A 143442-nucleotide genomic window follows, 5' to 3' on the forward strand; every position below is an offset into this window, starting at 1 on the left:
GCTACGCAGCTGCAAATTAAATGTTTTAAGTGTGCTGTAGAGTGAATTATGCAAATGTGACACTAGATGGTGATGGTGAGCTATGGCAAATTCAATACATTTTTCTAAACTTTTTTTAAAAAGGATTTTCGCAATTTTTTTTATATGTGTGTAGATTCCACCGTCTGGAGGAGACTCTTGAGATTCCCATGGACTGCAAGAAGATCAAACCTATCCATTCTTAAGGAAATCAGCTCTGAGTGCTCACTGGAAGGACAGATCCTGAAGCTGAGACTCCAATACTTTGGCCACCTCATGAGAAGAGAAGACTCCCTGGAAAAGACCCTGATGTTGGGAAAGATGGAGGGCACAAGGAGAAGGGGACGACAGAGGATGACATGGTTGGACAGTGTTCTCGAAGCTACCAACATGAGTTTGACCAAACTGCGGGAGGCAGTGGAAGACAGGAGTGCCTGGCGTGCTCTGGTCCATGGGGTCACAAAGAGTCGGACACGACTAAACGACTAAACAACAAGATTCCACCGTGAATGTTGCTTGGCAGGGCATCCACGGTTGTGGCATGAACAGCAGTCTGGGCTAAGGAGAAATCACTGTACCAGGCCCAAGTCAGGCCCAACCCCATAATGTGACATCCCAGGACAATCTAGCCCCCAACCCCAACTCAGCACAGAGAAGGTTTGGAGTGCACCTTAATGCTGGACGTTGTTGTTGTTGTTACACGTTGTTCCAATCTCTGCATGGTAAGAGACTCCAGGGATTCTAAGCACTTTTTCCAGGCTTTCAGTTTCCTTCCTATCTATCTATCTATCTATCTATCTATCTATCTATCTATCTATTGGTTTTTACATATATTTTCCAAACAGAACAAATCATCTCATCTCATCTTATACATCATTTTGGCTATTTTAGCCTGAGACTTCCATCAACCACATCTTATGATTTTCAAACCTCCTCTCTTAATCTTACATTTGTTATCATAACTATTACTTTTAATAATCAGTAACTTAAAATCCATTCTCATAAGTCTTTTCTGCAATATTTCATATGGTTCTCCTTACAAAACCTCTTGTAATCCTACAAGTAGTCAATTGATTACAATTGTCTTTCAAATAACTCGCATATTTACTCCACTTTCAAGAATTCCTGGTCTCGCTGGTTTCGAATTCTCCCTGTCATCGTATCCAATTCTGCATAGCTCATTAATTTCGTCTGCTATTCCTCTTTCGTCGGTAGTTCTTCCTGCTTCCATTTCTGCACCAATAATACTCTTGCTTCAGTTGTTGCATATAAAAACTTTTTTTTATCTTGTCTATTAATGTCAGTGCCTACAATACCAAGTAGATATGCTTCTGGTTGTTTTTTTTACAAATGTATATTTCAACATCTTTTTCATCTCGTTATAAATCATTTCCCAGAAGCATTTCACTTTATTACATTCCTGGCTTTCAGTTTCCTTGGAATGAGGGTCAGAGAAGACTGGTGTCTTTTGCATGAATGGCTTTATTTACACATATATTATACAACTTGATGACTGGGGGGGGGGGCCGGACTCACAGCATGAACCCCACAACATTTTGCTTCTCTATTTGGATTCCAAGCAAGCCCCCAAGTCACAGCTTTGGATCCAGCAAGGAGCAGACTGTGTCTCCTGCTTCTATAATCAGACCAGCTCAGTGTCAAACTGCAACTACACATGCAACAGATGGAAACAAAGTGCTAGAGCCCTGGAGTGGTAAATCAGGCTGTGTCCCGTGCAGGCTGGGGCTGGCGGCAGCTGCAGTTCGAAACCTCAGAGTTGTGCCAGGTTGACAAAGACTCCTCTAAGCACATGTTTTGAGGAGAGGCTGTTGACGGTGGCTAGATGGAATCCATTGTAGCTTTTACCCTCAGCTCTCCACACTAAGAGAACGGAGACTCTCAGTGCCTGTTTTGATTTACTGAAGGACGCAAAAAAAAGAGAGACTGGGGTTGAATTGCGTCAAAAGGCAGCTGCAGCTTCTTACAGCCAAACAAAGAATCTGCTCTATTATCTATGGAGAAATAAAACTCCGGCATGAGGAACCAAAGCTCTTTGAGTAAGGCTCAGCTCTTAAATTAGGCCCTGGCTACTCCTGTCCGTGGAAGCTTTGAAAACTCAGCATCTACCAACAATAGGTTGGGAATGAACAAGTGCTTCAGGAGCTCATCTTGAGCAGCAGCTCAGACACTAGCTCTGAACCACATGAGGAAAAGCCAGTCAGATTAGTTGGACCAGCAGCACCAGAAGCCGAGGTGTTGGGTACCAATCCGGGCTGCAGCATCCTAGGTGAGCTTGTTGGCCAGGTAGGGTTAGCATCTTACGTACCATCAAGCACAGAGGGCACCAACTGGCATAAGTTTGCCTTTACTGATTTATATTTGTTGGTGGCCATTTGGAAAGAATTACTATGATTTAAATAGGAATATTTCACCATAATGGGGTAGATTGCGACCAGGTGGCCTTTGTTGGCAAGTATGGCAAGTGACCGCTGTACCCTTGAGCCAAGCCCTGCTGAACTGAGACCTTCAGAGGCACTGACTCTTAAAGCTGTACCCTGCCCTGAAGAACACAAACCCCACAAAACACACCACACTTCACAAGCCCATTAGACTGCTTGTCAGCCAATGAGACTGATAATGAGGAGACAATAAAGAGTCACAATCCTGAGTAGGCTCCAAGTCCTTAGTGAAGGCTGGGCCCATTAGAGTGAATGGGGCAGTGCCCCACCAAGCTCAGTTAGCCTTAAGCCAGCCCCCAACCCACCTGCCTTCTTGCTTACAACCTGCCCACAGGTTGTCACTGCCTGCCGACTCCTTCCTCCTAAGTCCCTGGCAGAACTCAGCAGGGAGAAGGATGGAGCTAAATTGGAATTAGCTGGCTGTGTCCTTGGCTCTGCCTCCACCTATCCTTGACCTCCCTGCTTTCTACCCCACCAATGGCTACCAGTTACCACTGCACCTGAGGAGCTGCAGAAATTTGGAACAAGTAGGCTGGATGCACAGGAATAAAGGATCTCGGTTCAGCCTCCGACGGCAGAACCAGTTGCTTGCTTGGTATTCTCTGAAGTTCTGCAGCTGAGGCCGGCTTTGCTCCATCACACCCTGTCTGCTTCTGCTCAAGGTCAGCATGGGATGGAGTCCAGCTTGAATCTCCTACTGTGGTTCCTGTCCCCCCCCCCCCTTTTGGAAATTAAGGTGGTTGTATAAGGAGGTTCTTTATAATCACAGCTGCTATAAATCCTGATTGGGTTGCCCCAGTCACTCTGGGAGGCTTCCAACATATATAAAAACACAGCAAAACATTAAACATTAAAGAAACTTCTACTGCCTTCAGATGTCTTCTAAAGGCTGTATAGTTACTTGTCTCCTTGGCTTGGGGGTTGCATAACTCTGTACCTTCTAACATTTCTCTGATGAAAATAGGGATGTCTTAAGGAAAAGGGTTTGCAAGAAGATCAAACCTATCCATTCTTAAAGAAATCAGCCCTGAGTTCTCACTGGAAGGACAGATCGTGAGCTGAGGCTCCAATACTTTGGCCACCTCATGAGAAGAGAAGACTCCGTGGAAAAGACTCTGATGTTGGGAAAGATGGAGGGCACAAGGAGAAGGGGATGACAGAGGATGAGATGGTTGGACAGTGTTCTCGAAGCTACCAGCCTGAGTTCTTCAAGCTACCAGCCTGAGTTTGACCAAGCTGTGGGAGGCAGTGGAAGACAGGAGTGCCTGGCGTGCTCTGGTCCATGGGGTCACGAAGAGTCAGGCACGACTAAACGACTAAACAACAACAACAACAAGGAAAAGGGGGACATTCCAGGACAATCCGGGGTTGTCCCTGGAAAATAGGGACACTTGGAGGGTCTGCAAAGGGGAGCATAGGAAACATGTGACCACCTTGAATGCCTTGGAGAAAAAGCAGAATATAAATGCAATGAATAAAGCACTCCTCCAGACCAGTGCTAATCCATTGGGGGTGGCTGAACAAAAGACAGGTCAGACCCTCATAATGATTGCGATAGAAATTGGCTGGGAGCTGCATTGCTCTGCATGGACCCTCTCTCCCAGTGCCAGAGACGGGAGCGGAGGAAGAAAATTGTCAGAGGTGTAAGAGGCCTGACCTTTTGCTGCTTGTTTGTCCCTGAACCTGCCACATCTGTTTGAGGAAAGAACCCTTTTTTCGCTTTTCCCCTTTTTCATAGCTTTCGGGTATCATTTGTTGGGGAGCTGGCTGCTGTTTCCATTCCTGAGAAACCCTTTTTGAACAAGAGAGATTGAGCTGAGGACGAAACCAGGCCCTCTTACCATCAGGCCACAGAACCTGGGGAATAATATATCTGTCGCTGGGTGAATTCCTCAGTAACAGGGGCCCTAGGCTGGTTTTCACTCTGCTCTCATGGAAGAAGCTTGCTTTGGTAGGGGACGGAGAAAGCAGCTTCAAACAAGCATGGCGCACCCTGTGGTTTACGGCATGAGGGTAGCGCATGTCAGGGTAAATGAGTGAGGTCAACTGCAGCTATACTAGAGAAGTACTTCACTGTCCTTGGTTGAGCAGTGCATGAATAGCAGAATGAAATGAAGCCGCAGACGGGCGAGGAACAGTGTTTCCTCCGCCTGCAACATCTTCCACATGAATATTTCCAGGCCTTCTGACATTAAAGCTACAGTGGTACCTCGGATTACATACGCTTCAGGTTACATACACTTCAGGTTACAGACTCCGCTAACCCAGAAATAGTGCTTCAGGTTAAGAACTTTGCTTCAGGATGAGAACAGAAATCATGCTGTGGTGGTGCAGCAGCAGCAGCAGGAGGTCCCATTAGCTAAAGTGGTGCTTCAGGTTAAGAACAGTTTCAGGTTAAGAACGGACCTCCAGAACAAATTTAGTACATAACCAGAGGTACCACTGTATTTCATAAAGGCTTTGCTTATGATCTCCCCACATCATCTCCCTTCCGCAAAATCTCAGATCTCTCCATCATTTCCTTTGGCACTGAGGGCTGGTGTTCTTTGTTTCAAGGTGTTCCGGCAGTCGTTTATCGAGAGTTCTTGTCTCTTATTTCAAAATTCAGGGGGGAACAGATGTCTGTGGATCTACTGTAACTGAAGATACTATCTGGAGTAACAAAGAGGGGGAAATTTGATTCAGCTGACATTTGAAGGTGAATCTACCAAATTAGCAAATGGGGAAGGGGATTAACTGAAACACAGGTGCCCTTCCAAATGTGCAGTTAATCAGAATTTTCAGATACAGATCTCTAACGAATGCTTTCAAAAAATTATACATTAAGGGAAATTGTAAACAACCATGAATATATTTGTGAAATATAACACACTATACCATTAGAAATGCAAATGGTGAAGCAATATAAAAACGCCTTGAATAAATAATTGGGGAAATTGCTTGCAAACATGTGTACAATAGTCAAAACTGCCTACAGAAATATGTTTAGTACCAGACATTTGCACTAAAATACTGATTCTCATATGTATTTTTGCAAAATAATAAATCGCTACAGAAATATGGATAACTGAATTTAATGCTGGGAAAAGTAGAAACTGAGAGAAGCGAATTAACAGATCCATTCAGTGATATTTTTCTAGAAAAAGAGGTGCCAGAGCTCACCATCAGTGCCTTTCTTGTTTTCTTATAATGGCAATGGCGCCCATCTGAGAGTTGCTGGAACTGAGTTCTAGTGAGTTACATATGAAAATACACCCTGTGTCAATTCTTAATCAGCTGCCCCCCTGGCTACGCCCATGGCAACGTGAGTTCCTTTTTGCTACCCATGAATATCTGAAAATAAGCACATAATACAGATCGGCAATGAGATTCTAACTCAAATACTGTAAGCTCACCCTGCAGCCACTCAAGGATGCAGAGAGCTGTGAAACTGCCGTAAGAAGGTATTGTTCGTTTCCAAGTATCAACTCTATTCTACTCAAAACGTCCAACATTTTTTCCCCCACAAATGCACAAATCAACAATATGAGGCAGCGATGGGGAACCTCAGTCCTGGGGCGGACTCTCCCCTCAGTCTGGCCCTTGGGACTCTCCCCAGAACACACCTTTTCTACATCTACACCAATGGCTTCACACATTTTTCCAGGCTGGAATGTGTCCTTGAATACTGATACTTTTGCTTGTCTTGAAGGTGGATAGTGCCTCACTCTGTGTGTGTTTGCAAATTTACCTATTGTACAAAAGCAGAATTAGCTTTTATTTCTGCACCCACCTTTCAATGCAGCCCCAATATGGTACAATGTGATCAAATTAAAAGCCACCCTCTAAGCCTGCTGCAATAAATGTTTTCACCGCCCAATGAAAAGGAAGATCTCAGGCGTTCTACATCCTTGGTGCCACAACAGAAAATTATATATTCCTCCTGCCCGCTCGCTGAACTGAAAACAGCTTTCTTCTTTCCAAGGTCAGCACTCTGCACTGACACACACAACTGAGGATAGGAATCCTAACAACAAGATATGGTTGTGTGTATGTGCAGATGTAGGAAATCTCATTTCATGTCAACAACGCTAGGCATGAGGTCAAGAGTAAATAGGCCTCCCACCAATAATTGAAAAGGCTCGGGAGGAATGGGATGGGATGGAGAAAAGTTTGCTGGTTATTTACTGTGACAGCAAGGCAGATCTTGAACTGGTTGTTCCTAGGGTTGCTAACACCATACTGGGTCCCATGGTTGTCTTATTTCATAACATTCAAAAAATGGAACTCTTTGATTTCAGCTACTTTCAGTCAATGCAGGGGAACTCATGGAGTTGTAAGTTGGATCCAAACACTCAGGAAACAGCAGGGATATTGATTTGTCTAACCTCCCACTAAAACACATTTCCCAAGCACTGAAAGAAGAATTCAAGTTGCAACACTTATTCCCAAACTTATGAAAATCTCGATCTGTTGACAGAACAGACAGCAAAGTGGCTTTTGCTGTTCTGTTTTCACAAGGCATGAAATCCCAATAGTCTACATGAATCACAAGCATTATAAATTTTGGAGACTGCTTGGCAGGGGGTTGGACTCGATGGCCCTTGTGGTCTCTTCCAGCTCTATGATTCTATGATTCTATTCTATGATTCTAAGTCCAGATCACATCTCTTTTAAAATGGCCCAAATATTGCAGCGAAGCATTTCTTGGAGAGCTTTAGACCAGCAGTGATTAACCTTTTCTAGCCAGTTGTCCAGATCCTTAACACACACACCCAAGTGTTGTAGGTCATTTTGAATTTTTGACCAATGAAGACATTGTGGCTTCAGCTCCAAGTCAGCCTCCAAACCACACCCCTGCATGCGTGCCTCTTCTGCTTTGTTTAACATGCAGTCTGTTGAAGAGTTCTGGTGGACTCAGAGGTGTGCCCTGGGAAGTGATGTTATTGGCTGTCCACTAAACAGTGGTGCTCCATTTGTGCCCAACCCTGTCCCACTGCAACAGTGCAGCAGAACATAATGCCATTGTAGGGCCTTGTTGGAAGAGTCTAGAGCACAGCCTGGATTTGACTGGGAAGGGCTGTGTCTCTGCTTGGCTCTGCTCTCTATGGGAGAGACCATAGTCTGAAATCTTGAAGAGCTGCTGCCAGTCAGAGTGGACAATACTGAGCTAGATGGACCAATGACTCAACGGTACAAGGCAGCTTCCTATGTTCCTATCACACACATTACCACTGTTTTGGGTCCTTCACAGCAGAACTGCCTGAGTGGTAAGGATATGCAGGTGTAACATTCAGCTGCTTTATTTCTGAAATTGCACTGGTGTATTTTCCCTAGTAGAGGCATATCTCTGGATACACCAGTGTAGCAGCTTCTTCCAGATCCTAAAGTTCCCCAGCTGCCGTATCTGGAGCATAGGATTGTACCCTAAACACCATATCCCGATCCTTTGGTTCAGCATGCCTATTTGGATAACAGTCTTTTTTCCTGCAATTTGTCTAACTAGACAAATCATGAAAGCAATATTTTCCTAAGTGGATGGTGCTTGATTCTGGGGAATATATGCCTATTCAAAAGCACAGAATCAGAGATACTTCTTTTCTCACCCTCTGCAAGTGTTTATTGACCACTTAAATAGAAAAATATCCAAAATGATATCATGCACGTGTAGTAGCTCTTATATTCCATCACCTGCATGTGCACGGGTGGAGCAGTTTGTAAGAACTGTTTGTAAAAGCCTTTGTAGCCTATGCAATGCTAGGGGAACATTTTCTTTTCTGCTGAGGGCCACATTCCCTTGGGGATACTTGGGGGGGGGGGCGGAGGGCACATGCAGTAGGTAGGGCCAGAACCAAAAGTGGGCAGAATTTACAAGATTGCATAGAACACTCTGTGTGTGTGTGTGTGTGTGTGTGTGTGTGTGTATTGGTGTGTGTGCACGCGCACACCACACCATTCTCCCTGAGTGATTTTGATTTGTGTCCTTGAAATAGGAATCATTATAGCCTTTATTTCCCTAACATGCTGGATTAAGAAGAAAATCAGACAGATAAAAGACTAGCAGATGAACTTGAAGCTCTGTTAATCAAGAACATGTGGCCATCTTTGATTGAGGAGTGCTGGGTCATGTTGTTTGCAAAAGCCATCAAGAAAGTCCTTAGCAGCTTTTGAGAGGGTAACTGATCCATTGTGATGCTTCATATGCATGATATTAGGGAGGACTTCAAAAGAAAGACTTCAGAAATATGCTTTTGATAGGAAGCCTTTAAAAATGATATTAGAAAGATGCCAGCTATGGGAAAGGCTTCCAGCGAAAGTACCGTAATTGTGGGGTAAGTTAAGGATATAGATGATGAAATAGTTGGGATGGGTCAGGTCAACTGAAGCATGGCCATTTATGATTAGATGACAGCAGGAAACAGGAAAGATATTAGGGCTGCTAGTGGAAAGATATGTAGAAGGGTGATAGAAAAACAAATTAAATAGTAAAAAAACAAGTTTAGTCATACATTTAGTCAAAACAAGATAGTATGAAGACTTGACACATTGGGGAAAACACAAGTTGGGCACAAGTCTCTTGTATGCCATATGGTAGCAAAAGGGTGGGAGATTCCCAGAGCAAGAAAGGGAGGAGCAAACCCCTAAAATGGCAAGTATTGGGGCTTTGAGGAGCATTCAGTACTGTTTGTTTAATATGTTGGATTATTTTTAGCATAGGTTGTGTACATTGAAGTAATGTATTCCATATGAGAACTGTATTAATCAAAGTGTGAATAAAGCATTGAAAAGGCATTATATGTCCTTGTCTCTTGTTACCACTACTGGTGGTAACTGACAACTGGATAAGCATACCATTTTAGTTCGGTCAGGCATTTCAACCACAAAAAATTCTTAAAATATATAAAAAACAGTAATTGGTAATCAGTAACCTGTTTGGCTAACACTCACTGTGCCATCATATTTTCTCTCTGCTCCTCTCTGTGTCACCATCTGGCAGACCACAGGCTCTCTATCATGGATATAATGTATTGCTTACATTGCCAGTTACTATACGCCTTTGGAATGGGTGCTGTTTGTTAAGGTCTAAAATTTGGCCATGGCCAAGGCTATTTCATTCTTTTAAGAACTGGAAGATGTTCAGCCGATAGAACTGAAGCTATGTTTCCCATCACAAAGCCGCAGCGACGACAAAAGGGGCAACTGCCCAACAACTCAAATGGTTAGTAAAAACAGATCTATCCAGAAGCAAGGGTCAACATGGTTTTCAAACTGTGTTCCACTTCCAGGAACCCTGGAGTTCCCAGAAAACTAAACAAGGACTTCTCAAGATAACACTGGTCAAGACAGGGAAGTGAAAAGGCAGCTTACCATCCTCAGCTTACAATTTCCCTGTGATACACAGTGTTGGGTATGTCCCAGGGTACAAACAGGTGGAACAATAATGGGGCCCAAGACGTCAGTTCAATGCCCCATGTGAAGGCAGTGTGCACACCTTAGAAGAGGGATGGGTAACCTGTTTCAGTTTGAGGGCTACATTTCCTGCAGTGCAGCCTTCTGGGTGGGGGGCACATACCAGTGGCAGGTGTGGCCAGAGGCAAAAGTAGCCAAAGCAATGTGTGGACGTTTTACAGTAAGCCAGTTTCTACACTCCCCTTTCTCCTTCCATCTAGACAAGTAAGAGGCATTAGCTGAGTTCAAGGACATAGTCCAGCCAGCAGAAAAAACACCTGAGGAGAATGCAAAGCAGGACTGGTGAAAGGTGTGGCTAGGGAGAGGACCAGATATTCAAGCCCCGAGGGCTGCATTTGGCCCTGGGCCTGAAGTTGCCCACTCTTGCCTTAGAACAAGCCCCCCAAATTTTTGCAGTGCAAAGAGCTTGCAGTATTTGTTTAGGAGTTTCCTCAGTGGAAAATAGAATAGTCTGTGTATTCTCTCAAGCTTCAACGCCAGGGGCCTCTCAGAAGATATGTAAGTATGTATTTTTTCATCCTGAGGGAGAAAATCAGTTTTTGTACTGTTCCCACAGGGACGACATTTGGACATCAGAAATTATTTCTGACATGCATGCTGAAGCTTTTCCGGGGAAACAAGTTGTCACAGTTCCTGGAGGCTCCCACCGGGTTAGTAGTAGTCCCACTGTGTGTCTGGGGTGCCCCAGTGCCTTTTTTGGGGTGCGGTAGAGTCATTGTTGCCCTCATGACCTGTTTGTGGAGATGTGTGTGCTTTGTGGTTGGTTGTGGGGAGAGACGTTGCCATGGTACCTAAGGTTGCCATGGCACCCTACTAGGCTGTGGCAAGGCACCCAACTGGTGAGAGCAGTTGGCATGGCAACCTGGGGGGGATTGGCATCAGGCTTCCTCCTCCCCATGCTGCACCGGGAGGTGGGGCAGAAATGGCCCCCCAAAGGCTCCTTTATGGGGCGGGTACCGTAGGCAGCCCCAGCTTTGATGGTGGCCACGTCAGTGGAGAAGATGGTGGTGCTCATGCCCCCTGCCAGGGTATGGCAGAGCAGACGTTACTAAGTCGACATGGGGAAGAGAGAGGGATGCTCCACGTTTGCCGCGAGGAGCCCTCCCTCCTAGGAAGTTGGTTGCCATGGCGCCGCCTTAGGCGAGGATGCGGTTGCCATGGCAGCCAAGCGGGAGAAGGCGGAGACAGCGGGGTACCGAGGCGCCACCCTCGCGACCTCCGTCCGCCAGGGGCCGCTGCGGAAATACAGAGAACAGCAGCCGCCAAAAACTAAACCAGGGCGGTCGACACTCTGTCCTCTGACGCTTGTCGCTCGGTGGTTCCCGGGTAAGTCTTTGATTTACCGCGGCTACGCTCCTTCCGCTCGCGGTGCGGTAGGCTATGGGGACTCGTTGGTAGTGCATGACGTCACTCACCCCCACTCCTCCTCTTTCTTCGGCGGAAACATGGCGGCGGCCTCCGCGGAGTGAGTTGTGGAGGCGGGCTGCTGTTCTTCCCCCGTCAGGGGAGGCCTGGGTGGCAAGCGGCGAGGCGGGACCTCTCCCTGCTCGACCCTTCCGTCGCACCCGCGGAAGCCCGAGTTTGGGGGCGGGAAGGGTTGGCTTGGAGGAGAGAGTTCGCGCTGCTCCCCTCGCCGTGGCCTCGGGTCCGCACCTGCCCAAAATAGCAAGGAAGTTGAAACGTTCAGTGACTACCCGGGGAAGCAGCATCTAGAAATCCCTTTGAAAGACCATCTTTGAGCAATTTAGCCAGTATCGTGTCGAGGGTGCCCCCCTTTTAAAACAATTCATAAATCTGATGGTTGAAAGTTCCCAGAAGTCACACAGCTACCCGTGGAGGAAGAGGAGGAGGAGGATGCCCACTGTCTCTGTGCAGGCTTGGCTGTCCTCAGCCATTGGTTCACCAAGGTTGCAGACAGATCTTTCCAAACCTATCTTCAGATGTGAGTGTTTGAGTCTGGGACTCTGAATTCAAAGTATGTGCACTGCCACGGTGCTATGGCTATTTTCATAAATGCTACACACACACACACATTTAGTTCTACCAAGGCACACTTTTCTGTCAGATCTTTGGGGAACACCAGATAAGAGTATTTGGACTTGGACCCAGGTGACCAGGATTTAAATCCCCATTGAACTCTGAATCTGGCTGGGTGACCTTGGGCCACTCACTGGACTCAGCCTAATCCTTTCCCTAGTGGTCAATGCAAAGATAAAGTTGTAAAAGAGGGAGCCCTGAACTCTGGAAAGCACTGGAAACCCATGCTTCTGCAGTTTTGCTGTCAATTCTAACCTCAGCATCTCAGCATGGTACCATGAAGATATTTTTTGTTAAAGCTTGTTTCTAGTATAATATGTTAGAATGATTGTAATTTGGTTCTGTGCTGCTGTTGTTTCTAGAGTACGTTTTGTTGTATAATAGGCATTCATTTTCATGATGCATACATGTCACGCCAGAGAATCTTCATGTTTCATTTCAGCTCATATTTCCTGAGACACTATTAATAGATATAGCTCCCTAGCTGTTCTGTTGGGCCAGATCATCTGTTACTTTACTGCAAGAGTGCATAGAAATATTGAAGTGGGAAGGAGTTTTCTTACTCGCCAATTCCTTCTTGCAAAATTTTAAATGTTTTCAACAAATGTATTGTTACAATTATGTCTTTCCCACAAAGAATAAGGCAATGCTCAGTTCTCATATGTGTTCTGTTAAAGCCCAGGTATCCTCTTCAGGCTTTGTATATTGAATACATGTAAACAGCTGCTGGTCAGTGGGTAGGCAGACATTCCTTTGGCACTCAATACAAAGAACTGGACAGAACACTGATGGGGAACTTTGAGATGTGGCTACAAATCCCATTATCCCAGACCATTGGCTGTGCTTGCTGGAACTGATGAGATTTGGAGTCCAGCCACATCTCAAGAGCCATAGGTTTTCCATCTATGGGACAGAGTGTTGTGCCACTTTTAAGCTAACAGAGGTATTGTTGCATAGGCTTTCATGGGCCAGAGTCCTACCTCACCCCATTTGACATACTAGATTTACCTATAGTATTTGTTGTTGTTATATGAACCATGATATATTTATTCTTAAAGAGATGTGTGTGAATCTAACACTGACTTCTATTTCCTTTGATCTCTCTACAATTTGATTCTCACAGCAACCACACCCTTCTTTTCTTGGACAGCATGATATGCCTTTTGACTCTGTCAGATTCTAGCCACCCTGGGACTTTTTCCACTTGAAGATATTATGGATCCTGAGGCCCCAACTATCAGGCCTCGTCGGATCCAGAACCAGAACGTCATCTACCGTCTAGAACGTCGAAGGATCACCTCTGGCAAGACTGGCACCCACTGGCACCAGGTGCGCATCTTCCACCAAAATGTCTTCCCCAATTTTACCGTGGTCAATGTTGAAAAACCACCCTGCTTCTTACGGAAGTTCTCCCCTGATGGCAGGTACTTCATTGCCTTCTCCTCAGATCAGACTTCACTGGAGATCTATGAATATCAAGGGTGTCAGGCAGCAGAGGACCTCCTCCAGGGCTACGATGGGGAGATCTTGGCTAACGGCAATGACCAGCGGTCCATCAACATCCGTGGGCGACTCTTTGAACGTTTCTTTGTCCTCCTTCACATTACCAACGTGGCCTCTAATGGCGAGCACTTGAACCGTGAATGTAGCTTGTTCACAGATGATTGTCGCTATGTCATTGTTGGCTCTGCTGCCTATTTGCCTGAGGAGCCCCACCCTCCCTTTTTTGAGGTTTACCGCAACAGTGAATCAGTGACACCTAACCCCAGGTCACCTTTGGAAGATTACTCTTTGCACATCATAGACCTTCACACAGGCAGGCTTTGTGATACCAGGACGTTCAAATGTGATAAAGTCATATTGTCCCACAACCAAGGGCTCTACTTATATAAAAATATCCTGGCCATTCTGTCTGTACAGCAGCAAACCATCCATGTATTTCAGGTAACACCTGAGGGCACCTTTATTGATGTACGAACCATAGGCCGCTTTTGCTATGAAGACGACCTCCTCACACTCTCTGCTGTCTATCCAGAGGTTCAGCGGGATTCTCAGACAGGCATGGCAAACCCATACAAAGAACCGTTCATAAATTCTCTGAAGCACAGGCTGCTGGTCTACTTGTGGCGAAGGGCAGAACAGGATGGGAGTGCTATAGCTAAAAGGAGGTTCTTCCAGTATTTTGACCAGCTGAGGCAGCTTCGCATGTGGAAGATGCAGCTCTTGGATGAGAACCATCTCTTCATCAAATACACAAGTGAAGACGTGGTCACGTTACGGGTGACAGACCCTTCACAGGTATGGAGCTCACCTTTGTGGGAGCTATTCTGGCAGGATATTGAAACTCTGCTATTGTTCTTAGAAATCCTGTCGACCAGGCTTTCTGTCAGCATGCTGTTTTGAGTTTTTGTGTGTGAGTAACAAGGAGAGAGACGTGGGTGGCGCTGTGGGTTAAACCACAGAGCCTAGGAATTGCCGATTAGAAGGTCGGCGGTTCGATTCCCCACGACAGGGTGCGCTCCCGTTGCTTGGTCCCTGCTCCTGCCAACCTAGCAGTTCGAAAGCACGTCAAAGTGCAAGTAGATAAATAGGTACCGCTCTGGCGGGAAGGTAAACGGCATTTCCATGCTCTGCTCTGGTTCACCAGAAGAGGCTTAATTATGCTGGCCACATGACCCGGAAGCCAATAAAGCGAGATGAGCGCCGCAACCCCAGAGTCGGCCATGAATGGACCTAATGGTCAGGGGTCCCTTTACCTTTCCCTAACAAGGAGAGAGCTCCTGGATCAGGTTGAGGGTCATTCTATTCCACCATCCTCTTTCCAATAGTAGCTGGCAAGATGCTTCTGGGAAGCATCCAGGGACAAAGGCAATAGCCCTCCCATGTTGCTTATCCTTCCAGCTGCTGTATTTTATATAGTCAAGTTTCTAGTCAGGTTCCTAATCCTTAGAACCAGTCCAGAATATTTGAAATAAAAATGACATTTCTCCTTCCTTCAGTTACAAGAATTTATATTAAAGTTGTCATTTAACCTGCACTCAATATAATTCATATTCCTGGAGCCCTGTTCCTATTGCATCTCTTCACTTTGCTTCAATGGCAGTGTTGTGTGTGTGTGTGTATTTATATTTACCATTGTGTCCCTGAACGCTATTGAACAAAGGTTCTAGAAACATATAAACTTGAATCCTATATGGACCAAGTGATACTGTTTGGCTGCTGGAACTAAAGGAAATAGTGTCCTCAAATGTAAATTTCACTAGTCTCTGAAAAGGGGAAAAACCTGCAATCGTATATATTATTTAGTGAAAACATTTGTACCTTGCTTTTTAGACAAAAAGGCTACCTATAAAAATGTGGCTTCTCATTGCAACCACTCAGCTGGGGAGCCTATGTTGTAGCATTCTGATGGTGACTCTTTCACGATTGTCTCTTATGAAATCTGCAGCAGCTTCCTTTCCAAAATGGAGCAAGAGCCCTGTACTATTAAACACAGTTGGAAACAGCTGAAGAAAGGAGGCATGCATGTTCATGCTGCTGGGTTGGGCTGTTTTTAGTTTCCTTTCCTTTCCTGTTTGTGATGTTGATTCGTGTAGAAAGGTTAAAATTTTGATTCCCCCCCCCTTGCTCCTTTATTATTATTACTTTAAATCACCCCAGCCAATTGTGAGTCATGCCTCTCCTTCCATTAGGCAAGATTGATGGCCTGTTACTTTGATTCATCTGGAGCTCTTTTTTCCCTTCCCAGGCAAGCCAAGAATGGGTTGAAACAGTGCTTCACAGAAACATACAAAGCTACTTAGGCCAAGTCTGACCATTGGCCCATCTAACTCAACACTGAGTTAGATCTACACTGACTGGCAGAGGCTGGTTTCTAGCAGGAGTCTCTACCAGTTCTACCTGGTGAGGCTGGGGAATGAACCTTGGACCTTCTTTATGCAAAACACATACTCTGCCACTGAATTACAGTCCTTTCTGGCTACTCCAGTCTTTGCTGCCTGTTGGAATAGTTGCACGAGGGTCCTTTTTCCATTTCCAAGCACAAATCAAAGTTCTGGAGCTTGTGTTTCAAGCCCTACATGACCTGAGACCCAGGTGTCTGGGGATGGGGTCTGTTCCCCCACATCAACCTGCTCAGCACTGATACTGTCTTCAGAACCCTTTCTTCATACCCTCACCTATGCACAATGAGCGATGAGGGATACAACATGAAACAGAACTGCAGTAGGTTGCAAAGTGGAAAGATGTCAGTGGAGCTAAGAAACTTTTATTAGCTGCAAGTCAAATGGCAGCATAAACGTTCTAATATAGGGCATGATCTGAGGGTACATGGGGCTGCCACCTTGCAGAAGCTATGCAGGTCTGGGTTTGTGCAGTGGTGGGTGCATAACCACCTGGGAGCCACATGTATGCTGCTTTGGGTCCCACGATGGATGGAAGGTGGGGTATAAATGTAAGAAAATAAACGCAGAACAGAATTGCACCATGTGGTTGTTTGCCACTGAGACTTAAGACTTTAAAAATAAATAAATCTTGGGGTCCCCACCATCCCTGGCCATTGGTTAAGCTGGCTGAGCATGATTTGATTTGGAAGCTAGCAACATCTGGGGACCTAAGGTTGAGGAACACTGTCTTCTTGTCAACCTAACATCTGGTAGGCTGGGCCATGGCTGGGCTTTCTCAGGGCCTTGTGGCACCCCACTTGTGCAATTCATTTTCCAGGGAGGTTGGCTTAGCACCAGCACTGTTCTCTCTTTAATCTCTGGTTTAAACTCCTGCTAAAATTGTTTTAAAGTGCTACCTTTAACAGTTGCTTCATTGATTACCATGGTTCTATCATTTTACGATCTGTTATAAGGGCTTAGGAGCTTAGGTTCATTAGTCATTAGTTTGGTTGTCACTCACTCAGTTGTGCAATGGGTCCCAGCAGATAGACCATTTTCTTTTACTTTTTTACTGAAGTGTTTTTAAGAGACAGGGAGAGGAGAAGGGCAGCGAGTGAGAGAGGAGGAAGAAAAGTGGACACAGGGAAACATGGACATTGAAAGTAGGCCTGTGGTTAGACTTTAAAATGGGTCAGGGGATTGAAAAGGTTGATCTTTGTGCTGGTTGATCAATTTGGGTTGTTATCTTGCAGTCAATCACCTTGCTCTTCAGTCGTTAAATTTGACCGTTGAGTCCATTGATTAACCTTTTCAGATAAATGACTGGTGTAAGAGTTTCCATGAATGACAACCATACAGTCTGATTTTGTCCACCTTTACCTGGAAGTAAGTGCTATGTGGCTTGCTCCCTGGTAAAGTGTGCATAGGCCTGCAAGATGAATGCAAGTTAGTAGTGTGGCAATGAGTCACAAAAGGCCCTCAGTTCTTGGTATACAACTTTTTCTCTTAGAGAGAGGGCTGGTATGGTGCACTGGTCATGGTTAGGCTGAGACATGGGTTCAAATGCCTCTTTAGCCACAATGCTTCGCGTGGAGTTGTCACTTTCTTTTTTCAACCTACAACTCTACTGAGATCAATTAATATCTCTGCTGCTGTGTATAGTACTGGTTGCCAGGACTGGCTTTGTGTAAGGATTCATAGGAATATTGCAAGAATGAGACAAAGTCTAGTATGCAAGCTGTGGGGTGTGGTGGAAAGGACTTAAAAGGGTCTGGATATATGTAATGTGGATACCAGATTAAAATTGCTAATGGAAGCGCATGCTGATTAAAGTTAACATATATGTTGGAAAGGCTATTGGAGAATGTGAGCTCTGTTATACACAGGACAAGAAGCAACTTATGGGTAGGCTCAATGTTGGGATGTAGGGGCCTTTAGAATCAATGGAATAAGCTGTCTGAAAAAGTTGTGGTTTTCCAGGAAAGAAGGGAGAGGTATTTATTGGGGCTTCTTCTGCACTCTCCAGAATCCTGCCTTTTTGAGGTCAATAAGCTGCATCTGGGTTGGACCTAGCACTTCCCTGCAAGATTAGAGTTTTCCCAAGGGGAAATCAATAGGGTTCTTGGGCACTTCCAGATTCATTTTGTTGAGTAATCAATGTGAAGTGTTGGTCTTAGTTGTTGTGTGGGATCCATTAGTGGTCTTTCACATTTATTATGATAAAGAGTGCTAAATGAAATTTGGTCGAACAAAAGTTGCAAGCACCTATTGTAAGGGTGGGGAACCTTTGAGCCTTCAGGTGTTGTTGAAGTACAACTCCCATCCTCCATATCAGGCATGGCCAAAGACTTATCAGTGTTTCAGTTCAGCAATATCTAGAGGGTCAAAAGTTCCCCATACCTGATCTGTTGTATTATATCTGAGATGTCACTGGTTCCACTAAAGGTTGAATATGCTGGTCTAGGAAAGCTAGATGGTGCTTTCAGGATTTCACTCTCCACCTCCCTGCAACCCCCCCCCCCCCTCTTTGACAGGGATTGGAGTAGCAGAGAAACAGCAAGAGAGAATGTGGAGGGTAGGGCTTAGATTGCCAGTAGCAGGCAATTGACCCTGGCATGGTGGCTATAACAGCAAGCTGCATTCCTTCCCCCTCCATGACTTTTCATGGACTTGAAACTTTTCCTTTATAAAAAGAAAAGGGGATGCAAGGATTCTGGAGATGCCAAACTCAGTGCAGACTTGAGTAATCGGTCTGTAGACATGCAGAAATAAACATAGACCTGATCTTTTGTCCATAGCATGTTACCTAGGGAAAGATTTCTTCACAAGTACCTAGGTGACTGATTGCAAAACCAAAATGCAGCTTTTGGACATTCTTGGATAAGAACGCAAGTAATTCAAAAGAAATAGTTAATGGCGCTCAGTCTTTCATTTCCCCAGCAGCGGGGGACCCTGAAGGGTACACCATTTACAGGCAACAGTGGAGCACAATGCGCTTTAAAAGGTTCCTCTCGGCATGTTGGAAATATTAAGACAGGAAAAGAAAATAAGTGTCCCCCCCAGCCCCTCCCCAAATAAAGCCTACCAACTCTCACCTTTCTGCATATACAGGGGAAAATAATTCATTGCCAGCCACCACCTGGCTTAAAAATCACTTCGCAGCAGGAGCTAAAATTAAATCTGCCACTCTGAAAAAACATTTCATGTTTGGCAGAGAAAGGAAACAGCAACATTGATGTGTCCAGTTTGAAATAAACAAAACAAGAGTTGGAGGAATTTCACATTGCTTTGTTAATAATTTGACGGTAGTTAATAGCATAGTTAATCTGTCGCCCATTGTGATGGCTGGAAGTTACAATGAACTTGGCAGGTGAAATGCAGAATCCTCCCATCCAGCCACAAAACAGCATCGTATCTTGGTTGGTTTAATGGCTTGGTGGTGCAAGTTGCTCACTTAACATGGCCTTTGTGTCTTCCACCTGGGCTCAGCTGGCTGACGTCAATTCTGCTTCCTCCTGCTCAGCCTTCGTTTTTTGTTGTGTACAACATGGTGACCACCGAGGTGATTGCTGTATTTGAGAACACATCGGACGAGCTGCTGGAACTCTTTGAGAACTTCTGTGACCTTTTCCGGAATGCCACACTGCACAGCGAGGCGGTCCAGTTCCCCTGCTCGGCCTCAAGCAACAATTTCGCCAGGCAGATCCAACGCCGGTGAGCCCTTTGGACCGTGCATGGTTGCCCAGTCAGTTTGCAAATCCAGTGAAGCTGGAGAGGCTAAGAACTGGCTTCATATCGAGCTCTCTGGCTCAACTAAATTTATTGCTATAGTGCCATTGGTGTACATGGGTATAATAGGAATGATGATGATGACAGCAAGCATTTATGTACTACTGGGATAACCAGCATGGTGCCCCCCAGATGTTGCTGGACTCCAGCTCCCATTACCCCAACTAATGTGGCCAGTGGTCAGGGATAATGGGAGTTGTAGTATGTCAACACATTAGATACCCTCAATGTAGTGCTTTAACATGTTCCAAGTGCTTTACATACATTATCAGTCATCCTTAAACAGCCTTATAGGGTAAGCCAGTAGTTTGTCCTCATATTGAGGAAAGTGAGGCTGGGGGTGCTGGGTTACCCAGCTTGTAAGTTCATGGCAGAGGCAAGGGTTTGTTCATTGTTGCTTTTTACTAGACTGAGGTCCCTCAACCAGAACCATAGTGTGTACAACGGGAGTGGAGCCATGGGCAAATGGTGGCCTAGGGTGGAGCTGATTACCTCCTGTACCCCAAGAGGCAAATATTGGGATAACATGCATATGCAACTGAAAATTACTTACTAATTACTTATTAACTGTAGCACAAAAACACCTGACTGGATAACTGTAACATACACTACTTGGGGCTGTTCTTGAAGACTGTCTGGAAACTGCAGCTCATCCAGAATGTTGCTGGCTGAGTGACACAACCCATTGGGACCACATGGCACTAGTTCCAAAGAGCCTGAACAGGTTGCCTGTGTGTTTCTGAGCTCAGTTCACAGTGTTAACATTGACACAGGACCCCCTGAATGACTTGGGCCACAATACTGTTTTCTGTACCAACCTGTCCAGGCTTAAAGGTCAGCGTGGCAGGCCCTCTTGTGGTTGCACTGCCAGGTGAAGTGGAAGGTGTGGTGATGTGGGAAATGGTCTTCTCTGTGGTGCATCCCTGCCTCTGGAATGCCCTCCCCACGAAGATGCATCTGGTGCCAACTCTACTTGGCTTTAGTGCCAGTTTAAGATTAATATTTTTATTCACGCTTTTGGATGAGTTGTGGCCTGTTGCCGATTATATGTTTCACCTGCTGCCTTTTACATTGTATATGAATTACTTTTAAAAGGTTCGTTTTATGCTTAGAATTGCTTTATGATAATTGCTTAACATGACTGGTGTTGACCTGTTTTGTTATTTTATAGCAACTCTGTAGATTTGAGGGGGGAGGGTGGATTAGAATAAAATCAGACAGCAGAACTACACAAATATGAGATCAAAGGGAACCAATTAAGACTCCTGTTTTACAAGTGAGGAACACTGAGGCTGAGACAGAAGCAATTAGCAAACGGCCAGCCATGCCATACACAAACACACACACTATTGTTCAACTATTGGGAAACTCCTGCTGTCCTGCAGATCGCCCAGAGGACTAGCAGATCTACTTTCTGCCAGCCTCTGCTCTAACCACTGCATTATTATGGCCCTTTGTCTGGCTTGAGGAAGAATGGAGTATACCAAAGGGATCCTGGAAGAGAGATGTTCTAGCTGGGTGGGTGGCATGAGAGCCAGCAAAGTCCATGCATACGGCACAACAAGGCAAATAATGATTATTTGTGAATTGTACACTTGAGTCCAGTGACGAGAGCATAAACACTCTCTTCTATCTCCAAGGCAAGAAAACTACTTTAGACTGTGTACTGGAAAGCATTTTCTAGGCAGCTCAACAAGAACAAGGTCTTCTTTGCCTCCACCTGCCTGTCCCTCACCTTTACATAATCTAAACAACATCTTAGGATGGATTTCCCCATCATCCTTCAACCTTGGAGGAGCCATCTGTAGCTCTTAGAGAAAACCTGTATTAATTTGATGAGTTCCTAATCCATCTCTTTCCTCCCACATTTCTAGTTTCTGCCATATTATGTAGCTTAGGGGCTCTTGAACCTGGGAAGGAGCCAATCTGTATCCGTTAAATTCAAGGCTATCTCCAGAAAGCAAACTATGAGTGCTGTTTAAGGGGAATAAGGTAGCCCGTTCGTTATAAAGGCTTTTAATTATTGCAAGGCTGAAATCTTTGACTGTTAGATTAATCAACTAAAGCTTCAGTTGATTAATTGGTGGGTGTCAGTGTTGATCAGTAAAGCTGTGGGTTGATGACAGGTCTTTGATCTCATTCTCATCAGAGTGGAGCATACTAGCAAGGTTCAGCTCTTCTTCTGGAGGCAGGATCAAACTTTTAGGGGGGTGCAATAATGATAGCCAGTCAGAAGGGGAGTGAACCTTCCTCAAGTATCCAAACTTGACTCTGCCTTCAGCAAGTCTGCAGAGTAATCCTCTGACTCTTGTATGCTACCATCATAGGTGCAGGACCTCATTTTTGCTAGCTCTTAGGATTTCTTTAAAAATTGCTTTGGTTTGCATGTGTTACTTTAATGGAATCTGCTAAAGAATATATTAAAGGTTGCTTCTCCTTTCAACAATGTGCAGTGGCTGTGCTGCTTTTTTATGTGCTTTTATCTTGTTGTGAAGAAGCAATCTAAAAAAGGCACCTAAATTGAATGCATATGCATTTAAGTGATTGGCTCATGCGGTAGCATCAGGAACCTCCTTCTACATTGATTTTATCTGTTGGGGTCCCTCCAAGGAGACATCTGCTTTGACATGGAACCTCAGGTCTGTAGCAGAGGATTTTGGACAGTGCTCTAGGACTCCCACTCATTTTGTTTGGCGTCCTGCCTGAACATGTTGAGTCTTACTGTTGCCCTGTGTAAAGTGAGTCTGCACCTTAGAACTTGGCCAGAGTAGTACAGCTGTGGCTAGCTGTTGCAGGGGAACGATCCGTAAGGATAGGCTCACTGTCTTTCAGGGAAGCTTCTCCTCCATCGCTCATCTTCTCACTGAGGACCCCATAATGTGCTTCCAGTGAACGAGCACACTTTGAACGCAGTTGCACCAAACAATTGCTGCTTAAAATGCAGATGGTTTGTCAGCAAAAAAATACTGTGTAACTCTGGAGTGGGGAATCCTTGGCTCGCCAGATGTTGTTGGATTACATCTTCCATCATCCCTGACCATTGGCTTTGCAGACTGGGGCTGCTGGGACTTGGGAGTCTAACAGCATCTAGAGAGTCACAGGGTCCCCAACTCCTGCTATACAGTCTTACCTTTGTTCTCGAACGGCTTACCTTTGTTCTCGAACAAATTGGCTCCCGAATGCCACAAACCTGGAAGTAAGTGTTCCAGTTTGCAAGCATTTTTTGGAAGCCGAACGTCTGGCGCATCTTCCACTTGAGTGCAAGACACTTCTGCAGCCAATTGGAAGCCGCGTCTTGGTTTTTGAACTGTTTTGGGAGTTGAAGGGACTCCCAGAATGGATTCAGTTCGACAACCAAGGTACCACTGTAACTGGCATATGAAACTGCTAGCTTTTCACACACACACGCCAAAAAAGAAATCCTTGAAATTGCAGTAGAAGTGCTGGGAATTGTGGCTCAGCAAGGGGTCTTCTATAAACTCTAAGCCAGTGGTCAGCAACCTAAGAGCCATAGGCCAGAAGTGGCCCACGGAGGTCGTTTGACCGGCCCCGAGCCGCCTCCAAACCGAGTTGCCTGCTCATGTGCTGCGCTAAAGCAGCACGGCGCAGGAACTCACTTCTGTGGTACCCAAAATTGCATCTGCACAGACGCAGATGCCAAAAATTGCATCTGTGCACATGCAGACACTGAAAATCATGCGCATGCGATCTGGTCCACAGAGGGATCTCCGTGGGACTGATCCGGCCCAGGCAAGATAAACCTTGCTGGCCCCTGCTCTAAGCACTCTGAAGAAACTGCAGTCCCCAGGATTCTTTGGGGGAAGCCAGGGCTGTCAAAGGGGCATCATATTTCTTTAAATGTATGGTTTGGATGCGACAGTGCTCTGTACAGCAACTGGCAGCAGCTTTCTATTGCCTTGGGCAGAGGTTCTTCTCATTGCTGCTTCCTCAGATATTTTTAGCTTGATGTAGCAGGGATGTGCTCCATTGAAACATGGATCCCTCCCTTCCTTTTGTATCTTTCTATCTCTGCTTCTTCCAAGGCTAAGACTTAGCGTTGTGGGTGGTGGTGATTTTTGTTTCGTGCCTTTCATCTCTATACCGCCAACCTGCCTGTTGCCTTCAGATTCAAGGACACCATTGTGAATGCAAAGTACGGTGGGCACACGGAAGCCGTGCGGCGGCTGCTGGGGCAGCTTCCCATCAGCGCTCAGTCCTACAGTGGCAGCCCCTACCTCGACCTCTCCCTCTTCAGTTACGACGACAAGTGGGTGTCTGTCATGGAGCGCCCCAAGACGTGTGGGGACCACCCTATCAGGTATGTGGCGTGCCCCCATGACGGTCCATGTTTAGGTCTAGTACACAAGACCTTTGTGTATCTAGCGCGTTGTGAAGGGGAAGGCTGGCTGCTGGCTTACATGAGCCTTAGTCTGATCTAGCTTTCACTTTTCTTACATTCGGATGTTGCTTGTTGTGATGCTGCTAGGTGTCTTCTAAGAACCATTGTTACTCACCCATGCCAGCAGTGATTCCCTCCTCTTACCCAGACTCTCTTGGGTGGGTAGGATAATGTTTTTTTGGGCTTTGGGAATGTGGCCCTGGGAAAATTGCCCAGGGCCACATTCCCAAAGTGAGCAGGGTCAAACCCACACACAAACACTCCCTTAACACACACAGAATTATGCGCCAACATACCCACAAAGCTATTTCCCATGGAAACAGAGGCATCCTTAGAAAAGCCACTCGTTTCACCTCCCATTTTTCTTCATAGATTTTATTTTTTATAACGCTTGAAAAGAAAGAGAGTTTTCCAGCACCCTCTGTGCAAAAGGAAAATCAGCAACCACCACTCAGTCATCTCAACAGAAGCATGTAAATAAAGTCAGCGCGCATCTGAACTGCAAGCTCTGCCTTGCAGCTCCATAAATTTTCAGATTTAAAAAATGCAATTGCATCCCCAAAACTTCATGCATGCAGTTGCAAAATGCATAGGCTGCTTTTTGCATATTTGTTGGGAACACAAGTCTACCGAGACATTTCCCACTCAAATGCCTTGCAGAGGACATCAAGGCCCTTTCTGCTCCCCTGGACAACTGGGCCCCCCAGAGGGCAATATGAGATTTTGGCCAGATGTGACCTGCATACAGGAGTTCCCATGTCCCCAACCACACTCTGTGATCTGGAGAGGTGGATAGTGGTTTGAAAGCCATCCAATGAATTCTTTGGGAATTTTTATCAAATTGATTTCCTTCCTGCCCACGATATGGTAGTGCCTCCTTTGCTCTCTCTGCAGTTTTGGGGGAGTGTTTGAACCATCTAACCCTGTTCAGTGTGCCTCCCAGTCATAAGAGCACTTAATGTATATGAGTCATCCCATCTTACTTTTCAGCTTGTTTTTCTGCTGCTGTCCTTGATGCTATAGGAAGGCTCCACCGGGCTGTAGGTGGCAACATATTTTTTCTCCCGACAAAATGCAGATATTCTCACTAATGAGCTTCTGTAAACAAAGCAGTTAGCCATTTTCACATAGTTTGTCAGCTGGTGTTGTATAGGGCTAGAGGCAATATGTAACATTTTGGAGCTCTTGAGTGGTTCTTGTGTCTTCGGGAGTTGCTGACCACACAGAAGAACCTTCAGTTGGAGGGGCAGATAGGAGACAGAAAAATGCACCCTCAGTCTTTGAGAGACTTGCCTAACCAAGCTAGTTTGGTGCCTGAGACAGAATTTACAGATGGGGTACTCTCAGTAGTAATGATCAATTGCTACATAATTGGTTGGTATTGCTGCCCTTTCACGGTACCCCAAAATCAGCTGACTTGGCTGATGCCTCTAAATTAGGATTTGCTTGTGGATTTCCCTTAAATTAACAGCTGTGAACACATGACAGATCCAGCTAGCCCAGAATAGTCTACACAGACTGAGAATGGCTCTCCAGACGTCTCTTGCAGAGGTCTTTCCTACCTTTGTAACCTTGAGATGCTGGCGATCGAACTTGAGAAGCCTGTCTGCTACTCCTGAGCTGTGGAGTTGCTTTATTCTCGCCTAGCCCAGTACTGCCTGTTCTTACTGGCTTCAGCTCTCCCTAGATCCTGGAGGTGCTGCTAAAGAAACATTTCGACTCTAGAGATTCTAGAGATTAATCCTGGGACCTTCTGGTCCTCAGGGAGTTATACCGACAGGAAGAGTGACTGGCCCAAACTGAAGGGGATGTATAATACTTCTCAAGGCATTCCTCTTTGGAGGGACGATCCCAAATGAAACATGTTTGCAAAGAGGATGAATTCCACCCTTTCAGCTTTAACTTGAGCATTAAAGACGTGCATTCTAATGGAGCTTCAAACGGGTGATGAAAATTCCAGACACAGGACATAGGAAGAGCCCAGCTGCATCACACCAAAGATCATCTCACCAGGCATCCTGTTTCCCCCCGGAGGCCAACCAAATGCGTCCTGGGAGCCAGAAAAGTAGGGCCCACAGGCAACAGCAGACTTCAGGGGAGCTACTGTCGTGCTCATGAGTGAGTGAGAAACTGACATAAAAAGAGCCCTGCTGAATTGGGCCAAAGCCCAGTCCCATTCAGCACCCAGTTCTCACAGTGGCCAACCAGAAGCCCATGGACCTGAGCATCATAGCCCTTTCCCCACCTATGATTCGCCGCAGCTCAGGGACATTCTTCCTCCCACAGCCGAGGGAGAACAAAGCCATCGTGGCTAGTGGACATTGATAGTCTTGTCCTCCATGGATTTGTCCAATCTTCTTTTAAGGCCATCCAAGTTGATGGCCATCATTTGTTCTTGTGGCAACAAATTCCTTAGTTTTAACTATGCTGTATGTGAAACACCCCCCACCACCACTTTCTTTCACCTGACCTGCATATGCCAGCATTCACTTTTGTTGGATATCACCAAGATGTAGTTAGGAGAGAGGGAGAAACTTATCCCTGGCCACTTTAAGCTTGCCTGAATCTACTCTTTTTTCTTTTGCACGCTCTTGATGCTGGTGGGCTGTGATGACAACATCACCAGTATGCCAGCGTCAACCTTTTGCCTTCAGCTGTGCCATCTCGGCCCCTTCACGGGGGCCAGTTAATCAAATTAACAGGCTGGCAGCTTTGTACCCTCTCCCATCACACACTCGGCTCCTGCCTGCCTGCCCCCCCCCTTTTTCCTCCACAAAAAGAATTGCTGCTGTTCTTGCTCTTCTGCATTGTGGGATTGCTCCATGGGTTTCTCCCCCTGCCCTCCCACGACCACACAGTGTTTCTCTTATACCAGGCTGCAGCTGGCAGAACAACCAATTTTTGCTTCTTCTAACACCTGTGCCAGGTGGTGGGATGACTGGAGAGATTCTGGCGCCTCCCAGACTGCCCCACTTGAAGTGTTTTTCAGGAGTTCCCTAGCTCAAGGATGAAGCTTTGGGGGGGGGGGCACAGAGGGAATAGGGGCCCAAGCAATGGTGTGGCTTCCCCGTCTTCAGCCACTGTCACCGTTAGAAAGCTTGGGAGACGTAAAGGAAAGTTTAATAGGCAACCTACTTGGGAGAATTTCTTTTAAGAAGCAAAACAACTTTCCATTTTCTTAACAATTGGCTTGGGGGTGGGGTGGGGGAGATGCTCAATATTACTGTTCTTATTGACACGCATCTTGCATTTCAGCATCTAATTTAACCACCGCATGTGAGTCTGTGGAAATGGCCTCTGATTGCAGAGCACTCTTCAAAAATAGATTTAAAAATACGGAGCCCATCTTGGAGATTACAGGGCGTTCTTCTTGAGTATGGTAAATTGCCCTGAATTGGAATGAGAGGAGCAGGCAGCAGACCCATGCTTTACATGGGAGGGGGGTGGAAACAACACTAGCTCCACTTCCTTTTCTCTTCTCCCTCCCCCCCTTCTCTCCCCGCCACCCCCAGTTCAGAAGGCTGCTCCTGTGGAGGAGGAAACCCTTTAGAAAGGCAGCTATCAAGATTGTTGCTCTTCCACCCAGTCTGTTTCCTTTAATTGTCAGGCTAGCTGGGGCTTTCAAGAGGAGACACAGAGAGAACGAACAATGGCAATGCAGAGAGAATGTGAGGAATTCAGCTGGCTGCCTTATCCAAACCTGGAGGGGTGTCTACCTATTGAAAGAGCATCCTTGGTCCCATTCAGTAGCTGAAGTGGTTGGCCCAGGAGCCAACATCCTGCTGGGGGAAGCACATGGTGCCCGCTTCTATAGGAGGGAGACATGTTGAGCTGAAAGCAGGGGAGAAGCAACTCGTTGCAGTTGCAGCTGCAACTCCCCCAGGACATGGTTGGCCTCTGCCTTTTGCTTATATTGTACAGCTGCAATTTTCAAACTTTCTACCTTTGGGGAGCACTTTCTGCACTGATTTCATCTGCCAAGGAATAAACTGCAGCGTCTGCCACAGAAACCCAGCTCTTCCTTTCTTTGGTTTCTTTTTCTATGAATTGCTTCCTGTAAAGTGCCTCAAAGCAATTTCACAGTAAAAAACAGCAACAATTAAAACAATTCCACCTGTAAAGGGCAACGTGGGACAAATCCAGTGCAGATATAGACTGGGATAAAGACATCCACTTCAAAGATTTGTTGAGAAAGGAAGATCTCCACTACGGGCCAAAAAGGCAACTGAGATGGGTGCCTGCCTGCTATGTAGAAAGAGGCAGTTCCAGAGGTTAGTTGCTGCCATAAAGACCTAATTCCTACAAGGTATGGAATGGACTGCCTTATGAGACTTTCCCATTGTAGTTATCACCACATCTTCTGGCATAATAATAAGTGGGACCTTCCGCAGCATGTTTCAGTGTAGAATGCCATGCCTTTTCCAAATTACTCTGCTGAATTCCTCCACCCACTCGCTCTGGTTTTCTGCCCCATCCTGCCTCTCACCCTCACAACCCCAAATCAGACAGCATTCTGTGTCTACTGAGTTTACTGAGTTTGCTCAGTTCTTATTGAGTCTTCAAGGTTCTGCTTGTACGTTTCCCGTGGGCATCAGGTTGGCAAGATGGGCCTCTTAATGCTCCTCTCATTTCAAACATGTTTGAATGCCTGGCAACCAAACAGCAAAGACTGTTAGGCTCTGCAGACCAAGGAACAAAAGGATACAGAACTGCTAGCTGTCGGGAGGGGAGCATCAATCTGCGCTCGCCCTGCTGCAGCCCGTCTTTATGGTCTCATTCATCATAGGTTTCCACCATTTCATGGGCCATTCACTAGCTAACCCATAATGCCATTTAGGCCCCTTACAGTTCATTTTCTGAAAAGCTAGCCTTGACTTCTTCCGAACTGCATTTATGAGAACTTTCTCGCAATTCTGTCGTAATGCCCGCTTTTTCTTTTTATCACTAGTCAAAACAACATGGCATCTTTCTTTGCCTGCTCAGTCACAGTAGATTTCCTCTTACTCAGATTCATGTAGTTAAGACTGGCCTATGAGCATCATTGTCTGTCTGTCTGTCTCCCTTGCAGGTTCTATGCCCGAGATTCCGGGCTTCTAAAGTTTGAAATCCAAGCGGGACTCCTGGGTCGGCCCATCAATCACACCGTCCGACGCCTGGTTGCATTCACCTTCCACCCTTTCGAGCCCTTTGCTATTTCGGTGCAGCGGACTAATGCAGAATACGTTGTAAACTTCCATATGAGACACAGCTGCACGTAGCACACTTTCCCCTTATGGTCGCCATGGGCACTGAGTGTACGCATTTTGTCAGAAGCACACCAAAGCTAAACATTCATGCTCTAGGAAACCAAACGGCTTTAGAGGAGTGATGTGCATCTCATCTAACAGTGTGCGGCTTTGATGCGTTGCCTGAGTACAGATGAAGTCATCGTTTTCCTCATGTTTCTCAGACTTTCAGCCCTTCTGCCATTCTCAATAAGCAAACAGATTATCTTGTAAATTACTTCTGCTCCAATAATGCCTCACATTGTTTTGTTTTTTAAAAAGATTGGCATTGCTACGTGAGCAAAATACAACAGAGGAACCATTTCCTTTTAACACCAAAGATTTTAGTCTTTCCTTCTCTCCCTCTTCCCGCACTGCAGTCTTGTAACAGTGGGATCAGAGTTCATCGCTTCAGAGTAGAGGTGTAAAATTTATGGAAATGTTAAAGCTCTGGAAAAATGTAATGTGTGTGTTGTTTTTCAGGGAGAGGGTGGCGTAATTTTTGAGGACATTTGAAATATATGCAATATTTATTTTCTTATGAAACCCGAATGTATTTTTACTGCTTTAACAACATAAAATGCATAATTCGTAACTTGGCACACAAAGCTATATCATGTGGCGTATTTATGAAATTGATAGGACAGCCCTATGCATATTTACTCAGAAGTATATGTCCCACTCTTTAGTGACGCTAACTCCCAGGTAAACAAAGCGTAGGATTGCAGACTCAAAAGTATAAAAATGCCTTAGTTTTGTGCAAGCAAAGTTGCAGATATACCCAATTCTAGAGAGAGATGCAAACTGCTGTACTTTATGCACATGTATCTTACTTTTTTGCCACCTGAGAAGTAGGGGGGAGGGGGAATAAAAGTTGAAAATAAGAACCACAAATTTTGTAGTAAAGTAAACAAAATAAAGTGTATGGTCCTCTCATGAAGATAGCAGCACCCTCTAGTTGCAGAAATGCTTCTGGATTTGAGTGTTGTCATTTATCACTACAGTATATTTTAGGTTTGGACTACAACTCCCATCAACCCTGACCATTGCCAATGCCAGCTAGGGGTGCTGAGAGTCTGAAGGCCCACAAATTTCCCATCCCTGCTGTAGATTGGCTTACACATAAATATATAAAACCTTGCCTTAAAAAGCATTTCATTTTTTTAAAAAAAAATAAACACATTTCAATGGAGCTGCTTTTCATGGTTCCTCAAAATGTCCTGTTCTTCTGTGTGAAAAAATAGGTTCTCAAGGGAGAAAACATCCCTGTCCCTCTTCTTCCCATCCCACTCCAATATTTCCATTTCCCCCCTTGTTTTTCCTCAGTCTTCACATCTCCAGGGTCTTTCTACTCTAGTCAAGAATTTATTTGTTTTTTAGAAAGAAAAAGAGAGAGAAGTTTGCTTTTTATCTTCTTGCTACCCACATTCTGTTCTCCCTTTGCCATAATGCTGCCTAAATCTGCCCACCCAAAGGGAGTAAACAAGGAGTATTCTCTTTGCAAGCCAGTTTGTGGTATTTCCCCCCACAATTAAATAGTATATAATATTTTTGGAAATAAAACATTAAAGGGGAGGGACATGCCTTGCGGCGCTCAGGTGGGATTTAATTTTGTAAATAACTGGAAAAGCAAAAGGTAGGCCTTCATGTTGTTTCAGCTGCATAGTGGCTGTCCATGTCTATCACAGGCACAAAGGGATTGCCTTGTTAACTTGCGCTGGTCACTGGAGACCACAGTACAGACATGGCCCAGCCTGATCCATTGGTCAAGACAAAGAGCCATCTTCCCTCCAGCCACATTGAATGATCGGCACATTTTTGGACACCCACCCAAAATTCACAGCTCCGTAATTTAGGTCTCGGTCCAGCTGTCTGAGGATCAGCCTTGGTTGCACCTTGCCAGTTCTCATCAGGAAGCAAAGCCTCTAATGGAGTATCTTTGGGGGGCATTCCCAATGGAGGGGAAAGCACTGTGCATCTCACTCTCTCATTGCACTTTCCCACTGCTGTGAGTAGGTGCAACAACTGTGCACATTTGGACCTTGGGAGGTCTGGGTGAATTCCCATGAGATCTAAATGAGCATCACAGAGCAATATCTTAACTCTGACCTAGGAACCTGCCTTGTATCAAGTCAGACCATTGGTCCACCTAGCCGAGTATTGTCTACAGTGACAGGCAGTGGTTCTGCTTGTGTCAGGCAAGGTTCTCTCCCAGGCTGACCTAGAAATGCTTTCAGTTGAACCTGGGACCTTCTGCATGCAAAGCTGATGCTCTGCCACTGAGATACGACTCTTATTTGCAATAGGCAACTTTCTGCTGTCTTGGTCCTGGAAGGTCCTTTTGAGCAGGGTCAATCTCGCACTGTTCACCCCGAAAGCTGTTTAGCTTTATAAGATTCTCTTTGCTTCTGTGGAACAAAGTGTCTTGCAATCGACATCCTTGGGCCTTAGTTTCCGGAGACAAAGAATGGATGTGTCTAGCATCCCTGTTTTCAGAAGCCCACAAGCAGGACCTGAGCACAACAGCATTCGGCAGTATTCAGAGGCATACTGCCTCCAGCGGTGGAGGTAGAACATAACCTTTTTGGCTAGCAACCATTGATAGATTTATCTTACTGAAAAGTGCTGCACATAAGACCTGGCATAGCTCAGTTGGTAGAGCATGAGACTCTTGATCTCAAGGTCGTGGGTTCGAGCCCCACATTGAGCAAAAGGTTCCTGCATTGCAGGGGGCTGGACTAGATGACCCTTGTGGTGCCTTCCAACTCTGTGATCCTGTGTTCACAGCTATGAAGTATTGGGAGTGTGTGCTAAAGGGAGGTGGGCATCACAGTGCAGCAGGGCAGAGCCTATCACTGTATTATCTGCAACAATGTATGTTCTTCCTCCCCTTTGATGTCTTTAGGAAACCCAAACGGATAATATTTACACCTGATATTTTTGTTTCCACCAGGGATAGGGTGTGAATTTGTTACCTGTGCAAAGTTAAAAGCAAAATAAACTGGAATTCTATTTTTTAATATGGCTTTGCCTTCTCTTTGCTTTTACATACATTTTGCAGAGGTTCCAGAACAGACATAGGCAAACTCAGCCATCCAGACGTTTTGGGACTACAACTCCCATGATCCCTAGCTAACAGGACCAGTGGTCAGGGATGATGGGAACTGTAGTCTCAAAACATCTGGAGGGCCGAGTTTGCCTATGCTTATTCCAGAACCTTTTGCAGAGGTTCCAGGAACGTGTTTTTCTATAGCATTCAGACACATGAACTCTAAGGGTAAAGCTAGACATAACAGGGACACACAAGTTTCTTTAGTCCCATCTCTGTCCTGCTTGCATCTAAGCGGGGTCAGCATCCATTTTCATAAGAAAAGCTTAGATTAGGCTGGAGAGAATGACTGACCAAAGATCACTCATCAGTCTTCATAGCATCCACTCATCATGCCTTAAAACCATTTGAACTCTGATTTTGTTGGTCCTAGTCTGAAATTCTTAACCAATACCATGCTGACTCCCAAGTGCTCCAAAAAGCACATTTCTGACATGGGACAGGATTATGTGTGTTCACAAATGTATGTCACTTGATTTCTCTACACTTGTCTGCTGTCATCTTAAAGGCTAGCTGCAGAATGACTGTACAGTGGTACCTTGGTTCCTGAACGGCTTGGCTCCCAAACAAATTGGCTCCTGAACGCCGCAAACCCGGAAGTAAGTGTTCCGGTTTGCGAACTTTTTGGGAAGCCGAAAGTCCATTTCGGCTGTCGGCATTGTTTCCGGGGCCTTCGTTTGCAAACTTTGTGGGAGTTGAATGGACTTCCAGAACGGATTAAGTTTGTGAACCAAGGTACCACCGTATAAACTGAAAAGCATCATGAAATGACATGCAAGCGCCTCTCCTGTGGGAGCTCCTTCTCCCATGCCCATTCACACACACCAGGATGCTGCAGTTGGCCAAGGGATGAGCCTTCACGTGTGAACTAGCTCTTGATGACTACCAGCTGAAGGCAGCCAGTTAGCCCACTGGGAGGCGGCAATGCCAGCAGGGAGGAGCATCATTGTCAGAGTGGACCCACCAGACAGCACTTTGCAAGGGATCCAGGGCTGGTCTGACACAAGGTCATGATGGTGCCCCCCCCCCCCCGCCTCCACAATTGCATGCACAGAATCTGATCAAACTAGCAGTTGACTCTTTCTCCAGCGCTGGAGATAAGGCAACAGCTTCCGCCATAGCCACGGGCAACTCTTAGAAGATTCACGGGGATGGTAGGGCAGCTGCCTCCCATTATATACCGTATTTTTTGCTCTATAAGACTCACTTTTTCCCTCCTAAAAAGTAAGGGGAAATGTGTGTGTGTCTTATGGAGCGAAAGCAGGCTGCGCAGCTATCCCAGAAGCCAGAACAGCAAGAGGGACTGCTGCTTTCACTGAGCAGCGATCCCTCTTGCTGTTCTGGCTTCTGAGATTCAGAATATTTTTTCCTTGTTTTCCTTCTCCAAAAACTAGGTGCGTCTTGTGGTCTGGTGCATCTTATAGAGCGAAAAATACGCTAATAGTAGGGCCACAAAAGCTACAGGAGTATTGTTAGCCCAGAAATGGAAGCAAGGAGAAATTCCGACAGAAGAAGAATGGCAGACAAAATTAATGGACTACACAGAATTAGACAAAATGACAGGAAGGATTCGAAACCTGCGGGACCAGAGATTTACAGAAGATTGGAAGAAATATATGAATTATTTGAAGAGCAACTGTAATCAACAAATTACGCTAGTAGACTACAAGAAGTTTTGTAAGGAGAAATATATGAAATATTGCAAAGTAGGGAAAGAAGAATAGAGATATTAGTTATGAGATTTAAAGGTAATCGTGAAAGTAAGAAATATATATTAAGTGAATAGATTGGAAATTTTTCAGATGTGATTGATGGAAGTCAAAAAAATTGTATAAGATGTAAAAGTATGTTTAATTACTGTTGAAAATGATATGTTAAAAACGTGTGTGTGTGTGTGTGTCTGTGTGTGTGTGTGTGTGTGTGTAATAGTAGGGCCAGACCTGGATAGTTGCTACTTGGGTGTCCTTGTCAATCATAGTCTTCCATTTATTTGTTTTTTTAAAAGATCCATTGTGTCGCCTTATCAGGTCACAAAGCACTTGATCCATACACGGGAATGGAAGAGTCGCTGCCCTTTTGCATGCATAGAGTGGACAACAACCACTCTTTTCAACTCGGAGCTGCACTGGGAACATTCCATGTAGGGGGCTGCCTCTCCTGGTTGCCATGGTGACTGTGATCAGCAAGAGCTCCATCCTGGCGTGGCAGTGGGAGGGAGAAGGGCAAACTCTCCCTATCCCCTCAAGTGCTCTCCAAGGGCAACAGGTACACATAATCCTGGCGTTGCTGCGTTTTCAAATCCCCGGCGAGCACCTAAGAGCTACTAAACGGCCAACTCTAAGCTTTGCACCTGTTGTACCGGGAAGGATCAGCACATGGCTTCTTCTCTGATTAACACTTTAAATTAAATCTCGGGGAGGGAATTGCTGGATGTGTTCCAAGACACCTTCGTTTCCTGCTTTGGCTCAGTTCCAGTCAGGGAAAACCCTTCCTTTCCTGCCAGACATTGCCTTCCTTCTCTCGAAAATCTGCCGGAAGGATGACCACCAGCCCACCATTTTCAGACGTTCAGTTCTACGGAGAGCTGAAGCTTCAAAGCTTGCTCAGCCTTGCAGGCCCATTGCTTGGAGGCCGTAGCATCAAGTGGAAGAAGAAGAAGAAGAGAAGAGTCTGGATTTGATATCCCGCTTTATCACTACCCGAAGGAGTCTCAAAGCGGCTCACATTCTCCTTTCCCTTCCTCCCCCACAACAAACACTCTGTGAGGTGAGTAGGGCTGAGTGAAGTCTCTCAGCCCTACTCACCTCACAGAGTGTTTGTTGTGGGGGAGGAAGGGAAAGGAGAATGTTAGCTGCTTTGAGAAGTGTGACTAGCCCAAGGTCACCCAGCAGCTGCATGTGGAGGAGCGGGGAAGCGAACCCGGTTCATCAGATTACAAGTCCACCGCTCTTAACCACTACACCACACTGTGTAAACAAATCGTGGCAGATCAGGGACCTACAGGAAGGGCCTTCAGATTCTCTTTGGAGCATCCATACTATGCTCCTTTTCCCACATACGCAACCAGGGAACATGGGAAACTGCCTTACATTGAGTTCAGATTCTTGGTCCATATAGCTTAGTATTGTCTGTATTGCCTAGCACTACTCTGCAGGATTTTAAGCAGGAGTCTTTCATCAGCCCTACCAGGAGATGCCAAGGATTGAACCGGGAACCTTCTGCATGCAAAGCAGATGCTCCACCACTGAGCTATGGCCCTTCCTTGGGTTTGGCTCCTGGCAAGAATGACCCTACCATTATGGAGAAGGAACCAGCTGCCTCAGGCAGCAGATACTGAGGGACGGGGAGAGGGCAGGGCCAGGCAGCTTACCTTGCACCCCATAAACTAGCCTGCCTGCAAATCACCCAGCTCTGCCCAATCAGTTGCAGATGTTTCTTTTGAAATAAACAAATAAAAATTCTAACCATAAAGGTGCCTAGAACAGAAATCATACAATTATTTGCCTGTAATCTGGCAGGCTTTATCCAGCTTTGCCTGTCGCTGATGGGAGTTGTCCAAAACATCTGAAATCACCTGTATCAGAAGTTTTAATGTTTGATTTTTAAAAATGTTTTTAAATGTTTTTATATGTGTTGGAAGCCACCCAGAGTGACTGGGACAACCCAGCCAGATGGGCAGGGTATTATTATTATTATTATTATTATTATTATTATTATTATTATTAGGGTTAGTGAAAGCTAGTCTATTTCAATTCCAGCTTCTTGCTATAGTAGAGGATGGGGAAAAACAACAACAAACACCTATTGAATGAAGATGGCTTTACCTTCTGCCAAGGCATGACAGATTGTCATTTAAAATACACTTCCACCAGCATCTCAAAAAGGTACCTACAACCACGGATTTGCTAATATGCAAACTTCACGAATCCCTTAGCTCATTGCCATGGAAGGCTGTGTACACATTGCAAGCTTAAAATGTTCTCCTCCCCTCTCAGCTCAGATTGAAGCTGCTTTATAGAAAACACATCCAGATGCATTATTTCATAAGAAATGACAGAATACATGTGCTGCAGCATGGGTGCTGGCAAGAGTGAGCGCCAGTCAGCATATAACACCTCTGCTAAGAGATCTGCCCTGGTTGCTCCTGGGTTAAGTTCAAGGGGCTACTGTTGGTATATATAGGGTTGCCATATGTCTGGGAAATGCTGGACATGTCCTGGTTTTTTTGGGGGGGGGGGCTACATGCCCACCTGGTGGGATTTTTAAAATCGTAAGCAAATGTCCAGGTTTTGGGTTTCTTCTAAAAACAGTTTGTGTGCACGGCTGATTGGGTTCAAGCTTGAACTCTGGCTCTGGTCCGGGCTTGGTGGTAGCAGCTGCCCCAGGGGTGAGCGGGGGTTATCACCCTATGTTTTATTTATATATATATATATATATATATATATATATATATATATATATATATATAAACACTGCTCTTATATCCCTTATGGGGTATGCAACCGCCCGTATAGAGTCCTTATGTAGGTTCTCTATCGGTAGGAGAAAATAACAGAGGCCAAACAGAGAATATTGAGAAGCAAAGTAGCTATTATGCTTGATCTTTATTAAACTGTTGAAACAGGGTGCTCACTCACCACATGCAGGAGGAAGGAGGAACCCAGAACAATGGTGTGCAAGCCCCTATATACTTTTGAAATTGCCCACACTGTAGCTCAAGACCCACCCCCCCCCAAAAAAAAAATCATACATACATCACAGAAGGATCAAGCTGCAGGGGCAGACTCGTTCTGTGTGTGGTTTACCCTTGAATCTGCCCTGCAATAAGGCAGATGGCAGCACGTTGAATCTAGTGAGGGTAAATGACTGTAATTCTAAATTTGGTGTTTTTCTACTGATAATTCCATCCATTGTTTTATTCTCGTTGTAAACCGCTTTTGAGGTTGCTGCTTTTTGCAATCGAGTGCTATTTTAATTTTATGAAATAAATAAATGTGGGTTGTGGCTAACTGGGTATGTAAACTAGCTTCCAAAACCAGCAGTAGACGCAGAGTAAATGGGAAGGGTGTATGATAACTGGAAACGGTGATAGGAAGCTTGAAGTGTGAGGATCAGAGATCAGTCGCCGAGACAAAAGGACACGGAAGAAGAATGCACCTGGATTTTGCCAGTGTAATTCTTGCTCTGGTGACCAGTGATGAATGTCTTTCTGTGTCTCTGGTCATCAGCACTAAACTGGGCTCTCCAAATTATCTCTTTTGCTATATATGCCTTGGAGGGGGTGAACACAGGAGGCAGCTGCATTTGCTGCACAGCGGAAAAAGCTTCAGCCTTGCTCGGCAGCTCACCTTACAAATTAATCTTCCTTCCCATCTGTCCGGTACAGACCTGCTTGGGCAGATCTGAGTGCTGACAAGGCAATGGATTGATGCACATCTGCCATAAACAGCACCAAAAGCAAATGAAAACCTTTGGTTGTTCCGTAAAGAGCGGCAAGAGGGCCGTTTCTGACAATTGCCCTGCGAAAGTTGGTTGCCTTAGGGCATGAGGAAAATATTGCGATCATCTTTCTTCGCTTTCACTCAAGGATCCACCATGGGACCTTGTGGGAAGGCAGAAGAACCAAGCCAGTAAATCTTGCCCAAGCAAATTTCTTCGCTCTCATTTCAAGGGTTTGCAAATAAGGTGACTTACCTTTGAGTTACAGTGGTACCTCAGGTTACAGCCGCTTCAGGTTACAGCCGCTTCAGGTTACAGACTCCGCTAACCCAGAAATAGTACCTCGGGTTAAGAACTTTCTTCAGGATGAGAACAGAAATCGTGCAGCGGCAGTGGGAAGCCCCATTAGCTAAAGTGGTACCTCAGGTTAAGAACAGTTTCAGGTTAAGAACGGACCTCCAGAATGAATTAGGTTCTTAACCTGAGGTACCACTGTACAAAGGTGCTAGGCTTGCAGGCCTCTGAGCATGTGCAGAGCTCTGTACCCAAGACACCAGGGCACAGTTGTCTTTTTTCTTTCCTTTATCTTAATCACCTTCCTCACAGGGTTGTTGCAAAGAAAAATTGTCTGAGGAAAGGGATTGTATACAACACCTTCCACAGATAAAGGGAATGAAATGAAATTATAGCGGAAAGCTGCCTTGAGTCCCTGTCATGGAAAAAAGCATGAAATAATAATGATAATAATAGAAACTGAGAATGATCAGGAACATACCAGTGAGTAAATCCTATGGTACTAAGTGGGATTTAAGATTTTAGTCAAAATGCTTTGGATGGCAGTATGTGACCCAGTTTTAACCCAGTTACCTGGGAGTAAGCTCCATTGAATACAGTGGGACTTTCTTCTGAGTAGACAGTGTCAGGCTCCATTTACAATACAGTGGTACCTCAGGTTAAGTGCTTAATTCGTTCCGGAGGTCCGTACTTAACCTGAAACTGTTCTTAACCTGAAGCACCACTTTAGCTAATGGGGCCTGCTGCTGCTGCCGCACCGCCAGAGCATGATTTCTGTTCTCATCCTGAAGCAAAGTTCTGTAACCTGAAGCGTATGTAACCTGAAGCGTATGTAACCCGAGGTACCACTGTAAAGGAATCAACACTCTCTGTGTTTCTCAAGAAATGTCTGCCTTTGCAGTGAAAGACTTTAAAGTGGATTGGTGACCTTTTCCTTCGAAATTATAGGGCTTCTCAGCATCACCGCTTCCTTCATTTGGTGCAGGGATTTTATTTTCCATATAAACAGGACTCTGTTTTTTCACTGGCACACATTCTGGGATCAAGTCAGAAACTGGGAACGGCTTCTGTAATTCCGGACTGTCCCTGGAAAATTGGGACACTTGGAGGGTCTGTCTGTAGTAGAGACTGCTCTCCCCATTCAGTGCTTCCAAGGAACGAAGGAAGCTGCCTGCTTCTTCCATCTGCCTCCTTTACCAAACTCCTCCATCAGGGCAAGGCCTCTTGGAGGCTTTTAGCCGGCTCGATAACAAAAGCACCCTAGCAGCTCCAGAGATGGAAAGAGTACGCCAATTAAAGCCAGGGTGTCTTGCAGAGAGTGGAGAGGGGGGCCAAAGTACAGAAACAACAACTGAAGGGCCCTTGATCTTCTTTGCCCTGCGAAAAATGTGTTTAAGGAATGTGGAAAGGCGAGCCGGGTGAATAAATGCCACCTGGGCTTGTGGAAAGCAATCGGAAGCGACTCCCAAAGGTTGAACGTTTGTTGTGATCCGCACTGTGCCGCCATTTTGACCGAGGTACATCAGGACATTGGGTCTCTGCCCCAAAGAGCTTACATTCCCCACACGGAACACAAGAGGACCAAAATATTATGCATCCTGTGCAGGGTTGAAAGCGACAAAATACGAGAGATGTGCAGTTGGTCCTCTGGAGCTTTTGAATGTTTTTCTTTTTCTAAGCAGCCACAGGGGCCTTCAATTTCTGAGAAGTAGCGCTAGGGGAGGGGTCCTCAACCCTGTACCACCCTCCTGAAAATAATGCAGAGATGGGGAACCACAGGCCCAGGACATGAAAGTGGCCCTTCAGGCCTTTCTATCTGGCCCTCAGGATCTCAAGCCAGCCCCTTCCCTTCTCCCCAGGCTACACCTCTCACAGAGCCTGCATTGCACTCTCCTCAAATATTTTTTGAACGGCTAGTCTGTGTTCTTGAATCAAAAGCAGATGCACTCTGCTGCAAGTCAGAACGGACTGAGGGCCATGAGATGTGGGCACCGCCTGCCTGTTGGGAAGATCATGTTCAGCTGACCAACCTGTCCCTGCAGAAACAGAGTCGCTCTGGCATGCAGAGGTTTCCCTGCTTCAATCCCTTGTGGCATCTCCATATAGGGCTGGCAACCTAAAACCTTGGGAAGCCACTGCTAGGCAGCAGAGCCAGTGCTGAGCTAGACGGAGCCATGGTCTGACTCGGGTATAAGGCTGCTTCCTTTGTTGCTTTACTCATATTCCATTGGGCAGGCGTGAAACTATTCCAGGGAACTTGCTTCCCTCGCCTCCCTGCCACAAAGACATCTCAGCTCCAAATGACAGATTTGACGAAATCGGCCAATGGAAGCACCTTTGCTTCACCTTACCTTTGAGAATGTCCAACTACTGGGCGCAAAAGGTAAAGGACCCACGGATAGTTAAGTCCAGGCAAAGGCGACTATGGGGTTGTGGCGCTCATCCTGCTTTCAGGCTAAGGGAGCTGGCGTTTGTCCACAGCTTTTCAGGTCATGTGGCCAGCATGAGTAAACTCCTTCTGGCGCAACGGGACAGTGTCGGAAAACAGAGCGTATGGAAATGCTGTTTACCTTCCTGCCACAGCTGTATCTATTTATCTACTTGCACTGGCGTGCTTTCAAACTGCTAGGTTGGCAGGAGCTGGGACCGAGCAACAGGAGCTCACTCCGTCGCGGGGATTCGAACCGTCAACCTTCTGATTAGCAAGCCCCAGAGGCTCAGTGGTTTAGACCACAGCGCCACCTGCATCCCTTTTGCAGTCTATTGGGTGCAGTTGGGGAACAAAACGTGTTTTTATTTTTTGAAAACAGATTTATATTAAACTTTTAAAAAAAAGAATACCAAGGATAAAACAAAAAGGTGACTATTAACAGGTTTTTAAAAAATCTCAGTGACTATACAAACTGATGAACCATTCATTTTTCCTTAGAGAGAAAATAACTCAAAAGATCCACAATCCAGAATACATGGGGGGGGGGGGAGACATCTTTTACATTTGTGTAATCCATAAACGCTTCCCATATTTTCTCAAACGGGTCCTTCATCTTTTGCCTCCTGGTCAGCCCTTAGTGACCTTAGCTTTTGTGTTAATTTCTCTAAAACCTTTTCAAAGTTTTGGGTGTCACTGGTCAGTATTTATATTCCGAAGCATTTTCCAGTCCCAAAACATTTGAACTAGATGGAACTCCGATGTGATCCAGGAGGACAAAGCGATCCAGATATTTTCACGCAGAAGCTGCCGTATTTTCCTCCTTGGCCAAACCTGCATAGAGAGCGGCCCTTTCCAAAGAACTCTCCTGAAACTTCAGTTCATTTTTGCAATCTGTCCTCATTCCTTCCCAGCGTCGCCCTCTCCCCCACCTGCTGCAGTTAGTGCTGCCAGGTATTTAAAGGCACTAACCTTTAATTAACTCTGTAATTGAAAATTTGAATAGGCACCAGAACTTAACACCTGACACATTTCACTGACAGAAAGGGAAGCGGAGATGTTTTTGGCGGGGAGGGGAGGGGTTTGAAATCTCAAATAAGGGAAGAATGACAACTAGCTTTGATTTTATTTTTAAAAGAAAACTATTGCTGATTGACTTGGCACAATTATTTTCCCCTTTCATATTTCCTCCTCAATTTTACTTAATAGGTATTATTTATTTTATACCACACCCTTCCTCGCAAAACAACCTGGTGAGGCAAATCAAGTTGATTATTGATTATGTAGAGTCTCTCCCTCCCCCCCCCCCGCCATCAACAAGTTGAGCAGCCAGTGAGAGTAGTTCAAAGAAGGCTGAGTGGAAAAGATCAAACAGCAAAACACCACTTTTGCAAACTACATTAAAAAACTTTAGGGATGTTGGTGGCAGGCTTAACTCAGGTCCTTCTTCATGGCTTAATGGCAGAGGCAAAGTTCAGACAGCCTGCTAAGCCATAGTTTGTGCAAACCATAGTTTAGAACAGGCACCCCCAAACGTGGTCCTCCAGATGTTTTCGGACTACAATTCCCATCATCCCTGACCACTGGTCCTGTTAGCTAGAGATGATGGGAGTTGTAGTCCCAAAACATCTGGAGGGATGAGTTTGGGGATGCCTGGTTTAGAATAACCATGGTCTGTGCTTCCAAAAGGACAACAGGCAAACCATGGTTTAGACTGCGCTTCCTCATTGCTTTTCTTTTCGATTCACTTACTATTTCCAGCTCTACAGTGGCTTTTTGTGGCGAGACAATGTCTGTCAGGACACTTTAAGTTGAAAATGTCGCACCACACCTTGGTGATCACAACAAACTGCAGTTTGCAAAGCTACTTCAAATTAGTACTGAACCAAAAGTTCAACTTAATGTGAGTGAATCCCAAAATAGGGTTAGTTTTCAAAAAAGGGAGGGGGAATTTGACAGCAGCATAAGGGCTAGGAGAAAAAAAAAAGGATGTTCTTTAGCTATAGCCAGCTCCAGAGTACAGTATAGAAAAGTTCTCGGGAGCTCATCTTCGTTAGCCATATCGCTGCCATGGAGTCACAAGATACCCCACTAAGTCTGAAAGACAAAGGCAGAGAGGCCAATGTTTACAAACCCCTAGTGGAGATTATGCTGAGCTGGAGGATCTGCAAGGAAGCAAACATGTCAAGATGTTACATTTCCCTGGCCTAATGGGCAGCTGGAAAGGTAACAAGCCCACCTTTGCCCAAGCGAGAGATGCACAGATCTGAAGAGCAAAGCAAACACAAATGTATAGAAGGGCAGGCACCAGATTGCTCCCAGGCAATAATGGGTCACATTCCTCACTGAGACAGGCTGGCTTGCCAGGCCAAGCTTTGCAGCTTACACAAATGTTAACAGTGCTATTTTAAAAGGGGAAAGCTGAAGGGCTGCATCTTGGGGATGTTCATGCGTTCACCTCTGAAACAGTGTGGTGTTTTTATGCTAGTGGATTGAAGAGAGACTTGGGTTTTCTGTCCACTTGTGGCAGGATGCGTTTTGATGTTGTGCAACAGAGGAATTCAGTGTGACAGCTGTGCTAGCAGAAACTCATTACAGGAAGTTGTGCTATTGTGGAACAGATTCAAAGGCAACCAGCTTGCGCATCATATTCTGCAACAAACTTCCGCTGCCAAAACTCATCATGAACGCCTCTCTTGTTCTCTTATAATGGCAATGGCGCCCACCTGAGAGGTGCTGGAACTGAGTTCCAGCTGCAAAAAGAGCTCTGGATAGAACAAAAAATAATATATTTTTTTAGCCTATGTTGTGTGTTAATTGGCTTACCAGTGCCAGGAATTCTGTGTACCATTCTGTGAATTATTTCTGTTAAGTGAAAGATTATCACTGTACTTTTCTGCATCTCCGACTTCTTACAATTGCTGCCTTCTTCCCACAGATGTGTATATATGTACCTGAAAATCACACATCTGATCAAATGTAGTCCTTTGTCTTTTAAGGAGCCCAAAGACACTTGGGTTGTTTTCAGGAATAGAACTGCGTTCAAATTTTGACATGCACCCCTGTGGGCAACTTAGGTTTCATATCGTGGGTGCAGGAGGTCTTGTTGAATCAGCCAAAGGCCTGGTTTTAGAGAAATGTTTTTGCCTGGTGCCTAGAAAGAGGTAATGAAGGCACCACGCAGGCCTCCCTTAGAAGAGCATTCCACAAGTGGGGAGCTACCACTGAAAAGGCCTGTTCACATGTTGCTGTGCTCCAGACCCTGTCGCAGAGGAGGCACATGAAGAAGGGCCTCAGATAATGATTGCAGGGTCCAGGTCTGTTCATTTGGGGGGAGGCCGTCCTTGTGATATTGCGGTCCTGACTGGGTGAGCCACTGGGCTTATTTTGCATTCTTCCTAACCGGTTCCAATCCAACCCCCATCTCTGTAACTGCCTTAAAGCAAAACAAGTTGATTCCAATCCTTGCCCTCTCTGCAAACACAAATAAATAAAAAAAGAGAAGCAAGAAAAGTTGGGGAGGGAGGGAAAAGAGTCGTTTTTTTCAGCAATGCATAACAAGGGCAGTCAGGAGTTAAAATGGCTGCCTGGTTGCCATGGCACCCTTTCTTTTAAAGAAGAACAGAGTTGATTACAACATTAGGAACCAAAGAAGGAAAAATAATGGCATCAAGGGGAGGGAGTCAGACACAACAACATTCACTTTGGAGCTGGCAGCTGGACCGAAGGGGAGCAATCTACGCCCCATTAGCGCTCATGACAAAACAAAGTATGTTTGCTGGCTGTTCATTAACTATAAGCATCGGCTCTGCTCAGTTTTCTTGCAAGGCTGGCTTTGAGTAATCAGCCAACCTCCCGGCTGCAATGGTCAACATTTGTGGGTGGCAGCTGCGAGGTTATCGGGAACAGATAACAGGGCTGTTTAAACTGGGGAACTGGGGAGGAGGGACTGGGAGCAACCTACCTTCCGAGCTGTGTGGCAGAGTGTAGGGAAACAAATTGGGGCGTGCTCTCACACCTACCCACCCACTCCACTTCCCTGAGAAGTTCCAGGAACAGCCCTACCTCCTTCCGGTCTTCTTTGGACAAGAGACTCTCCTCCACATTAGACATTTAAAGCACACTGCTTCACCCCCCACAGAATCCTGGGAAGTGTAGTTCTCTAAAGGTTCTGGGAACCGCACCTCTGAGAAGAGGCAAACTACACTTCCCAGGATTTTTTGGGGGGTGAAGCCGTGGGCTTTAAACGTAGGGATATGACCCCCTGTTCCCTTCACATAGCAGCAGGTGACAGAGTGGCTTGGTCATCAATCCCTCTTCCTGGGGAATTCCAGAGAGAAAATAAGAGTACAATAAAAATGTGGCAGCCTGAGAAAGGAGACATTTAGAGGCGGCAACTTTAACCTACAGATTTTATAGGCAAGACTTGTTCGGATGATAAAAACTGCCGCTTGCATGTTCTGTGACTGGGCTAAGCTCAAGGCCATCTCCATTTTGACATTCTGACGGAGGAATGAGGGGCAGGTAGCGCTGCCCCCTCAAGATGGCTACAGGAGGCGCATCGGAACCAGACTGGCACAAGCCCCAAACGCAGTCTCTCTTCCTCTCTCTTTTCGACCCTCTGCTTCCGGTTCACAGCCTTCGTGCCTTTCGAGGCCGGCAGCCATTGTGTGGGATGGGGGTGTCGTCTGTGATGGAAATCACCTCCAAGCCACCCATGGTAAGTCCTTTGATGGCTGCCTGAGAGAGAGAGAGAGAGAGAGAGAGAGAGAGAGAGAGAGAGAGAGAGAGAGAGAGGAGAGTGTTTTTTCCACCCTTCAGACAACACAACATTTAGCTTCCTGCATGGGAAGACGAGAGAGAAGCTGACTCAGGCCCCATCTGCACTATACCTTTAAAAAAAGAAACACACTGTGGTTTAACCAATTTAGCAGTCATGGCATCCCCTCAAAATGCTGTTTGTTAAAGGTCTGAGAGTTGCCAGGAGACCCCCTGCTCCCCTCTCGGAGCTATAATTCTCAAGAGTTCCCTGGGAACTCATCTCCGTGAGAGGAAGGAGTCTTAACAACTCTTAACAAACTACACTTCCCAGAGTTCTTTGTTTAAAGCAGAGTGCCGATTGGGCCTTATATGGAATCAGACCAGTTTACTGTTGAAATCAGGCTTTCCAGACCTTCCACCATCCCTGACCACTGGACATACTGCCTGGAGATGATAAGAACAGTTGTCCACAACAGACGGAGGGCATGGGGTTGGGGAATCCTGGGTCTACACACTGACTGGCAGTGGTTCTCCCAGCCTCACCTGGAGATGAGCCAGTGTAGTGTAGCAGTTCGAGTGGCTGACTAGGACCTGGGAGACCAGGGTTCAAATCCCAGCTTGGCCATGAGGCTTGGGTCAGCCACTGCCTCCCAGCCTAGCCTACCCCACAGGGTTGTTGAGGAGAAAAAGGCGGGATATAAATGCAATAGATGAATAAGATGCTGCATATTGAACCCAAGACCTTCCCTGACCACCTTCTAATCCGGTCTGTGGTGTCCTCTCTACTCTATTCCCCTCTATTGCAGTTTGGTTTGTGGGGGAAACCCTTCTATTAGAGCCAAGCGAAAGTTCCCCTCTCTCCATGCTTAATTACAGCTTGGGGGTAGGCGGGGATGTTTTCAGGGGGGGTTACAGTGGGAGAGGGAAGGCTTCTCCCCATGTGCTGTGGCCCCTGTGAAAATGGCACCCTTTGTATGACAATTAGGCTTTAGTGTGGGAGACGCAACTCTTCTATAGGTTCCCAATAGAAGGGTCTATTCTCCACCCCAAGCCTAACTGCTTCAGGGGTGTGGGAAGGGGAAAATATGTATTTATTTATTAGATTTATATACAGCCCTTAAACAAAAGATCTCAGGGCGGTTCACAAGATAAAAACATGAGATCAAACCACAAATAAGTAGTTAAAACAGAAACGAGAGAACAATAAGGTAATGGGACCCCTGACCATTAGGTCCAGTTGTGATTGACTCTGGGGTTGCGACGCTCATCTCGCTTTATTGGCTGAGGGAGCCGGCGTAAAACTTCCGGGTCATGTGTCCAGCATGACTAAGCTGCTTCTGGCGAACCAGAGCAACGCACCGAAACGCCATTTACCTTCCCGCCAGAGCGGTACCTATTTATCTACTTGCACTTTGACATGCTTTCAAACTGCTAGGTTAGCAGGAGCAGGGACCAAGCAACGGGAGCTCACCCCGTCGCAGGGATTCGAACCGCCGACCTTCTGATCGGCAAGTCCTAGGCTCTGTGGTTTAACCCACAGTGCCACCCGCGTCCCTTACAATACGCCCCCTCCCCAAAAAAACCACATTTTAAAGGCTGTAGAATATTAATCAGCTGAAGGCCTGGTTGAAGAGGAATGCTTTTTTGCCTGGCGCCTAAAGATTTATAAGGAAGGTGCCTGATGAACCTCCCCAGGGAGAACGAACAGCAGCTAAGGAGAGATGGGGAAGCTCAGTGGCCCGCAAGTTCAGGCAGAAGACTCCAAATTGAGGCTACTTCCTTTGCCACAGGTCAGTTTCTCAATGGAAAAACTGCTTGACCCTTCACTTCTCAGAGTCACCTATGCTTATAAATTAGCAAAGGCACATTTTAAGGAAAGTTTCACCCCAGAACTGTGTTTTGAGCCATATAAGTTCTTGACAATCCCCATTGGTCCTCACCATCAACTGAAACAACTGGCTAATGTCCGTCCCCCACATTTGTTTCTGCTTCTACCTTTTCATTGTTGCATCTCTCCTGCTTTCAAAAGGCTGTGTGTTTCTTGGGAGCAGGGGCAGAGACTTGCCTTCTTCTATTTTGCCACCCTGTAATGTGCCATCTGCACCAACAGCATCCAGGGTGGATTAAAATAGAATGGATTTAAGCTTGTAATGTCCATCAATTTCAATGAGCACAGCAGGACCAATGAGAACCCTCAGTAAGGAACCGCAGACACTTACCAACCGGCCAGGTCCTAGGCCTTTCACCACAACTCGGACGTGGGACACACCCTTCGCCGATGCTTTCTGGGTGGGGAAAACAAAGACATTTTGCACATTTAGCCAAAGAACCATCCCCACGTTCAATCTCCATGTTTGCTGTTGTTATTAACAGTTCTCAAGCACCTGACATTTTCTGAGCGCTGCATATATAAAGACTGTCCCTGCCAGCAAGGTCATGCTCTCACAGACATCTCATCAAAGGAAAATGGAACAGGGAGGGAAGAGGAAAGCAAGCTGCTCCTTCTCTGGTCGGTGGATGGGGCCACATTGGTCTGTGTCTTGCTTGGTTTTTAAGCACCTTCACATTGTGCTTGAGCCAAAAATCACCCCTCCCCACCGGAGCAGCTTACTAAATCTATACAAATACAGTCCCTGAGGCTTGCAACAAGAGCATGAGCTTTGAATGTCATTGAGGTGGGCAGCCTCCTAGAGACAAACCTTCCTGTTTAGGGTCAGTACCTGAAATATAATAATAATAAATATATTATTATTATATATTATTATAAATATAACATGCCCCTAGAATACAGTGGCTTGCGAGGAGACCTCTCTCCATAGCAGGAAGGATGAAGGGGGGAAATAGTATGGTGTGTTTGGGGGGGAATCAGACAATTTTAGGATTGTGTCTGTCATTTTGATGGTCACATTTCTTTCTATATATTTATTTACATACTTATTGCATTTATACCCCACCTTTCCTCCAAAATGCTCAAGGTGCAGTGCATTGTTCTCCTCCTCTTCTGATTTAACCTCCCAACAGCCTTGCAAGGCTGAGAGCGAATCCCCCAATGAGCTTTGTGACTTTGGTGGGGATTCGAACCCTGGTCACCCGGGTCCGGGTCCAATGCTCTAACCACTACGGCACATTGGATTAATGATTTCCTTAGGAAGAATGGGAAGTCAGCAACTGAGCAGCTGCTTGGTGGTGAAGAGGGAGAGAGAGCAGAGTTGCTGGATCTTGACTGCAAGGAAGCTTTTTGGAGTTGCATAAAACTGAGAATCGCAACAAATGTGGCTTAGGAAAGCAGCTGCCGTCTGAGAGAAGGTTACAACCCTTTTCAGCTTAGGAAAAACGGTGGGTGAGGAGCAACGTGATAAGACGATGGGATGTTGAGAACCAGGTAGATAAGAAATCGTTCTCCTCCCTCTTTGGTAATGTTACATTCCGGAGCCATTCAACAAAGCTGAACATTGGCAGGAAGAAGGCAAGTGAATCTTTCTTCACGCAGCTGAGCTGTGGAACTCACTGCCACAAGATTGCCAACACCTCGGATGGCTTTAGAAGAGTAGACAAATTCATGGAGGCTATTGACAGCTAGTAAACCACAATGGCCACGTTGTACCTCCACTGTCGGAGACCATATTGCCTCTGAGTAAGAGTGGTTGGGTACTGAAGATGGGAAAAGTCATGATGCCTTCCAAGTTCTGCTTGTGAGCATCCCAGAGGCATCTGACTGGCCCCTTGGAGGCCAGAATGCTGGACTAGATGGGCCCTTGGCCTGTTCAAAGAAACCACAAATAAGAGAATTATCTTTTTTTTTTAATAATGGTGATGGATTGGAAACTGCAGGAAAAGAGCTTTGCAGTTGCAGAGGTACCGACGGGGCTTGTGCAAATAGGCTCTAAGTGGTAGTGGTTTCCTCAGCCATATTGTGTTAAAGGGAAAAGGGCATTCTGGGAGGAAGGGAACTGTAGGGAATGGGACTGGATGACGTTTCGGGTCCCTTCCAACACCACAGTTCTATGATTCTATGAATTAAGATGCAAAAAAGAGAGATAAAAAGCAGGCTGTGGATGAGAATTATGGCCTTGTAATATGAGAGAACTTGCTACATTTGCAAAACTGAAATGTTACGTTCTAGGGCATTTAATCCTACCCAGTGGCATTGTTAAATGTCTTCTACTTCCAAACTGGCTACTGGCAACTTTCTAAAGAGAATATGGGTACCCTGACTATAATATGGGAAGGTTGCCATCTAGTGGCTATTTTAGTTGTCTTTTCTTCTACAGCAATACTGCAAATACAAATCTTAGAAATAAATAATTAGGGTGATAGTCACATGTTTGTCCTACTCAGAGTAAGCCCACTGAATTTAATGAATGTGGCTGACTTAGGCCCATTAATTTCAATGAGCAGGATCAGTGCTCAATATAAGCCACCCGTTTCAGTGCACACTGGAACTTTTCCCTTTATAATGCTCATTCCCGTTTTCTGAGCCCACTTAAAACATACACCAACACCCAGAAAGCTGTTAGCAAGACCCTTGGGACACCAAGAACTGACAATACACATCCATCATCTCTGCGCAGAAGCTCTTCACAAGCACTCTGGACTGAACTAGATGCAGGAGAAAACCAATTTCCATCTTGAAAGAACGTGCAAAACTAAATGGGTTAATGAGTCAATCAAGTGAGGGAACGAGCCCCCAAATAAGAAGGGGGCTCTCTTTCAACGAAAGAGTGATCCCTGCAGCCCTTTTCTCACTGGCCTTAGTGCTGTACTCAGATATTTCCTTTTACACTATGCAGCCACAAGCCTGGGTTTGCCACTGAACCAACGGCATGTTTTCTATTGCTTGTGCAAACATCTTTGTGATCAAGATCTTGCTGAGAATTGAGGGCTCCAGTGTCTTCTGGGTGGAGAGGGGAAGATTTAAATATCAAAATCACAGGTTGACAAGCTAATGGAGGTGGGTTTTTTTATTATTATTATCTGCTGGTTACTGGGTGAGAATATTGTTTTGTTTCTTGGAGGCGTGCTGCCAATGTTTTCTATCACTGTTATTGGGGGGCTGCCCCCCTCATACGTTCCTTCAAACATTAACATGTTATATGACCCCCTCCTTCACTTTTTCTACAGTACAATGTACAGTGGTACCTCAGTTTTCAAACGTAATCCGTTCCGGAAGACCGTCCGAGTTTGAAACGGTCAAAAACCCAAAACTCCATAACTGACAGCTAGGCCTCAGGATCTTGCACTCAGTGTTTTCTGTTCGACTTCCAAGGTGTGTTCGAAAACCAAAGCATTTACTTCTGGGTCTATGGCGTTCGAAAACCGAAATGTTCGTCAAATATCCGAAAACCGAGGTACCACTGTATTTATGCATATTTTTTTCAATGTCACTTGGAGACTCTTTGGGTGACAAGTGACCAGTAAGTTTAACATCTAATAAAAATACTAGCATATATTTAAATGTGCAAAGAGTTTTGTGGCCATCATTTAGGTACAGGACGCAAGTGAGGACCTCTGTGCAAATAACACAGAGCCAACACACTGGGATTCCCCGCCTGCGTCAAGAAGATCCATCCAAGCGGGAAAACTGGCCCTCGCCCTTCCCCCTGGGGAAAACCTTTGCCTCCAGGGGTGCCGCGACTTGGATTTCACTCACAGCTGCTACTGCGATCCCCGTGGTCTGTGCTGCAATGGCGGTGGCCTTCCTGGCGCTCTTGAACCCTTCGCTACCGCAGGTTGACAGGGTCAAGGCGACGTTCTCATGCGAGGTGATCAGGATGTGAGTGCTGCAAGGAGGGAAGAGAAGAGGGCATGGTTTCCACACTTCTGTCACATCACTCCACGCTTGCCTTTTCTCTAGACTAAAAAAAACCCAAATGCTGTAACCTCACAGCGGAAACTGCTCCACCCCCTTCGTCATATACCTGAAGGAGCGTCTCCACCCTCATCGTTCAGCCCAGACAGTGAGATCCAGCTCCGAGGGCCTTCTGGTGGTTCCCTCACTGCGAGAAGTGAGGTTACAGTGAACCAGGCAGAGGAGGTCCTTTTTGGTAGTAGCACCCACCCTGTAGAACGCCCTCCCACCAGATGTCAAGGAAATAAACAACTATGTTTGATGTTCTATTGTGCTTTTAATTATGTTGGGAGCCGCCCAGAGTGGCTGGGGAAACCCAGCCAGATGGGCGAGGTATAAATAATAAAATCACTTTTAAGGATAAAGAGATACAACAAATACAATAACATCATGAAACACCCCAATAAAAATTGTGACCCTCCCTCCCTTCTCTTCCCCAAAGCGTTATGCTTTTACAGAGAGATGGCTGAAGATTGTAAAGACATTACCAGTCAGCTTTCACAGTCTGACCATCATATACTTAACCCTCGAATGTCCGCCAAAGGGAGTCATATATTCAATAATAACTCCAGTCTCATACATGCATTAATTGTAGCTGTACAGTGGTACCTGGAGTTACATACACTTCAGGTTACAGACTCTGCTAACCCAGAAATAGTACCTCGGGTTAAGAACTTTGCTTCAGGATGAGAACAGAAATCGCACTGCAGTGGCGCAGCGGCAGCGGGAGGCCTCATTAGCTAAAGTGGTGCTTCAGGTTAAGAACTGACCTCCAGAACGAATTAAGTTCTTAACCTGAGTTACCACTGTAATTCAATATCCTTGTTGATCTTTAATATTACAGAGGGCTACAGCCAATGGCTCTAAACATATAGCAAATAATTGTGGGGAAGGAGATGGGGGCATCCCTCTTTAGCCCTGCTCATGAGTCTCACAGAATTATAGGAATTAGTGTGAACCGGTGCATAGTTTTCTTTATATAGAACCTTAAAGGTAAATGTAAAGGTACCCCTGACCGTTAGGTCCAGTCACAGATGACTCTGGGGTTGCGCACTCATTATGCTCTATAAGCCAAGGGAGCCGGCGTTTGTCTGCAAACAGCTTCCACATGACTAAGCTGCTTCTGGCGAACCAGAGCAGCGCATGGAAACACCGTTTACCTTCCTGCGGGAGCGGTACCTATTTATCTACTTGCACATTGAGGTGCTTTCGAACTGCTAGGTTGGCAGGAGCTGGGACTGAACAAGGGGAGCTCACCCCGTCACAGGGATTTGAACCGCCGACCTTCTGATTGACAAGCCCTAGGCTCTGTGGTTTAGACCACAGCGCCACCCGAGTCATATAGAACTTCAATGGCATTTGATATTATTATTTTTGCAAAATGTTGTGTAAAACCATCCACAGTTAAGTCAGGTTGGCTCTCACCTCAGACATTTTCATGTTGTCTTTATTCAGCCCCATCGCTAAAGGGGGACAGATCCCCACCCCAAACTGCACGCTCGGGGCAAATCCACCACAGGAGAAACTTGCCACTTACTTGTTATATGTAGCTTTGATGTGAGCTATTGGGATCTCTTCAAACTTCTTCCCATCCCACCGCAGAGTGCTCCCTTTCCCTGGTGCCGGGGGGTAAAAGCTGAAAAGTGAAATGGGAAGGGAGAATGTGAAGTTTTGGTGCAAAACTTAACACGGGCTGGGCATTCAGAGAAGAACCTCTGTGTGGCCTGGGGAGGTTTAAGAAGTCTTAACAGCAAAGAGGGCACTTGGCTTACTCTTGCTTCACCTTGCCCATTCTCTTACCTTTAAGATGCTCAGGTTTAGTAAAATTAAATTGGGACTAAGCAGGCATCTCCCCCACCCTAATTTCATTAACTCATTCACAGATGGCTCAGAGGCCCACTCACTCAGTGTTAGTAATTAGCCAGGTGCCCGGTGCATTTCTGCAACTGGCATGGGTCCAATTGCAACCCTGTGGAGATCTCTGGATACCAGATTAGCGACTGACATCTCTGTCTGGCTGCAGCCTCCAGCTTTCTTAAACAGGCAAGCAGAAGAGCTTATATCTTGCATTTACAGCCCATCTTTTTCTCCAAGGAGTACACCCCCTCCACAGTTAATCCCTGCAATGACCCTGTGAGCTAGGCTAAGAGGCTGTGACTGGCCCCAAGTTACCCTTTGAGCATCATGACTGAGTGGGGATATGAACCCTGATCTCCCAGGTCCTAGTCTGACACTCTAACCACTGAACCATACTAGCTTCCTACAGTACTTCTGTTACGGGGCAGCTATAGAAATCACGTTTATATAAATCAAAATCAAATATAAATCTATATAAATCAAAAAAATATATAGGGAAAGCAAAATGTCACTTAGAGAAGGATCTCAAATATTTTCCTTGAAGCTTGAATTTGTTTTATTCTTGGTTGGTTTATTTGAGGTTTTAATGTGCTGTAAACTGCTTTGAGATTTTTCCTGTAAGCTGCACCTGCAAATTAGCCGCACCTTTAAAATTCAAAGTGGTGGTGGTGACAATACCCAAATATGAGCCAGCTATTTTATTTTTCTTTACCTGAAGATGCGAAAAAAAAGGGCAGGAAATCTGGGGGGGGGGGGGGGGACCGTAACTCAGAAGTAAGGTGTCTGCTCTGCATACAGAAGTCCCCAAGGTCAATTCCTGATATCTCCAGGTAGGGCCAGGAACATCCCTTTCATGAGATCCTGGAAGTCAGTGCAGACAATACTGAGCTAAATGGACCAATATTCTGACTTGGTATAAGGATCCTATAGGTACCACCCCACAGTGTGGTTTTGTATCACACTGCGAAGTTCAGAGGCTTGGCAGCACAGTGACACCTGAAGCCACATCAGAGTGAGGGCAGTCCTTCTCGCCCTCTGTCTTTGCATGGACACAAAAGAAGAACAGGTACACAGCAGGAGTGAAGTCACTGCCAGGACCACAAACACTGGTTGAAGGAGGAGAGAGATGTGTGCAAATTGGGACCTCCTGGGAGCACACTGGCTCTCTCCCCGAAGTTCAATTTTGAAACATGTGAGACTAAGCTGCAAACAAAACAATTTCAAAGCATCTCACACAATTCTAAAGGCAGTTTGCAACCACAGGCAGAAAGATGCAACTCCAGAAGAGCCGAGATCAATAAGCGATCTTTTGGAAAGGGACTGCAGAAATCTGTTTTCAAATTTCCTACGGTTTCTGCGTGTTCCTCAAGGTGGTCCCTTTGGGTCACAGGATACTGGGCCCTCTGAATGTCACAACAGCAGTGCCTCATCCCTTTTTTCAAAACCACGCGAAACGACACCTCACCTGAAGTCGCTGTTGTTCGCAGCTTCTGCCTCTTCTTCAGCAGCTGGGCTGGCGGAATCCCCAGTTTGCCCTTGAAGTCTCTGGATACTTGTCTGCACACCGCGAGACAGGGTAACCCTGCAGTTGCCATAAGGAGAGAGAAGCCGGAGGTTGCAGGTTAGCATAGCTAGAGCAGTGACTGGAAAAAACAACAAAACAGCAGACTGATGGAGTTTTAAAAATTAATTTTCAGGACTGGCCAATCAAATTCCACCTGCTGATAATGGCTCGATTTAAAGGATGGGGGCACTTTTAAAAGGCAAAATTTGTACATGCAGTGTGTTCCTTTTCAGGGTACCCAGCTATGCCTTTCCAGGATGCTCCCCCTTCTAGGTTCCCTTCTGTTCCATCTCCTCTCCCCTAGAATCCCCCTCTTTCGCCTACCCCGAGTATTCTGTGACTAGCAAGCAATCTCCCTCCTTCCACAAGTTATTTTGTACTTCTGAAGCTCACCCAATTTTGCCAAAGCATCCTCCCCGAGTGTGGATACAGCCATTTTGTCTATGCAGGAGGCCACAGTGGGAGGGTTCAAGTCCCGCAATGGCACTCACTGGGTAGCCTAAGCCCATCACACTCTCTCGTGGCGTGAAGAAAGGAAATAGATGGATTTTCGCTCCCCTCCTCCTAATTGCATAATACTAGAGCCTAGGGACCGCCCAGTGAAGCTGAATGTTGGATGATTCAGGACAGAAAGGCATGAAGTACTTCTGCATGCAGCACTGGGCTAAACTCTGAGACTTGCTCCCACAAGATGCGGTGAAGCCTCCAAATACCAGTTGCTGCTGGAAATCACAAGTGGGGAGAGCGATGTCACACTCAAGTCCTGCTTCCGAACTTCCTACAGGCACCTGGGGGCTACTGTGAGAATCAGATTCTGGATTTGATAGCTGTCTTGGTCCAATTGAGCAGGAAAGTACTTGTACGGCAGGGCAGTTGTGAGAATAAAACAAGGAGGAGCAAGGGTAAGAGAAGAAAAGTCACATATACTGCCCTGAACAATTTGGAGGATGCTTAAGGGTTTGTTCTTGTTTTTTTAAAGTAGTAAATAAATCAACTAATGGTTTCTACATAGAGAGAAAATATATAGATCAAAGCCTCACTGTTGATTTTCAAACTGACCCACCTCACAAGGCTTCCCACCCCCCAAAGTGATTTTCAAAAGGCCATCAGAATTGTTCAATACATTTGCAAGACATTTACGATTGTCATTCCAGCGCACCAAAAGAGGGAATTAAAAACCAGACATCACTTGAAATACTAGTCAAGAATAATAAAAAGGGCAATCAGTTGTGTATTTTAACACCCACTCCCTGAAAACACCTTCTTAAGTCAAGGATGTCTAGAATGAATGGGATGGGGGGGGGACCCATGCATTGTCACTTCAATAGGAAGAGGGCCATTTTCACTGCAAGTCTGTATTGCTACTTCAACAGCATACGTTATGAAGAGCGTATACAATTAAGAATATCACCCACAAAAGAAGTTCATCTGCAGACCTTGTCCAACCACGCAACATTGTGCAACCACTCCTAGCAATTAATTAAACGGGCTCATCTATAACCTTGCTGAACAGGATGGAGAGGAAGAGATTGCTATCGCTTCAGCAGATCGCAAGCGTTTCCATGTGAACCAACGGCCTTGCTGCAATAGCCACCAACTCCTGTGGCATCAGAAGAGCTGGGAGGATTTTAAAAAACAAACCAACCAAAAGAAACAATGCCTCTCACAGGTCTGGGGACTTTAAAATATTTGATTGGGTTTAACAGTATTTTTTAACCTGCTGATAAGTGCAACGGTGCCCTCACAAAGAGTTGAGTGCTTAATAAAAAGTTGCAGCAGAAGAACAGGAGAATCTGCTCCAGAGATGCAAGCGATGGATGGATATCAATTAAAGGCAGCCATGAAGTGGAAGGTGTTCAAAAGGCCTCCCAAGTGCCAGAGCTGAAGGGGCAAGTCCATGATTGTTTCAGGACCCTTGCTGAGTAGCGCCCCTCTCGTTTGCTCACCATCCTAAAAGGCAGGCACTGAAGAATGACCCTTGGTAGATCTCAAGTGTATGGGCAGGGTTATGTAAGTCAAGGTGGCCTTCACAAGACCTGGGCTGTAATATCTTCATCCCTGGTCTACCTACCTACACAACAAACCAGTATTAGTGGTTCTGTCCCCTTTCCCCCAACAGCCGAGAAATTTGGTAGCATCTGGAAGGGAAAGAGATGTGTCTGAAATACTATAGTGGTACCTCAGGTTAAGTACTTAATTCGTTCTGGAGGTCCATTCTTAACCTGAAACTGTTCTTAACCTGAGGTACCACTTTAGCTAATGGAGCCTCCTGCTGCCACCGTGCTGCCGGAGCACGATTTCTGTTCTCATCCTGTTCTCCTATTCTGTTCTCATCTTAACCCGAGGTACTATTTCTGGGTTAGCGGAGTCTGTAACCTGAAGCATCTGTAACCCGAGGTACCACTGTACTGAACTTCAGACAATTTTCAGCTTATGCAAAGGCTGCATTCCAAGGATAGTACGTAAACTAAACTTGTGTATAGCTGGAACACATTGGATGTGTTGGGGGGTGAGGATTGCCAAAGTCGTCCCCCCCTCGGGATGCCTGCCCCCTTTTATTTTTGCCAAGCACATAAAGCTGAATGTGCAGAAGTTAAATGTGCAGTTGTGTGTTATCAGCCTTCCCTAACTTAGTGCCCTCAGATGTTTTGGACTACAACTGCTGGCTGGGGCTGATGGGAGCTGCAGTTCAAAACATCTGGAGGGCACCAAATTGGTAATGGCGCCTGCCCTGTGGAATGCCCTCCCATCAGATGTCAAAGAAACTAACAACTATCTGACATTTAGAAGACATCTGGATGCAGCCCTGTTTAGGGACGTTTTTAGTGACTGATGTTTTAATGTATTTTAAATCTTTTGTTGGAAGCCGCCCAGAGTGGCTGGGGAAACCCAGCCAGATGGGCGGGGCATTCATAATAATAATAATAGTAATAATAATAAATAAAGCTGTATGAACATATGAATCTGCTATGTATCCAACACGGTCATCTGGGATAACCTGGTGGCAGCAGCATTCCCGTTGACCAGGTTTTAAGCACATAAGAGTCTGAATTAAAATAAAAAACTAAAATAAAAAGATCAAATTATAGTCAAAATCGAAGTATTATGATTGGATGTATTAATTGGATTTTTTTTATTGGAAAATCAGTAAAAATGCTTTTTTAAAAAGAACATAAGAGCCTGCTGGATCAGGCCAATGACCCATCTAGCCCAGTTTCTCACAGTGTCTTTAAAATGCTGTGTGCTACTGCCAGTAGTTCCAGACAGGCTGGGGCAAGGGGCATTTCCCCAAACCTGCTACCTAGGATGCTTTTAATGGAAGATGTCTGAACCTGGGACTTTCTGCAGTGCTCTCCCCACACAGATCTATGGGTCTATCCTTTAAAGGTAAAGGGACCCCTGACCAGTCGTGGCCAACTCTGGGGTTGCGGCACTCATCTCGCTTTATTGGCCAAGGGAGCCGGCGTACAGCTTCTGGGTCATGTGGCCAGCATGACTAAGCCGCTTCTGGCAAAACCAGAGCTGCACACGGAAACGCCGTTTACCTTCCCGCTGGAGCGGTACCTATTTATCTACTTGCACTTTGACGTGCTTTCAAACTGTTAGGTTGGCAGGAGCAGGGACCGAGCAATGGGAGGTCACCCCGTCATGGGGATTCGAACCGCCGACCTTCTGATCGGCAAGTCCTAGGCTCTGTGGTTTAACCCACAGCGCCACCCACGTCCCCTTTAACTACCCGTAAATCACTTTACTCTCTCAGTCATGCTGATAAAGCCGAAAGGAGGTTCTCATTCCGTGTTCTTGAGATAAACACATTATTGTACTAAAGCAGAGGGGAGCCCGCGGCCTCTTAATCGGGGAGCAGCGCCCAAAGTGACTGCGGTGGTGGTACTCAGCTATTTCTGGTGGGCCACAAACCCAGCCGAAAAGTAGCCTCTCCAGATCCCTGCTTGAGATTGCACATACGAGAGACTGGTTGGAGGTCATTGAGAATGACCAAGTACGCATTCGAACCTAGATCTTCCCAAGTCTTAGTCCGACACGTTTTTTCCACTAGCTTGTGCATCCACAATGCTGCAAATCGTTAACAGAATCATCGGGTACAGACGTCCCCCAGCATGGAGGCATGGGTGAAAGCTCCACCGGTTAGATTTCTGCCTTCCCTGCAAATTTTAAAGGCAGAAGGGCCTTGAAGGGAGACAAGCCGCCTGGCACCCCCAGCAGCAGCCTGCCCAGGAATGGCAGATGCTCCACCAGCCTGCCCAGGAATGGCAGATGCTCCACTGTTGGATTTCTGCCTTACCTACTGACTTCAAAGGCAGAAGGGCCTTGAAGGGAGACAAGCCGCCTGGCATCCCCAAAAGCAGCCTGCCCAAAGATGGGAGATGCTCCACCTGTTGGATTTCTGCCTTACCTAGTGACGTCAAAGGCAGAAGGGCCTTGAAGGGAGACAAGCCGCCTGGCACCCCAAACAGCAGCCCTCATAAACTGAAGCTCCAGAGCTTTCCCCCCGACCAACCCAGCCCTTTCCTGCCCGGCCTGCGACTTCTTACCCCGAGCCGCCCCCCAAAAGCCCTCGCCGGGCAAGCGCCAACCAAGGAAGCATGATCCTTCCCCGCCACCGTCTGGATCCCTCACGCCGGGAACCGCGAAGCTCTCGCAAGGCGGTAGGGGCGGCGCTACAGCGGAAATATCTTCTCGCGGTTATAGGTGTTGGAAAATGGCGGCGCCCTCTCTACGTACAGAGCCTCTGCTTACGACTAATCCTAAAATGGCGGCGCCCAGGCCTGGAGAAAGCGTGGGCGGAGAGACGTACGGCGCCCAGGTCTCGACCATGGTGCGTTGTCGACCCCCCAGCAATGGAAACTAGAGACGGATCCACCATGGAGATGGTAATTTCCTAGAGCTACAGGACGTAAACGTAATGAAAAGTCATAAATATATTAACGAAGAGTGATCATATCATTGTTCGAACGCGGGTTCATTTTCGTGGGGAAATTTCTTTTAAGTTCTTTTACCTTCTTGTGAGTCGTATTGAGACTTTATTGTGTGTGTGTGTGAAAAACGACACAAATAATAGTAATTTTAAGAAACATTCTAAAAATAAAGCAGGGGCAGCTTGGGAGGTGAAGCTCACTGGGTGACCTTGGGCCAGTCACTGCCTGTTCAGCTTAACCTACTTTGCAGGGTTGTTGTGAAAATAAGATAAGAAGAGGGCGTTGCACTTCTTGGCGGAAAGGCTAAATAATTGTAATTATAAATGGGAAAATGAAATCGCTGGCAGCGTGTAACTCTTCATTCCTACCTCTACGGTTGGGTTGCCGCCGCGGTGCATTGTGGTCCGGCGGTGGCAAACATGGCGGCGCCCTTCGCCAGGGTGCTTCTAAGCGGGGTTGCGGCGAACTGGCCGACCCGCGCTTTTTGGAGGGGCCTTTCCGGCGGCTCCGCGGCAGCCGGGCCGAAATGGAAGCTTTTCGGGGCGCTTTGCTTGCAAAGGCCGCCCAGAGTCAGTCAGGAGATGAGTCCGGAGGAGAAAGAAATGACGGAGCTGCTGCAGCAGGTGAAAGAGGCAAAGGGGCGCATGCGCACATCGGGTGGCGGGAGCAGCGTGTTGAATGGGAGAGGGGAGCCTCAGAGTGGCCGATGTAATAATTTGTTATTTACAAAAATTGAAAGATATATATATTGTGTGTGTGTGTGTGTATAGAGTGTATAGAATTAACACACATTTATATACACACACAACAAAAATAAAAGCAATATATATACACACACACACACACACACACACACATATACACACACACACACACACACACACACACACCCCACACACACCCCCACACCCACACCCACACACCCCCCCCCACCCCCCTCAGGTTACATACGCTTCAGGTTACAGAGTCAGCTAACCCAGAAATATTACCTAGGCTTAAGAACTTTACTTCAGGATGAGAACAGAAATTGTGCTCCTGCTGCAGCAGGAGGCCCCATTAGCTAAAGTGGTGCTTCAGGTTAAGAGCAGTTTCAGGTTAAGTACGGACCTCCGGAACGAATTAAGTACTTAAGCCGAGGTACCACTGGATATAGCTTTTAATTTTGTAAACAACAAATTGCCAGCCAATCTCTCCCCCGCCCCCATTCAGAACCATATACTGTAAAAGGTATTTTGCTGGATCAGATTGATAAAACTGCAATCCTAATCTCATTTACCTGAGAGTGTAGAATCACAGAATGGTAGACCTGGAAGGATATCTGGCACCATTTAGTCCAACCCCCTGCAATGCAGGAATCTCAACAAGTTAGTTGGACTTACTTCTGAGTAGGCATGGCTTGGTTTGCAGCCTAAAGCAGTGATGCAATTGTTGGGACTCCCTTCCCGGATTTCCCTAACTATTGTGGCCAGTCGTTGGGGGTGATGGGAGCTGAGAGTCCAGTAATATCTGGAGGAACCACAGGTCCCCTCTTGCTGCTTTGGGCTGCAATCTGAATCATCTTTGCTCAGAAGCAAGTACAGTTAAATTCAGCGGGGGTTTCTCCTATCATCACTGGCTGATGGAGTTGAATGACATCTGGAGGGTCAAATAGCACCCTTCCTTCCCCTCCCAGTCAGCAGCTTCCCAGATTTCTCTGAGATATTTACTTGCACGCAGATGAAGACAGCAGTATAGTGGTACCTCGGGTTAAGTACTTAATTCATTCTGGAGGTCCGTTCTTAACCTGAAACTGTTCTTAACCTGAAGCACCACTTTAGCTAATGGGGCCTCCTGCTGCCGCTGTGCCGCCGGAGCATGATTTCTGTTCTCATCCTGAAGCAAAGTTCTTAACCTGAAGCACTATTTCTGGGTTAGCGGAGTCTGTAACCTGAAGCGTATGTAACCTGAAAGCGTATATAGCCTGAGGTACCACTGTAATCTCCTGGTTTGTCCCTCCAACCCAGTAACTGGTGTTCACATGCAGTGGTCTGATGTTCAGAATTTAGAGGTCCCATTATCTTTATCTAAAAGACAATATGGAAAATTATTATACCATGTCTAAGGAATTATGTATTTATTTACTCTACCGTTTTATAACTGTCCTATGATTTTCAAACGAAGGGTGATATACAAATTTAATAAAAAACAATCAAAAAATAAAGGTTGCACTCCAGCATTGCCTACTCTTAAAAAGGCAGCAGCTATCCAGAGTCTTGGGCAGAGTTCCACCCTTTAAAAAAAACAAATCTGTTGTTTTACTGCCTGGGACTTCTTTGGGACGAAAAGTGGAACAGAAATTTAACCAATTAGGGCTATAATCCTATTTAACTCAGAGTACACCCATTAAAAACAATGGGCACGAGTAAGTTGAGTCCATTAGATTCAATGGGTATATTGTGTGTAGTTGGGTATAGCCTTAATTCAGGTGTGGAAAACTCCAGATGCTGCTGAACTACAGTTCCCACCAACCCTGCCCATTGGCCATGCTTGCTGGGACTGATGTGAGCTGTAGTTCCACAATGCCTGGAGAACCAAAGGTTCCCACATATACCTTAAATAAATAAGAGGAAGGGGAGGATAAATGTACAAACAATTATCATGAGATTCAGTGGAGCGAGAAAGATGCTCTGAAAGGCAGACACTTGAGCTGACTCAAATTAAGTCCTTGGTGAGTGAATGCAGATAGTGAAGGGGAGGATGAAGCTGCGCAGATGGGGCTCCCAAGGGGCTGGTGATTTCTAGTGTCTGTTCTTCCATGTGGTTCCAGCAGCTGGAAGCAGCTGCTAGTGTGGGAGAAGGAGGACAGAGCAGTTCCTGCCTGCTTCCTGCACGATTGTTTCTGAAAGCCACTCTAGAATTGACTTCATCGTGCGGCAGAGCTCAGTTTAGTGAGATATGAATAAGGGCTGGACGTCTGAGGAAGGGGAGGTGAAATAAAGATTTTGGGCGCCGGCAACAGTTCTGAGGCATGTAAGCCTTGTGTTTGGAGGGCCTTTGGCTGATAGCAACGTGGCTAAAAAAATTCAGCGTAACAAATAACACATCTAATTTTCACAGTTACCACTCAAGGGACAAGGTGGGTTTTTTGCGGGGTGTGTGTGTGAGTGACTGAGGTTCCCTGGATTCTGTTCAACATGCTACATCTTGTGTTACTGGTGTTGTATCTTGCATGCTGAAATCAAAAATCTCTTTCTTGCTCATCTTGGAACATGTGGCCCTCCAGATGTTGCTGGATGGCTTTCCCCATAATCTCGGACCGTTTGCCATACTTGATGAGAGAGGGAGGACCACGAATTCCCCAACCTCGTCTTAAACAATGCAGCACTCAGGAAAGTGATTTGCAGAAGCCTGCTGGCTGGGCTCTGGATCAGACAGTTTTCTATTTATTTTGCTTTGCCAGGTCGAGATGGAGAAAAGCCTCTATTCAGACCACGAACTCCGCCGCTTTGCAGAGGAGGAGCGTCTGCGGAGGAAAAAAGACGATGACGACGCTGGGCAGGAGATCGTGCTGATTCAAGATGTAGAAGACTTGTGGGAACAGAAATTCCGGAAGTTCAATCCTGCCCCACGGATAACAGGTTCAAGCCCATGCTTCCTCCACCTACCTCATTGGGGTGGTGTTGGGCAGCGGTAGGGGAGCCTCCAGTCTGAAGGCCACACTTGGCCCATCAGACCTCCCCCTTTGGCTTGGCAGGGGATTTTCCTTAAGCTGCAGCCACCTCCCCGCTAACATAGTCAGCTGGAAGTGAGCTCTGGGTTGTTACTTTGCTGGAGCAAGACTTGTTTCAGCTGATGGGCAGGACAGGAGCATATTGCTCCAGTAGCACCAACGGGTATGCATTGAAAGTGCTGCTAAAACAGAGGTGGGAAGACCAGTGGTTTAGCAGCAGTTTCAGTGCAAACCACTTGGTTGCTACAGGAGCAGCAAAGCTGCTTGTGCTGCAGTTTCCGAGTGCCCCTTTTTGGGTGCTTGGGAAGCTCTGTGCAATGGACTTTGACGGGGGGTGGGGGGGTGGGACAGGTCATATGTCAATTAGCCAGTGGCATAAGGACATCAGATGGCTGGCAGGTGGGTTGCCTTGCCCATCTGATGGCATGATGACAATGTGATTGACAGATGTTTTGTCCCACTCACCTGTCAAAAGTGGGCCCATGGGGTGGGGCCAGATAAGGACATAGCCCTCTGGTCCAAAAGGGTCCCTTAGCCCTGTTGTTGGGGATGCTTGGTTCTAACTAGGCTTGGATTAATTCTAATCTGGTGAGAATAAAATACAGGGCAGTGTGGTAGAAAGGGGGAGACTTTAATTAACTATGTTTTTAGTAAGAGAAACTGGATTATGTCCACGGGGGTGTTGTGTTCTTTACAGGAAACCATTGAGCCCAATGATATCACTTCCAAACGATTAATAAGTTAAACAAGATTTATATCTTGCATGATTCTAGTTAAACCTCTGGAGGATTTATCAGAAATACTAAAATTTGAAAAAAGTTTTAAAAAAATTAAACAAAATGTTTTAAAGCAGGTGCTCAAAAGAGCACAGCAAACACACACACCTCTCTCAAAGTACTGAGGAAAGCTATGGTTTATAAAGACATTTAAAGTTTTCTACCCCCTGTTCAAAAATGGACGCAGAAATGAGTCTTTGATTCTTAATGCTCCTGTTTTGATTTTCATCCTATCAGCAGAGCAAGGAGTCCTTTAATTTCTCCGCTTTCCTTAAGAAAACTATAGCTTGAGCCCATGTTAAAAAGGTAAAGGGACCCCTGACAATTAGGTCCAGTCGTGGCCGACTCTGGGGTTGCGGCGGTCATCTCGCTTTATTGGCTGAGGGAGCCAGCGTACGGCTTCTGGGTCTTGTGGCCAGCATGACTAAGCCGCTTCTGGCGAACCAGAGCAGCGCACAGAAACGCCGTTTACCTTCCCGCCGGAGCGGTACCTATTTATCTACTTGCACTTTGACGTGCTTTCGAACTTCTAGGTGGGCTGGAGCTGGGACTGAGCAACGGGAACTCACCCCGTCACAAAGATTCGAACCACCGACCTTCTGATTGGCAAGTCCTAGGCTCTGTGGTTTAACCTACAGCGCCACCCGCGTCCCAATTGAGCCCATGTTACTCATTGCTAATAGTCAGATGTGGCATAATAACCAATATGGTCATGATTCCTCCACTTGTTCACCTGGAGGCAATTCCTGTTCGCCATAGGCAGCTAGCAAGTGGCTATTAGCAACCCTCCGTTGAGCGTCCAGCTGCCCACTCTTCAATTAAAAGTGGAATGCTCACATTCATGCTCTCTGTTTGAAACAAACAGAGTTAAATTTGGCTAAATCCAGCTTCTCTGCCTTAAATGATTTTGTGAATTGAGCAGGAGAAAGAAGGACAGTTTATTTTTAGAGGTAGACGTTGCCAAAAGGTCACGCACTTCAGAATCTGTGCACCCCCCTGCAGGTATTTTTTGTCTGAGCCCTACAAACTAAAAGCCAATTTTAATAAGTCTAATAAGATTAGACACTGAACTACTTCAATGACCTTTTTTAAAATAAAAAAAGAGGTGGGGGAAATACGCAATTCTGCTTGTCACCCGAAGGTGCAAAATATAATGTATGCTGTTCAGGTTGCAAGCGGCGTCCAAACTCTTCCTAGCATGTTGTCTAGGCAACCTGAACTGAGTGTTGATACTTGACATGGTTTCATATGGCCTTTTCAGCAAAGACTTCTGGGAATCCCATTCATCACTGGCTGGCTGAATTCCTTTGACTCGTGGCTTCTTTCTTTGGCAGAGGCTGACAAGAAAAATGACCGGACATCTTTGAACAGGAAGTTAGACCAGAACCTTCTGCTCCTGGTTAAGCAGAAGATTGGGGACCAAGATATTTGGCTCTTGCCTCAAACAGAGTGGCAAGAAGGGGAGACTCTGCGAGCCACAGCAGAACGGGCCTTGGCCTCTCTCTCAGGTCAGTGATTAAGGTGTGCGTGGGTGGCGCTGTGGGTTAAACCACAGCGCCTAGGGCTTGCCGATCAGAAGGTCGGTGGTTCGAATCCCCGTGATGGGGTGAGCTCCCGTTGCTCTGTCCCTGCTCCTGCCAACCTAGCAGTTCGAAAGCACGTCAAAGTGCAAGTAGATAAATAGGTACCGCTCCGGTGGGAAGGTAAACGGCGTTTCCGTGCGCTACTCTGGTTCACCAGAAGCGGCTTAGTCATGCTGGCCACATGACCCGGAAGCTGTATGCCGGTTCCCTTGGCCAATAAAGCGAGATGAGCGCCACAACCCCAGAGTCGGCCACGACTGGACCTAATGGTCAGGGGTCCCTTTACCTTTATCTGAAACATTCTCACTATCTTCCCTTGTTGATCGGTACCTCTATTTCCCTTTCCTTTCTCTGTATCCTCCCTTGTGTCTTATTTATCACAATTTTTTGGTAGATTGCAAGCCCCTTGGGACAGTGAACTTGTTACCAATCTTATCTCTTAAATTACTGCTGGGCCCAGTGGGGGTTTGTGGGAGGAGAGAGAGCAGGAAACTTTATAGAGAAAGGAAGTTCCAGACCAATGTTTCCCAAAGTGGATTATATTGTCCATTGGGGGGTGGGCACTAGAACAATCCAGGGGGGCGGTAGTAGCCTCGGGTGCAATTGGGGGGCGTTGGATAAAAATAAGGGGGCAGTGGAAGCATAAAGAAAGAAGAAAATTTTGAAAAGCCACTTGGAAGTGTTTCATCTGTGTAATGACACTTACCGGTGTAACATAGAGTTAAATGTTACTATGCATGATTTTAATAAATAAATTCATAATTTCAAGCTTCAATGTTGTCTTTATTTACAACAACATCTTTACTATGTTGTAGGACGTAGGTAGAAATAAAGATACATAAATAATGCACGTTTGTCACTGCATCTTTCTGTTTGTTTGCTTAAAGAAAGTAGATTTCCAGAGGGGCGCTGAGTAATATATATATTTTTCTTGAAAAGGGGGCAGTAGGCCAAATAAGTTTGGGAATCTCTGTTCCAACAGTTTGTGGATCTTGTGTGTGAAGCACTTTCAGCATGCTGTACAAATGCTAAATATTATTCAGCATATTTGAGGCAGTTGGTGCCAGGGTCTATATATTCCAGCCAAAAACAGGCACCTTAAAATGGGGTGCAGGGGCAAAAGTCTTCATCACCAGGTATATTCTGCTGTCTCTGTATCACCTGATCTTACAAATATGTTTCCTCGTTTCTTTTCCTGCCTGACTCCTGAACCTCCAAGGAACCCACACGGAGGCCAAGTTCCTAGGCAATGCGCCATGTGGCTTTTACAAGTACAAGTTCCCCAAGGCAGCCCAGACAGAAGACGGCACGGGAGCCAAGGTCTTCTTCTTCAAAGCCCTCCTGGAGGGCAGCCATTTGCCCTTGGCCAGTGAGAAAGTGGACTACGTCTGGGTCAGTAAAGGGGAGCTGGCGGACTACTTGAAACCCAAGTACCACTCCCAGGTTGCTCGCTTTCTTGTGGACTTGTGAGTGCTGGAGATGGTGTTTTTATCCCTGTGTCAAGATTACTGCCTTGGGCGAAGAATTTGTTCGGTGTTTGTTTCACGTTTGCAGAGCCGTGTTTGGCCCTGGACAAGGATCCCATTTGTGTGCGTATTTTCCTCTTCGCTAAATAAAAGAGTCCAAGAATCAATGAATCTGTTGTATGTTTAAGCTGTGTGCTCTTAAACACACCTCCTGGCAAGGCTAGTGCAGCACAATAGACAGTACAGAAAGCTGTCTCATATAGAAGAATTAGAGAGGCTTTAGGTTAATTGAGAAAACCCTCTTTGGGTAAAACAGCCTTTCTGCTTTGGGAATCACAGTCTCAAGTGTGGTACCTGTTGCATGTACACACATACACACTACACTGATTGCTGTCACTTATATGTGAATGGGATGAAGGCCACTTCCTTTTTGCACAGTTCTGTATGGGACAGAATTGGCTATAATTGGATTTCTCACCTATTCCAGTTTCTGGGCACATTCAAGACCTGTCTGTCTTCCCATCTCTTTTTATAGATGTTCTGAGTTTTACTACTTTTTTAAAGCACCTGGAAGATTAGGAGCAGATGGTGGGCTGAAGTTGCGAGGGAGAAGACTTTAGATTTGACTGGTGGTTCCCCAACTCTTTAGTACCCCATCGTAAAGCAATATTGTGGTACTCAGTGGAATTGGCAAAAAATATTTAAAAAATCATTCTTCCACAATTCAAATATAAATGATTTAACAAGATGCAAAATTCCATTTCACAGATGGCAAAGGGATACCTCCTCTACACTTGGATCGTGGAAGCAAACTGTAATATATTTGGACTGCAAAATTTATAGGGTTGGAGGAAGTTCGATACACTTGCAACTCCAGCAACAGTTCCAAATTTATTTAATTTTATTTTATTAACATATAAAACACATACATATACATTTATACAACACACATACACAACACACTACCTAATTTTCATAACATAAAACATACCTACATTACTCTATATAATACCTACCTATACTATACATATCAACATACCTACACACCTACCCCATACAGACACCCACCAAGTGACTTGAATTTCAGCCGTTTTTGTTACGCTACTTTATTTTTCCAACTAGCTTAAACACATTTCCTTATTTCTTTAATCTCTTCTTTTATCTTAACTTTACTCTCCTTTCACTCTAATCATTTTCTGGATTCACTCAGTATCTGTCAGAAATCCTACTTTTCCCACATAAATTTTGATGTATTCCTTAAAGATAGCCCACTCCTTATTCACTTTTTGTACCATATCTCCTCTTATCCTCCCTGTTAGTTCGGCAATATGGAAGTATTCCATCATTTTAGATAACCAGTCTGTTTTAGTTGGGACGCTGCTGCTTTCCCAATTTTTGGCAATCATGTATGGGTTATTGAACAGTTCCAAATTTAGTGCCTTCTGTTTTGCCCTCTCTGTGACTTGATTTTCCAAGTACCTGTTGGCTCTAGAATACAGGGAATTTTTGAGGCCTTTGCAAAGATTACTTCAGTGAGTTCTCTTAACTTGGAAGAGGTGGGGCAGCAAACAGAAACCTGATCTAATTAGGGCAGATGGGGTTTTGCCCCACCAGCCTCGGCTTGCCAGCTCCCACCTGCCTCCCTTATTACACCGAGTCCCGGAGGTGCCCCTGACTATCAAGTTCCTTCTCCTCACTCTCAATGTTGCCCTTGCAGAACTCCACAGTGAAAAGGAAGGGGACAAATCTAGAAGCATTGGGCTTCATCTGTCATTGGCTGTAAAGGTAAAGGGACCCCTGACCATTAGGTCCAGTCGTGGCCGACTCTGGGGTTGCGGCGCTCATCTCACTTTATTGGCCAAGGGAGCCGGCGTACAGCTTCCAGGTCATGTGGCCAGCATGACCAAGCCACTTCTGGTGAACCAGAGCAGCGCACGGAAACGCCGTTTACCTTCCCGCCGAAGAGGTACCTATTTATCTACTTGCATTTTGACCTGCTTTCGAACTGCTAGGTTGGCAGGAGCAGGGACCGAGCAATGGGAGCTCACCCCGTCACGGGGATTCAAACCGCCGACCTTCTGATCGGCAAGTCCTAGGCTCTCTGGTTTAACCCACAGCCCCACCCACGTCGCCTATTTGTCAGTCTCTCTGCCTTCTGCCCTACCAATCCTAATGGGCACCAGCTGCCACTGATGACAAATTGAACGTCCTCATGTGGTGCCTGCAGCCTCTGAGACTGCTCTGTGCACAGTGAGTATTTATAAAGTCTCTGTGCATTTTGAACAGGGCTGGCCCAAGGCATCTTGATGCCTGAAGCAAAAGGCAAAATAGTGCTCCCCTTTGCCAAAAACATAATTCTATGGATGGGTTAAAAATGACAGGTTGTATCCAGAGTTAGTACTTCTCAAGAGAAGGCCTATTAAAATAAATGTACCTCGGGCCACATTAACACCATAGGCTTAAAATAGCACCATTCCTCTTTAAACAGTCATGGTCCCCCCACCAAGATTCTTGGGAATTGTAATTTGCTACGGGTGCTGAGAGTTGTTAGGAGGTCCCTGTTCTCACAGAATTCCCTGGCAAGAGGGATTGGATGTTAAATCACTTGGAGAACTGTAACTCTGAGGGAACTAGGGGTCTTGTAACAACTCACGGCCCCCTTAACAAACTACACCTCCCAGAATTTGGGTGCGGAGGAAGCCATGACTGCTTAAAGTGAAATGATAGCGCTTTAAATGTACAGTGCGAATATGGCCTAAGTCATCCGTAAATTTCAACACGTCTACTCTGAATAGGGCTAACAATACAACCCGTTACTTTTCTTTGTTTCACTCTAAATCTGGTGTTTGTCAATGGACACTGGATTGTCATATACAGTGGTACCTTGGTTCTCGAACTTAATCCGTTCCGGAAGTTCGTTTGACTCCCGAAATGTTCGAAAACCAAGGCGCAGCTTCCGATTGGCTGCAGGAGCTTCCTGCACTCAAGCAGAAGCCACGTTGGATGTTTGGCTTCCGAAAAACGTTAAAAAACCGGAACACCTCTGGGTTTTCTGCATTCAGGAGCTGATTTGTTCATTAACCAAGCTGTTTGAGAACCAAGGTTCCACTGTATTGTTATTTTCTGCAACTTTTAAATATATATATATATATATATATATATGCTTTCGTAGATTTTCACGGGTACAGGAATGCAGGTTCCTACTATATATATAGTTGTTTAGCCTGTTCAGAGGCATTGCCGTTTCATTCTTTTAGCATTGATTTTTATTTATGACATTTTAGAGTTCCTAAGATATGAGCGTCTTTCCTTTTCAACTAGCATCATACCGATACTTTAAGTGCCTTTAATGTGGCTCGTGACCTGAGACATGGTCACAACCGCAAGTTTAGATGGGTTTACAAGGAGCTAAATTTGTGGAGAAGGAGAAGGGCTATCAGCAGCTGCTCACCATAATAGCTAAAAGAGAACCTTCTTATTCAGAAGGTATAAGTTTCCCAAACTTGGGTCTCTAGCAGTTTTTGGACTACAAGTCCCATCATCCCTGACCACTGGTTCTACTAGGTAGGGATAATGGGAGTTGTAGTCCAGAAACAGCTGGAGGCTCAAGTTTGGGAAACCCTGGAATTGACCGTTGCCTACCAACCGTGTGTGTGTGCGCGCGCGTGCGCATGTGTGCATAGAGTCAACAGTAAGGGAGTATTGCACTCACTGCCTACTTGTGGGCTTGCTAGACGCATGTGGTTGGTTATCGTGTGAAGCAGGATTTGGGGCTAGATGGGCCTTTGGTTTGGTTTGGTTTGGTCCCGCAGGGCTCATTTTACATTCTTTGATTCACAGCTCTCCCTGTGAACAGAGGTTAGCAAACTATTTGGGCCAGTGGATAACGTTTGGTATTTGGAGGCTGTGTGGGTGACACTCACCAAATGGCTTCCGTGAGATGTGTGACATAGCATAAAATGGCTGCCACACACGAGAGAGAGCAGAAAAGTGGGCAGGGACACAAAACGGCGTCAGTGCTCTTTTTCTAGAAAAAGAGGTGCCAAAACTCACCATGAATGCTTCTCTTTTTCTCTTATTATAATTTATTGAATTTTTATACCGCCCTATGCACAAAGGTCTCGGGGTGGTTTGCAGAATAAAATCAAAATATTAAAACCACAAAATACATAATCAAAACAAAAACAAAAACCCAATAATGCCCCCTTGCCCCCAAACCCCACATTTTATTTTTGATAATAATTTCTATTGGTTTTCAATGACAACAATCCAATATTAGCCTCATTACAAGAATGCCAAATTATAATACAATGAGTAATACCGATCATTGAGATGCCAAATTATACAATTTAGGTGCTAGAATTGATGGTTTGAGGATTTATTTTATTTCTGCGTTCCAAAATCTTATAAATTCCATTACGCTCCAGTCAAAATAACAATTCCTTATATTGCAATAAGCAAAAATTCTGGGGGTGAGAGACTACTCAGCAGCCCAGCTCGTCGGGGTGCAAGTCCCCCCCCACGGGTCTATGCGGTCAGTAAAAGAAGGAAGTTCCAGCCAAGTAATTTGGAGCAAAACAGTGGTCAGTAGACCACGATTTCTATTGTTGCGCAACAGGTTCCCACACAGAGTAAGAACCCCGAACATAGGTTACAAGCGCTTTTAAGACTCTCCCCCCCCCCACAGTACCCTTCAAGAAGCATCATTGATACATCACTGATACATGAGCAACATGTCATGAAGAATGAGAGGGATCTTGAGGTTACCCAACTTCATCAACTTGCTCCGCTTCTCAGATTTAGTCCCAGACACCTTAAGTACCCGCCACCCAAAGAAGAATAAAACTATCTGTGCATATTCTTGCCCTCCAGCCTTCCTGAGGATGGCATCAGCAAACCCATCAACAGATGTCCATTGTTTCCCTCAAGGGAAAGATGCTGTGTACATGACTGTATGGCTCAGGGATTATGGAGATGGGAGAAACCCTGGGTTCCCCTCTTCCAGAGGAGTCATTAGCCACTGGAACCAAGGAAATGGGTCAAACTGTTGAATTTTGGCGATTATTTGATTCTACATTGGATAGTCGGAGGAAACAGTACGATACATGGTATCCACTTATTGCTACAGTTTTATAGACTACTTTCTGAGCTTCTTTGCTGTTGTCTATGTATTTTTTGCCTGGGTCAATGGTAATTGTCTTGGCCTTAGAGGCTGTGTGTTGTAAACAAAATCTGCCCTTCTTCCCTTATGGGGTATCCAAGAGCCCGTATAGAGTCCTTAAGTGGGTCCCCTATCGGTAGTAGAAAATAACAGAGGCCAACCAAAGAATATTGAGAAGCAAAGCAGCTAGTAAGCCTGATCTTTATTAAAGCTGTTGCAACAGGCTGCTCCCCTCACACGCAGGAGGACCCAGAACAAAGGTGTGCCTGCCCTTATATAGACATTTTAAAAATTCCCTGCCCTGGAGCTCAAGACCACCCCCCACAAACATCATACCTACATCACAGAAAAGGTGGTCTACAACAGAAATTTGAATGTTGTTGTGTTTCCTGTCTGACATTCTATCTGATAACGCCTTATCTGATTGCCTTTCCCATTCCTATGATATGGTGATTACCCAATTCCTGTAACAAGGAAGGTTTTTCTACCTCCTCCCTCCTTGCAGAGAAACATTTGGTCAGCCTGGGAGTCAAAATGGTTTCAGGACTGTCTTCCTGTGCTGCTTCAGACATGTGGTTTATATATTTATGTACGTGTTTGCTTGGTACATTTATAAATATTTATTATATATCTAAGACCTTAAAATTACTTATAACGTGGTGGGGACTTGGGAAGTCATTTAACTGCCCCCCTCCCCATTCCTGGTTTTAACAATCGCAACTGCAGTTTTAATGACTTCCATTTGTATTGACACATTAAATGATTTATACACTTATAGATGAGGCATTCAAACTCTCTCCTTCTTGTGTGTGGCAAAAAAACCACCACATTTTCAAAGGACATAGGCTGGCAACAGTGCTCACCTGAGAGGTGCCGGAACTGAGCTGCAAGTTCCATCTGAAAAAAAGGCCCTGAACATTGCAGATTTTTGAGGCGACATTTACTGAGATCGTATGAGGTGCTGGCAGGTGACAGTTTGGGGGACCCCCTGTCCTACAGAGTAAGCTTACAATCAATTGCTACTAGTGTAGCTTTGAAATCCCCTCTTTCCGTTCCCCCTCAGGGTTTTCTTCCTTCAGTCATCTTGTGGCCCTGGCAGATACCTGACCCATCCCTCTCTCTCTCTGATGCCAGAACTGCCCAGGAGCTATGGCTGATTGAAACACTGCTTTCTCCAAGGTGGGATTAGCCTGAGTTTCTGCAGTGGCAATTTTGCGACTTTTCCCTCTGTGTGTGAGTTTCTCAAGCACTGAGGAAGGACCCATTCTTTAATTACCTGGAGACCGTGGGGCTCCGAGCTGAAGATTACTGGAGATATTTTGCCAACCCACCTTGGGAACCTGTCTTGCTAGAGGCCTCAAACTTTAAAAGAAAAGAAAGTCTAGTATTTTTTTAATCACTCGCCGAGCTGCCTTTAAGTGCGGCACGGCAGCCTTTTATTTTGGAGAAGTCAGGCTGCTGCTACGAAGCTGGAGGCTTGCAATAAATAAAATAGATTTCTGCAGCACACCCTTCCTCATCCCTTCCTCTGTTCCGAAACCACCCTGGGAGCCTCGGCAGGGAGTCAGCTCAGCTGCCGAGACCTGGGCAGGCAAGAGTGATGCAGGCTGCAAAGGGGAAAATAAATAAAAGGCGAGTATGAAGCTCAGGCCAAAGAACTGCAAATTAGTTTCCCAAGGTCTGATAACTAAAGCTCTGCTTCTGGGGGCTGGAAGGTACTGGGGCGAGAGAAACACATGGCTAATTTTAGTAGTACCCTTTCTCCACGGTCTAATATTGAATCCTGATGGCTGCATCCATCCATTAAAGGACATTATTTCTCCCAAAGAACCATGGGAGCTGTAATTTACCCTTAGAGAACTACAGTTTCCAGCACCTTTAACAAACTTGGTCCTCCCGTTAGATGTCAAGGAGATGAGTAGCTATAGAACCTTTAGAAGACATCTTTGTAAGGAAGCTTTTTAATGTGCAATGTTTTATTATGTTTTTATATACCGCCCACAGTGGCTGGGGCAACTCAGTCCGACGGGCAGGGTATTATTATTATTATTATTTACACATGCACAATACCAAAGTTATCCTGGAAAGGGGTTCCAGTTGAGCCACCTGTCTCCTTCCTGCTTATCTTCTGCATGCAGGGAATTTGCATTCCTTGAGTTTCTCCCCAGCTGCAGTCTAGAGTGGTACCATAAGGGAGTCTATTGCCATATTCTATATAACATATACAGTGGTATCTCGGGTTAAGTATTTAATTCATTCCGGAGGTCTGTTCTTAACCTGAAAGTGTTCTTAACCTGAAGCACCACTTTAGCTAATGGGGCCTCCTGCTGCTGCCGTGCCGCCGGAGCCTGATTTCTGTTCTCATCCTGAAGCAAAGTTCTTAACCTGAAGCACTATTTCTGGGTTAGCGGAGTCTGTAACCTGAAGTGTATGTAACCTGAAGCATATGTAACCCGAGGTACCACTGTACTTTGAGGCCTGAGTTGGTAAACCTGTGTCAGGGCTAAACAGGTAGGAGGGGGTGGAAGGAGGAAACTCTCGCTTCAAAATACGGTAACAAAATCATTTCCCTGCAGGAGAAAAGGAGCCTCTCAGGGAGAAGAGCATAACGCTTCTCCCTGTCGCTTCTCCATGTTCAGGCAATTCAAAATATATGAGAATATGGACAAAGTGAAGTGATACGCTTCAGAAACAGGTTAATCTCCTCATCTGCTACTTTGGAGAATCAGGTTCCCACTCTTCCAAGAAAGCAGCCTGCACTTTAGCTGGGCTTTTGCTGTTCTCCCCTTCTCCCCTTATCTCCTTATTAAAAGCAAATCAAACTCAATCAAGCCCTGTCTGTTTTGTTTTCTTTAATGCATGCATTCTGCTGGAACAAAAATGGGGGGCGGGGGAGTGGAAGAAAGATTTTGAGCTGTCTTGGCAGGCATTCCCTCATGTGAAAAATAAAATAAAATAAAAAAATTGCTAGTTTATTTGTGTTGGAAATTCTTCCCTGTGAGAAGCCTGAGGAGTTTTGGACAGCAATGGCTTTGCTGCTCTCCATGTCCAAGAGTTCTGGCTGTTTCTCCCATGAGTTGGCATCCATGGTCTGATGAAGACGGGGGCCTGTGATGCTGTCAGAAAATAAATCCCACTCACGGCTGCCAGGTGGCACAACAGTTTAAGGCAGCAATTTCCTGAACTTTCCAGTCTCATGGAATCCGCACCAAGTTCTCTGCAGAGGAATCATGGCTTGTGCGCCGTGGAATTTCTGCACAAGGCAGAGGATTCTGGGAAGTGTTCCAGGAGGCACATGGTCCATGAAAGATGGCGGAACACCTGCATGATGCAGGGGATTCTGGGAAGTATTCCGGGGGCACACACAGGTCAGGAAAAGTGATGTGGAACTCTTGCATAAGGTAGGGCAGCTGTGATGGCTTCAGCTGATGGCAGTTTTAGTTCAAGGTATCTGGAGGGCACCAGGGGTTGAATCCACACCTGTCATTTATAACATTAAAATGCGTTATTAAAATGTGACACCAGAGGGCGCTGCAGAGCAGCAAGCCACTGCCAATGGGAAAATGCCATTAAGTGTTATAGAACTTATACTTAATAATGTTTAGAAGATCAATGTAGATCCAGCCCAGGTTGGTGAAGTCTGATGTATATCCTTACACTTGGCAACAGGGATGCCAGGTCAGGACCCAAACCTAATACTAATAATAGTGTATTATTTATACCCCACCCATCTGACTGGGTTTCTCCAGCCACTCTGGGCAGCTCCCAACAGAATATTTAAAACACAATAAAACATCAACATTAAAAAATTCCCTAAAGAGTGCTGTTTTCAGATGTCTTCTAAAAGTCAGAGTTTATCTCTGTGACATCTGATGGGAGGGTGTTCCACAGGGCAGGCACCACTACAGAGAAGGCCTTCTGCCTGGTTCCCTGTAACCTCACTTCTCGCAGGGAGGGAACAGCTAGAAGGCCCTTGGCACCAGACCTCAGAGTCCGGGCTGAACGATGGGGGTGGAGACCCTTCTGGCAATGTCTTATGTTTTCTTTAATACATGCATTAAATGATGTCCTGGAGACTGAGGTTGATTGGGAGAGAAGAACAAATGAAGGCAGACCGCCCCCCCCCCCGGCATGTCTATGCTATAATTTGCAGCCTGCTGCTGCTTCCGGGCTGAAACTTCCAGGCTGCATGCGTCATCTTAGAAGCAGAATCATGGAGTTGGGAGGGACACCAAGGGTTGTCTAGTTCAACCCCCTGCAATGCAGGAATATTCCCCTGTCCCACACGGGGATCGAACCTGCAACCTTGGCGTTATCAGCACCATGCTCCAACTGACTGAGCTGTCCAGCTGAAGGCGGAGCAATGAATGTAAAAAGTAAGCTAGTTTCTACACAGTCAGACACCTTTGTATCCTCCGTCCTGACCAGCGAGAGGCATTAGTTCAAGGGCACATTCCAGCCGGGCAAAAACATTTGGGGTGCGAAGCAGCAGTGTGGCTTGAGGCAAAGGGAAGTCGCTGGGGGGGTGGGGTGGGGGAGGAGGCCTGAGGGCTTGATAGGGAGGCCTGGAGGGCTGCATCCAGCACCTTGAATGTGTGGAAAGTGGAACCAGAGCCTCAGCTTCCCAAAGACTGTATCTTTGTGGCTCTGCAGCTCCCGGCTTGCCACGCGCTCGCTCACTTTCATTTATCAAAGTAATAGCGCACATTACATTTATCTGGCTGGGTTTTACCCTCCCAGCCACTCTATTCCTGAACATTAAAACGGCGGGTGGGTGGGAGAGTGAAATATCTGGGAAAGTAACTAGATTTAATCCACATTTAATGGGCGCGTAAAGAAGCAGGACAGCTTCGGAAGGACAGCCAGCGCCCTCCTCTTTCTGGGCAAACGGGAATTTATCGAGATGTCTTTCTCTAGCCAGCTTAGTGATCTGTGAGCCCTGAATAATTGGTTTGGTGACCTGTCAGCGCTGCTCATTTCCAAGAGAAGGGGCGGCGGGGGGGGGGGGAGGATTCCACATCCATTTCCCACCATTCCCTGGGAAATACAATGGGCCACAAATCCCATTCATGTTTGAATTCCGAGGAAATCATTCATTGAAAGCACATGGCTTCCCACCCCAAGAATCCTGGGAACTGTAGCGAATTAATATCAATTATTTCATATAAACAAAGATGGATGTATTGATGGCTGATCTATTCACAAGGTGAGCCTATGGAGTCCCCCCCCCCCCTTCGGTCAACCTTAAATTTTTCTTTTCTTTCTTTGTTAGATTTGTTATGAAAATGAATAATAATAATGAAAATAAATAGCCAGCCAAATGCTTCTAGGAATCTCGCAAGAATACCTTCCTCTATTTTTGGTCCCCAACAGGGACGCGGGTGGCGCTGTGGGTTAAACCACAGAGCCTAGGACTTGCCGAACAGAAGGTCGGCGGTTCGAATCCCCACGACGGGGTGAGCTCCCGTTGCTCGGTCCCTGCTCCTGCCAACCTAGCAGTTCGAAAGCACGTCAAAGTGCAAGTAGATAAATAGGTACCGCTCCGGCGGGAGGGTAAACGGCGTTTCCGTGTGCTGCTCTGGTTCGCGAGAAGCAGCTTAGTCATGCTGGCCACATGACCCAGAAGCTGTACGCCGGCTCCCTCGGCCAATAAAGCGAGATGAGCGCTGCAACCCCAGAGTCAGCCACGACTGGTCAGGGGTCCCTTTACCTTTACCTTGTGTTTAGAGGTATACTGCGGCTGAAGCCGGAGGCTCCATATAGCCGTTAACAGACCTACTCACTGTAAACATCCCGTTCAAAGGCTAATAGTCACCATCGGCCCATCTTGTGCTTCTGAATTCCTTAAGATAATTAGCTGGAGTGTGAAGAAGTGCTCTCTCCCTGCCCAGTCCTGGCCCTATCAACACCTGTCAATTTTCCTGGGTACTCCTGAGATCTAATGTTACAGCGGAGAGTGAGGAATACTGAAAACCACTGTCTTAAAGGGTTCTTAGGGGCCTATTTTTAGACCGCTGCTGTATGGAATTAGATGTCTGGTTCCAGCACGTTTTTGGCTGGATTCGAGAAGTGCTTTTTGAGTTTGACCTAATGTTCTGCTGAAGGTTACTACTGAAAGATGCACACCAAATCTGTCTAGGCCACTAGAGGGCAAGCACTGACTGGCAAAGAGTGTGCTTGTAAAATTCCCGATATATATATATATATATATATGCGCCAAGCTCTCTGGTTGCAGTTCCCAATTAGAACAGGATTAGAAGCACATGCAAACACTCATATGCCATCATCCTGCTTTGTTTTTCCGGCTTGGAATGCATCGTGCGCATGGCTAAGCTGACATCTAAAGGGTTTGACATGAGCCACATATATAACTTGGCTGCCATTTGGAGGCTGGGTCGTAAACCGGCCTGTATGTTGCCTGTATGTAGAAGGAGGTGCCATCCCAGCTCCAAAGGTCTGGGCCCGGTGCAGCTTGCCTCCTCACAGGGCACCTGTCATGGGGACTACTGGCTGTGCCCTTTCGTGTCCTCAGAATCATGTGCCCCGAGGCCACCACCCCACAGCCCCGGTCATGCTCGGCCAGTGGAGTTGCCAGCTGGCCAGCAAGCCTTCCTGGCTCGCTCTTGTGCCTTTAACAGTAGCATGAAGCTTTTCACATTTAGGAGCAATAAAATGAAACAAAACCGCCAGCTGTTAATGCATGTACCTCAAAGTTGTAAGAGTGGCAACTCTAAGGAACATGCCTACATTTTTGCCTAGGGAGAATTTATCTGCCAGGTAGAGGTTTCTGTGCAGAAACCAAGACCTTCGTGCAAAAAAATATATATCTGCAAATGCTTGTGCGGGTTCAAGAAGACCCTTTTCACGGCTGCTTTATGGGGAGTTTGGAAGTTCAGCTGCTGCACAGACAGACCCACCGTAGGCCCAATTCACACATGCGAAGAGTGTTGGTGTTGTAGTAGCTGCCTGCAGAAAACAGTGTCATGTTTTATTCCTTTCATCAAGCCAAGAGTCTGCTTGGAACGGGGTGGTTTCCATGGCATTCGGAGGAGGAACTACTGGCGGAGGAATAATTCAGATCTCACATGGCTGGGAGGCGAGAATTGCTCCGGCAATGTCAGAGCCGCTTGACTCTCTCTCTCTCTCTCTCAGCTGCTTTCTGGTGTTTTTTCTTTCTTTGTTTCCTTTGGGTTGGAGCTCAGTTTCTCTCCAGCATCTAAGGGTGCTTCCAGACTCTTGCCATTTCGGATAGGGTCCAATCACATACAGTACCGGCAGATTCAGGCTGTGCAGTTATATGTAATTGATGTGGAGGTCTCATGCAGCAAAACCACAGTTCCTCCAAATGTCGGACTTGTTGCAATTGTTATATGTGGTGGGGAAATAGAAATGGAAAGTATAAGATAATGCTTGCTTTGATGCAAGTGTCTAACCTCTCTGCAAACAAATCGGAGGGCAGAAAAAGAAGAGTTTGGATTTGATATCCCGCTTTATCACTACCCTAAGGTGTCTCAAAGCAGCTAACATTCTCCTTTCCCTTCCTCCCCCACAACAAACACTCTGTGAGGTGAGTGGGGCTGAGAGACTTCAGAGAAGTGTGACTGGCCCAAGGTCACCCAGCAGCTGCATGTGGAGGAGCGGAGACGCGAACCCGGTTCAGCAGATTACGAGTCTACCGCTCTTAACCACTACACCACACTGGCTCTCATTCAAGAGCCTGTGTTGTGTAATCTCCCTCCAATAAATCAGGGTGAATGCTCACAGTGCTAATTTTTTTTTCTAGAAAAAGAGGTACTGGAGCTCACCACGAACACATCCCTTGTTCTCTTATAATGGCAATGGTGTCTACCTGAGAGGTGCCAGAACTGATTTCGGGCTGAGAAAACTCCCTAAATGCTCAATAAACAAGTTTTATGAGCTCTTTCTCCCAGCTGTGAGCCCCTTAAACTGGCAACTGGAAGCCACTGAGCCAATTCCTGCCCTGATGCTGGGAGGCTCACAGATGAGCTGTGAGGTCAAGAAGATCTGAGGAATCTGCAGAAGATTAAAGCAAGGCCCTTTGTTTCTGGCTGATCTTAACCAAGCTTGCTACTAACTCTATAAATGGTTTATTTTAATCTAGACTGGCATCAGCACTGGGCAACTGGTTTTGGGGAGCGGCCACATACATTTTATTCAGAATATCCCAGGTTCAATCCCCGACATCTCGATGTCATACCCCCCAACATTGCTCTGATGAAAATAGGGATGTCCTCTTCAACAATACAGTGGTACCTCGGGTTACACATGCTTCAGGTTACAGACTCTGCTAACCCAGAAATAATACCTCGGGTTAAGAACTTTGCTTCAGGATGAGAACAGAAATCGTGCTCTGGCTGCATGGCGGTAGCAGGAGGCCCCATTAGCTAAAGTGGTGCTTCAGGTTAAGAACAGTTTCAGGTTAAGAATGGACCTCCGGAACAAATTAAGTACTTAACCCGAGGTACCATTGTCCCTCACTGACCGCCTCTTTCCATATGAAACTACCCGGACCATGCGATCATCTTCTGAGGCCCTCCTTCATGTGCCTTCTCCTTGAGAGGTCCGGAGGGTGGCAACACGAGAACGGGCCATTTCTGCCATGGCTCTCCATCTGTGGCAGGGGTCAGCAACCTTTTTCAGCCGTGGGCCGGTCCACCGTCCCTCAGATCATGTGGTGGGCCGGACTATATTTTGGAAAATAAATAAATGAACAAATTCCTATGCCCCACAAATAACCCAGAAATGCATTTTAAATAAAAGGACACATATTACTCATGTAAAAACACGCTGATTCCTGCACTGTCCGAGGGCCGGATTTAGAAGGCGATTGGGCCACATCCGCCCCCTGGGCCTTAAGTTGCCTACCCCTGGTCTGTGGAATGCTCTCCCCAGGGAAGTTTGCCAGGTGCCTTCATTATACACCTTTAGGCGCCAGGCAAAAAATGTTCCTTTTTAACCAGGCCTTTAGTTGATCCAATTTACATCCTCTGCCCTTTTAAAATGTATTTTTTTGGGGGGGGGGGGGCTATTGGGTTGTTGTTTTTATTTTCATCATGCATTCTGTGGTTTTGTATCTTGATTTTATTCTGTGAACCGCCCTGAGACCACTGGGTATAGGGGGGTATATAAATTCAATAAAAAAATAATAAAATAAAATAAAATAAAATAAAATAACAACAGCAACAGCAACAATTTATCATTTATACCCATCTGACTGGGTTGCCACAGCCACTCTGTAGAGCTTCCATCATATAAAAGAATAATAAAGAAACATTGAACATTAAAAAACCTTCCCTATACAGGGCTGCCTTCTGGTGACTTCTAAAGGTTGTATGCTTACTTATCTCCTTGGCTCAGGGGTCGCATAACTCCATATCCTCCAATGTTTCTCTGATGAAAATAGGGACGTCCTAAGAAAATGTTGGACATCAAATTAGAAACCTGAATGGCTTCTGTAAATCCAGGACTGTCCCTGGAAAATAGGGACACTTGGGGAGGGGGTGTCTGAGTAATCATTCCCAAACTGTATGTCAGATTACACCTGCATAATCATTCCCAAACTGAGTAATCATTCCCAAACTGTATGTCAGATTACACCTGCATGTCACATGAGAGAGCTGTCTGTGGATGAAGATAATGGTGATGATTGTTGATGTAGTTCATAACAATCAATCCCCCTCTTAGCTCAGTGTATCCATTTGCAGAGGAGGCTGCCCACTACTTCTCTGTGTGATCAAGTGCTCTGGTCTAACCTTCCCATTATTCCCTGGGTGTTGCTGGTGGTGGAGGGATGGCAATCCAGTTAGCAATGACACTGCCATTGTGAAAAGTCTGCCATGTAGGACTGGGAGCGCTGAAACCCTGGAGAGCTGCTGCCAGTCAGTGTAGACAGTAGTAAGCTAGAAGGCCTAATGGCCTGACTCTGCAAAGGCCAACTTCCTATGTCTCCCTGCCTTCTTTTGCATCTGTTTGTCCACTGTGTAGTGCATCACCCCTGATCTGCAAAGTGTTGGAGACAGGCGTCACCTCGGTTGTGGAGCTGGCAGAGCCCCTTCTTGCCATTGCAGGTTCCCTGTAAGCACTTCCAGCAACAACAGAAAAGTGGGGATTATCTGGTGCTTCTCGGAGCCCTCGCAGGGATGGGGGGGAATTAGTCTCTTTGCTTGAAAATGTTCTCTTCGGCGGGATTACAAGATAATGCATACGGAACGACGTTAGCTCAGCCAGGTTTATGGATTACTTCAAAATCAAATTTCTCGTAATCTCATCTGCCATCTGGCATTGGCGGAGCGGCTCGTCGCCAGCCTGCTGCCATCCTTGCCTCCTGCCGCTGTGAAGCAGCCTGCAGCAATGCAGCTGGCCAAGGCACCATGGTCGTGAGCAGCCTGCCAGCGCGAGGCTTTGCAAACCACTACTAGCATCCCGGACTGGGCGACTCTGTTGTCTCCCAATAGAGGCATTGAATAAGCTGGGTGTCAAAAGGTCGGCCTCTCTTCCTGCGTTTCCCTCTCCCCTCAGATCGGATGCTCTGTGCCCGCAGCCTGCCATGACGCCCCGTGCAGAAGTTGCATGCCTTCCAAGCGCACGTATTTAATGGCGATGGTTTGCTTATTTTGCTTCCTTATGTTTACCAGCTGCCGGTGCATATTGAAATCATTGCTTTATATGGGAAGGGGGAAGGGGATGGACCTGCCCGATCTGAGAAAGCACTGAACAGATGATATTAAATGTTAAACACGAAATAAATAAATAAATAAATAAATAATTTGACAAGGAAACATTTTGGGCGATAGTCAAACCATGGTCTCCTCCGACCACCTGTTTTATCAGCATTCACCCCGATTTTACACTGTACAGTTAAAGCACTGTGATACCACTTTAAAAACTCACAGCTTCCCCCAGAGAATTCTGGGAGCTGGGAGTTTGTTAAGGGCGCTGAGAGTTATTATTATTATTATTTTAAAGGTAAAGGACCCCTGACAGTTAAGTCCAGTCACAGACGACTCTGGGGTTGCGGCGCTCATCTCGCTTTATAGGCTGAGGGAGCCGGCGTTTGTCCGCAGACAGTTTTTCCAGGTCATGTGGTCAGCATGACTAAGCCGCTTCTGGTGCAATGGAACACCGAAACCAGAGCAGTGCACGGAAACGCTGTTTATCTTCCTGCCAAAGTGGTACCTATTTATCTACTTGCACTTTTGGGCGTCCTTTCGAACTGCTAGGTTGACAGGAGCTGGGACTGAGCAATGGTCCCTTGCTCAGTGGTAGTAGAGTATCTGCTTGGCATATATAGAAGGTCCCAAATTCTGTCCATGGCATTTCCAGGTAGACCTGGGAGAGACTGAAACCATGGAGGGCTGCTGCCAGTCAAGAGTAGATGATTCTAAGCTAGAGGGACCAATGGCATAAGGCAGCTTAATGAAACAATATCATCTGCCATCTATGGCTGTGCTTTAACTTCATTATGGTTATTGCAATGGAATGGCAGCCTCCTTTGAAACGCAGCAGCGCCAGACTAGTGGGCAGCCCTGCTTTTCGTAGGCAAGTTTATCTTGAATGGAATTTGCACTGAGATGCCTGTGTTTGTACACTCCCTTGGCCGCAAGTCTATAGACACAGGTCACAGGGAGGTGAAGGCCGTGCAGTCTGACCCATGTGAATGAGATCCCTCATGCGTAAGGACTGTTCCTGTGGCACTAATGGGATTTGAAATGATCTTCCAGACAGGGTCAGGTGAGGCCAGTAGGTCTGAGCCTGTGGAAAGACGCTGACTTGCGATTCCGCAAGTTTGTGTTTTCCTTATGAATATTAATCTGGAACTGTCAAAGCAGACCGAGGCTCAGCGTGGAAACTGGAGATTCCTTCAGAGTTGGGATCAGGATGGTGCTAGTGACAAATTGAACTTTTGCTTGCAGGTAGTGCCAGTGGTGTAGCGTGGGTTGCCAGTACCCCGGGGCAAGGCAAATATTGTGTCCCCTATCTCATGTTTCCTGGCAGGGCTGGGTGATGTTGGTGGGGAAGGGTCTTCTCAGGAGGGAGAGGGAAGCTGAGGAGGCAACAGTGACAGTGACTAGTTATTTTATAATTATTAATTATTTCACCGCTTTTTTTTTTAAAAAGCCTCAAAGCCAGGCATAGGCAAACTCAACCCTTCAGATGTTTTGAGACTACTGTTCCTATCATCCCTGACCACTGGTCCTCTTAGCTAGGGATGATGGGAGTTGTAGTCCTGAAACATCTGGAGGGCCGAGTTTGCCTATGCCTGCTCAAAGCGTTAGTTGTTGTTTTTTGAAATTTTGAGCCCCCCCCCCATTTTTCACCCGAAGCAACAGCCTCTCTACCACTCCCCCCAACTACACCATTGGGTAATGCAAATAGACACGAAATCTCTTGGCAGAACTAGGAAGAATGAGAAGCAAAGAATCTCTTTTCCTCAACACATAAGAGCAACTGGAGATGCCTGGTGGCTGGAACTCTATATTTCCACCTGTTGGGCAGCTAGCAGGGCTGTAGAAAGGCATCATTTCCCGTTCTGCCCTGTACTAGCCACACGCTTCCGTTCTGCTGCAGCTCACCTTCTGCCCCAAACTGCATTATTCGTCTCGCTGTCCACTGTGGTGAAATCATGTAACTTTGACCATCAATATGATTATATTGTCATTATGTTACTCCACCCCATTCAGGTCAATGCAATGGAAACACAATGCAAACTGTGTGTTCTTTGTGGACTAAAAGCCACAACAGTGAATATCTATCACATTCACAGGAGTGATTTCCGTTCCGGACATGGGACAAATAAGTAAATGCTGGCAATTTCTATTCCCATTTCCGTCAGAATTTTTGAACGGACACAGCTCAGCGCCCTCATTGAGTGCTTTTGCCTGGCTGGAATGTGACATTGAATTGTCATAATTCTTCTTGCTTCCCTGGATGGGAGATGGAGGGATGCAGGTGTAGAGACCTCTGACTTTTATGCGGCTGTAATGTAGCTTACTGCAAGGAAGTAAGAGCCACATCCATTCAGTGGTGTAGCTTGTGTTGCCAGTGCCCGGGGCTACAAGGAGGCAGGGTTGGGAGGGAGCAAAACAGACGGAGTACACATGTGCATTCAACTGATTGTAGCTGCAGAGATAAGAAGAGTCATTCCATTGTCTGGAGAGGTCATTTCCTGGTTCTCATGGAGAAGCTGTTTTCAAAGGAGTCCAGCGATAGAAACATGCAGCTGTATTGAGGCAGCACAAGGTGTTGAATTTTTGTGGCCCTAACAATCTTGCGCCCAGGGCAACTGTTCCTGTGGGCTTCCCATGCTATGTCACTGCATCCATTGCCCTGCTGACTCTTGCCTCTGGCCCTGAGCAACCCTGGCACGCACCCCTCAGAAGTTTGCCCAGGTGGGAATGTGTGTGTGTGTGTGTGGGGGGAGCTCCCCCACCCCTGCTCTGTTGCTTCTCCACATGGATAGCTAGGCTGTGCCCACCTATGAAGAAGAAGAGTAGTTTGGGTTTGATATCCCGCTTTATCACTACCCTAAGGTGTCTCAAAGCGGCTAACATTCTCCTTTCCCTTCCTCCCCCACAACAAACACTCTGTGAGGTGAGTGGGGCTGAGAGACTTCAGAGAAGTGTGACTAGCCCAAGGTCACCCAGCAGCTGCATGTGGAGGAGCGGAGACGCGAACCCAGTTCACCAGATTACGAGTCTACCACTCTTAACCACTACACCACATTGGCGTGCCCAAGCATGAAGTTAGCTGCTGTTCTGCTTGGAGCTGACAGCGGGAGAGCAAGGAATAGACTGGGAGCATCTCCAGCGCAAGCGGTATCTTGGCCTGATCAAGCAAGGTGATTCTTGCGTTCTTAGGCTATTTTCCTCAATGAGCCCCATTCAAATTCTGGTCAGCAAGCAGACCTGAGGCTCTGCTAGTCCGGCTTCAATAAAAGAATGTGGCAAAAGAAAGATAATTTGCTGGATGAAGTGACACACTGTTCTAACCTGCTCAGCTGAGTAAATGCTCTTTTCACCTCTCTGGGCAACGTCTCCTTTCCATTCTCCCCCTCCTGAGCCCAGCGGGATCAGGCCAATGTCTAGTTCAGCATCCTGTGCTCACAGTGGACAGGCAGATGCCTTCTGGGAAGCCCTTTAGCAGCACCAGAGTACAACAGCGCTCTCCCCACTTGCGATTGGATCCTGGCAACTGGTATTCAGAGGCACAGCGCCCCCAACACGGGTGGGGGGCAGAGCATAGCCATCATGGCTAGTAACCCCAGGAAGCCTTATCTTCACCACTTTGTCAATCCTCTTTTGAAGCAGTTCGAGTTGGTGGCTGTTGCTACGTGATGTGGGAGCAAATCCCCTTGCTCTACTATGTGCTGCTGCTGCATGTGAAGAAGTGCTTTCTTTTTTTAAAAATATTTTTTATTGAGTTTGTGAAATACAGAAAAAAGAATAAAGAACATATTATAAGAGTAAAGTAGAAAGGTTACAAATTTTCTTGTTCTTTTTTCCAAATCTACTGGACTTCCCCACATCCTCCCAACCCTGCATTCTCTGTGATACATAACATCAGCAATTTGTTAACTTGTTTCAATACTTGTTGTATCTTTCATTTTATCATGTTACCCAATTTCAAATGTGTTATAACTCAAATCATGTACATTTTCATTTAAACACAATAAAGTTGTTTCATTATTCTATCTCTGACTTCTTGTGCCTTAATTTCCATTTCTTTAGTTTAACATTACTGAAGCTAGAATTTCCTAAAAGGTGCATTTTTAAACATTCATACAGCTTATAATGTTTTTTCAGATAGTCCTTAAATTTTTTCCAGTCCTCCTCGATTGTTTCTTCTCCCAAGACTCGGATTCTGCTTTCTTTTGCCTGTCCTGAATCGTCCAACATTCAGCTTCAGTGGATGGTCCTGGGTTCTAGCATAACGAGAAGTGGAGAAATATGTCTGGATGTGGGTGGCGTTAAACTACCGAGCCTCTTGGGTTTGGTGGTTGGAAGGTCGGTGGTTCGAATCCTGCGACGGGGTGAGCTCCTGCGGCTTCTGCCAACCTAGTAAGTCGAAAGCACACCAGTGTAAGTAGATAAATAGGTAATGCTGTGACAGGAAAGTAAAAGGCATTTCTGTGTGCTCTGGATTCCATCACGGTGTCCCGTTGTGCCAGAAGCGGTTTAGTCATGCTGGCCACATGACCCAGAAAGCTGTCTGTGGACAAACGCCGGCTCCCTAGACCTGAAAAGCGAGATGAGCACCACAACCCCATAGTCACCTTTGACTGAACTGTCTGTGGGTCCTTTATCTTTTACATTTTACCTAACCAAAGATCATAGAATTGTTGTGTTGGAAGGGATCCTGAGGATCATCTAGTCCAATGCAGGAATATGCAGCTGTCCCATACGGGGATTGAACCTGCAACTGTGGCGTTATCAGTAACATGCTCTAACCAACTAAGCTGATCAGAAAGTCTAGCGTGTGTTTTTAGAAAACAACAATAGTGGACTACTTGTGCCAGAACACTTTAACTGCAGAAACCTAAATTTACGTGATTGAATCCCTCCTGCAAAACACTGACAATCTGGAGGCGACCTTTGTCTTTTAACTTACATGCCATTCAATGCCTCTGAAAAGACACCTGGATCGAGGTTTTAGTAATAAGCAAATTGATTTCACATTTAAGCTTAAATGCTTGAAAGGGAGATGATGATTCATTAACTGAACAAAATTTAATTGGCCGTCAGCCTTAATTTTTATGGGCTTGTTTTGTCTGGATGTTTCAAGGTGCTGCCAGGCTTGGGGGTGTCCTAGGTTCTGGATTCTGGATGCGGGGTGACCGGTGCAGACATCAGAGGTAGGAGATGAGGTTGTGAATGAGTTGGAGCTCTGGCAAACAGAAATCAAGGGCTGAAGGTGGGAGATGTTGCCATTGACCAGCTGGACGTTGACAGCAGATTAGATACATGAGATGAGGTGAGATGATTCCAGGTAGAGCTGGGGGGAAGCACGGAGAGAGAGAGAGAGAGAGAGAGAGAGAGAGAGAGAGAGACTGTGTTGTCAACTGATGGGAAAGTCAGACCAGTGTGTGTGAAAGTGTTATGTAGGGCTTGGTGGGGAATCTTGTTCAGCCAAGGGGCTGCATTCCCTTCTGGGTAATCTTCTGAGGGCCACATGCCTGTGGTGGGAAGGGCCAGCGGCAAAAACGGGCAGAGCAATGATAGTAAAGTTTAAACGGCTCAGGATCACCATATCTGAAGGGCTGCCTCTCCCCATATAAAAAACCACCCCGGACTCTAAGGTCCTTCTTCATATGCCTTCTCCATGTGAGGTCTGGAGGGTGGCAACACGAGAACGGGCCTTCTCTGTAGTAGCTCCCCATTTGTGGAATGCTTTCCCCAGGAAGGTTCGCCTGGTGCCTTCATTATATATTTTTAGGCACCAGGCAAAAATGTTGCTCTTCAACTAGGCCTTGGGTTGATTAATATTCTACAGCCTTTTAAATGTGTCTTTGGGAAAAGGAGGTTATTATTTTGCTGTTTTGTTTCACTTATTTACTTGTATTTATCCTGTATTTTATTCTGTGAACCACCCTGAGATCTTTGATGAAGGGTGGTTTATAAATCGAACAGAAATAACAATAATAGAAATAAATAAAAATACCTTAGTACAGTGGGCTAGTTTCTGCACCTGATCACACACCCAACTGTGTCCTCTAGGAGGGAAATAAGTGTCACAGTCTGATTTACGGCTGGTTGAAGTCCTGGCTGAGGACGTCGGGACCGGGGGCAAGACGGCGGGGTGGGAGCAGGAACGGGAGTCAGGAAGCCAAGGGTCCGAGGATCAGGAAGCAAGGAGTCAAGAAGCCAAACACAGGAAGTGTGTTGCTGAGGCAAAGAGCCAAAGGGAAATGCTGACTTTATATCCCTTCCTGGCTCTTGCCACCAGGTGTTGTGAGTTGCCAATCAGCTTCAGCTGTACGGCTGCGCCTTGCCTCTTGAGAACAAACTTAGGAAAGTTCCAGTCCTGCGAAGCCCTACCGGTCACAGGGCCTGGCTCCTGCACGCACTCCTGACAATAAGAGGCTTTATCAGAGCTCAAGGACACATCCCAGCCAGGCAAAAACACCCAAATGAGATGTGGCCAGTGAGAAAAGTGGCCTGGAGAAAGTTCAGAGGGTCAGGCAGATGTGTCTGGAGGTCTGCATTCAGTCTTGCGGCCTGAAGTTCCCAAATGTGGCATAGGAAGTGGTGCTTCTCCATAGGGATGCAAGGTCAGCTGACAGAACTCAGGCCAACACTCCCAACTTGTTGGGTATCCTTAGCCTGTGGAGCCAGGTCTGGCAAGCTGGTTTTATAGCTGAGTGTACTGACAGTTTGGGGTAAGATGCTAAAGGTCAGAGACTGGAGACATCAATATAGGGCTTTGCCCCTAACCTAGAACCATACCTGTGAAGAGGGGAAGGGGTTTGATGTCCTCCATCCCATCAACTTGGCTTGGTTGAGATGTTTACTCATTGCACATTCTTACTTGGAAAAAAGTCCACAATGGGTTCCATGAGACTTACTAAACTCCAGATGGTCCACCTGGTCATAATAAGGTTGGCCACGGAAGCCACCCCTAAGCAGGAGATGCAACATCAAAAACAAGGGCAAAAGAGGTCACCAATATGCCTATTTGGAGGTGCCAGAAGTTGAACCAGGGTCCATCTGCATGCAAAGCAGTTGCTCTGTCACTAATCTGTGAACCTTCCATGTAAATGTGTACACAAGTAAATTTATGGACCCATGGCACTTAGGTGCCATGCAGCAACATTTCCAACATTCCCTTCCACAAGGTGTATTTTGAATTGTTGCTAATGCACTCTAACCGTAAGCCAATTATTTTTTGGGGGAGGTAAAAAAACTTTAGCCAAAAGAAGAAACACTCTCTCTTAGCCTTTAAATAATTGAGGGACAGTGTATTGCAGAGTCATCAAATGCACCAGGCAGAACAGGGAGCCTCAGGTCGGGCAATCGCTTTTGATAACAGAACAGGGATGTTACAAGCACATTTCGTCTGTGAAATGTGAAATGGTATAGTTACTCCCCAGGCTGGCACCAGGAGTTGGCATTGCAGGGCACTGTCCAAGGCTCATGCCTCAGTAAAGCCCCCCCCCCCAATCTCTTGAGCCTCCTGGCCCTGATCCTCCTCCTTGCTGCTGCATCTGTTGACCTTGCCTCTTTGAGTGAGACGAACAAGAACAACAGCCTTCTGTATGTTTTGCCCACACTTATCAGCTGAATTCAGATCTCTCCTCCCACAAACAATGGGTCAAGGTGGACAGGTGGCTGGGGCTCCTCAGCTGTTACTCACCACGTGTCAAGTAACCTGTTTTGGCTTGCACACTGCTGTGCTTTGCAAGCCCCAACCACCGCCTGATTTTGAGGGTTCGCAAAGCCCTTTGCTGGTGCTGGAGACCAGCTGATTAGTGGTCCCTGAAAACCCCTTGTGGCCTAGATGCATCTGTATGGCATGAGATGTAGGGCAGCTGAGTGTGGCTGACTGAAGTAACCTTGCAGCCCAGATTAGGAGGTCTGGTAGGCTAAATTACACCCACGGACCAAAAATTCCTCACCACTGCAAAGGGGAATGATGCAGGTTCAGCCCAGGTGACACAGCAGCAGCAGCAACAGTGGTGAGGGGCAGCAGGAGCTGGTGGGCACACTCAAGGAGGGGTGCCACCGAAAGTATCTTTCCCAAATGTCCTCCACAACCCTGGTTAGTCTCCATTAAATGTGCATAGGACATTGCATGTTTACTCCTTTCTCGCTGATGGAGCTGACTTCCTAGAAGGGACGAGGGAGAAATCCAGTTACCTTCCTGTTCAAAGACAAACCTCCCTGATTTGCATTTTTTAAAAAACAATGCACAAACTAAAACATAGCCATCCTTTGAAAACTGGCACTTCTCCGAATTTTGTAATGCAGTTCTCCAGCCCTGTAATGCGTTCCTAGAGTGTGCATAAAAATGCATACACTTGTGAAAAGCGACATACAAAAAATGCAGTACATTGGCAGAAACGGCTTTGCAAAAAATGTGTCTGCAAAAACTTTGTAGAGTAGTAATACCAATTTGCAACTAGGATGAATACCAATTTGCAACTAAGATGAAAATGTGGAGGACTGGATTTAAGAATGGAAAAACGAGAATTGGAGAAAAGCCGAAATTGACAGTTACACACATCCCCTACACCTTAATCTTTGTGTTTAGACAGTGCTTTTTTCTGGGGAGACGCAGGGGTACGCATACCCCTAAACATTTTGTGAATCTAAGTTTGGCCTCCTTGAGGGGCAGTATTTCAATATGAGTAGGAGAATGAGAGTACCCCTAAACATTTTTTAAAGGAAAAAAACAACAGTGTTTAGGACTCCAGCTTTAGTCTTCAACATTGTACTCCACAGAGACCTCTTCATAGCATCACCACACTGGCATCCCCTCCCCCCACAGGAGGCTTCTAAAAGGGGGACTAATCTTATTATCAGGTGGCAGATCCTTGGGGGCTCTGGGGTGGGGCAGAGATTGCTGAACCTGAACAATTTTCAGCTTAACGATCCTCACTACCAGTGCAGGGCCCAGGTCTCCAGAGAGGGGCAGGCAGGTGGCGTGATGGTTGGACTCTTGGATTGGCTGAGATGCCTGGTCACCCCACTGGCAGCTGGGGAGATGAGCCATATGCTTCCCTGCAGGGTTACAGCCTTTCTCAACCTTGGGTCCCCAGATGTTTTGGCCTACAACTCCCATGATCCTTAGCTCACAGGACCAGTGGTCAGGGATGATGGGAGTTGTAGGCCCAAAACATCTGGGGACCCAAGGTTGAGAAAGGCTGGTAGAACAAAGCAGGAAGGAAAATCAGGCAGGCAAAGGTAAGAAGCCACCTTATACTGAGTCAGACCATAGCTCAGTATCATGGATACTGAATGGCAGTCGATCTCCAGGGTTTCAGGTATGAGGACATTCCCAGCCTTACCTGGAGATGCTGGGGATTGAACATGGGACCTGCAAAACAGAAGATCTTCCAGTGAGCTATGGCATACCCTCCAACATTCATCCAATGAAAATAAGGACATCCTATTTCACAATAATAGGGGACTTGGGTGGCGCTGTGGGCTAAACCACAGAGCCTAGGACTTGCCGATCAGAAGGTCGGCGGTTCGAATCCCCACAACGGGGTGAGCTCCCGTTGCTCGGTCCCTGCTCCTGCCAACCTAGCAGTTCGAAAGCACGTCAAAATGCAAGTAGATAAATAGGTACCGGCCAAGATATTGGGAAATTTTGGAACAAGAGGGGGACAGATTGAAATTGCAAAGTTTTGAGAAATTAAAAGGGAAAGTGAGAGACTGGCTTCATTATTATCAAATAATGGAAGTCTTTAAAATGGACAGGAGAATTGGCTTCCAGGTGGAAAAATCAAAATTAGAGATTGAACTGTTAGAACCCAGTACTAAGAATCTGTCAAGAATGTATAACTTGTTGTTGAAATGGAATACACAAGATGAAACGGTTAAATCAGCAATGATTAAGTGGGCACAGGATTTTGGCCATAACATTATGTTTGCTGACTGGGAAAAGTTATGGACCACCGGATGAAATTCACGGCATGTAATGCCTTGAGAGAAAATATTATGAAAATGATTTATAGGTGGTACATGACCCCAGTCAAGCTTGCAAAAATCTACCACTTGCCCAATAATAAATGTTGGAAATGTAAAGAAACTGAAGGAACATTCTTTCACCTTTGGTGGACGTGCCCGAGGATTAAGGCTTTCTGGGAAATGATCTATAATGAACTGAAAAAGGTATTTAAGTACACTTTCCCTAAGAAACCAGTGGCCTTTCTCCTGGGCATAGTCGGCCAATTGGTATTAAAGAAGGATAGAACATTTTTTATGTATGCTACAACAGCAGCAAGAATACTTATCGCAAAGTATTGGAAGACACAGGATCTACCCACCGTGGAAGAATGGCAGATGAAGGTGATTGACTACATGAGTTTGGCAGAGATGACGAGCAGAATCCGAGACCAGGGAAGAGAAGCGACGGAAGAAGATTGGGAAAAATTTAAGGACTATTTAAAGAAATATTCTAAAATTAAGGAATGTTAGATGGACGCTGGAGGTGAAAATCTGAGGTTAATAGCGGTAATGATTAAGCTAAAAGAGAACGAGTGTTATTTAAATTAAGTTAAAAGTAAGGGAAGGATTTGTTGATAAATTTATTAGACATAAGAATACAGAAAGGGGAGGTATGAAGAAGTCGGGAAAGTAAGGTACATGGAATTAAGAGTCGAAATTATATGTGCTTTTTTGTTTTTCTTTTTATTGTTATGTTTCGTTTGTTGATGTTTTGTTTGTTGTTAAAAAATTCGGTGGAAATTTCAATAAAAATTTATTTTTTAAAAAAATAGATAAATAGGTACCACTCTGGCGGGAAGGTAAACGGCATTTCTGTGCGCTGCTCTGGTTCGCCAGAAGCGGCTTTGTCATGCTGGCCACATGACCCGGAAGCTGTACGCCGGTTCCCTCGGCCGATAAAGCGAGATGAGCGCCACAACCCCAGAGTCGGTCACAATTGGATCTAATGGTCAGGAGTCCCTTTACCTTTACCTATCCATCCAGCCCCCAAGCCATTTGCCCAAATGGGCCCCCAAATGGTGGAACAACTGGTGGTACATGTACATGTTTGCTTCCATAGGAACATGGGAAGCTGCTTCATACAGAGTCAGGCCAATGGTCTATCTAGCACCTCTCCAAGTTTTCCAGCAGGGGACATGTGCAGCCCTAGCTGGAGATGCCAGGGATCAAACCTGAGACCTTTGGTATGCAAAGCAGATGTTCTGCCACTGAGCTATGGCCCTTCCATAAAAGAGTTTAGCAATAAACAGCACATGGGGAAGCAGAGTGCTTGTTGGAGCAGTAAGGAGACTGTCCATGGCTCCATAACTTGTTTTGGACACCAACGTCTTAAACTTCAACATCACTGCTTGTGTGAGATCATGTTTTGTTTTGTTCATTTTTCATGCTTCCACGATGACAGGGACACATTCCAGAAGAGATGCCGGAAAAGGACTTTGGTGTCACATCCAAAAATGTGAAGACATGCTTTTTATTCCTTCCAGCTGGTTCCATAAATCTGCCTTTGACGTGTTTCTGCGTGGATATATGTGTGTCAATGGGCGTGGATGGACGGGGTAGCCTGGCCACAGTGATTCACACACTGGTAACCTCAAGAGAGAAGCCACTTCTGCCTTCTTTTTCACCATTCAGTGTCCTCCTTTCCCTCCCCATTAGGAGCCAATTCGCCAATGCGGGCATGTATTACCTCAGCAAGGATCATGTCACTCTGCCTCGTTGCTAAGCAACACTTCCACCCACACACCTATTGGCTTTAATGCCAACAGAATTAACCCCTTAATTGCACAATGAATGATCTCTGTTGTTGCACTCTAACACTTCCTCTCCCAATTGGTCCTCTTTTGCGAACTTTCTACATTCATTGAAAAACAGGGGCCTGTCGCCGTTGTGTCTAGCTTGGTCTTTCTCACTGAGTTCTCGTAGAAAATCAATAAAAATTGCATGGAAAATATTGCATCAGAACTGGCTTGAGACAGAAAACAGTTGGTGCTTTGCCAATCACATTGGAGTACAGGCCCAACAGCCAGAGCCCCAAATACGTCAGCTAGAAAATGTGCTTCCACAAGGTTAAGTGGACCACTGGGCAAACTGGACTGGTAAACTGAGGCAGCAATACCTTGTACTGCCTGTGGTGCATGTAGAGAGACTTTGTCAATCTGGGATCTTCCAAATATTGTGGACTACAACTCCCATCTGCCCCAGCCAGCCCAGCTTCGGAGTTTTAGTCCAAAACAACTAGAGGGAACCAGGCTGCCAAAGCTTGATGCTGAGGCTTGGCAACCCCAAATCCAGTTTATTTAGCAGCTTGCTAAAGCTCAGAGCAGATTTCAGTCACCATGGAGCTATAGAGAACCTTTCTTGTAAAAGAAAAAGTGTGGGGTTTTCTATAAATATTTTCCTTCTTAATTCAAACCATTGGGCTTCATCCCCCCCTTCTATGTAACGAAGAACACTCATGTGTTTCTAGCTAGGCAGCCAAAAGAAAATCATTCTGGGTTCCTGTTGGAATGGGCTTGCATCTCCATATAAGACACACGCCAAGCCACATGTGGCCAGAGAGACATGTGCTTTTTCTCCCCTGGGAGCTGATCGGAGGCAAGTTGTCCCTTGCAGTTGTCTGTCATGGGCCCCTTGAAATAGGGGTAGCTAATGCAGCGCCAGCCAGATATTTTTGGACTCCATCTCCCATGATCCATGAGCTAATAATTTGTTGTTGTTGTTGTTGTTCAACAATTATCTAATCATGTAGTCATTTCCTCCTGACTATGCTGTTTATGGACGCGGGTGGCGCTGTGGGTTAAACCACAGAGCCTAGGACTTGCCGATCAGAAGGTCGGCGGTTTAAATTCCCGTGATGGGGTGAGCTCCTGTGGCTTGGTCCCTGTTCCTGCCAACATAGCAGTTCGAAAGCATGTCAAAGTACAAGTAGATAAATAGGTACTGCTCCGGCGGGAAGGTAAATGGCATTTCCGTGCGCTGCTCTGGTTTGCCAGAAGTGGCTTAGTCATGCTGGCCACATGACCCAGAAGCTGTACGCCGGCTCCCTCGGCCAGTAAAGCGAGATGAGTGCCACAAACCCAGAGTCGGCCACGACTGGACCTAATGGTCAGGGGTCCCTTTACCTTTACCTATGCTGCTTATGGAACCTCCAGTTGGTAGAGAAGCCTTCCCTCTGAAGAAAATCCCTCAACTTCCCCTTGAGACCATTTTGGTAACCTGACCTTTGGGTCCACATTCATGAAACAGCAGTCCTAATGAGAAAAAAGTAATTCATAGGAACATAGGTAGCTGCCATATACGGAGTCAACCCATTGGTCCATCTGGTTCAGTACTGCCTACATTGAACAGCAGCTGCTCTCCATGGTTTCAGAGAGGGTACTCTCCCAACCCTACCTGGAGATGCTGGGGATTGAACCTAGGAACTTCTGTAGGCAGAGTAGATGCTGCGCCACTGAACTGCAGGTTGTCCTAAGCTAGAAGGAACATAGTCAGATCATTGGTCCTTCTAGCTCTGTACTGTCTGCAGTGACTGTTAGCGGCTCTTCAGAGTTTCAGACATCTTCCTACCTAGCGATGCCATGAGTTGAACCTGAGACTTTCTGTATGCAAAGCAGATGCCCTGCCACTGAGCTATGGCTCTCCTGATGTAAAATTCATCCTTTCACATTGTGGGGAAACCTGTTTTTTTGAAGGCCAGAGGAAGACTACAGGGCATTAGGATTAAATGGCATGGAAAGGCCAGAGCACATGGCAATAGAGTCATAAATCTGGACTGGAGAGCATTGGAAAGTTGGGTGTAGGCCCAAGCTGTCAATTTCGGATGTCCTTAGCTTTAGGCAGCGATGCATCCTGAGAGTTGACAAGACGGAGTAGCTCCAGACCTTCCACTCTCTCTTGTGTCTGGAGAAGACCCACTTGCGCCACTATCTTCCCTTAGAACTTTGCTGGTGTCAGCAAAGTGCCGGGCACTCCCAATAAATCTCAATTCATTTGTGCTTGCCCAGCACTTAAGGAATGCAAAGTGCTACCTTCCTTGCAGCCAACGAGTCTCTCATCGCGGTGTAGGGCACCCTCCATTTCTCTTTCTGGCATTCAGGTCTTCCTCTGATTGTCAGATTAGCAGCCAGTCTGCTTGTTTAGGCTTCTTATCGCTCTTAAGGTCCGTATCCTCCATTCCCAAGCACATGCTCTGAGCCAAAACAGAGACCTCATGGAAAACAAGGAGGTCTTCTGAACCTGCAGAACTGCCAGCTGCTGCCTCCAAAGCAGGGATGGGGGACCTGTGACCCTCTAGATGTTGTTGGACTCTAACGCCCATCCACCCCAACCAGAATGGGCAACGGGAAGGGACAATGGGAATCCAGCAACATCGGGAGGCCACAGATTCCCCGATCCGGTCCAAAGCCTTATTTGGACATAGTGATGCTAGATATTGATTTCAAAATATGTGTCCTTCCTGTCTTCTTTGTGGGATCACTTATGTGCAGGGGTAAGCAACTTAAGGCCTATGGACCAGAAGCAGCCCCCAGAGGGCATTTATCGGGCCCCTGAGCTGCCCCCAAGCCGAGCTGTCTACTCGGTGAGTCCCCATGCGCTGTGCTAAATTGACACAGCGCAGAGCAGAGACTCTCTTCAGCGGCTCTGGAAATCACTTCTGCGCATGCCCAGACACCAAAAATTGCTTCTGCGCAGGTGCGATTTTGGGCGTCTGGGCATGTGCAGAAGCAATTTCTGTCATTGCGCTGTGCTGACTTGGCCCATGTAGGATCTCCGTGGGAGTGATCTGGCCCATGCCCAGCAAGCCTTGCGGACGTCTGCTTATGTGCCTATCAGGCCACAAGTGCCTTCATGAGGCCTAGTCTATCCCTGGCATGGAAAAATTGAGGCCCTCCAGTGTTGCTGGACTCCCATCAGCTCCAGCCAGCATGGCCAGTGGTCAGGTGGTGGCAGCAGTTGCAGTCCAGCTACAACTGGAACGCAACAGGTTCTCATCCCTGTGTCAAAATCTCTGATGGAGATCCCAGGCATATAGGAAGCTCCCTTATATATGGGACTATCCAGGTCAAATTAGACTCCACATCCCACCAACCAACCCCGGCCAGTGGTTTCAGTGTAAATTATATTTAATTATTCTTGTAAGTAGCTTTGTAAAAAGAAAAGCAATTAGTAGGTTTAATAAATAAAATAAATAAACAACTGGGGAGTTATCAAGGGGGGGCGGCGGCATTTCTTTCTTCCAGGGGGTGGGACATCCTGAAGAGGAACGATGTGTTGACAGAGTTGTAGGAGGTGGTCTGTGTCGGTATTCCTGATTGTGAGCTTCATTTCTGCTTCTGCTTTGTTTTCGTGAAGCTCGTGCAAAAACCTTTTGCCATGCCGATTGCCTTCTGGACATGCCTGAGTTTGTCATATCCTTCTTAAAATGCAGCACCCAGAAATGGACACAGATTTTTATTTTTAGCATCGAAGAGCATCCAAAAGTGCCCCCCATTAAACACACACACAAGGCACAACTACCTCAGGCATCTAGCAACTCATTCTGTACACCTGCCTTGAGGTCATGTGACTACTTCACCAGAATAGTAATATCATTCAAATCAATTAACTCTGCACAGCAGAGCAGAGTTACTGCTGTGAGCTTACATTTTTGTTATACTTTTGTGGTTGTTGTTGTTGTATGGGGGCTGTGAAGCCTCTGGCTGTGATTGGCTCATTTGCCTAGTTGTCACAGGGAGAATAGGAAGCCTGAATGATGTACGCCTCCCTGTGGCTGAGTTATCTTAAGAACTAGGACAACCATGTGTTGGTCCTCTATTTGAAGGAATCCCCATTCCATTTTTTTTGTAGCGTTAGGTCCTTAGATGTTACTGTACTACAATACCCATCATCCCTGACCATTGGGAGAGATATAAAGAGCGAAACAATGGGATCTGCTTCCATGGGAGGCAGACACTCCAATGTCTCTCCAGTGAAAATTGTGTTGTGTTTAGTCGTTTAGTCGTGTCCGACTCTTCGTGTCCCCATGGACCAGAGCACGCCTGGTACTCCTGTCTTCCACTGCCTCCCGCAGTTTGGTCAAACTCATGCTGGTAGCTTCGAGAACGCTGTCCAACCATCTTGTCCTCTGTCGTCCCCTTCTCCTTGTGCCCTCCATCTTTCCCAACATCAGGGTCTTTTCCAGAGAGTCTTCTCATGAGGTGGCCAAAGTATTGGAGCCTCAGCTACAAGATCTGTCCTTCCAGTGAGCCCTCAGGGCTGATTTCCTTCAGAATAGATAGGTTTGATCTTCTTGCAGTCCATGGGATTCTCCTCCAGCACCGTAATTCAAAAGCATCAATTCTTCGGCGATCAGCCTTCTTTATGGTCCAGCTCTCACTTCCATACATCACTAGTGGGAAAACCATAGCTTTAACTATACGGACCTTTGTCAGCAAGGTGATAAATAGGGACGTCCTATATCATCATCATCATCATCATCATCATCATCATCATCATCATCATCATATTATTATTATTATTATTATTATTATTATTATTATTATTACCATGCCCTTTGAACTGGGTTGCCCCAGCTACTCTGGGCGGCTTCCAACACATATAAAAACGTAATAAAACAGTAAAGATTTTTTTTTTAAAAAAAACCTTCCCTATACAGGGCTGCCTTCAGATGTTTTCTAAAGGTTGTATAGTTACTTATCTCCTGGTCCAGGAGTCACATAACTCCATACCCTCCACCATTTTCTCAATGAAAATAGGAAAAGCGGGACATTCTGGGGAAAAAGGAGAAACTGGGACGGCCTCTGTAAATCCCGGAACTTCCCTGGAAGATAGGGACACTTGAAGGATCTGGGGAGGGAATGGTGGCTTTTGAGGCAGATTGAAGAAATTCATGGTGGACAAGCCTATCAGTCCACCTACTAGCTACTAGCTATAATGGGTATGCTCAGTCTCCACAGCTGGTGGCAGTAATGCTTCTGAATATTGCTGGAAACCACCAGAGGGGAGTCTGATTGATTGATTGATTGATTGATTGATTGGTTTATTACGGCCATTGGCCCATATCTAAAAACAATACATCAAAATTTATCGCTTCTCGGCCTTTTGGCTAAGATCAAGTGTAGTGTAGAGGGGAGTCTTCTTTTGCTTGGTTCTTGCTTGCATGCTTCCTACAGCCATCTGGTTGGTCATTGTGAGAACAGAATGCTGGTCTAAGATGGGTCATTGGCAGGGCTCTCCTTAGCCAGGATTTGTAGAGGTTGGGAAAGCGAGTTGTCTCTTATTGATCCGACACAAGAAACTGCTTTATGGGCTGCGAGCTTGAGATGGGGAAGCACAGGTCTGAATGGGGCACTCCAAAATTAGCAGAAGGGACATTTCTCCATATGTGGTGGGATTGTAAAATTGTAAAGGAATATTGGGAAATGATTTATAGTGAAATGAAGAAGATGTTTAAAATAACTTTTGTAAAAAACCAGAATCTTTCCTGCTAGGTATTATGGGAGTGGATATACCACGATCACAAAAGGACTTATTTATGTATGCAACTACGGTCACACAAATATTGCTAGCACAACATTGGAAAGAAGAAGGTGTCCCAGTTAAGGAAGATTGGCAAGTCAAACTAATGGAATATACTGAAATGGCAAAATTGACAATGAAATAAAGAGGAAGAGATGACAATGGATTTAAGGAAGACCGGAAGGACTTTATTGCATATATACAAAAGCAATGTACACAGGTTAACACATTAGCAGGATTTTAGAACTACTTGTAATGATATTATGAATGGACAATAAGTAATTTTAAAGGTTTTTAAATTTACAATAGACATGCGGTATGATGATAAACAATGAAACCAGGGAAGGGACCAGGGGGAGGTCAATTTTTCTATATTTGGTTATGAATTTGTATTGTTGTTGTTTTATTTTTTGTTATTTTTGGAAAACTAATAAACTATTATTTTAAAAAAGTGTGTTTCTGCCTGCCTGGATGATATCCTTGAACTCTGACAATGCCTCTTGTTTGTCTGGATAGAGGATAGAGAGGAGCTTGTGTAGAATATATTCTTCTGTAAAAAAGGTAAAGGGACCCCTGACCATTAGATCCAGTAGTGACCGACTCTGGAGTTGCGGCGCTCATCTCACTTTACTGGCCAAGGGAGCCGGTGTACAGCTTCCGGGTCATGTGGCCAGCATGACTAAGCCGCTTCTGGCGAACCACAGCAGCGCACAGAAACGGCGTTTACCTTCCCCCCGGAGCGGTACCTATTTATCTACTTGCACTTTGATGTGCTTTCGAACTGCTAGGTTGGCAGGAGCAGGGACCAAGCAATGGGAGCTCACCCCATCACGGGGATTCGAACCGCCGACCTTCTGATCAGCAAGTCCTAGGCTCTGTGGTTTAACCCACAGCACCACTGGCGTCCCTATATTCTTCTGTACAAAGGTCAAATTAACCTTGGTTGCTCCACCCACTTTTGCTTCTGGCCCCACCCACCACTAACATGTGGACCCTGGAAGGGAATGTGGCCCTCAAGGTGAAAAATATTTCCCATCCTGCTCTAGGTATTATTTATGATGTACATTCCTTTCTTCTTTTTGAAAGCTCTGCACCTCATGTGGAGCTCCCTGTGATCTCCCGCCTAGGTACTGACCAAAGTTGCTTAGCCTCAGTTATGCTACAGCTTAGGATGCAGCAGTTTGTTCACATCATTTGTTGAGCAACTGACCTCCGCAAAGCCTCCTCTACTCTTTGCTACCCTTGTTAGGAAGACAGCTTCATGTGGGGTGGGGGAGGGGAAAGCTGCGTGCTGAGTTTATGGAAAGGGGCAGAGAGGGAGGGAAGCGCCTTAACTGGATGGTGTCTGAAAGAAACCATCTCGGCCGTTCCTCGACAGTGACTTGCCCTGAGGAGTTACTGGGAAAAATCCTGCGTAAATGGAACATGAATGTTTTATGAATTCAGCCCCGGTGAAGTAAATTAAAGGGTCATTAATGGGCTCATTTACAGTGCTTGGCACTTAGAGCTGAATTATGAAAACCAGCACGCAGTGTTAAAACCAAATAGACTATTAGGCAGAGATATTTTTCCATATAGAAATACCCCCTTGTAACAACATCCAGGCTCCTTTTCTATGTCCATAAATAGCATGAGACAATCATGGTTTCCTAATGATACAACCATGGTTTCCTAAACTTTCCCATCATGATGTAGGTGTAGGACATGAATACTGAACCATGGTTTTATTTCTTTATCACATTGATGTCCTGCCTTTCTTCAAAGAGGCCAGGGCAGTTCTTTCTATCCTTCCCTTTTTCTCCCCACAACAACCCTGTGAAGTAGGCTTGGCTGAGAGATATTGATCAGCCCTGGTTCACTTGGCCAGCTTCATGGCCAAGTGCAGTTTGGAATCTGGATCAACCAAGTCCAAGTTCACACCCTAACCATCATTCCACACTGAATAGGGACTGGACACAAATCAAGATATGAAATTGATTTATTAGAAGGGTGTGTGTGTTGCAAATTGTAATTTGTCTTAACCATGATTAAGCATAGAACCTCCATAGAGGAAACTATGGTCAATCTCCTTTCTCCATTTTGTGAACCTTTCTTCTCTCATATGACAAGCAGATTTTGGTGTTGTCACCCTGGAACACATCCTCTGGGGGAAAGACCTGAACTGGCAAGTTAAATAGTAGTTTTAGGGTATAGAATCTTAACCAAAGTTAAGGCAGAAAACCATGGTAACAATTTCCTCTACCTCTTCAGGCAACACGGGCTTAAGGCCTCATCTGCGCTATACATTTAAGGCAGTATCATATCACTTTAAACAGGCATGGCTTCCCTCAAGGAGTTCTGGGAACTATGGTTTGTTAAGAGTGCTGAGAGTTGTAAAGAGACCCCTATCTCCCCCCCTCCATATAGAGCTACAATTTGCAGAGTGGTTTAAAGTTCCTAGGATTCTTTGGAGGAATCCATGACTGACAAAGTGGTATAATACTGCTTTAAATTTATAGTACAGGTAGCACCTAGGTTTAAGTCTTCCTTTCCCCCTTCTCCAGCCTCTTCTCATTCCTCTCATTTTTTAATTTTAATGCTCGCTTCAGAGATGCCTTGTTACAGCGCAAATCTCAGTTACTAGCTATCTAGAGTGCCGCTAAATTGATCTCATTTTCCCCTTCCCCTTTCTTCTGCTCAAGACTGTCTCAGGTGAGTACTGCTGACCAAGAAAGAGGTCCTTCATCTCTTCTCAAAAGTGCAACTTCCCTCGAGCAGGGCAGTACCTGAAGGAGCAACACCAGATCTGTGGCTGTTTTTGAAGAGCAGTTCTGTACATTCAAGCAAAGGCCAAGTTGTGTGTGAGACTAGGGATGCACTCATGTCTCCATTTGGGTTGCTTTCAGTTTTCTTCTTAAACCACATTTCCACATTGGTTTGTGGAACACACCCACACCCACACACCCACACACCCACACACCCACACCCAGCATATTAGTGTACACTTCTCCAAAGGAGTGTCCCGGGGCAGAGGGAGAGGCCTGGAAGAGCACCTTCATCCCATGGAGCTATGTTTTCTCATCGTTGTTTTCACCCAGAAAAGTCATACCTGTCAACTCCCCTGGAAGAAAACAGGACATTCCAGTTTTTCTCACCAGAGGACAGGGGCCAAAATGGCTACCACAATCTCACATGATTCTGGGCTGCACTCTTCTGTGGCATGGTGCCTGAAAACAAGTGTTTTGGGGTGCCATGCAAGATTGCTGCCCCGAAAAGGCATTTTATGAGGCAGCAATCATGAACACATGTTTTTGGGTGCTGTGCCTGAAAAAGCACTTTTTGGAGGGCCGTGTTTTCGCACGGGTCATGTGACTCTAGCCAGGAGTGCAGACCCAGAAGATGGCGTCCCCGATTTGGGCTGCGTCATGTTGGAAGGTATGAGATGTTCCTCTAAACTCTTCCTCCGTCGCCAACCTTCTCCAGTCGCTCCCAAAGGCAAGATGAGGATTGATATGTTATGATGGCATATCATAAGGCCATCCGTTAAGTGTCAGTAGCAAAGTTAATGGAATCGCTCCCCTCCCTGCTTTGCATCACATTCGCTACCAGATCTGCCATTTGCACTTGTGTTCGGCAGCAAAGAGAGAAGAAGGGTAAAATCCATTATGATTATAAATGGCAGAAACACCCAACGATGTTTCCATCTCCCTGTCGCTCGTGTCGGCCTCCTAAGAGGGAGCCCCTGCGCCTCTTCTCTTCCCTTTCAATTACCTCTTGATGAGGAACCCCCTGTGGCTGCAGAACGGAGGTGACGGGATATAAATACACATTTAATATCCTTATAATTGTTGCCATGAATAGATGCCAATTAATAGGTTCTTCTGGAGAGGCGGTTGGGTCTGAGGGAGACTCAGAACCCAGGTTGAGCATGTTGCTTCGGTCGGAAGGAACCTGACTTCAAAAGGTCTGCAAATCTCCTGCCAAGGAGGAAGGAAAATGATAAGGCAGCAGGAGGTCTGTGCCTCTATGCAGAACTGGCTTATTCAGATAATGTCCATTCTGTGGAGGGTTTTGTGTGTGTGGGCAGGGGGAGCCTAGCTTAAAAACAAAGCAAAGCTCTGGCCTGTGCCAGCCCTTTGACAACTGTTCAATGTTGGTCATTTACCCTCGCTAGATTCAACGTGCTGCCATCTGCCTTATTGCAGGGCAGATTCGAGGGTATCCCATACGTGGAATGAGTCTGCCCCTGAGGCTTGATGGAGGTAGAAACTGTCTCTCATGCCTTGTTACGCTGCCGTTTCTACGGGGATATACGCTCGGTATTTATTACCCCTGCTATGCAAAAAATCTCCAAATGAATGCGAACTTCTATGTCTAAAATCCCTGGTAGAGGACAAGGATCCTGAGTTCACCTTAAGGGTAGCCAAATTCTGTGCGTTTGCCATAAAACTTAGGGAATAAGCTGTGCTATCATAATGATTAAGGTCTTAAATGATAATTTTAGGTTATATGTTAGTGACTAAGTTTTAATTTATATATTTTTAAACTGTTGCTATATCTGTAGTGTCCCTGTTATAAAGGTAAAGGACCCCTGACCATTAGGTCCAGTCGTGACCGACTCTGGGGCTGCAGAGCTCATCTCACTTTATTAGCCGAGGGAGCCAGTGTTTGTCCGCAAACAGCTTCCAGGTCATGTGGCCAGCATGACTAAGCTGCTTCTGGCGAACCAGAGCAGCACACAGAAACACCGTTTACCTTCCCGCTGGAGCGGTACCTATTTATCTACTTGCACTTTGACGTGCTTTCGAACTACTAGGTTGGCAGGAGCAGGGACCGAGCAACAGGAGCTCACCTCGTCGCGGGAAATCGAACCGCTGACCTTCTGATCGGCAAGTCCTTGGCTCTGTGGTTTAACCCACAGCGCCACCCATGTCCTCAGCCCTGTTATACCTAATTGCAAATTCAAATGTATCCCTATTGTGTTTTATGACTTCCTCGAACTGTTCAATGTACATGGGAACCTTTTTAGTTTAGAGAAAACTTAACAAGAGGTGACATGTTAGACGTTTGGATAGAGAAAAGTAGCATGGATGGAGAAGGTGGATAGAAAAAATAGTTCTCCTCCCTCTTCCATAACACTTTAATTTGTGGACACCCCGTGAAGCCAGATGTTGGAAGGTTCAGGGTAGGCAAGACAAGACTCTCCACACAGTGCATTGTTCAACCATTTACTTTGCTCCTACAGGAGATAGTGATGGGCACTTGGATGGCTTTAAAAGAGGATTAGACAAGTTCATGGAGGATATAGAAGGGTAGGAGAGCCGAAAATAACACCAATGTATTTCACATCTGGCAACCAATGCTCCCCTTTGGGTAGACGAGTTTGAAAAGCCTGAGACGCAAATTTTCACGGCCCTCTATTTTAGCTCATTTACCAGAAGTCATGTATTTAGTGTTAACTCTGGCAAAGTACACTCGATTTTGACCAAACTAAACTTATTAGAGCAAAATATACACCAGGAGGCTTAGTTCGGTCAGAATCGAGTCTACACTTCCAGAGTTAATGCTACAGACATTATTTCTATTAAATGACCCACCATAGCCGCTAGAGGACTGTGAAAATGTGTGTTCCAGGTTTTTTAGATTCACCTATCCATGTACTATTTGAAACCAAAGGGGTGCATTGGTTTTCCAGGTGTGACCCCCCCCCCAGCTCTCCTACTAGTATTAGGAAGAGGGATTGATTGTTAAACCACTCTGAAAATTGTAGTTCTGTGAGGGGAATGGGGTCTCCTAGTTATTCTCAGTACCCTTAACAAACTACACTTCTTTGGGGAAAGCTATGTTTAAAGTGGTATAATACTGCTTTAAATGTATAGTGCAGATGGGTCCAGAGGGGAAAAGAAGAAGAAGGTATGTGGAATCAGGGGTAAACAGTGAAAGACTATGCAATAGTCTTAATACCAGGTGCTTTGGCTTGGATACAGGCTTAGATAGCATGGCTATATTTTAAACAATAGCAATCAAGCATGGTACCCGTATACTATCTGAAATAAAAGGGGTGTATTGATTACCAGATGTGATTCTTTTTCCAGCTCTCCTGCCCCACTAATAAGGCTATTACAGTGGTACCTTGGGTTACAGATGCTTCAGGTTACAGACACTTCAGGTTGCAGACTCCGCTAACCCAGAAATAGTACCTCAGGTTAAGAACTTTGCTTCAGGATGAGAACAGATATTGTGCGGCAGCAGTGCGGCGGCAGTGGGAGGCCCCATTAGCTAAGTGGTACCTCAGGTTAAGGGACGCGGGTGGCGCTGTGGGTTAAACCACAGAGCCTAGGACTTGCTGATCAGAAGGTCGGCGGTTCGAATCCCCGTGATGGGGTGAGCTCCTGCCCACCCTGCTCCTGCCCACCTAGCAGTTCAAAAGCACATCAAAGTGCAAGCAGATAAATAGGTATCGCTCCGGCAGGAAGGTAAATGGCGTTTCCATGTGCTGCTCTGGTTCGCCAGAAGCGGCTTAGTCATGCTGGCCACATGATCCGGAAGCTGTACGCCGGCTCCCTCGGCCAATAAAGCGAGATGAGCACCTCAACCCTAGAGTCGGTCACGATTGGACCTAATGGTCAGGGGTCTCTTTACCTTTACCTCAGGTTAAGAACAGTTTCAGGTTAAGAATGGACCTCCAGAATGAATAAAGTTCTTAACCTGAGGTACCACTGTAATGACGACTAACCATGACGACTGTGTTCTACAGCCACTGTTGGGATCATATGCCACCGAATATATTGTGGGAAACCTCGGGAGCAGAGAACACCATTGAGCTCGGGTTCTGCTTACAAGCTTTGCATGGACATCTGGCTGGCTCCTGGCCTGATCCATCAGATTCTTCTTATTTTCTTAAATCCCACAGGTGAAGGTTCTTTCTCACACCAGAGGAATGACACATCCTAGCCTGGCGAATATGCTCAAGGAGGGCGCAGAGCTGGGCTGCCGAGAGATATGGCTCAGGACAATGTGTGGTGGAGGCCGGGCTTGAGGTTCCCCATCCCTTGTTTGAACATCTGTGCTCTTGACAGGCAAAACAGGTGTAGATTTCTCCAGCCCAAGAATGCAATCAGTGGGATGCTTTCATCTTCTCACTTGCTAATTTCTTCTAGATCAAAGCTTGGCTGTTGCTCATGCTTTAATACAAAACAGCTGTATTTATATATCATTCTTTATATGTAGTTTACGGCTGTGGGCCAACCAGTCGTTCATTAAGTGCATCTGCCCTTAATAATCTAAGGTAGGGGTCAGCCTAAGGTAGATCTGGACAGGCCCATGTAGAGCAGCGGCATGAGGTAAAATTATTTGTAGGGGAATAGGTAGGGCCAGAGGTGCCAGCTTGCGAGGGCAATGGGGGGGGTGTAGTGTGTGACATCGTGATGTAGTGTAAGACATCGTGATGTCTTAATGTCACATGCATGAGCATTGCGCATCCCTCCCTAAGCCAGGCAGTACCTTCCTGGGTTTCGGGAAGGAGTTGCCAGGCCTCCAACAGGATGCTGGAGCCTTCTTGCCTCCTTCCCCAAGCTGGGTGGGTTTTGGGAAGGTGGAGAGAGGGTTCTTGGACTCATCAGAGCATCAAGCCTCCCTCCCTCCTTAAGCTGGGGAGAAGCTTCCTGGGCTTTGGGAGGGAGGTGCCAGATGTTAATACAGTGGTACCTCGGGTTACATACACTTCAGGTTACATAGGCTTCAGGTTACAGACTCTGCTAACCCAGAAATAGTACCTCGGGTTAAGAACTTTGCATCAGGATGAGAACAGAAATCGTGCTCCAGTGGCACAGCAGCAGCAGAAGGCCCCATTAGCTAAAGTGGTGCTTCAGGTTAAGAACAGTTTCAGGTTAAGAACGGACCTCCGGAACGAATTAATTACTTAACCCGAGGTACCACTGTACTTTAATACCTTCACTTACCAGGAGCATTTAGGGGACTAGCCTAGTCCCCCAGTTCACTGACTGCTGGTGTAGAGCTTTTCTGGGGCTCAGGTGGGAGTCTCTAGTAAGCTGGGAGGCACGGGTTATTCTTGGCACGACAGTGTAAGTCCAGCAGGCTCCTGGCAGCCCTCCCACCAGTGTAGCTCTCCAAAGCCTTGGGCAAGTGTACCCAAAGTAGATCCTGCAAGTCTGCTCACCCCTGATCTAGAGCAGTCAGATGATGATCGTTTTCTATATCTTTGAGCATCACCCTGATTTGTTTGATTCTAGTACTTTATCAAATTTGGTGTTCTCTCTCTTAAATATCTCAATTTCTAATCAGTCTACTCAGGGAAGTGCTGATTTGCAGGTACTGAAATCTAGGTGGAGCTATCTTCATTTTCTCCGGTAAGTTTCCCCCCCCCCCCACCACCATTGCATGCTTATTATATACATTTTACAGTAGTATAAATAAGTTTGTACATGTTACTTGGATGGAGAATTGATTGCAAAATTGGGAGAAGTGCAAATTCTGGAGATGGCTGCCTTTTGCTTTGCGTATTGTTTGGAAACTGCGAATTTGGTAGATTTGCCTTTAAATATGAACTGAATAAAATGTTTGTATTATCTTTACCTACTACCTATCCCTTAGACTGTGCCCTTTGACCATGCCCTTCTACAGGCTTTTCTGCATCTCCATCATCTGAAACTTAGCTCAGGGCTGTTACCAAAAGTTCTGATAAATAAGAGATTCCCTAGCGATTGGTCCTGACGGGCGAGGGGGTAGAAAAGCGAGAGCTACCAGCTATAGAGGTTTTCAATTTGCTTTATTAACGCGTGTGGGAATGTCAACGCCTGGATCTTTATAGGCATCTTAGTTGATCCTTGGCAGGCTTACTGTAGTTTTATTTTGCAGGCTGAGAGATTCCCCCTCGGCCTGACAGCTTTCCTTTCTCAGAATGGAGAGAGCTCGTAAGAAGGGTGCATTAGAGAGGTCTGCCAAGCACCACTTATGGGGAGTGGGTCAGAGAGATTTTTCAAGAGCTCTCAGCTTAGAAATTGCTGCCACTTTATAGCTGACGCTTTCTTACACTGTCTCTGCCTGTTTCTCTCCTCTCCCCCCCCCCTCTTTTAACCCATGGCCTGGTAAGAAGGGATTCATTGTCTAGGAACCCCCAGGGGACTGATTGCGTGCCCCTGGTGCGAAGGAGAATGAGGAGAATGCTTCATGCAGAGTTACCCAGGGGGTAGGGCAGGTTTCTGCATTTGAAGGGGAGGGGGGAAAGAAAAGAGTCAAGGCGGTAATATGCGCCCACCCCCTCATATTGCAATCAGAGCAAATTGCAGGAATGTATGCAAATTGGTGCCCATTAGCATGAGATTGCTTAATTTGCAAGATTTCGTCTGATAGGGGGTGGGCGAGAAAGAAAGAAGTTGGCTGCTGAAGAATGTGGAGTCTTTCAGAGAGTGCTCATGTGCTCTACTTTACAGAGGACAGTCCTCTGTTTGAAAGTGTCCTCTGAGTGCTGTCCAGTCTGAGCCTGGTTTAAAAGATCAAGAACCATCAAGGAAGGAGAGCAGCAGGGGCCTTGAGGTTTCCCCATCAACTTTGAGCAATGCCTAGACTACTATGCCTAGATGGAACGGCTGGAGGTCAGCAAGACAGGAAGCAGATCTTGGTTGTCAGTAAAGTTAACTCTCCCCCCCCCCCCCGGGAAACAAACACACAACTTGGCCTAGTGGTCTCAGCAATACTTCCCAGCAGGTCTTGTCCCTTTGGAGCAGTTGCCAGGAGGACTGAATGTCCCTGCCTTCCACCCTTTCTAAGACTGCTCCTCTCCTAGATGTCTTCCAAGCCAACGATATCTGCATACCTCTGACCTCTGTTCTGCTCTTCTCATTACTCTGCAAGTTCTTGAAGACCAGTGGGGAGGGGAGCTTGTCACAGCAGGAGGGGGAGACCCCCTGGATCCTTCAGCAGCCTTTTGACCCCCTTCCTCTGCTTCAGCCTCAGAGTCTGAACTGCTGTCTGTCACAGGCTCCACCTGCTCACTAAACCCTGCTGCCCCTTTGGCACCCGGCGCCTCCTCCCAGTCCTCTCCTCGGTGTCTCACCCCCAATCCCTTGGTTCTGATCCTTCCTCCTCTGGGGTTTCCCTTGAGGATTTACTGGCTAGTGTCTTCCATCTTCATTTAGTCAGACCCTGACAACAGACTGAGGAGACACCCTCAACTTGGCTGTTCACAGTCCTGCCCCCTATCTCCAGTGAGATGTATTGCATTGCTGTTTGAATGGCGGCGATTGCTTCCAAGTGTGTGCCTAGGCATATAAATTACCACATGTAAGTTGCTGGTGACCTCTTTTTAGGCCCCCCATCAGAAAGGGTGAGTGATGGAGGCAATACAACAGCAATGCAGAGGGAGCAGGTGCCTTTTGAATGGAGCAATGACATGGGGAGCTACTGTGGTGTAGTGGTCAGGGTGTCGGACTAGGACCTGAGAGACCAGGGTTCAAATCCCCACCTGGCCATGAAGCATCCTGGGTAACCTTGGGCCAATCGCTGCCTTTCTACCTAACCTACCTCACAGGGTTGTTGAGGGGATGAATCGCACGCCACCTTGAACCACTTGGAGAAAAAGATGGGACACAAATGCAGTAAATAATGTGCAAACCAGGGGAGGCTGGTCCATATGTGTGAATGGGCAGTGTCCCACCCAGCTCAAGCTGCTCTCAGGCAGTCCTCACTTTCCTCATTCCTGACTTACGGTAAAACCACTCCAGGAAGTGGTGGCACTGGCTGCCATCTTTGTCCTCTTCTATTGATGTATTTAGGGACGCGGGTGGCGCTGTGGGTTAAACCACAGAGCCTAGGACTTGCCGATCAGAAGGTCGGCGGTTTGAATCCCCACAACAGGGTGAGCTCCCGTTGCTCTGTCCCTGCTCCTGCCAACCTAGCAGTTCGAAAGCACGTCAAAGTGCAAGTAGATAAATAGGTACACTCCAATGGGAAGGTAAATGGCGTTTCCATGCGCTGCTCTGGTTTGCTAGAAGCGGCTTAGTCATGCTGGCCACATGACCCGGAAGCTGTACGCCGGCTCCCTCGGCCAATAAAGAGAGATGAGCGCCACAACCCCAGAGTCGGTCATGACTGGACCTAATGGTCAGGGGTCCCTTTACCTTTACCTATTGATGTATTTATTTTATTGCATATACAGTGTATCCTAACTTTTCTCTCAGAATGGCATGCATTGTTTCCCCCTTCATTTCACAACAACCTTGTGAGGTAGTTTAGGCTAAGAGGCAGCGACTGACCCAAGGTTTCCTGGAGAGTTTTATGGCTGAGTGGAGATTTTTTAATATATTTGTTACTCTTTTTTATTATTATTTTTTACAAAGTAATAATCATAAATAAATAAGAATAAAAATGTGCACTCCACCACAGAGACCATTCCATTGTAACTATCCAACCTCTTTCAACACCTCATGCAATGGTTTGACCCCTTTCCGTCTTAACAGTACAAATTCTACAAATGCCTCCCATGTCTCCTCAAAACCATTTCTCCTACATATTCCCCATTTTACCTTAATGGCACGTGTTAATCTACACTATAGCCCACACCTCTTCATACCATTCTTCCATTTTATATTCTGCTTGCCCCTTCCACTTCCTCTAAGTGAGGATTTGAACCCCAGTTTCCCAGGCCCTAGTCAGACACTCTAACCACTACACCACACTGTCTCCCTGTGTTGCCTCATATAGCATTCAGGAGGGAGGAGGGTAGGGTCAAAGACAGAATTAGTTAGCTATGCCTGTCATTGGCTCTGTCTATTGTTGACTCTGCCTTCTTTTACTCTTGGGCTCCCCGCTTTCTTCCCTACCAGTCCCCAACAGGCACAAATACCACTGATGCAGCTTGCACCAATTCCAGGCCCACAGACAGACCAGAGGGATGAAGAATGCCTGGAGACCATTTTATTCTCTCAAGCTTCTCAGACAAACTTGTGCAACAACCTCTAAGCCTTCAGAGCTGCCTGGGCCATGTGACCTTAGGGGAAGTCCTCTGATACCCAACTCCTCAACCCTAATGCTGTATATCTACATTATAAACTCTTTATCGTTAACATCTTCCTCCTTAATGATTAAAACATAATAATAATAAAAAATGAAACGCTAATTACAGGTTGACATTACTGATTAAAATGCATTATCCGCAGTAGAAAATAAGTTATCTTTACACGTTAATTGCACTGTGCTTTGTAACCAGTGGAAACGCTTGCCAAATACTCGGAGGTTTTCAGAATCTCTGACAGATGCTTTCCATACTTCTCAAGCTTTGTCCTCATATATGAAAAGTAGCGATACGCCTCTGAGTACCAATTGATGAGAATCGCATGGGAGGAGAGTGCTGTTGCTCCCGGGTCCTACTTTTGAGCTTTCCAAAGGCAAGCTGCGACTCGTGAGAACAAGATGCTGGACTAGATGGGCCTTTTATCTGATTCAGCAGATTCTTCTTATGGCCTTTTCTAAAGAATATCCCAACTTAGCATTTCCTCCTCTCTCCCACCCCACCGAACTGAAGTTTTCAAGAAGTCTTTGAGGACAAACACATGTGTAATGTGTTGCAGAAATCCAGCTAAGAGGCTAACTTGTGGCCAGGCTCTCTCTGTTTAGGAGGCATCAGAGATGGTGCATCAGCCTTAAGATCAGTAGCATAGCGTGGGTTGCCAGTGCCTGGGGCCACACAGTGCGGGGTGGGTGGGAGAGAAATGGACAGAGTATACATGCACATTCAATTGCCTAACGGCACCTGTGTCACCCAGGAGATCACAGCTGCACAGATAAGTAGAGTCATTCCATTGTCTGGTTCGCATGCAGAAGCCGTTTTCAACGGAGCCCAGCAACAGAAGCATGCAGTTGTTTTGAAGCGCAACAAGTGTTGAAATTGTGTGCCCCTAACAATTCTGTGACTGGGGCAACTGCCCCTGTGCCCCCCACACTACACCACTGCTTAAGACAACAGAAGGCAGCTTAGAAATGTCCCACCAAAGAACTTGCTTTTTGTGGTGTGAAAGACTTGAATAAACCCTCATTTGCTAACATTCTGGGATTGCTGATTGGTCTAGCCATTTCTTGTTCTGCTCTTGTAGAGACAGCAACATCTGCACATTTTTTCCTGTTCCTTTGAATTACCTCTGGAACAGCAACCCAAGAGTCAGCCTGTAAGTTACCATTAAACTACAGTCCTTTCTCAGTTGAAGGCCAATTGATGCTCAGTCTTCTGTGGTTCATGCTGTTCACTGAGCATACTCACTCCTCACTGCGATATATGTGTTTGTGTGTGTGTGTGTGTGAGAGAGAGAGAGAGAGAGAGAGAGAGAGACAGAATGACAGAATTTCCACCTTTTTGAACTTCTGCAAACCTCAGGTGCCCCTCAAGCATGCTGATAGCTGCCTCCCTCTTCCTCCTCCGTACCCCCATTTTGGTTCCATTCCTGTTGACACAGAGGCACTGAGTTTGCTATTAGAAGGAGTGGTGATGAAGAATTGATGGGCGGAACAGTGCTGCTCTTGATGAGACCCCAGTGCCTGCAGATGTGTTGGCCTACTGCAGAATGAGACCGGACGCCTCTCAAATTAGGGCTGTTCTTGCCGCTCAGTCCTCCTGTGTGCCTCTCGACAGCTGCATGACAACACAAATTCAACAGGTGCATTTCTCCTCTGCTGGTGCAAACAACGTCTGGCATCCCATCATGTTATGAGTTCCACCATTCCTCCTCCATGTCCTTCCACACCTCACCTGGCCAAGGAGACAATTAGCCTGCTGGAAACTTTGTGATGAGCTTCCCTGGCAGAAGACACAGCGTCTGTGCGAAGGCTTTTTAAGTGCAATCCTCCAGGTAGGGATCAAATCTCTGGCTGAGCATCTTTGCCCACCTGGCAGGGCAGCTGCTTATATGTCCCCCCCCCTTTCCCTCTGTGCCAAGTGTCTAACGCTCCGTTCTGGCAGCTGTGATGATCCCCGAGATGGAGCCAACCCAAACGTTTGGGCTCAGGGCCACGCAGACTGACTGTGTTTACTCCAAAGAGCTGCTGTAATTTATAGCCCCCATCTGGCCTTGTGAAGTCAGCAGAGCTGAGGCGAGGCTTTTTAGAAGATGCCGGTCCACCCTGCAAGGGCAGCTTTACAGATGCAAGCACAGTCTCCAGAAGGGGAGAGGGATAGGAGGGAGGTTTAGTAGGTAGCGTATTGGTCTTGGACCAGGGAGACCTGCTGTGGCATGAAGCTTACTGGATGACCATCAACTCACAGTCCCGCCAGCCTCACAGGATTGTTGTTGAGGGTCAAATGGCAATTGTTGGGGGAACAGCTATGGATACTGCCCTGAGCTCCTCAGACTCCAGCTTCCATCAGCACCAGCCATGGTGACCAATGGTGAGGCATGACAGGAGCTGTAGTCCAGCAACATCTGAAGGTGTTTCCCACCCCTGCCTTAGGAGAAGGGTGGGACTAAAATACCATGTGAATTAAGAAGTAAAATGAAACAACATGTGCAACTGTCTTAGCAGACAAACATGCTGCAGAGGGAGGTGTGTGGCAGCAGATGGCCATGACCATTGGGAACTACAGTCATGTGGGTGGCACTGTGGTCTAAACCACTGAGCCTCTTGGGTTTGCCGATCAGAAGGTCGGCGGTTCGAATCTCTGTGACGGGCTGAGCGCCCGTTGCTCTGTTCCAGCTTCTGCCAACCTAGCAGTTCGAAAGAACACTAGTGCAAGTAAATAGGTATCGCTGCAACAGGAAGGTAAACGGCATTTCTGTGCGCTCTGGTTTCCATCACGGTGTCCCATTGCACCAGAATCGGTTTAGTCATGCTGGCCACATGACCTGGAAAGCTGTCTGTGGCCAGCTCCCTTGGCCTGAAAGCAAGATGAGTGCCTCAACCCCATAGTCACCTTTGACTGGACTTAACCATCCAGCAGTCCTTTACCTTTACTTTTTTTACATTCATAGCTAATTGGGTTAACCAAGAAGTCCCTGGTTCAAAGACAACCACACACCCAGGCCACTATAATTTAAGTCTCAGTTCACCTTATGTGTAATATGGGAGCAATAATTCCAGCCAACCAGGGATTGTTGTAAGGATTACATTATGTCAGGGTCCACTGGGGCCCAAAGCAAACAAACAACATGATTCAAAAAGGCAAATCATTTGCAGCATAGAGAGTTTAGAGAGTTCTTACATAATGCCAGAGGGGTCTGTATTGTCTCCCAAGCTCATCTGATTCCTTCTAGGCTTGTTGGCTGCAGTTCCCTTTCCCGCCACTATCGGGGGAGTGCTGTGGAGCAGCAAGGCTCAGGCCTACCACTCTGTCCATGAGTAAGTCATCATGGTGGTCTAGAGGAGAATGTGCCTGGGGTCTAGTTCCAGATTCCTTGACCTCAGCCAGTGGTATGAATTGTGCTGCACATTGAAGAAGATTCCAGATACATCCCTATGTGCACAGGTCATTGTCTTTCCATCCAAGGAATGGATGGGAATGTTGAACGGGCTAAGAAATTGCCAGTGGGTGCAGTTATAGTGCAGCAGCAGTAGCAGTAGCTGAGTGACCAGTTAAATGTCCTACGAAACTGACGGGGGTGATTTAGTGTAGCGCAGACATGAACCTGACAGCCGTTACATCACTATAAACCATATTTATGGTGATGCAATTAGGGATCCCGTCAATATAGCTTAGCAGTCCTGCTGTGAGTTTTGCAGTGATGTTGCAGCAGAACCAAACGTGGAGCAAGCCCCAGACAGAAGTGGAGCTCCTAACTGCTAGAAGTTCCATCGCTTGGGCCACATTCACACCATACATGCAAAGCACGAAGGACAACAGTCATGGCTCCCCCCAAAGAATTCTGGGAACTGCAGTTTTTTTGAGAGTTGTGAGGAGATCCCCATGCCCCTCCCACTGCTACAATTCTCAGAGTTGCCTGGGAAGAGGAAATGATTGCCCCCCTCCTTTTTTTATTGGGTTTTGTAAACAAGAATAATGTTATACAAATAGGCATACCAAGTTTTCTCATGTCATTTGTATACCACAAAAATAGCATAATAAATGTGGGAAAATATCTACAACATATGTTTCATTATTAGTGGTTAATGTATAAATTTTTGGTTTATGAATTGGATTAAATAATTAGGAAGAAGAAGAAGAAGAAGAAGAAGAAGAAGAAGAAGAAGAAGAAGAGGAAGAAGAGGGGGGGAGTGGCGAGTGGGGTGGGGTCGGGTGGCTATGCTATTCTTCTTCTTGGTGTGTGTGAGGGGTTGTGTCAGTGTTACTTGTATGGGTTCTCTTACTATTCACTTGTTGTAAGAGGAATTGATTGTTAATCTACTCTGGGAATTGCATGGGGACAACACAGCATGTGCTCAGCCACCTAACGATGGTCCTGCCTGAGCTCCTCCCTCTTGTGAATGGACAACAAATAACTCTGGGTAGGTAGGAATCTGGTGGCAAGACTTCTTTGCAAACCATCAGCCACTCTTGTTTGCTCCAAAGACACAAAGCAGTCGAGCAGTGTGTTAGCTGGAAACAACCTTAGCTTAAAGATGTGCATTTTTTGTCAGCGTCTAGTCTAACCCACAGGCACTGAAATTGAACTGTGCAGCTGTCTTGTTTCAGTTTAAGCAGAGTTCATGGTTCCTTGCTTCCTAGAAACAGGGTCATAACTAGACGATTTGGTGTCCTGGGGAGACTTCTGCACCTCACTCTTCCCTTTCTGTTTTTTGAACAAAACTCACTCTTGGAGATCCAAAACAAAATGCATCTTTTGGCACGGTGATAATAATAGCGATGTGACAATGATTCCAGAACATTTGTATGTTGATTTTCTTGCATAAGACATTTTTGGGAAATGCTATTATTTCTACAGCTGAGCCAAACATTTCCTATAAGCACTAATTATTTTGGGGGGGAGAGGAGGGTTGGGGAAGGTGTTTCATTTTTCGTTGTGTTTTTGAAACTATAACAGAGAGGAAAGAAAGAAAGAAACATCATCATGTGACAATAAGAATAAAATTTTCCCATCAATCCTGATTTAAACATATAAACTAATAGAGACAGCCCATATGCCCAGATTGGTACCCAAATAAGACAGTTGAAAGCTATACAAACACAGGAAAGACATTAAAATCTTCAGACCACTAAGCAGTAGATGTTGGACATTTATCCTTCCAGCTTTGTGATATAAGTGGGAAGAAGGGAAGGGGGGATTTAGGGGAGAGTGACCGGTTCACCCACACTGGGTGTTGAGCCGAGTGGGTGGCACAGCGGCTGCTGCAACAGTGCTGAACAACAGAAGATGAGAGGTGGTGGCAGGCGATCTGCAACAGAATGTTGCAGCGCAGAGTGCACTCATGCAAGGTGCCAGATCCTCCATTTCAAACAGGCCCATTTTCCCTGCCCCCTTCTAGTAAACATTTCATGCCCAGTTTTCATTGGGCTCTTTTTTGGGTCCTCCATTTGGCTGTTTTATCCCTCAATATATATAAAAATAGCATTTTTGCAATGGATGATGTCATTTTGACTACCACCTGTGCATTGGGAGTATCAGTAGCATATTGAGCTGGCGGCAGACCAATAAGTAGCGACCCAGCCAAAGCGCAGTAAGCACTGTGTGAGGATGCGAATACATACTGGCATTCTGGCTGATGGTTGCCATGGGAACGGTGACCCCCATTGGAGGTCAGGTGAAGTGTCCAAATAGAGGGACCGGCTTAAATTGTTTAATTTGAGCAAAGAAATAGTCAGCAGCTATCTAATGCAGAAAGCTGAGTTAAAAGATCAGGGGTTAGGTCAGCACAGACTCTGCACATTCCTTTGTCTCAGCAACAAGCCAAATGCTCAGGCCTTTTAGACATTATTGACATATTTCTGGCCATGGAAAGTTTAAATGATAAGTTTAAAGCAACAATAGCAGTCTTCAAATATTTGAAGGACTGTCACATTCACAGACAATAGAGCGGACTGGTTTTGCTTTAGAGAGATGGGCTCCATCTGCGTGTTATACATTCAAAGGGCTGTCAGACGGGGGTATTCAATGCTCATGGCTTCCCGCAGAGAATCCTGGGAATTGTAGTTTGCTGAGGGTTCTGAGAGTTGTTGGGAAGCCCGTATTCCCTGCACAGAACTTCAATTCCCAGAGTGCATTTAAACATCAACCCCTCTTCCCAATGAACTCTCAGAACTGTAGCTCTGAGAGGGGAATAGAGGTCTCCTAACAACTTTCAGAAAACAATCTCTCCCCCCCTTGCATATAAACAAACAAACAAACAAACATTCTTTATTATGGTCCAAAGACCCGCAAAACAAATTCGAAAGCAAAATACAACAAAAATGCAGAAAAGACATTACAGTACTAGGCAGTCACTATGTTTTATCCAGGACATGTTGACTTTTAATTCTTACTAATTCTGAGAGAAATTTTGTCACAGCCAGGGTTGTATCATTTTTCTTATCTTCAAGGAAATACTTGAGATCAAAGATATAGGAGTTTCCAGTTAAATTTACCAATAAGGGCTAATTAATTGGTTCCTGGCTTTTTTATGCAGCCCACAGTATAGTAAAATATGTTTCATACAATCCACAGCCTGAGAACATAAATAGAGTCTATTCTGGTAAGGTGTACCGGTAAGTTTGCCATTTAGGACTTCAGATGGGAATATATTTAATCTAGCTTTGGTAAATAGATGATGGTAATTGAGTACGGACAGATTGGTAAGATATGAGGGTAATTGAAACACATGCCCATGTACTGAATTCTGGATGCAAATGGTCCGCAGGTTACATACGATTGAGAACGAAGATCTTTGTATGCAATATCCTATAGCCTCTGCCTCGAGGAATATATAAAAAAACCAAGCATTTGGGAGAGAAATAACACTTTCCCTGACACTTCAAGAACAGTTCCACCATGTAACAATCTATTTGCAGGGCTGTCAGTTCTCCAGGTCTGACCTAAGGCTCCAGGGCCTGCCCCACCCATGTAGAAGTTTTGAGTCTTCAGGTGGGTGAAGAATATCTTTAATATATATATATTAAAGAGTGTATGTATATATATATATATATATATATATATATATATATATATATATAGTATCTATCTATCATCTATCTATCTATCTATCATCTATCTATCTATCTATCATCTATCTATCTATCTATCTATCTATCTATCTATCTATCATCTATCTATCTATCTATCTATCTATCTATCATCTATCTATCATCTATCTATCATCTATCTATCTATCTATCATCTATCTATCATCTATCTATCATCTATCTAATCTATCATCTATCTATCATCTATCTATCTATCTATCTATCTATCTATCTATCTATCTATCTATCTATCATCTATCTATCTATCTATCTATCTATCTATCTATCTATCTATCATCTATCTATCTATCTATCTATCTATCTATCTAATCTATCTATCTCTATCATTTATCTATCTCTATCATCTATCTATCATCTATCTATCTATCTATCTATCTATCTATCTATCTATCTATCTATCATCTATCTATCTATCTATCTATCTATCTATCTATCTATCTATCTATGGTGCACACAGCTTGCAAGCTTTAGCCCAGCAGGAGCTGACTGCAGCGAAATTGTACCACAGATATTGTTGGGGTGAGATGTGCTTCTCTCCCAATTAACCTCTGTCTCCAGGACCTGCCCCAAGACCCTGAAATCTCAGTTTCCTGTCCTGGCAACCATATATATCTGTCAAGAGCAGGAATGGGGAACCTCTGGCCCTCCAGGTGTATGCAGATATACTTGCAGTCTCCAATTCCCATCAGCCCCAGCCAGTGAGGCCGGGGGTTAGTGTTGATGCTGGCCAGAGTTTTCCCCATCCCTAGCCTAGAGAGTCCCTTTCTTTTCAAACTGCAAGTAGACTAGAAATGCTCCTTTGGATTTTCACTTAAACCCGTCTCTTGACTCCTTCGCAAGTCCTCTTTGCAAACACATCGCCTATTTATTGCTGTGCATTCATTTGACTTTGCAATTATGCTATAAAATAAGCAGTTATCATGGTAATCATTATATTACAGACAATGTGGTAGGTTATAGTTATAATAATTCATAATCACAATAATTATAAAGTAATATAGTTGTAATGTGGATGGTTGTAAATAGTCAGGAAATTTCCCTTGATATACTATTTCAGTAGTGTATATTTTAAGTGGGCACATTGTTTTGTTAGCGTTAAGGTTCTGATTTTCTTTGGCGGGGGATAAGGGACTGATCACTCCAGTCTAGAGATCTATCATATTAGCACCAGACCCTAGGCTGAAAGACAAATCGTAGTAGCAAGGGAATGGACTCTTATGATCTGCGTTTTTATGTTGCACAGAGGGTATCAGATTATTATTTCCTCCTCCCTGCAGATCTCACACATTCCCCACAAAATCTGCTCTGGAAGGTCAAACACAGACACCGCTGGATACTGTTTGTTCATTTTAGTTTCTCTCAGTTTCTCTCTCACTCTCTTTTGCTGATTGGAGCCAATCAGAGTGAAAGGACGTGAGTCAACCACTGAGGATTGGCTCCGAGGGTCATTCTTGAGAAGGCGCACAGGAAGAATAATGAGGAGGAGTTGTTGCTCCATAAGCTCCAAAGCTAAGCATTTAGGAACATTGAAAACACAAGGTTTTTCAGCTTAAAGAGAATGGTGCCCAAGTTCTGTTGATCATTGCACTGCATCCATAATTATTATCATTGCATAATTATAAGATTACAGTATTGCATAATCCTAAAGGTAAAGGGACCCCTGACCATTAGGTCCAGTCGTGACTGACTCTGGGGTTGCGGCGCTCATCTCGCTTTATTGGCAGCTTCCGGGTCATGTGGCCAGCATGACTAAACCACTTCTGGGGAACCAGAGCAGCACATGGAAACGCCGTTTACCTTCCCGCCAGAGTGGTACCTATTTATCTACTTGCACTTTGACGTGCTTTCGAACTGCTAGGTTGGCAGGAGCAGGGACCAAGCAACGGGAGCTCACCCCGTCGCAGGGATTCGAACCGCTGACCTTCTGATTGGCAAGTCCTAGGCTCTGTGGTTTAACCCACAGCATCACCTGTGTGCCTATTATATTGCATAATCCTAGCAGGGTGCATAATCTTAGAAGGGGACGTAGCTGTGGCTACCATGAAGGGATTCTGCGCTTCTGAATTTTCCACCATGGTACCCATTAGGAAAAACCTTCCTCTTTAGACAGACCCTTGAGACTTAAAGTGCAGGTGACGCTGACCACTGGATTGCTATCAGGGCAAACTATTTTCATGGCTGCTTCTAAATGTGGTTTGAAGTATTTCAAGAACCGCTTTGAACTAGGTTGTTTTTATTACTTCATATTTTATAACAATGTTTTTAAACGTTGGAAGCCGCCTTGAATCCCAGCTTGGGAGGAAGGCAGGATCTAAATACATTAAATAAATAAATGATAATGAAAGCCTTCAAAGGCCTCTCCCCCCACCGCCCTCCACTCTAGGAGCCAGCCCTGTGTGATTGGTAAAGTCAGCTGAAGGTTCCTGCCGCGAAAGCAGCGGATAATGGAAGAGCCCTCATCCATATTGCATGGCCCCTCACATTTTGCTTGCTCGGCGGGCAGCGTCTGCCTCAGAAGGGCTTTTGCTGTGCACATTCTGCTACAGCCTCCCTCCCTCCTGGCTGTGGAATGGTTTTGGCTAAAAGGTTGATCTGGACATTCTGCACAATAGGTTGCTAGATGGAAAGGGCAGCACCGTGAGCCGCTGGGGCAGAAATGCAAAAAGTTAAATCAAGCAAAGGGGGAATCTGCCTGCCAAGCTAAGCTTGCCTAACCAGCTCTGGCCTCTTTACAACCACAAATTCAAAGGGTTGGGGGGGGTGGATCTCTGAGAGATTATTCAGACCCTTCCTACCCCATCAGATTACAATTTGAGTTGGATAATCCTTTTGAATATCAGATATTGGAGGTAAAAAGAGAGGGAGTGTTGCCTTCACGATCTGCTTGTGGGCTTCCTAAATGGCCACTCTGAGAAGCAGGATATTTGGCCAGATCAGGGGTGGGCAATGTGGTACCCACCAGATGTTTTCAACAACGGCCATCCCCCCTCACTATTTGCAATGCATGATTATTATAATTATGAATTATTATAATGGTAACCTTCCACATTGTCTACAATGTGAATGATACTTGTTTATTTTATAGCATGATTGCAAAGTCAAATAAATGCACAGCAACAAATGTTTGGGTGATGAGTTTGCAACGGAGTCAAGAGACAGGCGTAAGTGAATGTCCTACTGAGTGTTTTCTAGCCTGGTTGTGGTTTGAAAACAGAGGCACTGTTCTAGAGCAAGGGTGGCAAAATCCCTGGTCCTCCAGATGTTCTTGGGGTGCAGCTGCCATCATCCTGGACCACTGGCCATGTGGTTGGGGCTAATGGAATTATTTTTTAAAGATCTGGAGAGCACCATGTTGGCTATCCCAGGACTAGGGCTGCCTGGTGCCCACTGAGAATGACAGGGCCGAAAGCAGAGAGTCCAGAGTTGCCAGAGCCAGAGCCAAAGACAGGCAGAATGAACTAAGTCTCATTTTGTCCCCAGTCTCCTCCTTGCTGAGTTCTACATGCACAAAGCTGACACTCTGGAGAAGTAAGCTGACAATCAGTGACAACTCCTGGCAGGTTGTAAGTATGGGGCTGGCTAGGGCTGACAGACATCTAGGTTTGACCTGAAATTTCCAGGTTTGTCTGGCCCCCTCCAGGTGGAAGGCAGAGGGTTTGGAATCTCCAGGTGGGTGAAAGTGCTTTTAATTATCAGCATCATATCAGCACCATCATTATTTTAAAGAATATTGTGCAACTTGGAAACTTCAGCCCAGCAGAACCCGGCTACAAAGTATAGTATGGACACTCTTGGGGAGCAATGTTTACCTCAATCCACTCCGCATTCCTAATTAACCTCCGTCTCCAGGGCCTGCCTCTGTGACATCACTGCGGGCTAGCCAATGAGATCACTAGGGTGGGCCACCCCTAGGTTTCAGGTTTGGGCCCTGAAAGCTCAGGGTCTGGGATGTTCCTGGACTGGCAACCCTAAAGTTGGCTGAGGGCAGGCTGAGGTTGATAAGGCAGTGCCCCATTTGCTCTCGTGCAACTAACATCCACAGGTCCCAAGTTGTTTAAAGGTAAAGGTACCCCTGCCTGTACGGGCCAGTCTTGACAGACTCTGGGGTTGTGCGCCCATCTCACTCAAGAGGCCAGGGGCCAGCGCTGTCCGGAGACACTTCCGGGTCACGTGGCCAGCGTGACAAAGCTGCATCTGGCCAGAGTCAGAGCCAGAGCTGCACACGGAAACGCCGTTTACCTTCCCGCTGGTAAGCGGTCCCTATTTATCTACTTGCACCCGGAGGTGCTTTCGAACTGCTAGGTTGGCAGGCGCTGGGACCGAGCAGCGGGAGCGCACCCCGCCGCGGGGATTCGAACCGCCGACCTTTCGATCGGCAAGTCCTAGGTGCTGAGGCTTTAACCCACAGCGCCACCTGCGTCCTCCCAAGTTGTTTAGGGCTTCATAATTGTCAGCACCAAAACCTCGACCTTGGCTCAGTTGCTAATAGGCAGCTAGGACAGATCGTTCAACACTGGTGTGATATATAAAGCTGGGTGTTTATGGAAATAGAAGTCATTAACAAATGCCATCCACAACCTCAGCATGTTTTTCTCATCTCAACAGATCTGGGAAGTGCCTGCTATCTGTGCCTGAGAGGAAGAACATCTGTAGGAGGTGCGAGGAGAAATCAAGTTGCTGGGCGCAGTTATCTAACACAGTCTGGCCTCTTGACCTGTTTGCATATCAATCCCGATTCATTGCTACTACCCAGGATCTTTTTCCCTGTCCCCCCCTGTGAGGAAAGTTGCAGCATTTGGGACTTTTTAGTTTAGAGAAGACAAGTAAGAAGTGACACAACAGAAGTTTATAAGATTATGGCATAACATGGAGAAAGTGCTAGAACTCACAGACATCCAAGGAAGCGGGATGTTGGAAGATTCGGGGCAATTAAAAAAGGACTTCTCCAAGCACTGCATAGTTAACCTGTGGAACTCATTGCCACAGGAGGTAGTGATGGCCACAAAAGAGGACTGGCCAAATTCATGGAGGAAAAGGCTATTGATGGCAACTAGCCATGATGGCTTGGGACGCAGGTGGCACTGTGGGTTAAACCACAGAGCCTAGGACTTGCTGATCAGAAGGTCGGCGGTTCGAATCCCCACAACGGGGTGAGCTCCCATTGCTCAGTCCCTGCTCCTGCCAACCTAGCAGTTCGAAAGCACATCAAAGTGCAAGTAGATAAATAGGTACTGCTCCAGCGTTTCCGTGCGCTGCTCTGGTTCGCCAGAAGCAGCTTAGTCATGCTGGCCACATAACCCGGAAGCTGTACGCCGGCTCCCTTGGCCGATAAAGCGAGATGAGCGCCGCAACCCCAGAGCCGGCCATGACTGGACCTAATGGTCAAGGGTCCCTTTACCTAGCCATGATGACTATACTCAGCCTCCACAACTGGAGGCAGCATTCTTCTGAATATAGTACCAGCTGCTGGGAGCCACAGGAGGGAAGAGGGTTCTTGTGCTTAAGAGTCGTGCTTCCTGGTTTCCCACAGGTATCTGGCTGGCCGTTGTGAGAACAGGATGCTGGACTAGATGGGTAATAGGCCTGATCCTGCAGGCTCTGCTTATGTTCTTACATCCTTACATTCTCTTCATCATTTGCCTGAGCTCCTAGCATTCATTTACCTTAAATTGCATTATTTGTAGACCAAAGGCCTTCGCTCAGAACCTTTGCCTATTTTGCCTGCTTTGCCCATTTCCCCTACAGCAGCCTTCCCCAACCTTGTGCCCCCCAGATGCTTAGAACTACAACTACCACCATTATTCCTGTCCATTGGTCCTGCTGGCTAGGGTTGATGGGGGTTGTAGTCCAAAATATGAGCTTGGAGGATAGCTGTACTACAATATTCCTTCCTCTCCCCTCCCAGAATCCTCTCCTTCCCCCCAACTCCTGTGGACCACCCCCCTTTTCAGCCTTTCTGCCTAGCCTTCTTGCTTCCCTTTCACAACTGCCTCCTCACCCCCATCTCCTCCTTTCGTAGGATTCTGTCCTTTAATTCCAAGCAAGCTTTATGCATATATGAGATCAGAACAGCTCAGCCAATAGCAACCATTGAGCATTAGCATCACTGCAGTCCAGCCAATGGTAGCCAGAAACTATACAGTATGTTAAATTTATAAATCACCTTTCCTCTCAGGGTGGCAAACACACAAGCGATAGAACAATGAAAACATTAAACATAATAATAATAATCTAAAAACAGACATGCAAGGGATAAAACAACTAAAAGGTCTAAAAACAACTCCAGTACAAATGCAGACTCTGAAAGATCTCTAACTTATAAGGCTCGTTGAAAGAAGAAGTTCTTTAGGGGGGGTTGCTGAAATGACAGTACCTCTCTAATATTTAATGGGAAGGAATTCCAAAGGGTTAGGTGCCACCATGAGTAAGCCCCCGATTCCTATATTGTGCAGAATGGACTTCCTGACCAGACAGCACCTGCAGAGTGTAATTCTGTGCACACTTTACCCCAGCACACAATTTAGCAGTGCAAAATTTGGAGACATGCACATTTCAAAGGATGGCTGTGTTTCGGTCCTTGTATTGTTTCAGAAAGGCCAAATCGAGTAGGTTAGCCTTTAAATGCGAACCGACTCGGAATGCCTCGCCCACCCCTAACTATGAGATAGATCTTTGACCTTAGAAAAAGATACTGTCTACAGACCCCTGGCACACAAGGACTCTGAGCCTCACGGGAAGCCTGTGGACCATACAGCAATTACGATAATGAATAAGTCATAGAGTTGTTCTTTGCAGAGAAGTCGTCCCGCTTAATGTATGCAAACAGATTTCAGTTTCACGCCACTGGGCACAGCCAAGACCAGGGAAGGAATGCTTATCGTGGAATCCTTGAGCACAGCCGAGAGAGAACCACAGCCGATGCATGCTTATCTTCCTCCAGAGCCCCTCCAGCTAAGGTCTTCAAGGAGCTTTACAAGCAAATCGAATGACAGGTGGATGCCTAGTGGAGGGGACATGCTAAATTAGATTTAACCCAGCAAGAGAGGAGAACGGTTTTTATATAACAGCCCATCCATTTTCAAATAGCCACCAACCAGCAATCTGTTTTTTTTTTTTTAATAAATTTTTATTAGGAGTTTTTACAAAATAAAGTACAAAGATAAACAACCTTTCTTTTATCTCAACAGAGTTTCATAACTTCTTTGGACTTCCTCACATCTCCCGCTGCCATTTTCATCATCATAAATTTTTCCCAGCAATTTATCATCTAATTTGCAAATTTTATAACCACTTATTTAAATATAATCCTCTGTAAATTAATTTCTCTTAATCTCACTTTACATCCCATTTCAATCCGATTTTGTGGTGGCCAATTATTTATGATCAAACATCCTACTTAACTTTCCACCAAGTCACAATATTTTTGTAAATAAGTCTTAAATTTCCTCCAATCTTCTTCAACCCTCTCTTCTCCCAGGTCTCGAATTCTGCCAGTCATCTCAGCCAGTTGCATATAGTCCATCAGCTGCATCTGCCATTCTTCCAGAGTGGGTAGATCTTGAGTTTTCCACTTCTTGGCGATAAGTATCCTTGCTGCTGCTGTTGCGTACAAAAAGAATGTTCGGTCCTTCTTTGGCACCATCTGGCCGACAATGCCCAGAAGGAAGGCCTCTGGTTTCTTAAGGAAGGTATACTTAAATACCTTTTTCAGCTCATTATATATCATTTCCCAGAAGACCTTCACCCTGGGACAAGTCCACCAGAGGTGAAAGTACCAACCAGCAATCTGGTCCCTTTCCCCGCACAGAACCATCTTTCATCCTTTATTTATACGGCATGTGCCGCAGCGTTGCCAGGGACCTTGTGTCCTGAAGCTGAAAGTGTTACACCTCCAAGGGACTTGGCAGGCTTACAAGACCCCGGGAGCGGGCAGAGACTGTAAATGTAACTGCAGAACACGGCGCATTGGTGTCCTGCCAGCACGCAAACAATGTACATTGACCCCTTTTGGCTCGCATGCCGTTTCCCAAAAAGGTGATGCCAATCTGTGCACGCAGATGCTAGGGTCCTTCTCCCAAAGCGCAGGTATTTGAACCCATATCCTAAGCCAGCTCTTCCCATCCTTACAGTTAGGCAATTCGTTTGTTGTTGCTGCTTTGCAAATTGGCCAAAATGCAAGATGTACTTTTCTGCACATCTCTGTGTTCTGTGCTGTAACTCGAGACTTTATTAAAATCTCTATGACCACAGTAAGTGCCCTTAGTCAGCATCTGCACAGAAAAGCCAGGTATTATGGATTCTTAGGACATGCTTTCTAATGCTTCAGGAGTCTCTGAATCTCTTTTTACTGCCAGAGGCTTGGAGTGAGCTGAAGCAAATAGAATTCTCTCTCTCTCTCTCTCTCTCTCTCTCTCTCTCTCTCTCTCTCTCACACACACACACACACACACACGGACACACCTGAATAGGTAAATCTTGCTGAAGCACTCATATCTGGCCCAGGTTGAAAAGGAAAAATAAGGTTCGCATTAGCCCTCCCTTGCTCCTCTATCTCTTTTACCTGCACATTCAAGAGTTCTCTGGCTCCTGGAGCTCTTCTCACCCTAGGGCAGTGGTCCCAACCATGGTGCATTCCTAAAGTTCTTAGACTGCAACTCCCATAATTCCTGATGATTGGCTTTGCTGGCTGGGGCTGATGGGAGTTGGAGTCCAACATTCCATCATATGAGATGCTGATGAGGTGGTGCCTTCTGGGGCTTGTTCTTTCCGCTAACTTTACTATTGTGGGTATCAGGAATGGGGAAGTTGAGATGCTCCAGGTGTTGCTGGACTACAAGTTGCATCACCCCTGGCCATTGTACATACTGCGTGGGGTTGATAGGAGCTGAAGTCCAACAATATCAGATGACCTGAAAACATATGATGAGCCAGCTGGATCATGCCAGTTGCCCACCTAGTCAGGGCTGTCTTAAGCATATGCGGCACTGGGGTGCAAAGATCTGCCCGGTGGGCCCCCCCCGTTGCCCAGTCCCAGGTGCACAGGAGGGTGGAGCCTGCCATGAACCCCACACTTCCAACTGCATTTTCCAGTCACATTCCTGGTTGTGGAGAGTCTGGCTTTTTGTTTGGAAATGTGCATAGCACCAATGAATACAGTGCATGAATAAAATGTCCTGAATTTCCCTGGATCCCACCTGTGAAACAGAGGCAGTCCGCAAGAAACACCAGTTTCTTCTCAGTTAAGAGGGAGCCTGAACTCCTGTTCTCACAGTGGCCAACCAATGCTTGTGGGAAGCCCACAAGCGGGACATGAATGCAGCAGTGCTCTGCCCAGCTATGACCCCCAGCAACTGGTATTCAGAGGCATGATGCCTCCAACTGTAGAGTTAGAACATTGTAACCATTGATAGCTTTGTCCTCCATAAATTTGTCTTATCCTCTTTTGAAGCCACCCAACTCTGTGGCCATTACCGCTTCCTTTTGGCAGCAAGTTGGAACTGCTTTCCCCACCCAGCACAGTGTAGCAGTCCAGTACTTTCTGTGCACAGCTCAAACATTATCCAGTTTTGATGTGTGGGGTTCATAGGCCAATGGAAATTCTCCCAATTCTTTGCTTCGTTTGTTCCCTGCTTATTGAATGACAGATGGGCAAAGACAGGACAGGGAAACAGAGTTACAAAGATGCTATCATCGTTGTTGTTTACAATTTGCCCTCGCTTCAGATGCTGTGGAGCTCCGCTGTCTGCTACCATAGCCAGCTGTGATGTAGGGTGCGCACCAAATCAGCCAGAAGCAAATTAAATCAAGGAAAAGCGGGAAAACAACACACACACACACACAAACAAACACACACAACATCTCAGAACCATGCAGTCTAGATGAAATGCAAAGGTTGGGAAGGAAAATCTCTCTCCCCCCATGTATGGGTGAAGGAAAGAAGTGCGGGCTTCATCCCAAGTGGGAATTAGCTTTTGAGCATCACACGTGCCACACGCAAGAACAAGGAATTCATCTCATTCACACCTTCTCTCCCCCTGGTGTCATCAGAAGTAGCTCTCACATATGGCAACTTTTCTTCTCTCCTCTGGCCAATGGCCACCTGGAAAGGTACAAACAGAACCTACAGCAAAATGTTGCAGGGTATTGTTTATTTATTTCAAATATATTTTAGCCCTCCTTTCACAAAGATTTGCCCAAACATCAAGTAAAATCATATCAGATAACATCACAACAATGTCTTAATTAATGAGCAATGACAAGTAGAATTCAGAGGACATCACATGAACCTCATCACTTCTTAAACCAGAGTGTCCCTGTTAAGCACTCCAGCCACCCAGCCAGGCATGCCCTCTGTCAAGATACACCATTCTGCTTTTCATATTTCTTTTCTGACATTTAACATTCTATGGCTACTGAGCATGCTCAGTCCTCATTGGCCTGTGTTGTTGTTGTTGTTGTTGTTGTTGTTGTTGTTGTTGTTGTTGTGTGTGTCCCAATTTACGTATGGATGAATCTGTCCATTTCAGTTTCTCCTGGTCTCTAATTTTTCCAGTCTTCAATTCTCCATTTTTCTGTCCCAATTTGCATTTTTAAAAAGTTCTCATGAAAATTCATCAGCATGTTACGACAGATTTTTCCAAATACACTCATTTTGGCTTACAATTTTGCCTCACATACATATTTTTTGCAATCAATGCTGACCACTTCTTTTTGGGCATTGCCCTAATTCTAGAGTAATGAATGATACGAAAGCACAGGGAACACAGATTTCCATAAAAATAGTGACTTTGACCACCTTCCCTCCACCCAAAGACATTTTTGACAAAAGTAGAAGACCAACATCAGATAAAAACACATGCTGCAGTCTTTGAAATCTCCCTGGCTATTGACTTTGACTTATGTCATCTGAATTGAATCCCCAGCACTAACATTGGCTCAGCTTCTGAAATATGACAGGATATTTAGAAGCACTCCAAATGCTCGTGGTGCGAAGAGTGTGGCGGAGGAGGCAACACGACCACAGTGCAGTCCATAGTTAAACAGAATGTCTGAATATTTATATATGGCCTGAGAGTAGCACACCAAAAGGGTGTATAAAGAAAAATAGACACAATAAAAATCTCGTATGCAATAGGCTTGTTACACAGCTCACTGAACAGGGTTGCTTTGGTTAATTGGGAGGGGAGGAGTGCTTTCTTGCAGGTGAATCAAAATTATGGAATTGGTTCAGTGGGAAGAGAAGAATGAGCGTTGTCTCTTCCTTGATGTTATTCGTGTAGCATGGTGAGCTGAAACTTCATTCCTATCCCTCTCGACCTCTTGTCTGTGTGTATGGTGGTGGAGAGGATGTATTTGGCTGGCTGATCACATAAGAATATAAGCAGAGCCTGCTGGGTCAGGCCAATGGACCATCTAGTCCAGCATCCTGTTCTCACAGTGGCCAACCAGAAGACTGTAGGGAACCGGCAAGCAGGACCCAAGCACAAGAGCCCTCTCTCTTCCTGTAGTTTCCAGCAGTTGGTATTTCATAGAATCATAGAATCATGTTGGAAGAGATCACAAGGGCCATCGAGTCCAACCCCCTGCCAAGCAGGAAACACCATCAGAGCACTCCTGACATATGGTTGTCAAGCCTCTGCTTAAAGACCTCCAAAGAAGGAGACACTCCACCACACTCCTTGGCAGCAAATTCCACTGCTGTAAGCAGTAATACCTTCAGCTGTGGAGGGAGAGGACAGCCGTCATGCTGTCACATCATAGCTGTCACTTGCTGGGCTTGGCTGTACAGTGGTACCTTGGTTCTCGAACTCATCCGTTTCAGGAGTCCGTTCGACTACTGAAACCATCCAAAAACCAAGGTGCAACTTCCGATTGGCTGCAGGAGCTTCCTGCAGTCAAGCAGAAGCTGCGTCGGACGTTTGGCTTCTGCATAGCTGTCAACTTTTCCCTTTTCTTGCGAGGAAACCTATTTGGAATAAGGGAATTTGCCTTAAAAAAAGGAAAAAGTTGACAGCTATGGGGTTCTGAAAAATGTTCACAAACTGGAACACTTACTTTCGGGTTTGCGGCATTCAGGAGCCAAAATGTACGAGTACCAAGGTGTTTGAGAACCAAGGTATGACTGTACTACGATTTCCCTGGCCCCAAAAGTGCTCTAGAGGTGGGGAATTTGTGGCCCTCCAGGCACTGCTAGAATCCAGCTCCTGTTGTCCCTGACCACTGGCTATGCTACCTGGGGCTGATGGGAAATGAAGCCCATTGACATCTGGAGAGCCACAGATGCCCCACCCTTGCTCTAGAACAAGAATCCCACCCCTAGAGGTGGGCAAATGAGTGGCTCGCCAGATGTAGCTTCCATCATCCTTGACCATTGATTATTGAGTTTGATGGCAGCTGAAGCCCAACACAACTCATGGTCCACAAGTTATCTCTTTTTCTCTAGCACAACAAGCCACTAAAATTGCACACGTTTACCCACCTCACTGAGATCTAGGCTTCAATCTTGCCATTATACAACTCTATGGTCAGGGGCAGACTTTGGTAGCATAGCGCCCTGAGAGAGGATAAGATTTGCCCCCCATCCTAAACATTTCTTATTTTCACAATAATTCATTTTGCTACAGTTTACCCATATAAACATAGGTATTATCATTATCACCGTTGTTTTGCACCCCCTCAGCTGGGGGAACCACCCACACTGCCCTATATTTGGCACTGCTATGGGGCAGCCCCATGCAGAATACTCTGTGCAGTTCTGCCTGTCTCATTTCTAAAAGGATATTTTATAGCTGGAAAAGGTTCAGAAAAGTGCAACCGCAATGATCAAGGGGAAGGCACCCTGGAAAGGTTGCAGCGTTTGGCCTTCTTAGTTTAAAGGAAGGGCGAGGAAGAGGTAACATGCTAAAAGGTAAAGGTAAAGGGACCCCTGACCATTAGGTCCAGTCGTGACCGACTCTGGGGTTGTGGCGCTCATCTCGTTTTATTGGCCAAGGGAGCCGGCGTACAGCTTCCGGGTCATGTGGCCAGCAGGACTAAGCCGCTTCTGGCGAACCAGAGCAGTGCACGGAAATGCCGTTTACCTTCTCGCCAGAGTGGTACCTATTTATCTACATGCACTTTGATGTGCTTTTGAACTGCTAGGTTGGCAGGAGCAGGGACCAAGCAACAGAAGCTCACCCCGTCGCGGGGATTCGAACCGCCAACCTTCTGATTGGCAAGTCCTAGGCTCTGTGGTTTAAGAGGTAATATGCTAGACGTTTATAAAGTTGTGCATGGAGAAAGCGGACAGAGAAAAATATTTCTCCATCTCTTATAAGCCTAGAATTTTGGGAGATCCAATGAAGCTGAATGTTGGAAGACTTGGAACAGATAAAAGAAAGAACTTCTCTGTGCAGGACATAGTCAAGCTATGGAAGTTGCTCCTAGGCGAAGCAGTGATGGCCACCAACTTGGATGGCTTTCAAATAAGATGAGGAGAAGGCTACCAATGGGTACTAGCCATGATGGCTATGTTCTGCCTCCATTGTCAGAAGCAGTAGTGCTTCTGAATATGAATTGCTGGAAACCACAGGAGCAGGGAATGTTGTTGTACTCGGGTCCTGCTTGTAGGCTCCCCAAAGGCATCTGGTTGGCCACTGGGAGCACAAGATGATGGATGGGCTGTTGCCCTCATCCAGCAGGCTCTTCCTATGTTCTTAATCTTCACGCTTAGAAGAAGAGGAGGTGAAAGATGGTAAATGAAGGGGAGAGAGAGATAGAGAGAATGGAGAGCTAAACAGTTTAATTAACAAGTTTTTCAAAGGCGGCCAAAAAATCCTGAGCCCACTCAGTACAGCTAAAAATACTTCCCCAATTTGCCTTTCTTTATAAGCAGCCGCCACTGAGATGTTATCTCTTCGCAGTGGGAAGCCTGGGTGCAGTTGGTAGGGGAGTGATGCGTGGTGCACACTCTCTCTTGAAAGCTGTGGACCTCACTTAGCAAAGTTCAGATGCTCCACATTGCCAAAACATGAAGAAAGAAGATTGAGGAGGAACATGTGTGTGTGTGTGTGCTTGAAAAGAAACCCACACAACAGTTTGATCTCATTAAAACTCGCTTCCCACCTGCTACTAATTTTCCTCCTCGTCACGCAGGACTTATGTTTGTTTGTTTGCCTGCTCAAACAAATGAAGGGGAACTGTTAAAACTCCTTCCCGAGCATCATTGATCGTTAAGTCGTTTTGGAGAGACATGCAAGCGAGCAGCGCAAGTGTGTCGGCCGACGCCAGGGCCAAAGAACCACACAAGGAGGTGGCCTGCAGTACGAAGTCCTCACGTCTCACAGGCTTGCCAGGCCTCAGGCAGGAACAGGCTGAAAATCTGTGCAGCCTAAAAAAGACACAACATGGTGCAAATCGGTGGGGGCAAGAAGGGCGTCTTCAGGGTCACCATTGGGGATCTGGGCAGGATGAATTATTTTTTATTTACTAGTGGGGAGTGCCTGGCACCGTCTGGAATTTCAAAGAAACACCTCCCCTACCTGAAAATGTGATTTTGAGAATGGTGCCCAACATCTGAACATTTATGAAAACCCCTATTCACACCTCAGGAACCCCCATGCTGAGCTTGGCATTGATATCTTAAGAGGTGGTTGAACCTATGCCAGGCAAAGTCACATTTTGGTCCGCCATTTTGATTCAAAATGGTGCCCGGCAGCTAAACGTTGGTGAACCCCCTCACCTCACGAACACTTGTGTTGAGTCTGGCAATGATATCTCAAGAAGTGACCAAACCAATACAGAAAAACATGGACAGACAAACCACTTTTCAAAATACATAGTAGATATATTTAATGTATTTATAGACCTCCTTTCTCCCAAGCTGGGATTCAAAGCAGCTTGCCACATTTAAAAACAACATTATAAAATGCAAAATAATAAAAACAGATGGGTTAAAAACAATAATTAGAATGCAACAGAACATATTTAGGACCAGAAATGAAAATACAGTTTGCCCTGACAGCAGCCCAGTGATCAACATCATCTGCACCTTAGTTTTTAGAGGCCTGTCTGAAAAGGAAGGTCTTGGGCTGATGGTGGGAGGATAACAAAGAGGAAACCAGTCTAACCTCTTTGGGGAAGGGAATTCCAGAATATGGGAGAACCACAGAAAAGGCTGTCTCTGGTGTTACCTCCAGCCATGCTTCTGATGTTAATGGGACCCAGATAAGATACTCACCTGAGGATCTTAGAACCCAGGCAGGTTCTTATAGGGAAATATGATCTTTCAAATAAACTGGGTCCAAGCCATATGGGTTCCAAGGACTGGGTGGGGAGACTTGATTCAATTAACATTTAAAGACAAACCTACCAGATCTGAATTTTCCAAAACAGTATGTAATCAAAAACACAGCCATCTTTCAAAGTTTGAAGTTCTTTGAATTTTGCGGTACCATTCTCCAGTCGAGAAATGTGTACCAAAATACATATACTGGTGTAACGTGTGCATAAAAATGGGCATGTTAGTGAAAGCAACATACAGAAATGCATTATAAGAGGGAAAGTTGCTTTGTGAAAATGAGTACATTAAGCAAAATTGCACATGGAAGCATGTCTATTAAGGGAAATTTGCCCTACAGTGATTATGAATTTTCATGCAGATTTTAAAACAAAAAGAATAAATCAGATACTGAAGTGGAAATGTAGAGAACTGAATTTAAGACTGGAAAAATGAGAGAGAAACCAAAATTGACAGGTTCAAGCTCTCCTCTGAGTCACCTAAAATGACAAAATGTATCCCCCTTCCTCTGAAAATAAGACGAAAGTGAATTTGCAGAAAATTCTCCTAGGCTGCTTCAGTGCTTTTTTTCTGGGGGGACACAGGGGTACACATACCCATAACATTTTGTGAATCTTTGTATTTTTGTCCATTTACTGTATTTATTTCCCCCGATTTGAACTATAAAATGGTGATTTTTCTTGAGTCATAATGAGAGCACCCCTAAACATTTTATTTTTTAGGAAAAAAAGCACAGGGCTGCTTTATACATATAGATGCAAATTTAGGGAACTTTTATGTAATTCAAGCAGAACTAGAATACATCTTGCCAGAGGAGGAAAGTCTGTGGCCTGGTCTCAAACCAAAGAAAGAGCTGGTTGTTGGTTTTTCTGCTGAGTTAGAAACCCCAAATCCCACTCACCCCATGGAGGTTCCTGGTTTAAGCCCCACCATCTCTCTAATAGGATTGCTTCTGATGTTTCAGACCACAAGCTTCGGCAGAAATATATTTTTGTGGAAGTCCTTTGGTTCGGGTTCTGACTTTGCACGCGCTGTTCATGTTGTGGTAGCTTTACTACTTGACTAGTGGAATGTATCTACATGGGACGGGCCTTGGAGATTGTTGTGATGCTACTGTTAGTGCAGACTGTAGCAGCTCAGCTCTGCTACAACTCTTCTTCCTGACATGCTAGTTTCATATATGAAAGGAGTGGATTTCTTTTCTTTTTTAAAAAATAAATAAATGCTTGTTTAAGATGTGGGTGTATTTATTTACTTACTGAATTTCTACCACCCTTCAAAAGATTTACAAACATACATTTTAAAAAGCCATGCAAACAATGTACACATGGGATCCTGCAATCTGCTGTCTTATGAGGTTAGTGCAGTGCAGAAAAAGCTTTACTGCTTGATTCTGAGGCCCCTTGCGGTTCACACTAGTGCTGTGCCAAAATCTGTTCAACAGTTTTTCAAAGGTTTTCTTCACCTGCAAAAGACGCTTTCGCATCTTTTCCCCGCTCTTTCTCAATGTGCTTTGGAATATGCTTTCAGTGGGGGGTAGAATCAAACTTACCTGTAATGATTATATGGGGTTGCTCGTGCGTAAGTTGCCGCCACTCCTGGCTAGGTTGCCTGGTTAAACCTTTTCCTGGCTGGACAGCCCATCACTTCGTGGCTGTTTCAGTCGCTAGCAGAATCCGTCAGTGGACGTTTCTTGAACTTCTTCCAGCAAAGAAGTTCTTTGACGCCAAGTCTACGCCTACTTTCCCTGCGCGGAAGTCTTCAGCGCAGGGTGGGTGTGGGTAGTGGAGGACCCATGCTCTCCCCGCTGGTCTCCGGCGAGGAGTCCTGGAGCCCCCTCACCAATTCCCCCATCTGCCCCCTTTTATCCCTGGTGTTATGCTGATTTCCTTCCCCAGCCGATGAGCTCCCTCTCTCCCTGCTGGGCCCTTCTCCGGCATCGCTAGGGAGCCTTGCCTCCACCTCTGGCTCTGATATCAGTTCCCTGACATTACCTTATCATTGCAAGTAGGTTATTGGAAGTGGTGCTTTTCTTTCTTCCTCTCAAACATTTATCCAGCACTCTGCAGCCTCCCCAGCTGCCCGTGCTTCTTGATCTCAGAAAATCCCATGCAAGAAGTTGCATTGTGACATGTGTCTCCTGAGATTTGATTGAAGAGTGGGAAATGGGAAGCGCTTTTTAAGGGAAGTATTTCTTCTTTCCTTTTAAAAAAATCTTTCTGCACTGATTTCTTCAAAAGTATAACAACAACAACAACAACAACAATAACAACAACAACAACAACAACAACAACAACAACAACAACAACTTTTGGCAGCTATGCCAGAATACAATTGTATGAGGCCCTAAAATTCAATAAACAGACTTTTACTCAACAAACTGTTCAGGACATGCTGGCGGACAGCGATGATCAAATTACTTTAATAGCGGCCAAATTTTTAAGAGCTGTCCATGAAGAAAGAATGGGCCATGATAAGGGGACTTAGTGGTTGTTAATGGTAGGTGATGATGTTGCGTTGTATTATTATCTTATATTATATTGTATTATGTTATTTATGTGTGGTGTGTTATGCCTAATAAAGGATTTTGAATTGAAACAACAACAACAACAACAACAACAGATAATGAGCAGCAGCCATGCACACAATAGGCAGCATCCCCACCTTCTGCACCTACAGGAAAGCTCAGCTGAGTATGTGATGTGTTTTGCAGAAGTCCAGGCACCTGGGAAGGCTGCAGAGTTCAGACATTCATAGAGATGATCTGCAAAATAAAAAAATGGCACTCACAAGCAGGTTGGATTAATTTGTCAGTTTGGTTTTCTGTCAATTTCTCATTCTTTGAGGCCTCCACATTTCCACATCAATGTGCTTTAAAAATCCTCATTTTACTGCAAATTTCTCCTAATGTACATATTTTTGTATGCAAGTTCACTTGATGTACACATTTCTTCAAGTGTTTTCCCCCCGTACCATGTGTTTTAATGTTGTTTTCATGAATAGAGGCATTTTTATGCACACTTTCCTGTAATATACCTATTTTGGTACACTTTTTGGGGTTGAAGAGCCGCATAACAACAGTTGGAGAGGTGCAGATTTTGAGGGATAGTTTGAGGGATAGTTAAGGGCATGCGTTGAATGTAGGGGAGGTCAAGTCAGGGCAAGCAAAAACTGAGAAGGAAGTGTTTCATCATGCACCACAATTTTTTAACGAGATGTTTACGGAGACCTTTTGTGGGCACTCTGAGACATATTGGTGGGGACAATGGTATCTGCAGAGAACACACTGGTGAACCCTCATCTAGGTCATAGTGGGAAGTTTAAATGACAGCCCAGGTTAGGTGAGACCCAGGGACGGTGATACTAGTAGTCTCTGGTACTGCTACCCAGTAATGCCAACTGCTGTTGCTGTGATTGCTAATTGTGGCCTATTACCTTCAAGAATTGGGACAGGGCACAGCTCAGCAGTTAGAGCATCTGCTTTGTATACAGAAGGTCCCAGGCTCAGTCCAAAACATCTCTAACTAGGGCTGGGAACAACTCTCTGCCTCAAACCCAGTCAGTGTAGACAATGCTGAACTAGATGGACCAATGGTCTGACTTGATGTCAGACAGCTTATCTTCTTGTGAGTCTAGCTGGTCACCTTATGGACCTCTTGTTTAGTCTGTAAACCATGGGGAGGTCATTGTAGGCTTCCCAGCAGCAACTGTTCAGCACCTGTTATGGGCTTATGGTCTGTAAGTCTGTTTGTTTTCTCCTCTTCGCGGGCCTGGGTGGCTGTACCTTGGTTTTTCTTCTTCTTCAAAAACTGTGCCTTAATGCCCATGACCTCATTTTATGGCAGATGTCTTTGTTCGCTCGCTGCAGTAAATAGCCATAAAGTGAGGTAATAAGCAGAGAGCGGTCCCATTAAAACACTCCATGAATGCAGACTTAAAAATCTTGCAGCACATCACGTTTTTGGATGGCTCCCTCCCCTTCCAGTCTCCACGCCGCAGTCAAGGTTCCCAGAGAATCACCAAAAGGAGAAGAAACAGCAGAGAACCGTCAGCAGAGTGTTCATAAGGAAATGGGACATACAGGGGTGCTATACATTGGGGTGGCCAACCTCATTCATCCCAAGGGCCACATTATCCCATTATGGCAACCTCCCAAGGGCCATTTGCCAGTAGTGGATGGGAACAGAGGCAAATATGAGTGCTGAAAACAAAAATGGGAATGGGAATTATGTAGGTAGCTATGGCTATTGCCAACTATGGCTATCGTCCTTTTGCACAGAGGTGGTGCCATGCCCTGGTCACTTCCAGATTAGATTATCACAATGTCTTCTCTCTGGGGCTGCCCTTGGAGATGACTCAAAAACGTCAACTCATCCAGATTACTGGCTGGGGTTGGTTTTATGACTCATAGAAGACCCATTCTAAAACAGTTTTATTGGGCGCCAGTTCATTTCCAGATCCTGTTCAAGGTGCTTACACTAGAGTTTAAAGCCTCAAATGCCTTAGACCCCAATTATCTGAAAGACCACCTCTTTCCGTGCAGACTCTCCTGGGTGTTAAGCTAAGCAGAGGGGTCCCTTTTGATTGATCTGCCACCCTCAGAAATTTGAGGTGGTGCGGGCCCAGAGGAGCACATTCCCTCTAGAACTCACTCGCCACAGAGGTGTGTCTGGCGCCTTCATTATATCGTTTCCATCTTATACCTCTTTATCCTGGCCTTTGACACATTTGAGATATCACTTTTTTGGACCCACTCTATTATTGCGACCGTACTTTGTTCAACACGGATTTAAATATTGTATTTTTAAATTGCTGCACTTCCCCCACCCCCTGCCCCTCTGGGTTCTTATGATGAAGGACGGGTAAGGAATCATCGTTATGTAGAGATTTTTATATAAAAAACCCAGGGCTGCATGCTTTAATAGATGCTTATCAGTAGATAATCAAGTAAAGCTTGAATTGCAGATTAAAGTTTGCTCTCCCTACAATTAATCAATGGTGTTGCAAGGCAAAGATGCACGCCACGCCACTGAGATGCATGAACTCTCTTCTTCCCCGGGCTGAATTGGATGATGAAAAATACAGTTCTAGGAGGCTTTTTTTTCAAGTGTTCCACCAGAGCTAGGAAATGTTCATGCAATTCAGGGTGAATCTGTGTTGCTTTCCCTTCTAGCAAGGATTGCTCAATGGCAGGGTGAGGACAGGGATTATAACTTGCTTGCAGAGTGTCCTGCATCGAGAACTAGAACTCTGCCGCTTCCCACTTCTCCCCTTCCATTATCTCCCAGCTCTATCCTTCTTCTGTCTCATAGTCATGACCTTCTGCAAACCACCGTTGTAAATCTATACTGTCCTCCTCTTCCTGGGAAAGTTCAGGAGGGGGTGGGGCCTCCAACATTCCTCTTCAGTCCAGTCCCTGACAATAGGTAAGCAGGAATTCAAAGGCACCCTGAGTATGCATGGCCAAGTAAGCTAAAATCCAGTTGATCCAGCAAGTGATAGATCCCCTGCCCTTTTAAAGAACAGCGCAGCCACAGCTTTAGTGTGGCAAGTGGGAGGAGTCTTTGGACAAGAAAATGGGCCACTCTTTGAGTGGTGTGTGCCAGGGCAGTGTGTTCATGCAGACACCAGGGTCTCCATGTCCTAGGCAGAAGAGGAGGAGATAGCACTGGCCTTGTAATATGGTGTCTCCTCTGTGGGTGCAAACTCACTAATAGATGGAAGCATCAGAGGTGTTTCCTGCACAGAGGGTATGGATTGGAAATGTCTGGCAGCACAAGGGTGGGTGTCTTCTCTAACAGCCCACTTGTTTCTTTCCTGGAATTGGACTCTGCAACTAAAGCCTTCTCCTTGGCTGTCTCCGAGGCTTCCCAGGGACCAGATGATGCCTGCCCCCAACTTGCTGGGACCCTTCCTGGGGTCACTGGATTCTTCTCACCCACCTTCCTGATCCAACCATTCCCTTCAGGACATCTCCATGATCAGCTCTGATGGCAGCAGCATTTATTTTTATTCGATCGCATCTATAGAGAGGGGGTTCACCCCATACTGGTCAATATGAGGGGGTGCCTGAATATAATAATTCAGTGTTACTCCCCCTGCTACTCTGCCCTGTGCTCCACCGGTCTGGAATAGGGATGCAAGAAGGCATCCACTTCTGTTCAGACCCACATGCAGCACTGTTTCCATTCTGCTGCAGTTCAGCTTCTGACAAAGCAAAATTTCCCCACTTGGTGTCTGCTGTGGCCAAATTTTATATAATCCATTATGCAATTGATTCTGTTAATATTACCACATTCCACCCTGTTTGTTTCGATGCAAAGGAAACACAGTGAAAGTAGGAAAGAAAACATTATCAATTGCAAAAAAAGGAGAGTAAAGGTAAAGGACCCCTGGATGGTTAAGTCCCGTCAAAGGCGACTATGGGGTTGCGGCACTCATCTTGCTTTCAGGCTGAGGGAGTCGCCGTTTGTCCACACATAGCTTTCCAGGTCATGTGGCCAGCATGACTAAACTGCTTCTGGCACGATGGAAAACTGTGATGGAAACCAGAGCACACGGAAATGTTGTTTACCTTCCCACCGCAGCAGTACCTATTTATCTACTTGCACTGGTGTGCTTTTGAACTGCTAGTTTGGCAGGAGCTGGGACAGAGCAACAGAATCTCATCCCGTTGGGCGGATTCAAACTGACGACCTTCCGATCAGCAAGCCCAAGAGGCTCAGTGGTTTAGACCACAGTGCCACCCGTGTCCCGAGAAACTGCATATCAATAGCATATCATTTGCAGACAGAAAAACTCAATAACAACAGTGGACACCAATCATATTCGCTGGATTGATGTCCTCTCTGGACAGGGGATGAATAAGCAAACATAGGCACCTTCTGTTCCCATTTCCATCGGAATTCTCCTATATTCCAAATCTGGACCCAGAAACTGAGTTGGGTTTCTGGTAGTACAAGACAACATGCTTCCTACAGTCTATCTTCATGCACACAAAAGGGTGGAGGAGTGTGCTTTGGGATTTGAGCGCATGGTTGTGTGTGTGTGTTTGTAGCGAGCGAGGAGTCAAGTAAATGAGCTGCTATATTTAACCTCTCCTCGCTCCACTGGCCACTCCTGCCTAGAGACGGACTTGGAAGCTGCGCCCGTGAGGAGCTGTCTCACATTGTTATGACAAGTAATTAAGGGGTGATGTGAGTTGCTCAAAAATTACTTTATTAGGCAAAAGAGGCCTATAAAACCCAGGAAACAAACAGACCTCTTAAACGTCTCCAGATTGTGTGTGAAATTCACCTCCGCCCCTTTTGTCTCTCTAGGCTTCCTTCCCACCCCGCCCCATCATGCACCTTGGCTGGAGAAGAAAGAGGTGCCTCTCTAGATTCTCTTCCAGAAATGATGGAGGCTGAGCCCTGGAAAAAACGCAGTAAACACACAGCTGCTGGCTCCAGAGCCAGCTGTCAGCATCATGCACACCAGGCAACCTCTCTCAATTGGCTCTTCATTCTCCCGGCGATATTGGGCATGCCACAAGGCCAATGAGGCAATCACACCAACATGTTAATTTGCAAAAAAAGAAAAGAAAAACAAAAACCACCTTACAGGGTCAAACTGAAGGTTTGTTGAGTCACAGAACCAGAGTGTGGTAGTTGGTTTTGTGGGCCATTTTAAACAGTCATGGCTTTCCCACAAAGAATTCTGGGAGCTGTTGTTTGTTAAGTGAAATATACTCAAGAGTCGAGACTGGATTTCATGCTCTTTATTCAGCTCATAGTGGTGAGGAGGAATGAAAGTTTCCCCAAAGTATCTGCTTTATATACATTATTTACACAATGGGCTGCACGTGATTGGCTAATTCCGGAGTTCTCCTGTAGGCCAATCAGGTTGTGGATTCACTTCCATCTGGAGCTGGATTGGGTGGCTCCTGCAGACCAATCATACTGCTGCATTGTTCTATCAATCAGACTGCTGCATTCTGAATCCTATTGTTCTAGGACCAATCAGACTGCTGCATTCTGAATCCTATTCAACTCAGTACATAACATTAAGGGTGCTGAGCGCTGTTAGGAAACCCCTGTTCCCCTCACAAAGCTACAGTTCTCAGACTTCCCATGGAAGACTGGTTGATTGTTAAACCACTCTGGGAATCGCAGCTCTGTGAAGGGAATAAGGAGCTCTGAGACTCTCAGCATCCTTGACAAATCACAGCTCCCAGAATTCTTTGGGGGAAGCCGTGGGTGGGATTGTAGTGCTTCAAATGTGTGGTGCGAATGTGCCCTGGGTTGAGCTCAGCACACCACTGGCACAGCTACATGAAACCTTTTCTCCCATGGATGCTAATGATCCCACTGAGATGTGCAGATATCTCTAGGTGCAGCCATAATCGAGGATTCTGAACACTAGTATCTGCTAGGAACAAGCCGTGCATCTGCTACCCAATGTGCAATCATTAGCATGGCCACTAAGGGGCACTTGAAACTTTCTCTGCAGTCGCTCAAGGAAGTCCCCCAACACTGAAGGGAACACTGGTTGGAAAGCAAGGGATTCTCCATCATCGGTTAAAGAATAAAACGGCGAACCCTAATGACAACACAATTCTTCTGGGCTATTCTATG

General features: G+C 45.9%; 3 protein-coding genes and 1 long non-coding RNA gene across 13 annotated transcripts; 3 read left to right on the forward strand and 1 right to left on the reverse strand.

The window, feature by feature from the left end:
- The first annotated feature begins 9427 nt into the window (after positions 1-9427).
- On the forward strand, positions 9428-32319 carry DET1 (DET1 partner of COP1 E3 ubiquitin ligase). 8 transcript variants are annotated; one of them, XM_083712685.1, is made up of 5 exons: positions 9428-9675; positions 13087-14261; positions 19371-19561; positions 23763-23954; positions 27643-28136. In XM_083712685.1, exons 2-5 carry the CDS (start codon positions 13179-13181, stop codon positions 27863-27865), a joined length of 1689 nt encoding a protein of 562 aa, XP_083568811.1. In that variant the 5' UTR covers positions 9428-9675; positions 13087-13178; the 3' UTR covers positions 27866-28136. The 8 variants fall into 8 exon arrangements, with proteins under 8 accessions (XP_083568811.1, XP_083568815.1, XP_083568810.1 ...); XM_083712689.1 differs by lacking the exon at positions 27643-28136 and adding an exon at positions 29104-32319 and having other exon boundaries at positions 9438-9675; XM_083712684.1 differs by lacking the exon at positions 9428-9675 and adding an exon at positions 11120-11252.
- Positions 32320-44967: 12648 nt separating this feature from the next.
- MRPS11 (mitochondrial ribosomal protein S11) lies at positions 44968-59447 on the reverse strand. Of its 2 annotated transcripts, XM_083712939.1 has the most exons (7): positions 58903-58969; positions 56671-56737; positions 54501-54617; positions 52716-52814; positions 50981-51110; positions 47550-47615; positions 44968-45309 (listed from the first exon to the last, which is right to left on the reverse strand). In XM_083712939.1, the coding sequence occupies exons 1-7, from the start codon at positions 58952-58954 to the stop codon at positions 45202-45204; spliced, it is 639 nt and encodes a 212-aa protein (XP_083569065.1). In that variant the 5' UTR covers positions 58955-58969; the 3' UTR covers positions 44968-45201. The 2 variants fall into 2 exon arrangements, with proteins under 2 accessions (XP_083569065.1, XP_083569066.1); XM_083712940.1 differs by lacking the exons at positions 56671-56737; positions 58903-58969 and adding an exon at positions 59153-59447.
- A 470-nt stretch (positions 59448-59917) lies between these two features.
- Positions 59918-67237, forward strand: MRPL46 (mitochondrial ribosomal protein L46). Its single transcript, XM_083712915.1, has 4 exons — positions 59918-60159; positions 62976-63153; positions 65356-65529; positions 66824-67237. Exons 1-4 carry the CDS (start codon positions 59956-59958, stop codon positions 67072-67074), a joined length of 807 nt encoding a protein of 268 aa, XP_083569041.1. The 5' UTR covers positions 59918-59955; the 3' UTR covers positions 67075-67237.
- A 40669-nt stretch (positions 67238-107906) lies between these two features.
- On the forward strand, positions 107907-109987 carry LOC310831822. 2 transcript variants are annotated; one of them, XR_014557992.1, is made up of 3 exons: positions 107907-107994; positions 108720-108784; positions 109788-109987. It is a non-coding gene; the product is annotated as an uncharacterized lncRNA (long non-coding RNA). The 2 variants fall into 2 exon arrangements; XR_014557993.1 differs by having other exon boundaries at positions 109868-109987.
- The last annotated feature ends 33455 nt before the right edge of the window (positions 109988-143442 follow it).

This window comes from Podarcis gaigeae, assembly GCF_964106915.1.
Source record: "Podarcis gaigeae genome assembly, chromosome: 14".
In the NCBI taxonomy this organism is placed as follows: Eukaryota; Metazoa; Chordata; class Lepidosauria; order Squamata; family Lacertidae; genus Podarcis; species Podarcis gaigeae.

Excerpts from the sequence above, each read along its gene's own strand:
- DET1 (XM_083712685.1), top strand. The coding sequence starts at position 13,179 with ATGGATCCTGAGGCCCCAACTATCAGGCCTCGTCGGATCCAGAACCAG. Across the intron at positions 19,562-23,762 it reads GCCAGGCAGATCCAACGCCG|ATTCAAGGACACCATTGTGA; the intron begins GTGAGCCCTTTG and ends TGTTGCCTTCAG. Across the intron at positions 23,955-27,642 it reads TGTGGGGACCACCCTATCAG|GCTAGCTGGGGCTTTCAAGA; the intron begins GTATGTGGCGTG and ends TTTAATTGTCAG.
- MRPS11 (XM_083712939.1), bottom strand. The coding sequence starts at position 58,954 with ATGCCAGGCGGCTTGTCTCCCTTCAAGGCCCTTCTGCCTTTGAAGTCA. Across the intron at positions 54,618-56,670 it reads AATACTGGTTTGTTGTGTAG|GGTTACCCTGTCTCGCGGTG; the intron begins GTAGGTAGACCA and ends TGGCAACTGCAG. Across the intron at positions 45,310-47,549 it reads GCCTAGGACCTGGCCGGTTG|GCAGCCATCAAAGGACTTAC; the intron begins GTAAGTGTCTGC and ends TCTCTCTCTCAG.
- MRPL46 (XM_083712915.1), top strand. The coding sequence starts at position 59,956 with ATGGCGGCGCCCTTCGCCAGGGTGCTTCTAAGCGGGGTTGCGGCGAAC. Across the intron at positions 63,154-65,355 it reads TCCTGCCCCACGGATAACAG|AGGCTGACAAGAAAAATGAC; the intron begins GTTCAAGCCCAT and ends TTTCTTTGGCAG. Across the intron at positions 65,530-66,823 it reads GGCCTTGGCCTCTCTCTCAG|GAACCCACACGGAGGCCAAG; the intron begins GTCAGTGATTAA and ends TGAACCTCCAAG.